This window comes from Rhopilema esculentum, chromosome 11 (assembly GCF_057945365.1).
Source record: "Rhopilema esculentum isolate cy_ngs chromosome 11, ASM5794536v1, whole genome shotgun sequence".
In the NCBI taxonomy this organism is placed as follows: Eukaryota; Metazoa; Cnidaria; class Scyphozoa; order Rhizostomeae; family Rhizostomatidae; genus Rhopilema; species Rhopilema esculentum.
This window is the reverse complement of record NC_142825.1, coordinates 10420521-10534916: the sequence shown is the minus strand read 5'-3', so window position 1 is coordinate 10534916 and position 114396 is coordinate 10420521. Positions and strand designations below refer to the sequence as shown.

The 114396-nt window shown below is 37.3% G+C and overlaps 7 protein-coding genes across 11 annotated transcripts; 4 read left to right on the top strand and 3 right to left on the bottom strand.

Moving 5' to 3' along the window:
• Positions 1-4450: 4450 nt before the first annotated feature.
• Positions 4451-6196, top strand: LOC135688373 (uncharacterized). Its single transcript, XM_089111615.1, has one exon. The coding sequence runs from the start codon at positions 4647-4649 to the stop codon at positions 5286-5288; it is 642 nt and encodes a 213-aa protein (XP_088967741.1). The 5' UTR covers positions 4451-4646; the 3' UTR covers positions 5289-6196.
• A 2103-nt stretch (positions 6197-8299) lies between these two features.
• Positions 8300-9164, top strand: LOC148958989 (uncharacterized). The gene has a single exon (XM_089111616.1). The coding sequence runs from the start codon at positions 8386-8388 to the stop codon at positions 9025-9027; it is 642 nt and encodes a 213-aa protein (XP_088967742.1). The 5' UTR covers positions 8300-8385; the 3' UTR covers positions 9028-9164.
• Positions 9165-17083: 7919 nt separating this feature from the next.
• On the top strand, positions 17084-64846 carry LOC135693972 (uncharacterized). 3 transcript variants are annotated; one of them, XM_065212583.2, is made up of 20 exons: positions 17084-17254; positions 18861-19314; positions 23213-23563; positions 27837-28494; positions 29735-29976; positions 31965-32129; positions 45240-45315; positions 45662-45858; positions 48708-48846; positions 50944-51199; positions 54127-54343; positions 54911-55178; positions 56133-56320; positions 58345-58519; positions 59751-59869; positions 60570-60638; positions 61756-61857; positions 62021-62225; positions 63054-63373; positions 63718-64846. In XM_065212583.2, the coding sequence occupies exons 2-20, from the start codon at positions 18871-18873 to the stop codon at positions 64000-64002; spliced, it is 4476 nt and encodes a 1491-aa protein (XP_065068655.2). In that variant the 5' UTR covers positions 17084-17254; positions 18861-18870; the 3' UTR covers positions 64003-64846. The 3 variants fall into 3 exon arrangements, with proteins under 3 accessions (XP_065068655.2, XP_065068656.2, XP_065068654.2); XM_065212584.2 differs by having other exon boundaries at positions 17084-17259; XM_065212582.2 differs by having other exon boundaries at positions 17084-17319.
• A 4407-nt stretch (positions 64847-69253) lies between these two features.
• Positions 69254-75533, bottom strand: LOC135693857 (somatostatin receptor type 5). The gene is made up of 2 exons (XM_065212441.2): positions 74706-75533; positions 69254-73007 (listed from the first exon to the last, which is right to left on the bottom strand). Exons 1-2 carry the CDS (start codon positions 74929-74931, stop codon positions 72193-72195), a joined length of 1041 nt encoding a protein of 346 aa, XP_065068513.1. The 5' UTR covers positions 74932-75533; the 3' UTR covers positions 69254-72192.
• Positions 75534-78561: 3028 nt separating this feature from the next.
• LOC135693974 (molecular chaperone MKKS) lies at positions 78562-89413 on the bottom strand. 3 transcript variants are annotated; one of them, XM_065212586.2, is made up of 9 exons: positions 89311-89413; positions 87237-87388; positions 86710-86886; positions 86019-86250; positions 85122-85341; positions 84218-84384; positions 83651-83805; positions 81856-82118; positions 78562-81353 (listed from the first exon to the last, which is right to left on the bottom strand). In XM_065212586.2, exons 2-9 carry the CDS (start codon positions 87332-87334, stop codon positions 80956-80958), a joined length of 1710 nt encoding a protein of 569 aa, XP_065068658.2. In that variant the 5' UTR covers positions 87335-87388; positions 89311-89413; the 3' UTR covers positions 78562-80955. The 3 variants fall into 3 exon arrangements, with proteins under 3 accessions (XP_065068658.2, XP_088967734.1, XP_065068657.2); XM_089111608.1 differs by having other exon boundaries at positions 87639-89399; XM_065212585.2 differs by having other exon boundaries at positions 87237-89399.
• Positions 89414-98962: 9549 nt separating this feature from the next.
• Positions 98963-103212, bottom strand: LOC135693890 (torsin-1A). Its single transcript, XM_065212470.2, has 2 exons — positions 102976-103212; positions 98963-101294 (listed from the first exon to the last, which is right to left on the bottom strand). Exons 1-2 carry the CDS (start codon positions 103109-103111, stop codon positions 100423-100425), a joined length of 1008 nt encoding a protein of 335 aa, XP_065068542.1. The 5' UTR covers positions 103112-103212; the 3' UTR covers positions 98963-100422.
• A 5189-nt stretch (positions 103213-108401) lies between these two features.
• On the top strand, positions 108402-109864 carry LOC135693905 (uncharacterized). Its single transcript, XM_089111619.1, has 3 exons — positions 108402-108767; positions 108970-109149; positions 109570-109864. The coding sequence occupies exons 2-3, from the start codon at positions 108990-108992 to the stop codon at positions 109767-109769; spliced, it is 360 nt and encodes a 119-aa protein (XP_088967745.1). The 5' UTR covers positions 108402-108767; positions 108970-108989; the 3' UTR covers positions 109770-109864.
• The last annotated feature ends 4532 nt before the right edge of the window (positions 109865-114396 follow it).

The window sequence follows — 114396 nt, the reverse complement described above, 5'->3', positions numbered from 1 at the left end:
ATGGTAAAGTTAGGCTGAGTCCAAATTGGTTTTTAGAAAGAATAATGCTACTCAAGGTAGCACTTATTGGGAGGTCGAGCCACTGGCGGATGTATTTGGATACGAGACTGTCAAGATTCTCGAGAACCCACGTCTTTGAAAGATCTGCTACAGTAAGGTTCCAAGAGATTTTAGAAAGAACAAAGTTGTGATAAAGAAGCAACTTATTTTTTGCATGTAGAGGCTGGGAATCAATTTGTTTGAGCATGTTGGACACTGATGATAAAAGATCAGATTTATGTTCTTGGTTTGTCATTTCAAAGTCAAAATGACGACCGAGGTACTTACAAGAATTTCCATTCGAGACAGGTGGGATAGATTCGTTGTTTATGAAAAGCTTAGGTTGATACTGAAGAGAACGTGTGGAAAATTTCTTTATTCCAAAAGTGATTCATTTATCGACACGTATGATCATGTTAGCCTATTGGCACCAGCGAGTGAAACAATTCAGTAGAAGTTGGTTTTCTTTCTCATTGCTGGTGATAACGGCAGCATCGTCTGCGAATTGAAACCAATGGACTGGTTGAAACATACGGTCGTTCTGATCATATGGGGAGAAACCTAACTGTTTGTATTTTTCAGCTTTTATGTACTGTATGAATGTGTTGAAGCATAGATTAAATAGTAGAGGACTGAGACAGTAACCTTGAAGAACACCGCGACGGACTGGAATAGCAGGAGTATTATAGTGGCTTGTGATGATAGAGGTTTTAAAATCGGTGTAAAGGCTAGAGATAAGAAGTTGTATGTTGTCAGGGATATGATGGTAAGATAGTATAGTGAGTATCAAATTATGATGTACTTCTTCAAATGCATTTTTAAGATCGAGAAGAGTGACAACTAGTGAACGTTGCTTGATACGAGCTTTGTTTATGACCTGAGCCATCATGGCAGTATGCTCTAAGGTCCCTGAAATATTTGAGATGAAGCCTTTTTGTATTTCGTGCTCAATGAGACCATTAACTTTAAAAAAATTGAATAGACTGTCACGCAGGCATGATGTGATGATTTTCAAAGGCACTGGCTCAAGAGTGATTGGCCTGAAGTTTGCTGGATCGTCATTGCTACCCTTTTTGTGAATTAGGATAGTACATGCCTTTTTCCACTCTAAAGGAAATTTTCCAGAGAGCCAGATATTATGAATGATATTTGTTATCAAAGAGCGTAAATATGGACATCGTTTAAAAACAATGATGGAAATTTTGTCACGGGGACATGGAGTGGCTGAAGATTTCATACGCCGAATTACTGATGTGATCTTTTCATAAGAAGGAGGCTCCAAAGGAAAAGGGTGGTCAGGCTCCCTAAGAGATGGAATCCATGAAGGAATAGAAAAGTTTTTGCATGGCAACAGAGAAGAAAACATTACAGAGAAATACTGAGAGCATTGATCTTTGGAAAAAGAATGCAGCAGAGACGAGCTTGTTTGGAGAACGCGTTTGACGTATCCCCAAAAACTCTTTGAAATGAAGTTATCATGATATAAAGTTATAATAATAATAATAATAATAATAATAATAATAATAATAATAATAATAATAATAATAATAATAATAATAATAATAATAATAATAATAATAATAATAATAATAATAATAATAATAATAATAATAATAATAATAATAATAATAATAATAATTTGTCCTGGGTATGACAAAAAACTACATCCGGTAGTGGAGTTTTGACGTGGGAGAATGAGGTTACCCTTTGCCACTACTACCTCCAGGTCACCCTTGAGCAAGGTATACTACCTGTTAGCTCTCCCCGAGGCCGTGAAATACCGGGTTGGCGTCCGGCGGGGGCTAGTCTGTCTCATGGGTAGGGGGGACTCTTCAGCCCTGGTCGGCGACCCACCTAGTGATGGTGACACGATAAAAATACTGCTTTGTTGGTGATGCAAAACCACAACCTCATCTTCAAAAGAAAATGATGATTAATTCTGAAAATAACATAGAGAACGACGTCAACGGGAGTGGATCCACAGGTGAAGCTGTCGCGTCCGGCAGGGGTGGTGGTGCTACGCAGGCCAGCCTCGGTCGATATCATGCTACTGCGGAATCAACTGTGGGGAGTAGAACTAGAAATCAGTGGACAAGAGAAGATAACAGAACAGTGATGGAGTGCTATGTCGCGAGCGAGCCAAATAAGAGGGGTTACCGGAAACGTATGGTAAATATCTGGAGAAGTAGAAATCTTGCTTAGGTATCAGAGCAAAGACTGCTAGACCAAGTTAGGCAAATAAGACTGAAGGGTTGGATAACAGAGTTAGAGATGGAGGAGATCAAGAGACAGAAAACAATTGAAGGCAACAGAGGTGACGATGAAAGCCAGGGTGAAAGTGTGGAAAGCGATGCTAACAACAGACGCGAAGAAATACAAATAGAATATGATGATAATGTACAGCAGAATAATGAGACAGGAGCAGCTGAAAATGGTGCTAGAAATTTTGACGATGAGGAATTTTCAGACGAGGAAATAGCGATCGCTGAGAGGCTTTTTGAAGTACTACACCAACCTGAAAGGACAAAGCTACCTGCTCTGAGAGGTCTAAATAAAAGTTCTGTCAAAATAGAAGTTGAAAAGATGAATAGCTTGCTGGGTAAAATAAGAAGCGAAAATATCACCGCGACCAATGATTTGTTATATGCAGCATCAGTTGTTACAACTGACAGATTAGGTGTAAAGATCACTAGAAAGAAGAGGCAAGGAGAACCTATGTGGAAAAGAAGGTTGCAGAAGCAAGTAAAATACTTGAGGAAAGATTTAAGCCGAGTTGAAGAGTTAAGAAAAGGGAAAACAATTAAGACAAGATTTCAAGAACAGTTACAGAGAAAGTATTGGTTAAAAGAAAAGGGTCTCATAACAGTAAGTGAAGAACTAAAACAAAGGATTACAGCTAAATCAGGAAAAATTACAAGATATCAAGCTAGAATAGATCAATTTAGACAGAATCGACTGTTTCGGGAAAACCAAAGTCGGTTCTATGATGAATTGAATGGCGGAGAGAGAAATGAAGTACGACCTGAAAAGGAAGAAACTATGGAATTTTGGGTAGAAAAGGTTGATTACCAGGGAAAAGGTAGAAAAGGTTGTTAATAAAATGCCAAATTGGAAATCACCAGGACCTGACTTAGTTCAGGGCTTCTGGTTGAAAAGATTTACTAATCTGCATGGGAGAATTACATTGCAGCTCAACGAGTGCTTGAGGAAAGGAAATGTACCAAAATGGATGACTAAAGGAAGAACAGTTTTGATAGTCAAAGATCCACAAAAAGGAAGGGTGCCTAGTAATTATCGTCCAATAACGTGTCTCGCTATGTGCTGGAAATTGTTGACAGGAATATTGGCAGGTGAGATTTATTCTTTTATGGAGGCTAAGAATGTATTACCAGAAGAACAAAAGGGATCGAGGAAAGGATGTAGGGGGTGCTTAGACCAATTGTATATTGACAAGAAAATCATGAAGGAAGTGAAGCAAAGAAAGAAGAATATTGCAATGGGCTGGCTGGATTATAGAAAAGCTTATGATCTAATCCCACATTCATGGTTGAAGGAATGTTTGAACATGTTTGGAGCTGCAGAGAATGTAAAAAATTTGCTGACCAACAGTATGAAGGAATGGAGCACCATGTTGACATATTGTGGGGAAGCGATTGGTGAGGTAAAATTTGCCAGAGGAATTTTCCAAGGAGACAGTTTATCACCATTAATGTTTGTGATTGCTATGATACCACTAACGTTAGTACTGCGTAAAATGAAAGCGTCCTATAAGTTCAGTTCAAATGGAGAGCAGATAAATCATTTAATGTTCATGGATGACATCAAACTTTATGCGAAGAATGAAAGTGGACTAGATGCATTGATACAGTCTGTCAGAGTTGTTAGTAATGATATAGGTATGGAATTTGGAGTAGAAAAATGTGCAGTGTTGGTTATGAAGCGAGGGAAAGTAGTCGAGTCTAATGGCATTGACTTACCAACTAAGGAAACCATTAGGTCTTTACACGAGGAAAATGGTTATAAATACCTTGGAGTTATGGAAGCTGATCAAGTATTAGGTGAAAAGATGAAAGAAAGTCTAAATAAGAATATAAGAGAAGAGTGAAAAAGATACTGAAATCTAAGCTTAATGGAGGCAATATGATAACTGCCATAAACACTTGGGCTGTTTCAATGATGAGATACACGGCACCTTTCGTTGACTGGAGAAAGGATGAGCTGAAAGAAATAGATCGGGGTACTCGTAAAATGATGAATATGTACAGATCACTGCATCCAAGAGATAGTGTAGCAAGACTCTACCTACCCCGTAAAGAAGGAGGACGAGGACTTGTAGAAATTGAGGATTGTGTTCAGCTCGCAATTTTGGGGCTTGAAAACTATGTTCAGGATAGCAAGAGAGGATATTGTCATCAGTGAGATGCGAGGCAGGAGAAAGAGTGTCAGAGAAAGATTTCAAGAAGCGAAGAAGAGAAGAGAGGCGATCAGAGCTAGAAGAAAAGGCGTTACATGGACAGTTTTTCAGGCAGACAAAAGAAATAAATGACCCAGAGTCATGGGGATGGCTCCGGGACGGGGAATTGAAAAAGGAGACTGAAGGACTGATAATGGCGGCGCAGACCCAGTCATTGCGAACAAATGCAATTAAAGCAAACATCGATAAGACGCAGAGGGACTCGAAATGTAGAATGTGTAATCAGAAAGAGGAAACAATAAGCCACATTGTCAGTGAATGCCCAAAACTGGCTCAGAGAGAGTATAAACGTAGACATGACTGTGTGGCGAAAGCCCTCCATTGGGATGTCTGTCGCCTGTATGACATAGATTGTGGAAATAAATGGTACGAACATCAACCAGATGGAGTGGTAGAAACAACAAATGTAAAGATTCTCTGGGATGTCAATATTCAAACAGACAATGAAATCCAGGCAAGGAGACCTGACATAGTGGTTGTCAAGAAGAAAGAAAGGAAGTGTTACATCATTGATGTTGCAGTCCCGGGAGATGTGAGAATAGCTGAAAAAGAGATAGAGAAAATCGAAAAGTATGACGAATTAAAGAGAGAAGTGGAAAGATTATGGAAAGTGAAAGCAAAAGTTATTCCTATTGTCTTGGGAGCCCTTGGAACAGTAACACGAAATTTGAGCAACTACATCAAGGAAATTGGAGTCAAGACGCAGATAAAACTAATACAAAAATCTGTACTTTTAGGAACTGCAAGAGTGTTGAGAAAAGTTCTCGAGATCTAAGATCATGGGTATTGATCCGATTTCAAGAAACATCAAGAACAAGCCAGTTATAACATCAGAACTGTGTACATCAGCATAATAATAATAATAATAATAATAATAATAATAATAATAATAATAATAATAATTTATCCTGGGTATGACAAAAAACTACATCCGGTAGTGGAGTTTTGACGTGGGAGAATGAGGTTACCCTTTGCCACTACTACCTCCAGGTCACCCTTGAGCAAGGTATACTACCTGTTAGCTCTCCCCGAGGCCGTGAAATACCGGGTTGGCGTCCGGCGGGGGCTAGTCTGTCTCATGGGTAGGGGGGACTCTTCAGCCCTGGTCGGCGACCCACCTAGTGATGGTGTCACGATAAAAATACTGCTTTGTTGGTGATGCAAAACCACAACCTCATCTTCAAAAGAAAATGATGATTAATTCTGAAAATAACATAAAGAACGACGTCAACGGGAGTGGATCCACAGGTGAAGCTGTCGCGTCCGGCAGGGGTGGTGGTGCTACGCAGGCCAGCCTCGGTCGATATCATGCTACTGCGGAATCAACTGTGGGGAGTAGAACTAGAAATCAGTGGACAAGAGAAGATAACAGAACAGTGATGGAGTGCTATGTCGCGAGCGAGCCAAATAAGAGGGGTTACCGGAAACGTATGGTAAATATTTGGAGAAGTAGAAATCTTGCTCAGGTATCAGAGCAAAGACTGCTAGACCAAGTTAGACAAATAAGACTGAAGGGTTGGATAACAGAGTTAGAGATGGAGGAGATCAAGAGACAGAAAACAATTGAAGGCAACAGAGGTGACGATGAAAGCCAGGGTGAAAGTGTGGAAAGCGATGCTAACAACAGACGCGAAGAAATACAAATAGAATATGATGATAATGTACAGCAGAATAATGAGACAGGAGCAGCTGAAAATGATGCTAGAAATTTTGACGATGAGGAATTTTCAGACGAGGAAATAGCGATCGCTGAGAGGCTTTTTGAAGTACTACACCAACCTGAAAGGACAAAGCTACCTGCTCTGAGAGGTCTAAATAAAAGTTCTGTCAAAATAGAAGTTGAAAAGATGAATAGCTTGCTGGGTAAAATAAGAAGCGAAAATATCACCGCGACCAATGATTTGTTATATGCAGCATCAGTTGTTACAACTCAGAGATTAGGTGTAAAGATCACTAGAAAGAAGAGGCAAGGAGAACCTATGTGGAAAAGAAGGTTGCAGAAGCAAGTAAAATACTTGAGGAAAGATCTAAGCCGAGTTGAAGAGTTAAGAAAAGGGAAGACAATTAAGACAAGATTTCAAGAACAGTTACAGAGAAAGTATTGGTTAAAAGAAAAGGGTCTCATAACAGTAAGTAAAGAACTAAAACAAAGGATTACAGCTAAATCAGGAAAAATTACAAGATATCAAGCTAGAATAGATAAATTTAGACAGAATCGACTGTTTCGGGAAAACCAAAGTCGGTTCTATGATGAATTGAATGGCGGAGAGAGAAATGAAGTACGACCTGAAAAGGAAGAAACTATGGAATTTTGGGTAGAAAAGGTTGATTACCAGGGAAAAGGTAGAAAAGGTTGTTAATAAAATGCCAAATTGGAAATCACCAGGACCTGACTTAGTTCAGGGCTTCTGGTTGAAAAGATTTACTAATCTGCATGGAAGAATTACATTGCAGCTCAACGAGTGCTTGAGGAAAGGAAATGTACCAAAATGGATGACTAAAGGAAGAACAGTTTTGATAGTCAAAGATCCACAAAAAGGAAGGGTGCCTAGTAATTATCGTCCAATAACGTGTCTCGCTATGTGCTGGAAATTGTTGACAGGAATATTGGCAGGTGAGATTTATTCTTTTATGGAGGCTAAGAATGTATTACCAGAAGAACAAAAGGGATCGAGGAAAGGATGTAGGGGGTGCTTAGACCAATTGTATATTGACAAGAAAATCATGAAGGAAGTGAAGCAAAGAAAGAAGAATATTGCAATGGGCTGGCTGGATTATAGAAAAGCTTATGATCTAATCCCACATTCATGGTTGAAGGAATGTTTGAACATGTTTGGAGCTGCAGAGAATGTAAAAAATTTGCTGACCAACAGTATGAAGGAATGGAGCACCATGTTGACATCTTGTGGGGAAGCAATTGGTGAGGTAAAATTTGCCAGAGGAATTTTCCAAGGAGACAGTTTATCACCATTAATGTTTGTGATTGCTATGATACCACTAACGTTAGTACTGCGTAAAATGAAAGCGTCCTATAAGTTCAGTTCAAATGGAGAGCAGATAAATCATTTAATGTTCATGGATGACATCAAACTTTATGCGAAGAATGAAAGTGGACTAGATGCATTGATACAGACTGTCAGAGTTGTTAGTAATGATATAGGTATGGAATTTGGAGTAGAAAAATGTGCAGTGTTGGTTATGAAGCGAGGGAAAGTGGTCAAGTCTAATGGCATTGACTTACCAAATAAGGAAACCATTAGGTCTATACACGAGGAAAATGGTTATAAATACCTTGGAGTTATGGAAGCTGATCAAGTATTAGGTGAAAAGATGAAAGAAAGTCTAAAGAAAGAATATAAGAGAAGAGTGAAAAAGATACTGAAATCTAAGCTTAATGGAGGCAATATGATAACTGCCATAAACACTTGGGCTGTTTCAATGATGAGATACACGGCACCTTTCGTTGACTGGAGAAAGGATGAGCTGAAAGAAATAGATCGGGGTACTCGTAAAATGATGAATATGTACAGATCACTGCATCCAAGAGATAGTGTAGCAAGACTCTACCTACCCCGTAAAGAAGGAGGACGAGGACTTGTAGAAATTGAGGATTGTGTTCAGCTCGCAATTTTGGGGCTTGAAAACTATGTTCAGGATAGCAAGAGAGGATATTGTCATCAGTGAGATGCGAGGCAGGAGTAAGAGTGTCAGAGAAAGATTTCAAGAAGCGAAGAAGAGAAGAGAGGCGATCAGAGCTAGAAGAAAAGGCGTTGCATGGATAGTTTTTCAGGCAGACAAAAGAAATAAATGACCCAGAGTCATGGGGATGGCTCCGGGACGGGGAATTGAAAAAGGAGACTGAAGGACTGATAATGGCGGCGCAGACCCAGTCATTGCGAACAAATGCAATTAAAGCAAACATCGATAAGACGCAGAGGGACTCGAAATGTAGAATGTGTAATCAGAAAGAGGAAACAGTAAGCCACATTGTCAGTGAATGCCCAAAACTGGCACAGAGAGAGTATAAACGTAGACATGACTGTGTGGCGAAAGCCCTCCATTGGGATGTCTGTCGCCTGTATGACATAGATTGTGGAAATAAATGGTACGAACATCAACCAGATGGAGTGGTAGAAACAACAAATGTAAAGATTCTCTGGGATGTCAATATTCAAACAGACAATGAAATCCAGGCAAGGAGACCTGACATAGTGGTTGTCAATAAGAAAGAAAGGAAGTGTTACATCATTGATGTTGCAGTCCCGGGAGATGTGAGAATAGCTGAAAAAGAGATGGAGAAAATCGAAAAGTATGACGAATTAAAGAGAAAAGTGGAAAGATTATGGAAAGTGAAAGCAAAAGTTATTCCTATTGTCTTGGGAGCCCTTGGAACAGTAACACGAAATTTGAGCAACTACATAAAGGAAATTGGAGTCAAGAGGCAGATAAAACTAATGCAAAAATCTGTACTTTTAGGAACTGCAAGAGTGTTGAGAAAAGTTCTCGAGATCTAAGATCATGGGTATTGATCCGATTTCAAGAAACATCAAGAACAAGCCAGTTATAACATCAGAACTGTGTACATCAGCATAATAATAATAATAATAATAATAATAATAATAATAATAATAATAAGAGGAATATTTATACAGGGTAAACCTTGTCAATACTACGAGTATTGTAATCAATAAGGGCCCTTTTTGAAAGAAAAAAATGTAACTCATCAGAAAATACATAATACAAATGGACAGGGAATTTTGCATAACATTCTAGCAAACTGGGTAACCGAAGTTTTTAAATTTTAAGCATTAGAGTAGAGGCCACTGATCATTTTAAGCCCTGGGAACATTCTGGCAAACGAGCGGAAGTTGCGTTTCCGGAAGCATGAAAACTGCACAGTCAGCAAATTTTCAACTTTCGAATTTTTCAAATCTTATGATACTATCGGAAAGAACATGCAAAACTGAGCAAGATATTTAAATAGAGCAATGTGATCTGACCTATAAACAAGAAGTTATGGCTGTGGAAACTTTTCGTTTTGTCAAACAACTTGCTTTCTCGAGTTTCCTGATAGTGCAGACGCATAGCAGTGAAATTGTGCATGTTATAATAATAGCATGAAGTTTAGTACAAGTACACAATCCGATATGCTGAATAAGATGAAGTTCATATCAAGCTTCAAAAAAGCCCCCAAAAGCTATTTTTGGACTGAGGTACTGGTACCCAGTCCTCTTTCTGGTATAGCACTACAACATTCTTAACATTGCAAGTTATAAAGCTGAAACTTTTTTCTGGCGTTATTTGACGTGCTGGATGAAATGGGATGCAAAAAAGCTTTAAAAATTTCACAAAATCAATTTTCAAACTATGGTTCTTGTACCCAGTCCTATATTGGGTCTTGCACTGTAACTTTGTAACTATTCAAGTTTTTTAACTGAAACTTGGGTTCCTGACGTAATCTGAAGTGCTAGATAAAATGAAATGTAGACCTAGTTTTAAAACTTCACCAAAGGCTTTATTTAGACATTTTTTGGTAGTCAGCAGTAACAAATTAACGCCAAGATTTTACTTTTTTATCTCCTTGATATCAGTATTTATCTTCTTATCAGTAGCGTAGCGGGGGAAGGCAAGGGGAGCGGCCGCTCAGAAAGTCGGTGTCTGAGAAAAGTACAAATCTGCAATAAAATTAGTACCTTAAAGGGGGACTTTATATTTCAGACAATATTAAAACGTTTTTAAAGATTGCAAACGACTGTAAGAAATATTCAAGCTAATCTGATAAGATAAGATAAAATTTCCTGTTCGCTTTGCTCGCACAGGGACCCTCCTTTATAACTATACAGAATGTTCAACAATTTATCCCACGTTATAGGATTTAAATAGAAAAGTCTTTTACGTTCTTTATACAATCCCGATAAAATAGAAACTAAAATGCTAATGCGCTTCAATTATTAAAAAAATTGGATTCTGAAATGGTTGGCGGGGATTTCGCTCCAAGAAGAACGGATTTAGTTTGAGAAATTTGGATTTTTTTTATTTTTAGATATTTGATTGAAACTGTGGAGAATCAGTTTTTACACGTAGTGCTTCCTCGCCTTACACAATTCAGAATGTAAGCGTTAGATGAATTGTCAAGAGAAAAGGTGTTGTTGAATGGGGTCAGCCACAAAAAGCCAGATATGACGTTGTATAAAGCGAAATTTCCACGTAAAAAAGCCATAGCTTTTCCAAACGCTTTTGCAAAATGGGGTATTTTCCTAATTTCTTAAGGGTGTGGTCAGCAAAAATTTTCTCCTTTTTGCCCCGCCAATCTTCCAAAACTGGCTACGCCACTGCTTCTTATCGTCTTTACCTTAAAGTTAAAAAAGGAATTTTAAAAATGGGCGTTTTCATAATTTACCAGTGACCTGAAGGGTGTGGCACCAAAATTAGTGTCTAACACCCCCCCAATCATTGTTGCTTAGATCCGCCCCTGCTCCAGGTATACTCTAAAATTACAAGCAAAGCTAAATTATATGTTCAAAATTTAAGAACAGTTACATAATTATAAAAAGAAATAATGTTTTTTAGTCCAATTTTCTATTTGCTTTTTCAAATAAATGCTTCTTTAAGTTGGAACAGAACATCGTGAAGTTAGACTGAGATTTTATAAGTCCAGGTGAGGCATTAAAGCACTTTGCAGCGGCATCTTCAAAAGTATCTGCTATTAGTGATGGCCTTATACGAGTTTCATTACTACCTCGGAAGTACTCTGTTACAAGTTTGCAGCTCGAGTTTAATATTTGTAGGCCAGTTACTGTTGTCAATTGCCTTGAAGGTCAGTTTTGATAGGTTGCGTTCCCGTCTTTCTGCAATTGGTAGCCAACCAAGTTTCAAAATATCTTTTTTATGGGCATAACTAGAAGGGATCGGATGTCAAATGGAATCATCTATGATGGAATTGAAGAGATTCTGTTTTCCCGAACTCTATTTTAAGTAATATTTTCTGGAAAAATAATTTTTTGACAATTTAGTGAGGTCTCGTTGCGAATCAAACATACTTTTGTACGATTTCTAACATCTATCCATGATTCTACACTGTTGACCAGCTCTTTTGTATGTTCTTATTAATTTGTAATTGCTGATGGCGGGGGTGCCGTTCTCAAAAGTTATGAAGGGGGGCTGTGCTGTAGACGAATTCAATAGGCTACACCCATGACCACACCCTTACCACACCCAATCTACTTTCCTTTGTGTTAAAGACCCTCCGTTGTGTGTAGGAATCATTCAAAGAAACTGCTCATTAATGAGGAATCTATAGTATAAAAAAAGGGTTGTCAATACAGGAATTCGCCCAACATTATATGAACTCACTGGTTGAAAGGGGCTGAGCCCCCAAAAACCTCTCTGAATTTTAACAAGGGAGACCCCCTGAGTCCCCCTTCCACTGCACTACTGCCTGATGGCCTTGATAGGGACAGATCCATCTTTCTTTATGCACTCATGTCGACATGGCCTATGCTGCAAAATCAATCTCTTAAATCAAGCACATCTTCACTAAGATGACCATGGTCAGTTGGATTGGATAACACTGGAAGATAAAGCTGGCATGATTTTGCTTGAGAAAAAGGTTGACTCGCACTTTCATCGTTCCTTCCTTTCAGTAGCTTCAGAAGATTCACCAAAGACATGGCTCGTGACCTTTTCTTCTTCCTATTCTCCATGCGGAGGGAGATTTGACTTTACGTTTCATTTCGGCCCTTTTGCTCGCACCAGATTCATAAACACGCTTGGGATTGGAGGACATTGTGAAATGAAAGCAAGAACATTGATCGATGCATCTGAAAACATTACTAAACTTGAAAGATAAGCATTTCCAAACTGCAAGTCTTCGCTCATTTCCAGGGCCGCGGAGAGGATTTTTGGGCGCCGGGTCAGGATGAAAGATAAATAGCAAGACAAGCCGACGGCGGACTCTTCTCGAGGTTATGAGGAAAGCTCTCCCAAAAATGTTCGAAGACAATTCTTGTTAAAATTGTTATCGTGGCTAAATTACACTGGTGGCTATTATTTCTCTTTGGCTTAATTTGATATAATTAACAAAGATGTGACATATTACAGAGACGGCGCCACAAAATTGAACCTGGGGTGGGGTAAGATTAAAGTTTAGTGACAGAGCAGGACTCACTATTGTTGTGTCCGACGCGAAAGAAATTTTTTTGAAATCAAGCCTCCTAGAATAGCTTAAAATGCATCTCCCAAACCAAGTTTAACAAAATACTACACCGCTCAGAATGCACAATTCGACGTTACTCAAAAAATCATTGATTATTGACTTTTAGGAAAAATTGGGAAGGCATTGCACGTTTACACATACAAAATGCAGACATTGCAATGATACAGAAAGTTATCTACTGAATTGATGCAATTAATAGAAAAATGATTAAAAAAATAGATCAGGTAAGATCAATCAGTATATAAACAGTTTGTTCTGTTCTTAAAAGCAATAGATCGAGTGCAAAAAGCTTGATATCTCTCCACAGTCAAAAACGGACATTGCTAGCTTGTCAAAATACTTACAGTCATTCAAAGCAATGATTTTGATTACAAAACGACTTAAATTTTTGAAGTAAGTTGATATTAGAATAAAAGTATTGCAGCTAAGACAAACAACAATCAATGCTGAAAAGCAAAATTTTGAGAACCTCCTAGATGAAATACAACTGTTTAGATGCAATTCGATCTTGGTGGAAGTAGCTTCTGATGTAGCTGAAGAGCTAAATGTCCAAAAAATATCGAAGACAGGAAAATTTCTCTAAATCGGAGAGTGAAATCCAAAAACTGGCACTTGGAGATTTCCAGTCTTGTTGAATTTTTTTGTTAATTTCTTAAAAAATTGCCTAAAGCTACTAGGTCTGTTTCAGTGAGAAAACATGGTAGGACTATTACTGTTTCTGCTTTACTTTATTCATTCATAAATTTTATTATTGTAACTATTATTGTGATAAGGTTGTGATAATGAAGAGGCTGATTTATTGCTTATAAATGTTTTAATTGTGTTATTATTTTTGGGCCCCTGTTGAATATTGACTATCTCACAGACATCACTACAAGGCACGAACTGTACAAGTTTTATGTCTGTAATTAGTTCACGGGGTTCGGCGTAATACGACCAAAGACGTCCAACATTAAAAACGAGGTTATAGTTAGTGTGAATATATTTATCGTAAAATAAACCAATTGGGTGACTTACACAACTCGATAGTACAATGTATGACTCGTAATTGCTTAAAGAAACCGTTCGTTGAGTTCAAATGCGGACACAACTCCCTGCGTGACCGCTCCGTGTATGTTCGATTCTTGACACCCGCTCCCCGACTGACCACAGGGGTCCGAAGTAATAAAAAAAGATAACAAAATTCAACAGCCCCTATTGCCATGGTGCCCTTTTACCATTGGCCCCCGTATCGGTGACCCCTCTGACCCCCCTCTCCTCAGCACTGCTCATTTCAATGCTGCTGTGAATGCTATTAAAAAACATAAGCTTTCGTCCATAAAACGTTTTTCGAGAGACTTCTTGAGGGGCCCTTAGTGTTGTTCTTTATTTTGCACACCGTGCGTCACGCCACAGCAAAGGGCTATCAAAAGCTGGGAGTGTTGGAGTGCGGGGTTTGCAGCTCCCCGAAAGTTGTCAGTTGTTCATACAAACAGCTGAATTGCTCGTTCCAAATATTTAATTGAATATTTCGGGGAGACGAGTCAAAATTCCTATTGTTTAGGGCTATCATTCTATCCAATCCTCTGTACCAATGAGAAGGTGCACCATATGGGCATGTGCATAAGGGCAAAGGCAAAATTCACATTTTATTGCTTTTTACCAATGGCGGCACCAGCCACTAAGCTCTTGGGGGGGGGGGGGGCAAACAAAAAATTGTAGCCACGTCCTTTTTACCACCAGAAAACGCCTTTTTACCAGCAGGGAACGCGAATTATATCAAAAGGGAACACATAAGACTAATGTTTGACTACGTAAAGGCAGTTTGAAAATCACAAGATTACATCACAAAAGTTTGCTGTCAAAATATGATCCCTCCCCCAACATTTTCTCATCGAATTTGGACGAAAAAAACTGATCCTGACGAGAACTGGGGGGAGCCTGTCCCAAGTCCCCATGGATAAATAAGGTGCCACTACTGCTCGTTACAACATTTAATCAAACTCATTATATATTATAGTTGCATCATATGAACTAGAGTTTCATTTTCACTCTTCGCTTGACCCCCTTTTCTCTAAATTTTGCTCGTCTTTTTATTCGAGATTGGCTTATCCCCATAAGTGCTACGAATGTTCCCACCACATGATAACCACATAATAAATTATGCGATACGAGAACAATGACATTGACTCTGAACTGCGCATGTGCATATGATGCAAAATTTTGAAAAGCCAACCGAAAACATCCTGCTCGTAGTGTTTAAAATTTACGATATTCTTGAAACGCAGCTAAAGTAATGTAGGGTTTTTATTTTCTGACAATCATATTTTATCAAAAATTCACATTTATGCCATTTAATCACTTTGACGTCTTAAAAATAACTGCATTTTTCCATCATAGGCCTGGAGGATCCTTGTAGCAAAACACGTAGTATGCAGTTTCAAGGAAATGGAAGAAGAAATAAGAACAAGGAAGAGAATGATGAAAGTAGAGCAATTGCCCCAGCCATTGAGTATATTGAGCACTTTACTACTCCTGCTTACTGCTAGAAGATGGGGCACATTCTTCATATTCTGACAATCAACTAAGACACTGCTCAACCTTTCTAACCAAAAGCTATGAAATTTGAAGTTAAATACCCACAATCAACCTTGCGAAATCCAGTAAGATATTTTTACTTTGGGAGAAATATATACAATACAAAAGATCAAACGATTGCGAAGAGGGCAAATAATGATAATAATAACAATAATATCTCGCCGAATCTCCGTTTCGGAGCAGTTACTTTAATACAAACACAGAATTGCCAGGAAAGATGTCATGTGCAGTATAGTACCACAGGCTAATTTTCACTTAAGTTTGAAAAAGTTCAACCAATCTCTCGATTTCTATCAGGCCATTCTGCGTTGCTTTCTAAAATTTGTTCCATTCCTGGAAGGTGTCTTTTGAATTTTTTGCATTGCCATAAATGTTCTATGCTTTCTTCATGCATTCAACACCTTCTGCAACTTATATTATCATATTTTCCTTTGCAATTAGCTTTTAAATCGGTCATGTTTTTTGAATGCTGGTTGGCTGATTAAGAATTTGATTTCATTAATGATAGCCTTTGCTGAATTTTTCCTGCTATTAATACATTCCTCTACTGTTCCTCTGCTATTCTTTATATCTCCTAGGTATTTACATTTGCTCACCTCTTTTAGGGTTGCCTCATTTAGCTTTAGTTGCTTTATCTTTAGGGCAAATGAAACAGAATAAACTTTCATGCCATACCAAGGAGCGGATCCAGTAAAAAACCTTACTGAATTCCAGGCCAAGACGGGGGTTTCTAAGATTTTCGTCAAAATTGCTTTTTATACCGCCCTCTATCTGTTCATAATGTTGTCTCCTCTGAGCTTAAGTATGGAAATATTTGCATGAATTATGTGTAGCCTCTATTCCCTTATCACAGAGTGCCCGCCCATATTGTAAGTTAGGCATTCTATGTGTGATCATGAAGAAGATTTACCCTATTTATCTTGAAAGTCCTCTTTTGTGCACGGTACTTTTTTTGGCAAAGCAAATACCATTGCCCTGGATTTACAAATTTGTCCACAGCTAAATGTTAAATGTATAAATCCGCTATATAATGGCTTCTGAGAGCAATGCCGAGCTCAAGGGCAGGTCAAGTTCATGTGCCCCCAGAGCCATGCCGAGAGCCATGCCGAGCCCAGGGGCAGGCCCAATTCATGGACCCCTTCCCCTTCCTACCCTACCAACAAGTCTAAAATGCGTTTATTGTGGATTAAAGATTCATAGAAATTTCTTTATTTACTTTTGTTTTATTCTTAAAGCATTGTTAGCTAGACTTTCCCAGTACATATACGAATTGTAATGACCATGTTATTAACAATCATATTTTAAATAGAGACATAGTCATTATCAGTGGGACACTCTTAGCTTATAGGCCCAGGGGCTTTTGCCCCCTTTTCCCCTTTCTAGGTTGTCCTACAGGCTTGTTCCTGAAAGGAGGTGGGAGGAATAGGGGGCTACAGGGCCATAGCCTGTGGTCCAGATCCCTCTACTTTCAAGTTAGGGGTCTGGAGCACAGCCTACAGGGCCAACGCCACGAATTTGAAGGTGAGGGGGGCAAGGCTAGCAAAAATAGGGGGCCAATGCTTTCCCCCTTTTACTACAGCTTTAAAACTATTTGCTTCGCAAAAAAGTGGGGGGCCATGACCCCTCCAGCCCCCCCCCCCCCCCCCCCCCGGTGGCGTGGGTCCTGGGCTATCGGGGAATATCGTGACCAAATATCTACAATGTACCTTCGGCACTTCTATATCTTTGAAGATATTTTTTTCGGGCCATTGCGAGGCCTTACTGAGCATGCTCAACCTTGCCTCCAAGAATTTCTAAAAGAGGAAGTACCGGTCACATGATTACTCTGAATCCACTTTCACCCGAAAATTGCTATTTTCCGTGGACTTTGGTTCAAGACTTTCCGTACATGACCGCTGTAGTCATTTTGGAATGATGTGGCATCCAAGCAGATTTCTAATCCGTAATTTGTAAGGTCAATTAAAGTTTAAACAAGAGGTTTCTTTCATTTATACGTTATCATTGGTTACAGTTTGTAAGTAGCATGCTAGATCTTCCGGTTAATTCGTATTCCTGTTAGAATTTTTTTTACGTCTTAAGCATAAATGCCAAAGATTTACGTTAACGATTGGGTCTCTCAGTGGGGTTACTTGTTCTTCTATGTACCCTGCTAAAATAGGGGTATGTTTCCTCCATGCACGTTTTCCCGCCATGGAAATAACCAAATAAATGCTACCATTAACATAACATTGAAGCAAAGAATTTTCGGATTTTGCCAAATATTTTGCACATTTGGTTGAGAATGACATATTTTCAATTAAATTTTGAGTTTATTATACACTTATAGCCCTCCTCCATGCTTGGTTGCACATTTGAAACTGTATGGCCAATGTTTGGTCATGACATCTAAAGTTTTGCATCACTTGACAATATTTATGCAGTTTTCTTCACTGAAAACCAGTTTTTTACCCTAAAGTTGCAAAAATCTCTGACGACAAAAACATTAATCAAATGACAAACCACGATTGCCCCTATTACTAATGTCCAAAATCAAGTTTCTGAGAACAGCGGATAGGAGAGAGGATTAAAGGCTCATGACTGCTGATGCCTGCAACAGGCCTGGCACTTAGCAAGAGGAAAAAGTAAATTTCAAGCAATAAATAATAGAATAAACTTTTTCAAACTTAAAAAAACTTGCACATTTGAAGTGTACACACATGCTCAAGTACACACTTGCAAGCCTGGGATTTTGTTGATCCACAGCCAAGAAATCATCGAAAGTTGACCGATTCTTTATACAGATTCCCAATCAGAATCAGACTTCTAGATGTACCCCATAACCTAGAGTAGAATTTGATTACTGGAATAAACACATCTTATAAGATAATGTATATCCATCTTGTTTCCATTTTTAGGTCTAGATGCCTTTCTTTGACACAAATGTAGGACCTCAACTACAATAGATCTAAAGGGGCTTTTGCCCCTCAAAAATGAGTAAAATCTTTTGTTTACAATAAAAAATCCTTTTCTATTTACATAAAGGAAGATAGAAATTGAATGAAAATTCCATCAGCTACCGCTTGGCATCTGCCATTCTTTGTACCTTGATCATCACTTCTCTTGTGCAGCTGTCCAAGCTATTTTCTACCTGCTACATGAAATCACAACAAATTTGAAATTTAATTTTCAGTTGACATTATAACTTCTGCCATACCTAGTATTTGTTTAGATACTTAAAATATTGTGATCCTAATGTATCCATTAAAATTTTTCTGTCGCTTCCAACTGCCTTCTTTCCATTAATAGTTTCGGATCACCATATCATAAATGGTTGAATTGGACCCCCGTTCAACTTGTCCCAACCATGGAAATAAACATTTTTGATAGGCCCCCACACTAAAATAAGCCCCATATTTTAATCAGCTCCTTGAGATAATTGGAGAAATTGAAGTATGGTTTTTTTTACTGGAAGCTTGCATAGATTTCCTGTGTGAAAACATAGAGGTATACTTCTATTTTGAAATGTTTCTTGAAAATAGAAACATAATTTTCAAATTTAATTTTTTTTCCTTTTAGTTTCAACTAAATGTTTAAAAGAGAGAGAGAGAATAATCAGCATAGTTCATATTTATTAAGAAATATGGCAGCTCGCAGAAAACCAACAGACCCTGATTACACTGTCCAGGCTCAGCCCAAGGTTGAAAAGCTTGAGGAGCAGAAAAGAAGTGTTCAAAAATCATCATCATGGTTTCTTTCAATCATGAAAATCATTGTTGCATCATTCATATCTGTTGGCTTTCTAGCCACGTTAGTAGTTAGCAAGTTGGCCATAGTTGGCATTGGACAGCAATTCAATACTACATGTAAGCTTTTACCAGATAAGTGCATTCGTGGCCATCGCAATGAAGCACCATATATCATAATGGTTCTGGTGATGATGGTGCCCCAGTTTCTTACATTTGTCACTGCACTTGCTTCATCAGCATTTCGTACTAATGAACCATGGCCAACCAAAACAGCAGCAATTGGGGTATTTACATTTTGTTAATTTTCTCATGCTTAGTTTTTCAAGTGACCAATATCTCAGATTAGTTTTTCTTTGCCGCAATAACTAGCTTATATTTGGAAAATTGTTTATAGCTTCTAATATGGGATGTTTATGTATGCAGGAAAATTTTTGAGAAAATTCCTTATAGCTAGAAATCCTTATATTTTAGGTGACATCTTTTATGCATGACACCTAAGACCTGTGGGGAACATTGTAAGGTAGCTTACACTGCTACTGACTTGGGCTAGTTCTTCAAATCTAAAAGACAGAGAAAATGCATATCATGGTATATTTTTAGGCACAAGTTTCTTGACATTACAAATTCTCAAAATATATTGTCAGATTTTACATCATCATCGATAAGCATACTCTAGTCAGAGTGTGGCTTCTTGAACAGTAGCATGAAACTCAGTTCTTCTCTCACCAAATTAAGTTGCCTTCTTCATGGAGCCAAAGATATTTTCATTTCTTTAATGTTTCACCCAAGGAACTTTCAGTATTTTCAAACGAGCGGTAAAGAGTATTTTCAAAAGCTGTTTCTTTATAATTGCCTTTCACAGAACCCACGCCTCACAGGCATAGGCTGCTATGGGGAAAACTCATGCTCTGAGTATTCTTAGCTCTGTGTGTTTATCCCTGCCATATTTTGTTTGTGCTTTGAAGTGCTTTCAAACCCATAGCTAGTCGTCTTCTGATTTCTGTGCTGTTGTCACCGTCCTTTTTTACTTTAGCACCAAGATTAACGAAATATTCTACTTCTTTGAATGCCGAACCATCAATTTTTATTTCATCATGGTTGTCCCTTGCACTTCTAGATACAGTCATTACTTAAGTCTTTTTAGCGTACATCTTCAAATCATGTTCCTCACTATGCTCTTTCACTAATTTCATATAACAGCCTAGACCAGCTCTTGATGTCGCCATTAGTACCACATCATCTGCGTACCACATGTCACCCATGGGACATCCTCAGATGATAGGAAGATCAAAGATTTGCGATTTGTTTTCATTAATAAGTTCTAGCATGATTTTTTCCGTATAGATATTGAATAGTGATGGAGAGAGTATACATCCATGTCAGACCCCATTCTTGCTTGGAAACCAATCTGTTGTTCTGCATTCCAAACGAACAGCAGAATGTTGGTCTTGATACAATGCCTCAATTAGTTTTACAACATGCTTTGGGAACCCCATATTTAACATTATCTGCTACAACTGCTTATATGAGGCATTGTCAAAAGCCTTGGAGTAATCAACAAAACAAATGTAGAGATCTTGTTGCATTTCCAAACATTTATCGATCAGTAATTTGAAGCTAAAGATATGATCTCTTGTTCCTCTGTGCTTCATATAACCTGCCTGGGATAGGGAAATCTCTTCCTTTAGTCTTAGAATCATTCTGCCCAATAGGATATTTAACATTGTTTTACTAGCATGACATATAATCTTGATATAAGATATCTGTTATTTTCACGGAGCAGCAAATCATCTTTCTTCAGGATTGCTACAAGCTGTATAAATCGCTGCAATACTCTTTCCAACGGTTCATGATTTCATTTGCTTTAGTTAAGGTTCTTCCATCTTTGCTCTTGATAACATTCAATTTCGGTCAGAATTGCGTTGTGAGATTTTAACCTCTGTGAACATTGCCTTGCTGTTGCCAGCTCTGTGATGTGATTCGGTAAATGCTGCTCTTTTGCTGTAGATGATCTTTTCTTATCTCTTCGGCATGCCCTCTGAATTGCAGCTGTGGTTTCATGATACTCGGCACTTGCAATGAATGCCCTCTTGATTTCATATTTCTGCTTTTCTCTATAAGATCCAGTGTTTCATTTGACATCAACTTGGACTTTTTCAATCTCTTCTTTGGCAAATGTGCTTTTTCTGCTTTCAGTGTTATTTCTTTTATCTGTTCCATTAACTCATTCGGTGACACAGCCACGTAGCTGCAGGGGGCATGGGGGGCTGTGCCCCCCAAATGAAAATGTTGACAACAGCTTGCCCCCTCTGGCTACAGTTTTTCCAAATGATATTTTGAAAATTTGGCATATTTAAAATTCCATGACCTTGATTTGGTCCAAATATATCTGTTTGTTATATATTTGTTTTCTTGTTTGCCTGCCCCCCTCAGGTATGGTTCTTGCTCGAGTTCCCCCCCCCCCCCCCCCTAGCCGACACCTACAGCTACGTGGTTGCAGTGACAGTTCTTCGGAAATAGCGGCTAACCTCTCAAAACTATTCTGTACTTCTACAGCATAAGAAATCGGTATACTACTGAGATCAAATCTAACCACAGGAGGAGCCTTCTTTATGGTTTTCACTTTACAACGAACGTCCATGTACAGTAACTGATGGTCCGAGCTGCAGTCAGCCCCTGCAAATGTACTATTTTCTTAACGCCGGATACTGATATAATCAATTTTGTTTCGGGTGCTCCCGTCTTAGGACATCCAAGCTCACAGGCGGCGTTTTTGGTGCTTAAATAAAGTGTTGCTGTGTTGCAGATTGTCATTTCATTTGAGATAGCAAAGGATAGCAGATTATATCCCCTCTTTTCTCTGTTTCCCAGACCATTTCCCTGTTGCTGTCTGCACATTCGGATCGCATCCCTCTCCTTTCTTGGCATTGAAGTCGCCCATAAGAATCAATGTTTCGTTTGCAGGGATTCTGTCGAGTACTTGTTGCACACTTTCATAAAACCGCTCAATTTCCTCTTCGTTTGCTGCACTTGTTGGAGCATATACCTGCACAATCGTGATGTTATTTGATCGACCTTGTAATCTGACTGACAGCACCCTATCATTCACGGGGTTATATCGCAGTTTCCCTGCGTTCATGTTTCGAATGTTCCATGTTGCAATTCTCATAATGTTTTGTAGACGTACTCGTGTGTCTTCCGCGCTGTTTTTTTTATCAGGGCCTGAACTTTCCAGCGGCTTTGATTCATACCCGCCATATTGAATAGTGATACTAACACTAGAATTTGTCCCTTCGCCAGTTTACGGCCTGGCGGTTCCACTATCCACTCTCATATCTGGTGCAAATTCATTTTGTGCTGCCATTAAGTGTGTAGGCGAAGAAAAAAAGGAAAATAATGCGATAGGTCGCCATTACTTTTCACATTTTCGCAGTACCCATCAAGTAGGTCGAAGCGCCAGGCTAAAAGTACCTCCCACAATGCTTGGGCAACTGAACTGACGGTCTATCACCAAACGCTGCCCGCAAGCTCTACGTTCTGCTGTCAACGAGGGACCCTAATCCCTATACCTCAGGGATCCGCTCAGCTTTATGGCGCCGACCGCATTCGCCAGTCGCGAAACAGGTGCCGGCGGTCATTTGTGTGCACTTTTTAGGTTTTAGTTTGGACTGTCTAAACCCACACACAACCTCCCAGTTCCGCCTAAATGCAGTTTAAGCCTGGCATCGGCGACACTCTTAACCTGGGCCTTCTAGGGAGCCTTTTGACAACAAACCGTGCCTAACGAGTTGGCATGGTGATTGATAATGAGTTTTGATTGGCTAGTGTGGGTCATATGTTCACACAGAGTCGCCGACGTCTCGGCGATGCATGTTTTCATTAAGATTTTCAATCATCACCGACGTCGCCGACAGAAAAAAGTTGAACTAGATTCAACTGTAGGGCATCGCCGACACGTCGGCGACAACCTTGTGGGAGTGCTTCCGACGTGTCACCGACGCATAAAAGTTATATGGAAACCAGGCTTTAGAGTCGTGCCCAGGACTATGCAGATTCAACACTAGGTTTATTTTGATCATGAGTGATAATCAAATGTTTCTTGATTAGTGGGTTTCTCTATGGATTCTCAAACAAATTTGCCAACCAAATTTATCCACCATGCTACCCGTTTTACTTTTGTAGGGAATCATTGGTGCTGTAGCAGAGGTGACAGGTCTCTGTTTGTTTACATTGGTAATCGCAACCGAAGAATGCATTGCCAGCAGAGTCATCATCTACATGAATGGGATATACTTGTTGCCAACTGGTTGGCAACTGCTGAAGCAAGTTAGGAAGCGCTGCTCCAACCAAAAAGCAAATGGACATGATGATTATCATGCATTCGGAGAGTACCAACAAAATGATGATGATGATGAAAATGGTCTTCTATCATGGAAACATACTGCAGGTTTGGTTCTCTCTCTCCTTTTTGCAATTGGTGGGCTTGCATATGCGGTTTATTCAAAGATCCAAGAACCAGATACAGAAAATTTGGTAAGAATGATTTGAAAATGGCATGATAAATTTCAATGTAAATATTGCAAATGGAATTATGGCATTTCTACTTGTTTTGTTAGAAATTTTGTAACACACATATGTTTTATAAACAACACCACCAAGAAAATATTCAATTCATCCATTCATTTTCGAATATTTATGCAATGTGACCTTACAGATCTTTTGTCCTTACAGTATTAAACTTTTAGAGTTTAGTTAATACGTTGGATTACAATATATGAAACAGAAAACATTCCTAATTAGTAATCCCAAATGAAAGTTGGCAACATTTCTTTCAATTTTTCCACAAGCATGGCTTTCATTTTACTTGAAAATGAGTCGGAGGCCTGTAGGACGTCAAAAAACGCCAGAAAAAAGTTTCAGTTTAATAACTTGCAAAGTAAAAATGTTGTAGGGCTCTACCTAATAGAGTACCCCAGTCCAAAAATAGCTTTTTAGGGAATTTTTGAAACTTGGTATGGATTTCATCTTATTCAGCATATTGGATTGTGTACTTGTACCAAAATTCATGCTATTTTCATAATATAAACAATTCTACTGCTCTGCGTCTGTACTATAATGAAACTTCAGAAAGCAAGTTGTTTGACAAAGCAAAAAGTTTCAACAACCACAACTTTTTGCATATAGGTAAGATCACATTGCTCTTTTTATATATTTTGATCAGTTTTGCAAGCTTTTTCTGATGGTATCGTCAGATTTTAAAAATTCGAAAGACGATATTTTGTGACCGTGCATTTTTCATGCTTTCATGCTGCCAGAATATTCCCAAGGCAAATACTCTTGTGATTCAAACTTTGAAATCTTCAGTTAGGCAGGTTGCTAGATGGTTATGCGAAATTCTCTTTCTTTATGGCTTCCTTCAAGGGAATTAACAAAGACACAAATTTCGTTGGACTGATGAAAATATCAGTTTGGGAGTACTTCATGTAAGAGTCTCCCTGATCCCCCGTCAAGCCGGGTAACTCGGATCCATGTACAGCCCCTTAAAGTGCCACTGAACTAGAAAAATCAAAAAAATTTTTATTGATGTTCTAAGTCAAGTCGGTGCTCCTGAATCCGATGCTGAAGTTCGCTTTTCGGAATTTTGAAGTGTTTTGAAGCTACAACGCTTCAAAGTTGCGATTTTCAAGACTTTTTGTGCGAAAGTTTGTGCGCGGTCTGTGAGGAATTTCAGGAATGTGTGACGCATTAACGTTTATAAGTCGCGGAAGTGATGCGGGCTTCAGTACTGAAGACTGTATTTCGAGTGCGATAAAAAAACAAAAAAAACGTGAAGTGGATGGAAATAGTGCGATACTTGTGCTCTAAATATCACTAGCTATCTAACTACAAGACACGTGCAAGGTATTTTCTTGCGAAAATTTCGAGCCCATACGAAATGAGCAAACTTTTTGCGTGCAGTTTTTACCAAGACTTGATGCCGATCATTTACCTTTTGTGAATTATTGAGCGTATCGAATAAGAATGCTTTTACGAACAGCTTTATAAATTATGAATACAAGTGAGCAAACTGATCAAGGGAAAAGTTGATCTATTATAGAACCACACAAATTGCACATTTTTCGGCGCTTTTCCCACTTTCCAACTTGCGTTGCCACTGTCAAAGCATCAGTTATTGCCAGGGCCGTCAAGATGGGATAAGTTGCCCCAGAACCTCGTGGTCAGGGGACCTCAAAAAGTAAAGAAGTTCATTTTAAATGGAATTGATTAAAAGTCCATAAGTAGCACGGTGGGATATTTTTAAGCGTCTATTCACACCCCATCTTTTTGGCGTATCAAACTGCCTATCTCCATCAAGTTTCATGCTGGTATCACAATCTAATGGTTAAATTGTGACAATTACTGCTAAGAGGTTTGGAATCTAGTATCCAAGTCTATAAATAGCACAAGGGAAATTTTTCGGCGTCTATTCGCATCCTATCCTTTTCAGCGTATCAAACTGCTCATCTCTACAAAGTTCCATGCTGATGTCGCGATCTAAAAGTTAAATTATGACAATCACTCCTTAGAGGTCTGGGACCTGGTACCCCAGTCTATAAATAGCATAAGTGGTATTTTTCAGCGTCTATTCGCTTCCTAACTTTTTGGCGTATCAAACTGCCTTTTACTACCAAGTTCCAAGCTGGTATCGCGATCTAATTGCTAAATTATGTCAATTACTGCTTAGAGGTCTAGGACCTGGTACCCCAGTCTATAAATAGTACAAGGGGGATTTTTCAGGGTCAATTCATATCCTATCTTTTCGGCGTATCAAACTGCCTTTTACTACCAAGTTCCATGCTGGTATCGCGATCTAATGGCTAAATTATGTCAATTACTGCTTAGAGGTTTGGAACCTAGTACCCCACTCTATAAATAGCACAAGGGGGATTTTTCAGGGTCAATTCATATCCTATCTTTTTTAGCGTATCAAACTGCCTATTACTACCACGTTCCATGCTGGTTTCGCGATCTAATGGCTAAATTATGTCAATTACTGCTTAGAGGTTTGGAACCTAGTACCCCACTCTATAAATAGCACAAGGGGATATTTGTCAGCGTCTATTCACACCCCGTCTTTTTCGGCGTATCAAACTGCCTATCTCTATCAGGTTTCATGCTTGTATCATGTTTTACACAATTTGTAACTTTTTATCTTCTTACAGCCCTCACTATGGCTGAATTGACTATATAAATCTGAATGCGTCACTCGCCCCAGCCTCTTTTCGGCCAGCCATAAACCCCTATTTGTGGGCTCCAAATTAAAAAACTAAACTTTTTTTCGAAATCAGCGATGATTAGTCTACCAGAATCAACAATAAAAGAAATTTCATTTTTTTCAATTCAGTGGCACTTTAAAATGATTATCGGCAATCATTTAGATAAAATGTCAACCATCTTAATTCCGTATTTGGTATTGTCGGCTATCATGGTACCAGGCTGCTTTTCCCAAAATGTACTAAACAATAACATCCCTGATAAACAGTACTGACTTCTGGTATACCACCATGGACAAAAGAGAGGTGAATCTGACTATTTCTCTCAACCTGAAAAATGTGTTAGAGGAATATTGGCGACTGGTTTACATCATATTTGCAAAATAGGAAACATTTTTGTACAGTGAACTGACAAAAGTCATCGGCTAAAATGGTAACCTTTAGCATTCCTCAAGGATCCTACCTTGGTCCACTCCTGTTCATAATCTACCTATATGATTTCGAAACAAGTCTAGAACTATCGAAAGTCAGCATGTACGCGGATAATACACATGTTACGATAACATCTTACGATCTTGAAAATCTACTTGAGAATGGTCAAAGAGAGCTTCTCAGAATTTCAGAATGGATGAGAATTAATAAACTGACTGCCGATCCTAAGAAAAGTGAATACAAGCTGATAACGTTGTCCCCGAAAAGTCAATAAGATGGATGTCTCTGAACCGCTAATACTAAACAACTCGAAAATAAAGCGCGCAAAGCAGACAAAAACACTTGGAATCATCGTAGATCATGGTTTGAACTGGGAACAACATCTCAAAGTTGTTAAAGGAAAGGTTCGTGGAGGTCTTTCATCCCTTAAAAAACTGAAAAACCTTCTGCCACAAAAACAACTGGATAATGTATATCGGGCCCTTATAGCAAGTCACTTGCGCTATGCAAATGTTATTTGGGGAAGTATTCCTAGTTCTATAATAAAGATTCTGCAAAATCTGCAGGACCGAGCCCGAACTATTGAAGAAGAAACTGTAAGGACGTCCATATTCCAAGATGTAACTTTGAATATGTGAAAAAAGGCTTCCACTATTCAGCACTTACTGCGTGGAACAGCATTCCTATCTCAATCAGGGAACTGCCAACCCTCCCGCAGTTCAAAAGAACATTAAAATCACACTTCAAGAGCTGAAGTTAAATCAAAACACGATTCCCCGGAAGAGCAGCAAATAGGTCCTAACAATTTATTGTATTAAGATTGTAAATTTAATTCAATTAGTTTTTTTGATCTACTGAAGTGATTTTTTGTGTATAAATAATTCAACATGAAATATGAATTCCATTATGATGGAGTTTTTAACTAGAATTTAATGAAGAGCAGTTTCAAACGCCTTTTTTGGAAATAGGCCTATAGTTTGATCGTTAGTCGGATGAGCCTTCTTTAAAGATGAATGCAAACCTAGCTTTTCAATACCGCCCAATACCGCTTTATCTTAAATCGCCAGTGGCTGCTTCGTTAAAACATGACCTTGATCTACCTATGACCTTTTTATTCGCAGGGACTATTTAGGCGCACGGCTCCCATTATTATGTTTATGGTCCTGCTTTCCTTTGCTTGGTGTCCGAAGATACGGAAGCTTCAAATTCGCGCCAAAGGAAATGCTGAGGTATACGATGAAGACATATTTGAAGATGACGACAGACATCTATATGACTGGCAAAGGATACGCGTCAAAACTGCCCGCGAGCGAATGACTGTTATCACGTCACTGGTGAAGCTTTGTCTTACGCCGTTTATGGCCGCCGCTTTTGCCAAGGCTTTCGAGCTCCATGTACATTTCAAAGACCTTAAGTCTGGATTCGAGGAACTCAATGAAGACAAATATCTGTTGGCCATGCTTGTCGCTCAAGTCGTTTGCAGTTTCTTTGCCAAAGTATTTGCTTACTTAGCATGTACCTTGGGTCTGCAGAAACTCTGCTTCGCGTCACCGCTGATTATATCAACACCCCTGAGCATCATTTTGGTCGCCACCAAAGGCTGCAATGCCCTGGGCCTCTGTAATTGTCAAACGAACTTGGGTAACGTATTACAGATTGTCATACTTGCTGGTTTGTTGTGGCTGGCACAGATATTCTCGACGGTGATTTACATTTGGCAATCGCAGCAGTTTCAAATGGCCAAAGAGGACACATTGTTCTGGCTCCCTGGTTATGACGGTATTCTGCTTCCTTCTTTTTCTTTACATCTTCATTACTATTGTAACTGTGCCTGAAAGAGCAAAATGAAATACCCTGGGCCTCTACGTGTGCAAAACAAGTTAAATGTACCACGAATTGGCTAAGATATGACCATATGAGCACAGGCTCTTTCCCCACCTTTGTTATTTGGTTAAGTCACAGTAATCTGTTAGCAAATCTTTGATAAGCCATATCGTTATAATTTTGGCATATAACGGATTAGTATTGCAAGGTGTTCATTTGTGTTATGTGGTGAAAACTGAAAAATTCTAGAAATAGATTTTAAATTAAAGTCAGACTTAAGAGCTCTATTACAATAAATTTGAATTTTTTTAGTGGCACAACGTTATCAGTGGATTAAGCTTTTTAGGAGATCATTTTGCAAAAGTTCTAAATTACTATTATTACTAAACTGATAAATTTTAAGAGAACTTGCTGTCTATTAAAATATCGGATGTGCCCAATGTTGCACCATTTAGCCGTGGCTTTAAACTTTGCCATAGAAAGCCTGTTATTTCCATGGAAAAGATGTTTGCTGAATATTATTAAAGCTAATTCCCAACATAAGCCTTGTTTCATTTTCCTTGTATAAAGCCCGAAAGGATCATATATTTATTATGAGTATCTGACATGAATCAATTCGACCACACCGGTCATCTTAACATTACAAAAAACAATATTGTTCGGATATAAGAATGCAATTGAAATTTTTTTGCAGTTTAAATTTGGCTAGGATTGTAGCTACGTATCGTGAATCGTCAATTTAGGCCCCACCTTAGAATAAACCTCCCTTTTTTGTTAACCCTAAACTCTAAATAACTTTTAACAATTACCCTCACTCCCTCATGAATAAGCCCCCCTCGTAAGGGTCGACCTATTCCTACTCCACAGGATGTTAAACTGCGACAAGTGTAGTAATGGTTCTTCGCAATGAAAATTATGCCTATTTGTATTAAAATTTGAAAATGATATGAAGCTAAATTTTTAACGAATGACGTAGCGCAACTAGCCTTGTTCCGGTGTACCTACTTTTCATTGAGATCTCTGTAAGTCCCGTAAGCAACTTTATTACGTCTTAACCCACTCAGAAATAATATAGGATGCGTCTTTGGTTGTGATTATAGTCAAATTTATTTTCACCAGTGAAAAGACTGTTTCTGCCTGATAATTCATTCTAGATTTTTTCAGTGATATAATACAGAGTTCTTCTTTTCGTCAGGTGTACTTACCGAGCAAAGCCTCATTTTGAACAGGAAGAACGAGGCTACCGATGACTATTACGTCAGTTACAGACAGCTCGTCAAGGACAGTACAATTTACATATGCACGACGATGTACCACGAGGCTGATTTTGAGATGGAGCAGCTTCTTCACTCTATTGCTGGAGTAGATGCTGCTCGAAAAGAATCAAAAAGACAATTTGAGTCTCATATTTTCCTTGATGACGGCGTTCGTGGTAGGGTAAGTCGCCCTATCTCTTTAAGGTGTTATCATTAAAGCATATTCATGATGGAGAAGACGAGAGAATTTCAAATTCAATATCCTCAACCGACAAATTCTATCTTGATGTTTTTTAATTTTCTTTGATTACTTAACACCAAGCCAGCTCCAATTCAGTCAATTCTTCACTAGGATTTTTTAAAGTAAAAAAAATTCAAAGCTGTTCATTTAAGTTTAACTCTTTTAAAAGGTTCCTTATGCTGAACAGCGTAATCACTTTTTAGCGCAACAGAATGTAAAATTTATTTACTAATGCAATTCTTCGCGAATTCGCCCCAGCTATTCGAAAATTGTCGCATTGAGAAATTCACAAGAAAGATTATCAAGTACCAGCTTGATTAGTTTTGAGACAATGCCAGTTAATAGGTACATTCTATACAAAACTTTGTTTCTGTGATATAATGTGCCGGTGAAGAAAATCCTGCATCTTTTCTCAATCTAAGAAGCCAAAAGTTCAAAATCCTCCGAGAAAACAGTAGAAATAAGGCGTGGTCATATTAAAATTATCTGTTCTCGATGACCCTCCTTGCTATCGCCAGCCATGTCACTGCAATTTGTTGTTTGCTGATTCTTCGAAAATCTTTTACGTAGGTTAGTGTTTACATTTGATTTAGGCGTAGTAAATTGATAACTTATCAAAGGTATATTTATATTATATATGTACCTATTTCATATTTGATTCTGTTACGTAGGGCTGCGCTTGTGCATAAGATTCAAGGGACCCTTTCATAAAAAAATAATTTTTGATCTGTAAAAACTGTGAATTAAGTCAAGTTATAAGTAATATTTTAAAACTTGGAATAACATGAAATTAGAATTAACAATTAGAAGAAAGAACCCAACGTTTCTAAAATATAAATATATGATATCTCAAATGTATATTTTAAGTATAAATAGTGGATGCCTGCTTTGACGTGGCTGAGAGGCTTATCCGTCTGATGATAACGATATAATGAAAAGGTAACAGGGATAAAATAAGCTATTTTTTATGCATGGAAAAACATTGTCAATAAAAGGGGATAGTTCCTTGTTCACCCTTTAGAAATCTACAACAAAAACTACCCTAGAAAAAGGAGGTCTCGTAAAGTCTTCTTCTAGGGGGTAATGCTCCTCCTCCAGCCACTGGACTATTAACCTTATTTCTGTACTTTTAAGTATGCAAAGCCGGAGGGTTCCTTTACCCTTGAAATGCACTGCATCATGATTCACATACCACTGAAACGTACTACTGATCTAGTAAAACAAAATACTAGAGAATTTCGGTGAGCTATTTTCAAGTTAAGAGAACTAATTAATTTTAACGTTTTACCCGTCTATTTTTGCAAATTTTATCTCTTTTTAAATTTATACCAAATTTTAAATTTTAAACTCTTAAACCTAACAAACTTAGTTTTTCTCTTGTTACCTGATTGCTGATTAAGTTACTTATGTCGCTAGGTTTTAGTAATGCTGTCTTTGTCACCAAATTGGTAGTTTTGAAGTTATTACTTTTGGAACTGGGTATATATTTTCAATCGTGTTCGTTCGAACCCTTATATTCTGACGTTTCATACTCCTTGGAGAGTCAGACGAAAAAGCTTTAAGTAGTTCGTTGTGAAATATTTGCTTTTCTCAAAGCCATTTTCAAGAAAACCAATCGTTAGAACGAGAGAAACTCATTGATTTTCTCCGATTGGATTTCAAGACAAAAAAATAAGGTTTCCTTTTATCTGGGATTGGGCTCTTGGTTCTTGAAGAACTAAATTAGGTTTTCACGAAGAACGTCGCAATGCTCTGGTTGACCGTTGCAATGCTCTGGATGTAGCTACATGATCCAGAAATTCTAAAAATATATTTTGGTGATGTCATCACTCTTTTACTGTTTATTTCTCCTCCTCTTCTATCAACTGTATCAACCTTGTAAGAGATTAATAGTTCATCGACATTGATAGAGTACTGAATTTTTTCAGGCGATAAAGACGTATGCTCTACAACTGATCTCGTTATTCCCAAAGACACTTGGTGTTGAAATTAAAAATGTTGGAAACAAGTACGAGACTCCTTATGGGATGCAACTGAGATGGAGGCTGTCTAGCGGCATGCCGTTTGTTCTTCATTTAAAAGACAACGAAAAGGTATTATTTCTACGCCTTTCACTCTTGTCATTTCTACATCTACATTTGCAATACTCCAGTCGTAGTGGCGTTTTGGGGTAGTGGCGTAATAGCATTGTGGCGTAGAAGCGTTGTGGCGTAGTATTGTTGTGAAGTAGTAGCGTTGTGGCGTAGAAGCGTTGTGGCGTAGTATTGTTGTGAAGTAGTAGCGTTGTAGCGTAGTAGCGTTGTGGCGTAGAAGCGTTGTGGCGTAGAAGCGTTGTGGCGTAGAAGCGTTGTAGCGTAGAAGCGTTGTGGTGTAGAAGCGTTGTGTCGTAGAAGCGTTGTGGCGTAGAAGCGTTGTAGCGTAGAAGCGTTGTGGTGTAGAAGCATTGTATCGTAGAAGCGTTGTGGCGTAGAAGCGTTGTGGCGTAGTATTGTTGTGAAGTAGTAGTGTTGTGAAGTAGTAGCGTAGAAGCGTTGTGGCGTAGAAGCGTTGTGGCGTAGAAGCGTAGTGAGGTAGTGGAGCAGTGGCCACTGGCAAAGTAGCAAGAGCCATTAATGGCTGTGCTGGGTTCAAAACTGAACATTTTAGAAAAATGTAGTTATCGGTAAGAGCATATGAATTATAAGAAAGTAGTAGATGATAAATAACATCGCAGTATTCAAGATGAGGTCAGACATGTGACTTGTAATTTTTATCTAAGGGGGGACGAGGCAGGTACTCTGAAAAGTACTTGATCATCCCAATAGCTCTGTTTGCTTTTGTAAGATCATCCTTTCAATGTGTTGAGAACGATAATCATCTGTACAGGATTAGACCGAGATGCTTATGTGCATCAACATTAGTTAATGGTGAATTCTAAAACTGAATTGGAGGATGATTGTTAACGTCATAATAAGAAGTCATCTTCCTTTAGAATCTTCAATTTTTTATCAAATGAAAATCGTGATTAAGGTCGTTCGGAGTAGAGTGAAGATCGGTGAAAACAGAGAACAGTTATGTATCATCTGCAAGAATACGAAACTTTGTCTTCAAACCTTCCGGAAGGTCATTAGTAAAAACGGACCCAAGAAAAGCAGGATACCAAGGATGGATCCTTGAGGCACTTCAGCATCTGTATTTTTTTGAATAAGAGCATTTATCATTGATAACTATTCTTTGCTGTAGACCGCTGAGAAAACTGATAATTATATTAATAATATTTTCATTAATTCAAATAAATAATCAAGCCTGAAACAGACACCCTAAAACGCTTTGGATCTATCAAGATAAACAGATCTCACGTCTAGGGAAGGATTACAGTCAAAGGCGCTGTATATTTCATGAGATATAGCAAGCAACTTATTGATTGTTGAATTGCCTGGTCTAAACCCTAATTTTCTTTGAAAAAGGAGATTATGCTGTTTCAGATATAAGCTCCAGAATACCAGTTTCTCTAGAAGTTAACCAAAAATTGGTAGGATGAGCGATTGGTCTATAATTCTTATCATTTGTTCAGATGATTTCTTATTAATGGGAACAATACTGGCTTTTTCGTATGAGTTGAAAAGCACCAAAGTGAAAGCAGTTTTGGAAAATCAGAAAGAAATCGTCTCAAGGCAAAAGTTTGCTCACGAAGCCAGGGCAAATAATCCTGTGATCAAATCAGAATGCTGATAATATATTGCTTAGCTCGTTGATTTCCTTGCAAAAAATTAATTGCCATGGATAAATAAAAATGATTGACTTTCTGAGGTAGGTACGAGTTGGCGCCACTTTCACGCCTCTTTATTCATTCAGCCTCTTTGTAGAATAGAAATTTAACCTCGAATTGAATGTGGATAAAAGTTATCCGGATAACCTGTTGGCACTTCGCTAGATAGCTATCCGAACTAATAAACCCACTTTCTGAGGTGATCTAACTTTGTTCGGATAACTGCTCGTCGTGCAGAAAGATAGGGTTCAGTGTAAACGCGACGCCTATCCCAACAAATATTGACAAAGTAAGAGTTTAAACAGCACATTGTAAACAGTGCTGTTTACAATGTTGAACTTCCAGACCAACCTGGTGGAGGTTTATGATGATAAAAATACCGACGAAGAAATAGATGAAGAAGATTGGTTTTACCAGAGATGTAATAAGTTAAGTGGAAAATTTAGGGTGAGAGAGAGAACCCTAAACCGGGAGAGAAACCCTAAATCTCTGGGAAAACCAGTCCTGCTTGCCTTTTTTAAATTTCGATAGTATACCGTATTTCCTCGATTAAGCGCTCCTTCAAATAATTGCCCCTCGGATAGGCGCCCCCTGAAGAAGCCAAAGTTTTAAATAAGCATTCCTCGAAAAAGCGCCCCGCGCCTCTGATAAGCAAAAGTTCAAAATAGATTCCCTGAACAAAACAATGTACAAAACAACAACAACTTTCGATGGTCGATAAAGGCAAGGCAAAACCAAACAATTTTGCTCTTTTTCTGGACCCAGTACAGATGCTTTGATCACGTTTGTCTCTACGTTGTTCAAGAAAAATTTGAGCAGGAATGACAATTCCATGGGAATGTGCCCTACAAGGGTAAAGGTATGGGTATTTTAATTAGATATGTCTCTGTCTACTTTAAAGATAAGTGTAGATTTTATTTTTAGAAAAGTTCGTTTTCTGTCGATTTCTCGAAACTCCTGTGGGCGCCCCACTCGAATAAGCGCCCCACAATATGGCTGAAATTTATAATAGCCCCGGGACGTTTAATCTCCGAGGTTTAATCTACGACGATCGACGAGGAAATACGGTAGTTGGCTTCCTTTGTTTTTTTTTCAAAATGGAATGCATTGAAAAACTTCAAATTTGTTAAAGCCCCCGTGCATTCATAAGTTGTTTGAACGAGAGGAAAATTGAAGCACTAATGACTGATCACAAGACAAAGAGGTTAAACAAGGTCTAAACAAAAAGGTTCTAAGATCGGTATTTGAAATGAATGCGTGATGCTGCGTCATTTTAGCGCGTCACCAAGGTTTGTTTATACATAACATGGTTTATGGTGTAAGTGAAGGAAGCACTCAAATGTCTACATTCAACACAACTACGCTGTTACCCAATGTAACGCAGAGCCCTAGTCAAGCGTACCTCTCGAAAGTGAATTGGTACTACAGTGCCAGGTTCTGGCTTTCTTTTGGTCTTGTTGGACTAGTTACAAACATCCTAGAGTTGATTTCAATCATTTACCAACGCAAGCAAAAAAAGGTTTTTGGTGTGACGCTGCTAAGTTTATGCATTGCTGATGTTCTTGGCAGCCTGTCATTCGCGATCGTTGGTCTAACACGAATCTTGGAGTACGATGGAGCTTTGATAATATCCATTTTGCCCAACACGAGCCTCGCTGGTATATGGAAAGCTGGCCATGCATGCTTATTTTTTTCCGTTGGAACTTCATTTGTGCACGTTATAATCGTGGCTATCCAAAGGTTTTTTGCTGTGTTCCTACCTATCAAGTTCAAGACCCGTTTCCTTTATAGACATTGTGTGACAATTTTGGGCCTTGTTTGGTTTGCTCTTTTCGCTGCTGGAGTCGTTGGATTTTTCTACTTTGAGGCGATTTGGTATATATCTTATGTGCTTACATTGGTGGTGTGTTTTATTATGATTCTCTGCTATACAGCAATCGTGTTAAAAACATTTTTGAAATCGCGGTCCCGCCACAGGCTTTCCAAATCCAAACCGAATAAGACAAACGATCAAACCCAGAAAGTTCTCAGTGTATCAGTTGGTGTGACCATGGCTTTCCTCGTCTGCACATTGCCACATGCGATTTTCTATTTGTTTGTAGTGGACATATCGACATTAGGTTTCTATCACACCGTTAATTCTATGATAAGCATGAACCCGTTCCTGGACTCCGCGGTTTATTTCGTTTTCTATGACCGTTGCATAAGAAATGTACAGAAAACAGGAGCCCGCCCACGTTCAAAGAATGTCTCAATAAAGGAAAACATACACCTTTCGAACAGAGTGTCCCCTTTCCTCACTGTGAAAAATGATAAAGCAAAATTGAATGATTCCTCGACGTCTGTTCGACAACTTGTTGGAAACTAAACGAGATTGCAGATGAAGACCACGAGAACTGTTCTAGCCTAAAATATTGACCAATTTTCCTTGTCATACTGTGCTTTCGTCACTTTTCAGGAAGACTTTTAATACTAGGTCCGAAAAGCAAGACCGAAGATTTCGTATTTAGCTGATTAGTTTGTAATTTAGCTGTAATCTTTTTATATCAGAAATATTGAGGAATTTTTATTTTTTCATTAATCATGAAATATGTTAAAGAACGAAGAATGATATATGAAATGTTTTAGAGTTTTGTTTAGCAATAGTTTGTAACTTTAACCTAAAGCAAGCCATACTCATAACTAAGTTGATTGATTTGTTATCAATACGCATAGCCACCATACTGTAATATATTTTTTCTGCGCGGAGAACGCCAGAGCAATAGTTTTGAAATCATACTGAAATTGTGCGGGGAAGGCGTTATAGACCAAGCAAAGACCAAACTTATAGCCTGGCGACCATATGAAGTATTATATTGACTTCTTGGAGCGTTCTTATTCCATAACAAGTCATTTGCAGAAATAACCTTAAAGTAATGTGAAGGGATCTTTTTTAAAATTTACATTTAGTCAGTATCAATATTATCATTATGCACTCCCTCAGCCGAGAAAGGTTATCAAAAAATAAAGATTAATCATCTACTAAGCTCAACTTCACAAAAGTGAAATTATAGAGCTTTCAACAGCAATAAGATAAAAGTACGGCTGCGAGTTTTTAAAACAAACAAATAAAGTTCTTAAGTGTGACGTCACAAAAAATCTATTTTTAGGATTTTAAGCACAGATTAGAAGAACACCATGAAATACTCCCAATTATGTAAGATCAGTCTAATATGTCCAAAATCAGGTGAAATATGGCCAATGAAAGATTTGAAGTTTGCTTACGAATCACTATTATTTTGGCTCTTTTAATAAAGTTATGAACAGAGACGAAATTACACAATGATATAGAGGCAATGCACATGTGGCCATATCGTAGCCAATTCGAAACACATTTGACTTGTTTCGATAAGTTAGAGGAATTTCACGATGCTCTTTTGGGATCCGAATTCAAAAATTCTAAAAATATATTTTTGTTACGACATCACTTTAGAACTCTATATCTGTTAACTGGACGAACAACTACTGGAAACCACAAGTTTTGTCTCAGGACGACGTTTTTATGTCCGATCTGTAATGGAGACATTATGAATCAAGGCTGATATTTGAGCCAGGTGACAAACCAAGGTCTGGGCGAACTGAAGCCCGGACAAATTCGAAAGGAAACATTGAAATGAAACATAGGCGTATGCTTCATAGTATTCTTCCCGGACTACTTCAAAGTATTCGTCCCGGACCCGTGCAACGCAAACCAATTCCGCTTCAATGGGTATCGTGTAAACACCTCACTGCTGGATTCATTTTGATCAGAACTGGTACCACATCAAGGCAATTTCTCACATGTACATTGGGTTTTCATCTAGGACGCATATTATTTCGATTTTATGATCTCTGTTATTGGGTTGGAAATCAGTCATAGAGGCTTTCTAACGATGCAGGAGAAAAGAATAGCATTTGCAAAGATAGGACATCAAAGAGCTTATGGACTGGCACCAAATCTTGCAATCCTTTCCATATATAATTAACTCTTTTCTTTTGTTAAATAAAGCTGCTCCAATTGTTTAATGAAATCAAGGGACAGATATAATAATGGAGTGTTTTATAAATAATTTCAATTTCCATCCATTTTGAGTGGGCATTGAGCTGCATCTAAGGACATTATTTTATGGAATGTCTGTTAACAAAAGGGAATTCTATCTGCTCCATGACATAACCGAAAATGGCGATTTCTCTTATAACCATTTTGGAACTAATGACTTGTACAAGGGGTCTCAATCTTGGAAGCCTTTTGGGATTTATGATTGTTGAGCAGCAAATCCCATTTGATAAATTAAGATTTATTTGGTTCAAGAACGTGAGCCTCTTTGTTTCAATCTGGTAAACAGTTTTGTGGGGTTAACGGAGTGGATGAAAAAAATTGGGGATATCGAAGCTGCTATGCCACAAGGCACACCTCTACTCGCGCTGTTAGGGTTTCTACTTTGATGCACCTTCATGTTGTGATGGTCTTGAAGTGAGTACGTGGTAGGGTCTCCAGTTCCTTTCCACGGAGAATGATTTGAAATGTAAACAGGGTTTTTTTAGTTCTTAAAGTTAGTTTAAAAGAACTTTTAGAAATTTTGAAATATGTAATTTATCATAATCCTATACTAGCATGAATTGTGATAGCATAATTGCACCGACAACTGGTTACACTTGAAGCAGTTACACTTGATATCAAACTTAGGGCTCGATGAAATTTTATTAGATAAAGGGAAGGAAAATTTATTATATCTTTGAAAATTTCCTCTTATGTTGGGAAAACAGGGCAGATGTTTTCAGCTAATCGCTATTCTGCCAGCTAATCGCTATCCTGTTCTCGATGTTGAAATAAGAACAACATCGAGAACACGCGAGCCTGAAATTATACAAACAATATAGTATCGAGTCTCGGCAACGATTATCTTAATCTTGTAAAGAAGCATGAGCTTATATATGCAGAGAATTTGAAAGCAACTTCAAACTTGATTTTGGGACTGTTCGGTCAGATGAGACACACGCGAAAGGGAGATCTCGCTGAGAGCTGCGGATCATATATTTTCTCCTGTCCCAATCAGAGTGCCAATCAACATTTTTCTGTTGCTTCTTTCTGCCCTCGTAAAAAAATTCTTTTTTTGCTTAAATGAGATTTTTTGCAAGCGCGGTTTGTAAATTTTGTTGGTCATATACAAATTGTCATGCTGTCCTGCACCCTCCGGAGAGGTGAATTTTTGGCGGTTCGTCAGATCGAGACTTTTTTATTTATCATTTATTAAATTTTTATTTCAAAATGATATCCCATCACAAACCTAAATACAAGTTATGATAAGCTAAAGGAAAACTAATAATGGAAGACAAAATTATTTAATAATATGTGTGAATTGAATTTGATTCGTGTTTTAATTCAGGTTTCTTGAGCTCTTCAAATGAGCTTTTAATTTTCGTTGGAATTGATAGAGCGAGGGGATCTCCCTTAGTTCTATGGGTATTTCGTTCCAAGCTTTAAGCCCAGAGAAGTGGAATCCTTTTTTGTATTCTCAAGCTTAAATTTTGGGATGTCAAGATTTCTATTGTTTCTTGTGTTATAACTAGAAATTTCAATCCTCTGATTTTATTTGTTCCAGAGGCTCTTAGGGCACTGTTGTTTATGAACTATTTTGTGTGTCATGATAGATCTATCAAAAGACTGAGACAAAGTGAGAGACAGATTTTTTATTGCATCGAACTAGTAATTAAATGCTAATTTTTCAACAATTATCGTACACAATTTTCTTTCTAAAATAAAGATATTTCAAGGACTGCAGAATAAGCTTGCTCATTAATAATGAGACATTGGATCTTTAAACGATCCATTAAACAGGTAAACGATTGCTTACTAGCTTTACTCAACAAAGTATCAAACACGAAAACGTAAACAGCAATTTAACTTTACGCTATATTTTTATACTCAATAAAAGTACATTATAATTCTATAATTTGTAGCAGATAAAGTGCTTTTTATCTATAAATAACATTTGCTTTACTTACGGTAATAATTCAAATAAGGCAAACTTTATACTAGAAAGGAGGCTTAATCAAAAGGACGGCTTATTCGCGAGGGGGCGAATTATACGAGCAGGGGCTTATGTACTTTTTGAGGGGAGGCCTATTTGTCAAATATAAAGAACCTGCGTTGGTTAGTTGTTCTGTTAAAAGCGTTTGTTGATCACTGGTTAAAAGGCAAGTAACGAACGTTTTTTTGAATTTCTCGAGACCTAAAGAAATTTTCATCAGTTCATGCTAAACCAACTTCCCCGTCGTTAAAAAAGTTATTTTTAAAAACATGTACATTTTTATCTTTTTATAAACGCCTTCTCTGTTAAATGTTTCTTTAAATAAACACTGCAGCCAATTCGTCAAAAAATAATAAAAAATGGGGGCATTTCTAAGGAAGATTAACTCCTGTTGCCCTTTCTCTAGACACCTTAGTTGAATATCCGTGTAGTGCCTTCCCTTTCTTTTATTTCGTTATAGAATCCAGGATTCAAATCTTTTTCATTTTATGATAAAATATGTACAATAACATATTCGTTAGCAACATCACAGCAGGTCTTCGGATGCCCTAGGACTTATGGGTACAGCTACTTTAAAGAAAGGTAATGTGTCCAGCTAAAGCAAGCAACTCTGCGGGGGTTTTCAAAAACATGTGATTTTTCATGTGATCGCCCCAGCCATTACAGTCGTTCTGTTTATCTACCCTGCTGCGAGGCTAGCTTTTCATGTGAGCAGTTTTGCATCGCAAGAATACTGACCAATCGCAAGCCGTTATTTTGATGGATGGCTTGAAAAGTTGGGTATACGCAGTCCTTTTATATGGACACATTACCTTTCAAGAAATAAACTGAACTTTGCTATAAATTGGGTTTTTATAGCAGTGATGTTACAAATGGAAAGAGAGCAAAAGGATTTTCTTAATAAATGATTTGAGAAAAAACCTTACTGTTTTTCAAAATTTTGATATTCTTAGATGTCCAATAGACGGGATGCGGGAAATCGGGGGGGGGGGGGGGTTGGAATCTTAAGAGAAGCTTGATAAGCGGGGGTTTGACTAAACCGGGGGTTGGGAATGTCTGGAATAATACCCAAAAATTTTAAATGAGGGGCCCTTACCTGAGCAGGAGAGGGGTTGGGAAAATTTTGAAAAACCAAGAAGCGGGGGAGGGTTGAACGTTTATAAGCCACGTAAGAGTGACAGCCTCGCGTATATTTTAACTTCAAATTGTCATTGAAGGTACAGGTTTTGTCACAACCTTATCTTTAAGAGTGACTTTTTGCAGCAGTATTTCCTCTGTACGATTGAATTTTTGTTGAAATGCTGGTGTACTTGCAATATTGTTTTCAAGGTCGTTCACTTCTCGTTTGCAGTCGTAGTAGAAGCAGAAATATATCACTGCATCCAACATCGGATTGGCACTGATTTGACTGTTCACCAAGTGATAAAATGTCAGATCCTTAACATCTAAGACAAACAGGTAATAAATCGGATGTAGATATGTGCAGCATAAGAACGCCAATGTAATTGTTAGCGAAACTGAAACGGTCTTCCCGATAGTAGTCTTCCTCGTTTGTGTCTGAGATTTAGAGCCAGGAGCTAATGTTTTTCGCCTCACAAAGTCCCTTCGTGTCCTGTAACACAGGGCGCTGTATGTTATAACTAGAACAACACCCATTGCCAAAATTAAGTAGTTAGTCGCTTGTAATAAACCTTGCGAGTAGAAATAGCCAATAACTCCGCTGAGGAGAAAAAGAAACCATGTAATCGACAGGACAACGGCGTTTATTTTATATGTGAAAAATGTCTTGAAGCGAAAGGGTAGAAATACGGCGAAAAACCTTTGCACTGCAATAAAAACAATATGTGCAAAGGAGATGCCAACGGAGAAAAACAAAGCTGCATGGCCTGCTTTCCAACTTGCGGCGAATGGCGAGTTTTTGTTGATTGTAATCGTAAATGAACCAGCGTACTCGTGCAACCTAAGTGATCCTGCCAATAAAAAGCAAAAACTGCCAAGAACATCGGCAACGCAGAGGCTAGCAAGGGTTAGGCCAAACACCCCCTTATGTTTTTTGCTGCGAAATATGGCAACTGCTTCAAAAATATTTAGGAGAAGACCAATAAGTCCGAAGGCTATCCAAAACCTGCAACTGTAATACCAGTTAACTTGAATAAGAACCGCAACTGTCGTGTTACTATGTGGTGACATGTCCTGTTCGTCGTGCGATTCCGATTTTAAATCTTGTCTGAACTGAAAACATCAAGTCCTAATCTTCGTTGCAACGATCTTGGCGTCGTATACAATGAACAATTTGATTTTGTTAGCATGATAAAAAGATACATGCGATTGAAGCCATGTGAAGTTGTTGCATTACGATATCTCAACATAAATAATTTGAAGGTTTTATTGCCATCTGAAAGATACCTTACTATTACCTCTTTAGACTATGCATTTAGACAATAATAATGAGACAATTTTGCGATGGTTGCTTTGTTTCTCTTTTGAAATCTTAGCCGGGGGTAGGTTTATTCTCCTACTGTCAAAAATGATAAACGCCTTTTGTTGGCAGCTAGGTTTATTGTGCAACGTAATATATTAAAGACTCATTGCTAACAATAAGCCATTGCGAGGGTGGCAATCCAAACAATGGCAGTAAACTTCTACGGATTAACCATAATTGATTTCAGACTGTCTGAAAATGCATTATGGGATGCTTGCGTAGCGCAATGGCTCATTGTTAGCAATGAGTCTTTAATATTGAAGGTAGAAAAAACTTGCCGAAAGTATTTCATTTCTTTACTCAGCGAAATTTACACCGAAATTTCAAAAATATGGCTGAAATTTTTTTCCATCGAAAAATAATCCATCGAAATTCTTGGCAACAATTTCGAGTATACTCTTTAAATTTAATTTATTTTGAAAATTTTATTTCGTGACATTGGATTCTCGTCGTCGTATTGCTTTGTTCCTGTATATCTTTCATTTTAAAATCTCATTGCAAGATTCACAGAATCCGGCGGACAGCCTATCCTGCGGTTCTTCCTTCTCACAAATAAACGAATGTTTGTGCACGAAGATAATTTATCTATTTTAACGTATTCATAACTGTTTACAACAGCATCTAAAGAGTACCAGTATTCTTTGTACACAGCGGCAGGATACATACCTTTATTTCATTTTCCTAACCCAAGGAGGAAAATTAATTGGAAGCGTTTACAGTTCGTCGCCATGTTTTCGATCGCCAAACGCAATGAAGGGATTAGAAATTCTGATCGATTGTGACATCTATCGTAGTACTCAAATGTATGGTAGTACTCAAAAAAAGTTCAGGAAAAATTTTGTTAGTTGTTTTGAAATTTCATCGGTGGAAAACGAGATTTTCTAGCGTTTGAAATTTTCGGTAAGAAAACATTTCAGTTTCAAAAAATTAGGTGGGATTAATTAACAAATTAACAATAAATCTCAGAGTTCAGCAAACAGCTAATACAAAGATAAGCAAATGTAAAAATGATTATAAGCTAAAAAGTGAACGTACGTAGATATGCACATAAAGGACTTCCCAAGTAATTCTTGTGATTCAAAAGCCACTGATATAAAATTAGCTATTGATATCAGACAATCCGTATCTTCTTGACTCAACAACCAAATAAACTTATCATAAAGATCAAGGGATGAAATTCTGGAAAATTTTGAATAAATCATAGATAACATAGAATTCCTAGCAGTTTCGTTAAGGGGACAAACTAATAAAAAATAAATATGAGAGTTAAATGAACATTATGAGAGTTGGTGGACGTCGTGTGCGCTAAATAGAAGGGTTCCAAGCGTGGATTACTGTAATACACATCTGACCTTTCAAGTGCTAGACTAACAATTCTTCTGGCTCCAACAATTTAAAAAAAAATCAGGTTCAAAATGTTGAATTTTCTAGAGAAATATATGAGAAAGGCTTCAGGCTTGCCTTCATTCATCAAAAGATCGTTCAGAAGGCCGTGGATAGTTTCATTCTGGAAAAGTTCTGAGCGTCGTAAGAAGGTGAAATCATTTGAGAGCAGCGGCCTTTTTTGAATCCGCAAATGTGCAATCATTAACGATTCTAGTTTACTTTTGTGTACTATTTATTTTTGATATTTATATTTAATGGTATTTATATTGAGAATCCGTCTAGTGCTAAAGAATTAAAAAATTATGTTTGAGATGATAAAACGTAATAGAATAAAATTTATTAACATGTCAGTAAACAGGCTTTTCTCTCAAATCCATATTTCTGAAGTTCTTTATATGTCTAACCGCTAACGGTGCGTTTTCAATTTTACAATCTAAATTCGGGTTTACTCTAACGTGCTTTTAAAACGGGGGTGATGATAAGAGTAAATGTAATATTTGGAAGACTGGTAAAATATTAGGGAGTTAACAATTTCCCACTAGCGTAGTTTTTCAGTTTTTGACAGGTCCAATTCTTTCTTTTTTATTTCGGAAATTCAGTGTAACTGCAATTTAATGTGTTTTCAATATGATGTGATGTACAATTTTGACGTCATGAATATTTTTAGACTTTTGTGCATATAATTTAAAAAAAGACATAATTAAATAGTTCTGGGTGCAAAAAACAGCTCAATCTACCAACCACTGGATAAGATACAGCCAGATGAGCGCATTCTCTTTTCCTATAAATCAATTGTAATTTGGTCTTCAAGTCTGAAACTTATGAACTAAACCAAATTGTCTGTAATTCCTTGAGCTATCAAAACAAAATCAGTAATTTCAAAACGACAGTATAAGCTGAGGTCTCTCCCTGGACAGATATCAACCAACTCACAAGATTTAGTTTGATTTTCGCATATCCCTGTGGTCCTCTTTTCAAGTTATATGATGTTTATCCGAGCTTTAGAAAAATTGTGTGACGTCATCACTTTACAACCAAATTATTAATATAGATTTGAAATAACAGCCAAAGATTTAATGGCTCAAAATTCTCCATCGTTGGACTGGTGCCCAGCGTGGGGAATATATCGTGAACCCCATTACCCCGCTTATAGTCGCACCTCATTTAAAGGCCCATGCGCCTACTCCCGGATATAGGTGCAGTGCGCTTATACGTGGATCTTAATCTTGCGGTTTTTGCGAGAAAGATGAAAAATCAAGCAACAGCGATGTGGCTATCAATTTTTTCTTTCACAACGTTTACATGCTTGCTAGATTACTTTCCTTGCTTTATCAGTTTCTTTGAATTTTCCTTTGAGTTTAAACTGACATGATGACGAAGAACTTTAATGATAAACAGCTGGATCGTATCCTGAAAAATGACAAATCATTATTTCCGTTTATAAGCGGATGCGCCTTTTAGCCGCGTAATAGTGTATGTAGCATAATCTCGTCATTGCAAACTGTGAAAAACCCTAAAAAAATGCCTTTCTTTTTAGGTGAAGAACAAAAAGCGATGGAGTCAAGTCATGTACATGTCCTATGTCTTGGATTTCAAAAGACCAAAAAGGGACAGTAAGTTTTGCTTTCTGATCAGCTGTTATCAAAATGCGTAATGTCACAAGATACTGTCACAAAATGTCTGTTTAGACAAGTCCAGGATGTATCTTTGTCATTGTTATGTGTCAATGTGTTGGATAAGGTTGCTTTTTCTAAATTGCCTGTTTGTCAATATCATAAAGATGAAATTAGCTAGTTTGATAACAATGAGCTGAGATAGTCGCATTTGCTACGGTGTTGTCATGTGTTTACAAAATCAAAGATGATTAGTCCCAACATAAATGATATTGTATAATAAATATTGTGTGATTTTTCTTATTTTTTTCTTTTTTATACTTGAAATAAGCTGTTTTTCCCAAAGGACTAGATGACTTGACTTACATCCTAACGACGGATGCCGATGTGAAGTTCAGCCCTGATGACGTATCTGCTTTGATGGATTTGATGATCCGCAATCCGCGTGTGGGGGCTGTTTGCGGCCGTACTCGGCCCATGGGGGCTGGACCTCTAGTATGGTACCAGATATTCGACTATGCTGTTGGACATTGGTTTCTGAAGGTAGGTCGAATTTGAAGAGTTTTGGATCTTATGAATTTGAATGTAAAATTTGAAAGGTTTATGGAGACCAGATTCAAACATTTTAAGATGCATTTCGACCCGATCTCATATACTGCGTGTGCTTACGCTAGACAGGTGCCTTTGGGTCAACCTGAGTACAAACAGAAGCAAATGAGTACAGATAACAGACCCAAATGTGTTCGAATCTGCATAGTCTCGTCTCGTGTAAACAGAAATCCAATTTATACCAGTTTGTTTTCGCATTAGAACTGATCTTATTCACAATACTGTAGAACCTTCATCAACAGACACCTCTATACAACGGACACCTCTATACATTGAACACCTCTATACAACAGACACCTCTATACAAGGGAAACCTCTATACAACGGGCACCTATATACAAGGGAAACCTCTATACAACGGACACCTCTATACAACGGACACCACTATACAACAGACACCTCTATACAACAGATAACTCTATACAACGGACACCTCTATACAACGGACACCTCTATACAACGGATAACTCTATACAACGGATACCTCTATACAAGGGACACCTCTATACAAGGGACACCTCTATACAACAGACACCTATATACAAGGGAAACCTCTATACAACGGGCACCTATATACAACGGACACCTCTATACAACGGACACCTCTATACAACGGACACCTCTATACAACGGACACCTCTATACAACAGACACCTCTATACAACAGATAACTCTATACAACGGACACCTCTATACAACGGACACCTCTATACAACGGATAACTCTATACAACGGATACCTCTATACAAGGGACACCTCTATACAACGGGCACCTCTATACAACGGACACCTCTATACAACGGACACCTCTATACAACGGACACCACTTTACAACGAACACCTCTGTACCTCATTTGAGTCGAATCCAAATTGACCCTGTTGCAAAATTGATCGTTGCAAATTGTTTGCGTACACGGGGTCTCATGTAAGAATAATAAGTGGAGTACCACAGTGGTCCTTCCTAGGTCCTTCGCTCTTTAACATATTCATCAATTATCTATGTCTCATGACATTAGACTCAGAGATCTGTAATTTCGCAGATGATAACACCATATACTCATGTGGGCTAGATTTACATGAAATTGTTACCAATTTGGAAAGTGATCTAAGTAGATTGCCAGAATGGTTTTTTTTCAAATAATGGCATGGTTGCAAACCCAAAAAAATTCCAGCTAATGTTCCTTGGCCTGAAAAGGCAGAGAGGCCTACGACTTAGCATGAATGAGACCAAATTGTCTGCAACAGATCATGTTAAATTGCTAGGGATTGAAATTGACAGCAAATTAAAATTTAGCAATCACGTTAAAACGTTATGCTCAAACGTATACAAAAAATCAGTGCCTTCTCTAGGCTGAATACATATATATCTAGAGAGCAGGCATTAGCAATTCACAACGTGGTTATCTTGTCGAACTTCAATTATTGCCCTTTGATCTGGCTATTCTGCAACAAAGGTGTATACAAAGAGATTGACCACACACAAACGTGCTCGTCGGATCCTCTGAAAGATTACGAGTGTTCCTTTGAAACGTTACTCATTCGAAGTGGCAGTTTTTGTATACATGCTGCAATGCCTGCCAAAAGTACTTGGAACACCCACCAATTGACGCTGCATTTGATATCTTTCATTTCTTTCATGAAAAAGAAATTCCTACTTTCGCCCCCTTCCCCCTCAAAAAATGTTGATAATTTAGAGAAATATCATAAAATCGCAAAAGAAAGTGCTTCCTAAAATCATAACCCGTTTGATAGTAAACCAACATTGTTCCGTGGGGGAGAGGGGGATGATTGATTTTGACCTTGGAAATTGATGTCAGTGTTCCAAGACTTTTGGCAGGCATTGTAGAAGCTTGCAGAAATTGATGACAGAAATCTTCAAGTCCATGAATCATCCTAACCCATAGATTATATGGGAATTTCATGAGAAGAAGCATGTAACTGATAACCTAAGGATACAAAATCTCTGCAAACTGCCACTAATAAAAACACAGGGGTATGGGCAAGTATAACTGTTATTTAGAGGGAGTCTACTTTTGAATACCCTAGATGAGTCTTAAAAGTCTTAAAAATGAACCAACATTTGCGGCTTTCAAAAAAAGTTCAAAGGCTGGGCTGGCGATAAATGTACCTGCAAATTATGCCGCTAATTTCTTTAGAAAAAAGCTATATTGTATTTTTGAATAAAAATCATACAAAGTATATTGTATTTTTTTGTAAAAAGCTGGTTTGAATCAGTATGCTTTTAATTACTATTGTAAAATACCAACTTTTAATATTGATCAAATGAAATGTACGCAGAGCCGATCCCATTCAAACTTATCCTGCCCGACCAGTTCCGATCAGATCCAATCCGATCCGATCTTATTATGCAACTTTGCCAGAACCAGCTACTTCCTCTTCAAAAATTTGACGCTTTGCTTTCTTTAATATTTTTCACGCACAAATGAAAGTGGTTTCAAACAATTCGATAAAATTATCATCGTAACAAAAACGACGAAACTGCGTCAACTTTTTTTCTTTATGCTTTTCTGCAGCCCTGCTAAAAAGGTGACAGCAAAAGGGCCGTTTAAGCCACTTCCTGAGACAAGGGGGACCCAAAGAGAATCAAGATAAAATTTTCAGCTTAAATTTAAGAAAGCCAAACTTTTGGCGCTCCTGCTCGCAGGAATATGGCAAAAAATTTCTGGAAGTGCGGTAATGTCGAATTTCATGTCCCCTCTCCCAGTGACCCCCTCACTTTTAAGTGCCAACTGAATGCTTAAAAATTATCTTGTTTCTTTTAGGTTGCAAACCATGTTTTTGGCTCTGTATTGTGTTCACCTGGGTGCTTTAGTGTTTACCGCGCAACAGCTTTACGCGATGTGCTGCCTTTGTACTCAACTGGAATCGATAGTGCAATGGATTTTCTTACTAAGGATATGGGTACGTGTTTCACATGAATAATGCCACTACACTAAATTTTGCTAAGCGTGATCGTATCACATATACTTGGTGGCAGTGCATGAAAAAATTGTTCCTTCCTATGACCAGACAAAAATCATGCATAAATTTCGAAAGTTAAACGAAGAAAGGGTCTGGTTTCAAAAACCTTAATGATGTGTCAACAGTTTAATGTAAATGAAAGTTTCAAGGTACATTTATTTAAGCAAGTTTACTACCATTTCATATCATTTTCTGTTTTGATGACTTAAAATTATTCTTAATTTAGTTATGATATTAACCTCCTAACTGATGAGAAGATTCTCAGTCAGGATATTAAAGTTTGCTAGAATGCAGGTAGAACAGTACAAATGCAGATCAAATTTGGGTAGCTGTTATCTTTGGGTGATGGGGACAGGCATTAAAGTAAACAACATTGAGCCCAAAATGGATCTTTGTATGATGCCGTTGTATCCATTGGCATTTTGAACAGACTATTTGATAAACTTATAGCTCAGAACCCCTTAAAGAAAACAACTGAGAAAGTCATGTAAGAGAAATTAGTTTAATCACTGTGACATGCAATATACAGTATAAGCCTTGGGCGCATTTACATCGCAAGAATTTGTAAAAAAATTCAAACCAGATGAAGAACTTAAAACTTCCAAAAACATTCTCTAGGGCACTTAGGAAAGAAAACAATTTGAACCTTTACAAGGCATCAACATGAGATAGGATGCTTTTGTCTTTATGTTTTTACTTTTAATGAACATGAAAGAAACAAAAGTGCTAATTGCAAAAAGGTATTCTTTAAAAAATTTGCTGCAGAACTCTGTTCATGAAAAAATTACCTGCGACCGCTCGGTCACATGGTCGGGTTTTCATGAATTTTCGTTTCAATATGTCAACCCTCGCCGTTCTTTGGAAAGTAGAAAAGCTCATAAAAGTCATTCTTTGTGCATAGTACATGTATTCAGGTGGCTTTGATATGTTTTAGTAGCTATTATTACTCCTTTTTCAACCTAAACCCTCACTTAGTTAAGAAATTGCAGCAACTAATAAGAATTACTTCCAGCGTGTCATTTTAATTTACCATATTTTAAAATGGAAGGTGCACTCGAGTAAAAGCTGTCCTCAAATAGAGGCCGCAGTTTTGATGAAAAATAGTGGATAGAAGTCGCCCTCGACTAGAAGTCGCCCATCATCAAAGAAGCTATGCATCATCACATTTGTCCATTCTTTTTAGAATAGAAGACCTCTGTCTTCCCAAAATGTTGGGGGACAACTGCCTCCCTTTATCCTCTCTGGGTGTCTGCCACTTTTTATTGTTTGTTTCTATTTCTCCTCTTAAAATTAGAATAATTTTAATCATTGCATCCATAAAAGACAAAAAGCAATTTCTTAGGCGTTTCCGGGAAATGGGCGTGGTCGGTCGGTCATAATTGGTTTTGAGAATGTCAAATTTTTGTCTGGATCCGCCCCTGTATTTGACCTATCTTCCATATCGATTCTACTCTACTTTATGTGGGAAGTAATGCTGTTGGAAACAAGGCCCCAAATGATTTAAGTATTAATGTTTGAAATTTTTTTGAAAATGACAAAATGGCAAATACCAGATATTGCCGAATGTTAATTTTGCCGGCTTTTTTACTCCAGGGGGCAACTGCCCCCTCGCCCCTCTATAAACTCCCAGTGGTAAAACCGACTCTCCTCCATTCCTATATCAAATATGACATGAATGTCCCACTTCTTCTTTCGTGAGTTTTGTCAAGGCCTGCCTTCAGTTTCTGTCTATTCTACGCTAATCCTTGATTCAACATTAGCTCGGCCAATCTCAGAACTTGGACAGAATGTTGTGAACAGTATGTGCCCAGGTTTTTAAGTTTCAAGTCAATCAGTAACATGAGCAAAGCCTACCATAGTTTAAAAATCATTAACATGGCTCAGGATTTCAGAAAGCTTTTTAAACGTGTTAGATTTTCATTGGCAGTGACATAAGCAATGAACGATTTTTTAGTATCCTAGCTAGGCTTTAAGATATGACTTTCAACAAGATAAACACAGGACCTATTAGCATGAAATTTTATACATTCTATTCAGGTGAAGATCGTTGGCTTTGCACATTGATGGTAGAAGCCGGGTGGCGCCTTGAGTACTGCGCGGCAGCAGAAAACAGTACCTACTGCCCAGATAACTTTGAAGAGTTTTTCAAGCAACGCCGGAGATGGGGACCTTCTACTATTGCCAACCAGGCATTGCTTATCAACCAACAATTGAAAGTCAGGGAAAACAATGATGAGATAAATTTCTTGTTTATCCTGTACCAGATTGTTCTTATGGTATCTACTGTTATTGGGTGAGTATCTACATACCTTTCTATCAGTTGCCAGTTTGACATCGCTCTCATTCATCATCATTGTTCATTCAGCCGCCGGCGGGCTGCTTGTGCACCTCTGAATGATACCACACCACAATCTTCTGTCTTGCGCCTGTTCGATACATTCCCGGAGAGATGCACCAACCAGGGCCTTGATGTTATCTGTCCATCGGTGTTTCGGTCTACCTCTACTTCTTTGGCCCTCAACAAAACCCAACATTACGGTTTTTTCCAGAGAGGAAGAGTCTCGGCGTGCTATGTGGCCGAAGTACCGTAGTTGTGCTTTTTGAATATTTCTCAGCAGGGTTTTCGAGTGCCCCTCTCTCTCCAATACCTCAATGTTTGTAACACGGTCGCTCCATGATATTCCAAACAAGCGTCTGTAAGCCCACATTTCGAAAGCATCGATCCTGTTCCTTTCGCGTTGTCGTAATGTCCATGTTTCGCAGCCGTAGGTGGTGATTGAGAACACGAGTGATCGCAATATTCGGAGTTTCGTGTTGCGTGTTATGCTGCTATCACGCCATATTGCCTGCAGCTTTCCAACAGCCGAGCGACCAATTCCGATTCTGCGGTCGATTTCTTTCCTGGACTCTCCCTCTGCTGTTATGTACGATCCAAGAAAGTTGAAGTCTTGAACTCGTTCGACTTCTGTGCCATCCACAGTCACGGTGTCTTGTGTCTGGTCACCGATCGCCATCAGCTTGGTCTTGTCTTTGTTGAGATATAGTCCCACTTTTTCGCTTTCATCCTTGATCTTGTCCACTAGTCTTTGCATGAGGCCGATAGCAGTTTCTAAAAGTGTGGTATCGTCTGCGTATCTCAGTTCGTGTATTCGGTTACCGCCAACAGCGAAACCACAGTCCTCTCCTTGTGCGACCTGTCTCATAATGTATTCGCCGTAGATGTTGAAAAGCAGCGGTGAAAGAATACAACCTTGACGTACGCCTTTACCTAGGTTGAAAAAGTCCGTGATGCCGTCGTCGGTTTTAACAGCTGCACCTTGTGATGAATATAAATTCTTGATAAGATGTATGATATGTAATGGAAATCCCATCTTCTCTAAAATGTTCCAGAGCATGTTGTGATCCACGCAATCGAAGGCCTTACTGTAGTCAATGAAGACCATGAAAATACGTCGGTTCTTTTCGATGGCCTTTTCGATAATCCAGCGCATGTTGGCGATTTGGTCACGTGTACCACGACTTTTTCTGAAACCTGCCTGTGTTGGTGGGAGTTCACGATTGAGGTGGTTTTCCAAACGTGCTGCTATTATATAAAGAAGAATTTTGCTCGCGTGTGAAATCAAGGAGATGGTACGGTTATTTTTTCATTCCCTTGTGTCACCTTTTTTCGGTAAGGTAATCAGCAGTGATTTGGTCCAGTCATCTGGCCATTTTTTTGGTGCTCCAATGCTCACTCTAATGGTTATCATCTAATGGACATCGCTCTAATGGATATCAAAAACCATGTTAGTGGGTTTACAAATAGTTTTTAGAATTTTTAGACAATGTACGGAACGGTACGGAGGTTTTTAAGACCTTAGTATCATGCAAAGCAGTAATTTTAAAGAATATACGAACTCTGATTGGCCTATTTCGATCCACAACTGGGTATATATTTTCCATCTGGATCTTTTCGACCCTGATTCTGACGTTTTATAATCTGAGGAGTCTCAGACGAAAGAGCTTCAAGTATGTTGTAAAATGTTTACTTTTTTCGAATATATCTTCAAAGATACGAAAGTTTCCTTAAACCAAGGTGGTATTTGAAACTGGCAAATATATGCCCTAAAAATGCATTGACTTACCAAGCTCCTTCCCCTCCATGAAACTTCCCCTTCTGTGTTGGAAGCACTGAATCATAGACTGCAGGACCAATCTTAATTATAAAGTAGTTACAAACGAAAATCTTGTGTGTGCAATCGGAGCAAACTGCACATGAGTTCATATAGTTGTAGCTATTCAAGTGCTTTGTTTTCAGGTTCAGGGAACGTTAGCTATTTTCCATTATACACAGTGTAACTCTTGTATTGCTGGTGGCGAAGAATGAGACAGAGAACAGAGAAATTGTCCTCTACAATCCTGTAATCAGTTAAATCTAAACTAAAAAGATTCTGCTTTAATTTTTCATCTGTTTGTGCAGACAAAGTTTCAAGGAAATGGCATCGTCTTTGTTGGGCAGACGAGTCTAGATTTTAATTTTAGGGCTTTTATTTTATTCATTTGTCTTGGCCAATGAGAACGTACATCTGATACGCATGCACATTATGGCAAAGACTTACAGACAAAAATTAAATCTCAAAGCGCTTCACAGCATTAATCAAAACTATTATATATTAAGTTACATAAAGTTTCATTATGACACTCTTTTCTCTTAACTTCTTCGTCTTTGGATTTCAGACTGACTTATTTCTACTTAAGACTAATGAATGTTCTTACCACAAAATATGTAATATGAAACATAACGTCATTAATTTTAACTGCGCATATGAATATGATGCCAACGGACTTTGGTGGTTCGTCTCAGGTGCTGGGTCGTCTCAGGTGCTGGGTCGTCTCAGGTGCTGGGTCGTCTCAGGTGCTGGGTCGTCTCAACAACAAGTGAATGCAGGTGCCACACTCTTCACTTTACCTTTACTGGCGTCTTTTTGGACGCGATTAGGTCTTGAGAATCTCAGCACCGTCCGATAACGTAGGTATAATCCACTTAATTGAGGCAGGAAAGTATGTGGGGGTGTGGTAAGCAGTCTTGAATATAACATTTGTTTTGTTATGTGTGACATTTTAAGAAGATTTAAAGTAACGTTGAATTGAAGCGAGGAAACATGACTTCTTTTTGTTGGGAACGAAGAAAGACCAATGCTTTTTTCAGACTCTAACTTACTATCTCCTACAATATTTTAGGCCGGCAACTGTCATTCTGATCGTTGGAGGTGGCCTAACGTATTCCTACACATCCCTGGATTACACCGGTGTGTTTGTAACGCTGTTTCTTATTGTTGCTGTCTACATCATTATCTGTCTAAAGACGAAACAGGAAACACAACTGAAGTTTGCGAAGCTGCTCACATTTTTTTTCGCTGTTATCATGTCCATTGCCTTAGTTGGCATTATTTTAAAGGTATGAAGTTCGTTATCAAGATAGGTTGTCTTTGTATTGCTGTATCTAAAAGCAGCTAAAATCTTAACGAATGCTCAATGCCAACTGGACTGTAGACAGCAATCCATGCCTAATAATGAAATTCAGAGTTTCAGAAATTCAGAATACAATAATTACCAGCGATAACTTTAATAAGGAATTGGTAATCATTCAAGGGTCGTTTTGCTAGTTTCACTTCAAATTTACTTTCTTAGCGGTAATAGCAATCACTAAAATTCAATGCAGTTTATAACTTACCACCCTGCTGACAACCATTATTAGAAATATTGAAATATTGTCACATCCCAACATTAAAGAAAGCATTAATGACCAATTAAACCTTAAACATACTGATTCATTGATGATTTCAAGGTCACGCATTTGAATGTGTGTTTATTTAGCAACTCAGGGGGAGCTCTGTATGCTGCGTCGAGATACCGTGCATCGGTGTGTTTCCTTTCCAAGAATTGCTTTCATATCTTATTCTACCAACGCAGAAATTTGATTTTATTTATCCGTAAACAATATGAATAACTCCTTGCTTTTTAGACTGTCAAAGATGTTGACAATTACACTCGAGTTGGACAAGCAATTTCAAATACGACCACTGAGAAACCACCTACAAAAGAACTTTTATTGTTGTCTCCGACCACTTGGTATCTGTTTGCAATGATTGCTTTCTTTTTCCTGACCTCCCTTCTCCATGGCTTCGAATTTATGGCACTGGTCCATGGCATATGGTATCTGCTTTGCTTGCCTTCTGGATATTTGCTGCTCACGATATACTCAGTGGCCAATCTGACTGACAGATCTTGGGGTAAAATTCATTTTATTGACTTAAAGGCATTCGAAAGTTACAAAAATGACTTGAAGGACCTGTCAATCAACTATTGGCCAATCGATAAGCTCCAGATAATTGTCACGCTTATAGACTGGCCACTTTTTTATTGCCAGAAGGCCTAAGCCACTTTAGTATTTATTGATCGCTTTCAATTTAAGTTATACAAACTTCTAAACGACAGAAACGAAAGCTGAGAAGCAGAAAATCTTTTGTTACTAATAAAAAGGTCTTTTTGCTTTTTTCATGATATGATTTTATTGCTAGTTATATTTAGAGCCTACGTTTGCCGCAACTTTTAATTCTATTCCTTGAAAAACAATAACCTTCTCATCTTTAAACTGCCTTGACAAAATTCTTGGTGACCCGATAAATGTCCATGTTTATTAAAAAGGCTCAGTGTTGATAACTTCGTGTAATACTAAAGTTCAAGCTTTAAAAACAAGATACAAAACTAGGCTGTAAACGATAGAAAACTCAGATGTCTGGGCATGTTCAAACAGCGCCATATAGAGGTTAAGAGAAACCATGTAGAGGTTGATTGACTATGTTCACAAATAAAATATGATAGTTATGACTTAATTTTATTGGTGAGTCTTATTTTCTGTTCCCTGTTTTAATAGAATTTGATTCACGAGTCTGATGGTCATCACGCTCGTGTCGCTAATGAAAGTCGTCATGCTTTCTTATGATTGCTGTCGTGTTTTCTAAATGCTCTTTTTACACGCATTTTTACTGAAATTAAGGAAACGGCAGATGTCGGAAGCAAATGTATCGTGCTTGCTTTGCGTTTTTATTTTATATATTTTGTAAATGAAAGAGATATTTCACAGCCTACACAGCTATATGTAATTTGCATTTGCATCACTTCTTGGAGAGTAGATCCATAACATTTTAAATGCCTGTTTTGACGGAAGTTTATATACATTTAAGGTACCCGAGAAGCGAAAGTTGTATCAACAGAATCAAGCAACTGGACAAAGACGGCTATCGATTATTTTAAGCATTTATGTTGGTGCTGCATTCCGCCATCGATGAGACCCAAACCTCAGCCTGAGCAGGTTGAGACTATAGTGGTCGAAGATGGTCCCGAACAAGAGCAAGGATCACAAGAAACGGTGGTATGTTTGTCTTCTCCTTTCTTAGTAGACTTAGAAATCTTAAATGCTGTCCTTTATTATTTTGTTCTTTCTCGAGCACCAGCATATCTGTTCCCTATTAATAATAAATGGGACGTGCTTCCCATAAGCACAAACAAAACCAAGATGTACTTTATAATTTTCTAAAATTTCAAATTGAAATGTATAGAACTCAACGTAGTCCAGAAACTTTTTGTATTTTCAAAGTTGTCTTTTACAGCTTGAACTCAACAAATAAGAATGAATACTCTCACCTTTTACTTGGGCTTTGGTCCCGCTGCTTGATTCCTCTCTGTAAACGCTTTCCTTCGGAACGTCGTGGCATGGTTTTTTTGTTTAAGCGATAGCACCTTAGGAAACTGGGTGCAGGCGTTCACCATCTACATACAGGGAAACTAGGTCGGATAATATTGGCCTTAAAAATAGAAATCTAGACCTGTGGCGTGGTACTCAAAGTTTTCACCAATCTTTTTTGGTGCCCCGTAGAGAACTACACCCCGGGTACAACTCTACCAAGGCCCGATAGTATCATTAAGTGGGAACCATACTGTTAAAATTGTTCAGGGGCTTCAACAAAGGCTGCCATCATGGTTGGCGTGACCAAAATTTTTTTTTAATCACGCTCTCTAGAATGCGGGAAAACGCACCTTTTAGAAAATACTCGCTTATTTCTCCTGATTTTTAAATTTCAATTTTTTAAACTATCTGGTTCAGAGATAATATCAGTAACTATAAAAATGTATCAAAAAAGCTGGAGATAATAAAACACCAAGCTAACCAAAATAGGAAATACATCATAGAATTAGACAAGATAAATCACCTAGAAAGAGGCACCGCGGAGCATTGAGAAAAGTGGGGGATCTAAAAAAGTGAAGGGGCTAAAACTGAATAAAAAGGGGCTTTATTGGTTGGTATCAATTCTTAATATTTGGCATCTTTTGCAAAAAGTGGGGGGCTAAAGCCCCCTCCCAGCCCCCTGCTCCGCGGTGCCTGAGCAAAATGAACAAAAAGGGTTTCCAGTCAAGAAGAACTGCTACTACATAGGAGTAAACTAGCCAAAGTTGCATTAAAATAAACTTTCCAAAAAGTTTCCTAACCTATCATTGCAAAAAAGTGGGGGGAGGGGGGCTATAGCTCATGCTAGCCCAATGCCTGTTGGCAACCGCAGTTCTTCTGATTCTTGTTACCCTTTTACTATATTTGTTAAACACTGTTTTCACAAGAACAGATTTTATGTTTATAGGTAATTCACTATCAATTTCAAAGTTGTTCATGTTACAGGAAAAAATGCTTTTTAACAACAAGCGTTACTTTGCCGTTTCTTTGTGTTCAGTTATTCTGACATCTGCTGAGAAGGGTGTCTCCTCACATGGCTGTAACAACAACCATTGCTTTCTCCTTTGCAAAATATTTTCCTGTTCTGACTATAATCACTGTTCACTCGAGACATAGGGCGGTGATGACTAAAAACAGTTGATGTGTTTATCCACGTGTGACGTTTTCTTAATACCACTACAGTCCAATTCTACACGAGACTCGCTTTTGTGCCAGCCACATCATTTATAACGTTGCAAAAAGTGCTGTTTGTTTGCAACCACCTACCTTGCCTATTAATGCCATTTTTACAGGGAATTTATAGGTATATGTCCTGGTCATCTAGAAATAGATTAAAATCTCTTTTCATTTTTTGTAGGAATTGTACTGCATCCATGACATGTTTTTATGAATGGTTAAAATTCAATGTGAGAAATTCTTAACATCTCTAAAAACAAGACTGTGTTTCCAAAAAAATTTCACCATTTGGCTTTAAATATCTACAATGACATAGTTTGAGCAACGACATTTTAAGAGAACGCAACACATTTGAGCAGCAGCAACTTAGTTCTGAATTTGTCTTTCACTGTGTTATATACTGAAGGAATTTATTAGAGTAGAAATGAAAGTGATCAATGGTTGCTAATAGAGGAGATTACTGATCCATATAGGCACTAAATTTTTTTATCTAGGATGGTGAATCGAATGATGGCTGGGATAGTGATAGTGATAAACCGGATTCGTTGGACACCACAGACGGTGCATACGTTGAAGAAGAGACTGATCATTACCCTGTGCTCCCAGATCCACCCACTAAATCGGCTTTAAGGAGAGTAGGAACAAGAATGAGGAAACAGGTCAGCGTAGGTGAGTCCATATATTTTACTGGCGAAATGTCTTACCATCTAAAGCTACTTCACCAAAAAAATCACTTTCTTGAAATTTAGTTTAAGCACATTACTTTACCGAAATTTTACTTTACAAAAACATTCTTCTTTAAAAACGTTGCTTTACCAAAACATTGACTTGATAAAATATTACTTTACAAAAACGTTTATTTGCCAAAGATGTTACTTTGCTTGAAATTTAGTTTAGCAAATAAAGTTTTTACCAGAAAATTAACTTGACGAAACATTACTTTGTCAACCTTCACTTCAGCAAAATGCTTTTTTCACAAACGTTACTTTGCAAAATCAGTAATTTTTATAAAGCATCACTTTACCGACACATTGCTTTGCCAAATATTATTTTTCCAAAACTCTAATTTAGCACAACATTATTTCATCAAAAACATTAAATTACTGAAACGGTGCTTTACCGATACGCTACTTTAACAGAACATTGCATAACTCTATTTTTCCAAAACATCAAACATTGCCCTACCTTGATGCTACTTTGCCAATATTTTACTTACCTTTCGCAGTAATTCAAAAAAAAATTAAACTTTACCAAATCATTTTTCCAAAAAGTTGTTTTTGGATGGAATGGTGGTTTTATTTGCGAAAATGAATGAAACGTTTTAGTTGCTCAGTCACCCTTCTGATTGTTTGAAAAGTGAAATAGAACTCCTTTTCCTGTCATCTAAGTGGGCATTTACAGATGCGTATACAATTTATGTTTCATCTTCATACATTCTTTCCATCATTTGAGCAACACTGATTTTCCATTTCAATCCATATTCCATATGAAAATTAAGACCTAAATTGTTTGTTTTGAGATTTTAAGTTTCACTTTCAATTATTCTGTTTGCTATCCTAAACGAGCTTGCAACAATTAGCATAAAAACATTTGCAATTTTGGATGATGTACTTTTTTGATCTTTTTGCGAAAAAATATTTTAATCGTCATTTTTTATGTCTTCCGTTTAGATCTGCACGCCGGCTAACCGATTTCTAGTTGACTTAGACGAACTATAACTTTTAACAAAACCGAACTATATTTGAAAAGCATAAACCTTTTGTCAAGGTTAAGAGGGACACAGAGCGTTCACAAGGTATTGAGGTGAAACCCGCTTGGAAAAACAAACTTGAACATAGCTTAGAATATACATATATATTTTTAGTCCCTAGTGTTGAAAAACATTCCATCTGCTTTTCAGAAGAAACTGATGGTTTCAGATTTCCAGGGCAAAGCAGTGGAGTACGATTTGCGGCCAGAATGCCTCGTTTGCATTCCTCCATTTCTATAGAGGAATGGCTTCCAAGTGGTGACTACCAGGTATAATAATTAAGTAAAACATTCATATAATCACTTAATTCTTTCATGCTTCTGCAATATTTACTTTGTTATTCATTCCTTCTGCCTCTACTTATTCGTTGTTCACATCGAACCAGAATTACCAGATACTAAAATTTAGTCAAATTCATGGGCCTAAGCACCATCACTCTTACCACATCACTCAACATCGAAACGAGTCCTTCTTTCTCTCTCAATGGCTGTGCGTTGAGTTGTGTACTGTGTATTCTTAATCTTGATGCAAATTTGCGTTGATATTACGTTCAGAAATACAGAATATGAAAAAACTTCCCATCATAGCCTACATTTGCTTGCGTTTCTGAAGCAGTGATAGTCTCAGTAGAAAGACAGACCACTTGAGGTTGCATGTGCTCTCATACTTGCAAGATTCGAGTCCTTTGCTATCAAAACCAGCATGAATAAACCAGAGAAACATCCCTGTCAACCAGAACACGCCACCCTTCTAGTTACTTTGCCAGTAACTGGTTTATTTTCTTCGTCTGCTTTTATTTTTACTGTCTACGGAAGTTGTTTGTCATTTAGGACAAAGATATTAAAAAAGAAGTCAGGAAGTTGGTGATTTTATCTTGCGTAGATCGCTAATTCAAACAATCCTACATTCCCCGGCCTACGTGCTTGTTTATACATGATGTCATCGTTTATTTATATTCGTTTTTCCTAGAACTACGTTCGGTTGTTCAAAGAAAATGGTTATGATAATGTTAGTTTTCTTCAAGGAATCAAAGACAAGGTTAGTCTACCAAGCGTAAATTGACCATCTGATATCATTTTCTGCTTCCCTCGCGACTACCCGGCGCATCATTTTCAAATCAATTTCCTTATTGAAACAAACTTGATATCAAGATACTGTATGCAATTTTTGAGATTTTAATCGTTAATCGCATTTGCTTGTAAGAATTAGAGATCCTTAAATCAAAGCAGTCTGGACTAGTTTTTATATAGAATCGTGTTCTAGCAGTGCAAATCTAGCAAAGTTGCTAGTCGATAATCTGTGATTCCAGTCCATTTGCCTTTCTCAAGCCTTTCCTAGTCAAGATGTTACTTTGCATTTGAAAATCTGCAATGGCCCCCAGTTTCAATTAACAGCAGCTGAATGTAAAAATACCTCTTTCATTACCTCTTTCATACGATCAGATCCCAAGCAAGGAAACGAAAAGTCTTTCTTATCCGGAATCGGCACGGGGGCCTAACTTGTAGTTATTTGCCAGGAAAAAGAAGTAGAAGAAACGAGTACTGGACAGTCAGAAAAAATTAAGAAACTTCAGTCCTCGAAGCAAAAAAATTAAAAAATATTAAATCGTGATAAAACTCATAACAACAAAATTTTGAAAATCAAAGAACATGATTGTCCTGTTGGCCTAGAACTTAAGACACAAGGGATAAAAATATACGTCCCACATCTAAAAACAGCATCAGAACGAAAGCGAATCTGTTGACGTGATTAGAAAGGTCACGAACATTTCATAACATCATTCATGACATCATACTTAAGAAACTCTTAAGAACAATGAGTATTGAAATTTCCAGAATATTAAGAAACTGGAGTACTCAAAATTGACCTTTGTTTCTTAGTAGGTGGACTAACACGGCTCAATGGAGATAGTAGACACTCTATTCCGTTTTGTGAATATATCAAGAATGCGTATTTGAGGTTATCAATACTTCGAGAACGACATTTTGTCAAACTTAAACAAATAAGATATTGTTTTTTGCAGGGAAACTTTTAGCTGTTCCTGTTTCTAGGGCTTTTGTGAAGCCAACCTAATTCATTATTTTGCTTGAAATACATTTATTTCATAATTTTGTGGTGCTTTCTTTAAGTTAATATAGTATCAATTTTGTTGCAGGATTTAATAAATGTCATTGGGATACAAAATCGTGGTCATCGAAACATGATAATGAACTTGATTAAAAGTTTACCGCCAGAGGAAATTGAAGAGGAAGTTCCCGTATGTAAATACGTACTTTATTTTTTACATTGTTTGGCTACATTAGCTCAGCTTCCATACTACTTTTTAAATGAAAGATAATCGTGGCCTCATTTTCAAGCTCTTTCCGATAGGTACTGTGTGTGTATTGTAGCGAAGAAATTAAATGCGTTTTGTTCCACAGGAGGATGTCGAAGAATGGCTGGCGAAGTTAGGTCTTGATGACTACTGGGAAAACTTCAAGACTAGCTCTTATACGCAATCGCGGGAACTCGCAGATGTGAAATACATGGACAGAAAAACACTGCAGGAAACTTTTCATATCCACAAAGAGGGACATCTTCGGAAACTTATGAATGCTGTTAGCAAACTGCAGTATCCAAGTAAAGGTAATGCAAATAGAAACGCAATGAAGCAACATATAAGATTATTCATCTTACGACTACACCCTTAACGAGTTAGATATGCCCTTTTTGTCGGCATTTCTATACCCCTCCGAAAATTGTAGGATGCCTCCCCCCCCCTCCCAAATGAAAACCTGAATTTCCGCCACTGTCTGGAAAAACGGGGTAGGTGGAAGATTTCCCAAATAAGAAGTATCGGGGTGAATAGCTAACATTCCCTTTAAATTTTAAGAAAAGGGAATATAACAAGAGATTTGTTTCTTGATATATAAAAATTGTATTCGGTAACATAAGAGTTAACCCCGGGTGAGCTTCCTTATACTACGACGAGCTTCGTTGTATACACCTTGCACTTTCTTAAAACAAAACACGTTCGAAAAAAGGGGCTCTGGAATAAGGATGTCATCGGTGGAATCTTTTCGAATATCAACAAGCGGGGGGGGGGGGGTACCCTAGGTACCAGACTCACTATATATAAATACGTTTGTCAGTTCGTCTCTTTTATTTTATGCTGTCATGGTGCAATCTTAAAGGCAATCTGTCTCGTTGTGGATTGGTTAACGAGAACAATAGCTGGAACAATAGCCTAAACACGATTCCAGCGCTCCGCCTATTTTATACAATGCGATAAATTAAAGGGGGACTGGAAACAATAGAATCCCTTTGTTCTTATAACCAATCAACGTCGTGACAGATTGCCTTTAATCTGTTTTAAATTCATTTTCTGTCTACATTATCCCTTTACCTTAGCACAATAGCACATCTTAATCTGTTTTAAATTCATTTGCTGTCTACATTATCCCTTTACCTTAGCACAATTGCTAATTCGAGCAGCAAGAAAAGAAATTGATCAAACACGATGTGACAAATTGGAGAGTGAGGGCAATGGTGAAGAGAATGCATTCTGGTCTTGTCTGAGGGATATCTGCTTGCTTCCGGAACAAGCTGCATTCAACCAGAGTCAAGAGCTCAAGGAAAAACTTTCAGAGCTGCGAGATGTTTCTCTGGGCGTGTTAATTGTTGGCAATGCTTTGTGGCTCACATTCATGTTGACTGTAATGAGCCAAGGCCCGGCTTTGCAGCTTATGGGTGCCGACTTCGCCAGTGTCGCTTTTTTGTTTGTTTACTTCTTGGTAAGCAGGTTAATATATTGACAATGTCATATGAAAACCGTTGAATTCATTTTGGGAATTGATTGCGAAGTGGGGCTACGGGGTGGGGGTGTCTTCCTTTGAGATCTTCTTTTATCGAAAGCAATCATATTTTGTTGTCGGGCCGGAATCTTTCATAACGTCGCTCATGCATCTTCAGTTCCAATTTGCAAAAATGAAGCATCCGTTCTTACAGTTTATGTAATTTCCTTCGAAAACCAACTCTTGTGTTTCCAGCACTTATTAACGAAGAAAGATATCTCTTTTGTGAGAATGAAATGTTTTATTGGCAAAAAAGTTAGCTCACTAGTTTCTTTTTATTGCAGGTATTACTGGCTCAAGTGATTGCAATGGTTTTGCATCGAGGTGAAACTTGCGTGCATTTAATGGCAAGAACTCCGTTTAGGCCGGGTAAATTTATTCGCAACTGGTCATTCAATGACGAGGAAGTGCCCGAAGTTGATCCGGAACATCTTAATGAAATCCGGAGAAAAATAAGACGTCGAAGCACATCACCCGGTAGGACAACCGGGTCGTCTCAAGATTCGAGCGCAGCGGAAAATGTGATCGCGAACGAAGCTGCAACTTCTTCTGATACCGTGGTAATTTAGCTTTTTTTTAGGAATTACTTTATTCAATTTATTCTGGTCTTCTTATTCTCAATTTACGTATGTCGCCTGATGATTTTTAAAAAAGGATTCGTATTCCGCTTTTCAGTGACCGTAGAACATATAAAAGATTGCGGCGGGGAGGGCTTGGGCAAGTTAAAACTTATTTTGTGTGGCGACAAACTGAATTCCGAGAGAAGGATGATTTATCATATTGGGAATTTTTGAGCCCCTTAGACTAACCCCCTCCCCCTTCTGGAAAAGATCTTTTTTTGTAAAATGCATATTAAGTGTTTAATAATTTCACGTCTACCATTATATCTAGATTGAAACATTTCCAAAAACGATTTTAAAACACTTCTCACCTTAAGAAGTGTCTCAAACACCATTTGACTGCCTGTACTTAAAGATAAGTACAGATATATTCGATTATATCTTGGATGATAAAAATGGAAAGTTAATTGATATTCAAAAGTATCGGAGCAAAAACCACACTAGCTAATATTTTCAGTCGATACAAATTTTAGGTCTCATTGTTATCTTTGAAAATCCAGTCCCTTGAATGGTGGCCGTTCTGGCGTCCAGTGTCGTCGTAAGTTGAACATTCATCCTTTTCTTTGGCACCTTAAATTTACCTAGACGCTGGTTATCTTTAACTTTTATAGGTAGGTTAATTTTTACAAACTATTTTCTTGCTTTTTTTGATGTGGTCAAACAAACAGTATTTTACACTGTAACATTTAGCAAAGAAAACTAATGAGATTGTAAAGTTTTATCGACATTGTCAATTTTTACTGAAAGCTTTTTCTATTAAAAAGTCATTTTGAAAATAAATTTCTATTGCGTATTTCTCGCTTTTGTAATAAAAAGTCATTTTGAAAATAAGGTGCCAGTTACACTATACCGGATTGCTATCGGAGCGGAGTAACTTTCATATCGGATAGGGGTTTGAGTTACACTACGCCACAGCAATCCGATACACAACGCTCTGATTAGCGGAGTGAAAATCACTTCGCTCTGCAGGTGATACGAAAATCATTCCGGAGTCACTCCGTAGCGGAGCGTTGTAGTGTAATCGCACGAATCCGATATGCTCCATTTCGAAACAAAGGATTTTCTTACTGTTTTCTGATTGAAGCAATTCGATCGTTAATGAACGCGCTTTCTGAGATTTTGTTGCTGTTGGATAATGCCAAATCGAAATCATCCCAACATTTTCGTATTTGGATTTCATCTCTACCCAAATTTTATTGAAGTGGCCCTTGGACGAAAAACATACTTTAACACATCAGATGAAACACAATCTCGCTATCCGTCCTACGAACCCCATCATTTATCTCTCAGTTTCATGGTTCTTTTCGTCATTTTACGCATAGCTATTGAAAACGAATTCGCAACAGAACATAGATTCAAAAATACCATCAAAAAATTTAATCTGTTGGATCTTGTGTACCAGAAGTTCAAAGGAATGCAGGCTTATGAGCGAGCGGAGCGTCGTAGTGTAACTGCTACCCTAAATATCACTCCGGAGTAAAAGTTACTCCGCTCTGCTCCGCTCCGATAGCAATCCGGTATAGAGTAACCCTAGCCTAACTTTCTCTTGCGTTTGAATTACATTATTTTCGCAAAAGGGTTTACTTCCAAACTCGGTGTTTCTACTGAGGGTCATCGCTACGGGGCTTTTTGCCATCTGAAGGTGCTTCCTCGGCAAATTCTCAGATTTGCCGCCAAAGAAAGAATGACTCATTCACATTGTTGGCAAACGGGATCTGAGCACTCCCCCTTAGCACAATAGCGACGGCTCTGTATCCATTGATGGTGCACGACCCGTGCTTGGGTCTCTTTCTTTACCATAAAATTGCCTGATCGTTGATGTTTGCTTCGATGCTTCTTTAACTCTTTTATTTCCCCTGTTGAAAATGATCCAAAGTAATAAAGTAATATATTTTTCGTAAGTAATATATTAAAGTAATATATCACTTAGTGCCTTGGGGTTGTGTGTAAAATCATTTTGTATTGGTTACTCAATCCGATGCGAATATTACCTCTTTTTTATAATCTTATAAAATTTACAGGAACAAACAATTGATTACAAAACGATACCAGCAGGGAGCATGGAAACACATAACAACCCTGCGGCCATTACACTTAACATAGAACAGATATTATGAATAAAACTAGATATAAAAGAGTGAAGATTCTACACGAGAAAAGGGGTTTGTATAATACAGTCACTAAATCCCCAAGAAAAATACCACAAGAATGGCCAATCATCCCCCCGCCCGATCAAATGGCATGTAGTAAAAACAAACCCAAGCCACCAAACTAAACGAAATATGCACCAACCACCCGCGCAAACTGAAAGGAGGCGACACCAATACTGGTTTTGGCAATATCTTATGGAAACAGTTCCGAGGCCTTTTTGAAGTTTTATGTTGCCTAGGGAGCTTTCATATTTGAATTGAATTGAATTGAATTGCAGCAGCTCTCAATTTGAAAGGTTTCCAGAACCGCGAGGTCGCATTTACGCTGTCGAGAAGATAATGTCTTTTTGCGTCAAAAGCATGGCAAAGCAGCAAATAGTGTTCTATATCTTCAATGCCATCATTTTTCGGGCACAGAGGGTCCCTAAAGTTATATATGAATTTGTGAAAATTTAGTTTACTGAGCCCAGCACGTACTTGTGTTTAGATGAGTAACCGTAGCTCGCCTGCGAAGATTGTTGTTAGATTCCTGACGTTGAGGCACAGGGCTTCTCGTGTAGTCTAGAGTCAAATGGTTGATAATTTTATAAAATGAAACAAGGCGTCTACCCCATCGTCAGAGATTGAGAGACTCCCAGCCAAGCTCATCACATATTTTTTGACAACATGTTACCTTCCAAGTGCCTTTTTGAAAACGAAAATGCGAAACATGACACGGCATATATACCTAAGTGCCTATATAAATGTTTTTGTGTGCAATTATTTATATATGCAACACTCTAAATAGAGAGTTATATATGAATATATACAAGTACTAGTACACCCCCTTTTTGTGCGGGCACACTACTTCAACAACAAACTGGATCCCAGACCTCTATCGGCACAAGGCTGTGGGAAAACGACCAGTGCATTAAGACTGCGGTTGGTATAACACAAACTTTTCTTGGTTTTCTGACAAGCTGAGCTTGTCTTTTGTTTGGTTTTAACAAACATCGCAATTATTTCATGCAAAGCTACAAATCCAGCATATTCGCCTCCTTTGTATATAAAGAACAATGTCAGCCTCCTTCACATGCAAAATGAAATCGTCAGTGAATGTTGATAAGAGGCGCTGTTTGAGCATATATGATTTGTAAATGTTGCTATTGCAAAAACTTTTGAACTAAACTTTAGAGTCCAGTCGCCGTTTCTTTCTATTTCTAATATCCACTTTAAATGATGATGATTGATGATGATGATGATTGATGATTGATGATGATGATGACTTTAAATGAGTGTCCGAATTCCCATGTTCCTTAAAACCCATTGGAGAGATTTGATTTCTAAAACATGATGACAAAAAGCTCTGGCCTCAAGAGATCAAAATTTTGCAGCTGATGAATAGACAGAAACCCAAAGGGAATTTTCAGCAGATCAACTTGAGTTTTAGTTTCTGCGCAGCAAAAGTGGAGGCAAGAGCTTATAATTTCTAGGGCCTAGCCTTGAGTAAAGTAGCGTTGATGATAAAGAACCGTTGTTGATAGTTTAACATTTGTGGTCTTTCAATTCAAACCAGTGTTGCAAAGAGGGCTTAGCAGCTGTAGTACGTGGCAATTTCCAGAGCAAAAGAAAAGTTCAAGGAAGATGTAACACAGGAGAACGGGGCTCATACTTTGGGTCATTGCCTTAGAAAAAGTGCTTCAAGCGCTGCTCATGCAAGAACCAACAGAGTGATCAGTTTTAGTAAGTGTATTTTCTTATCTTTAATTAGCAACTGTGTAATCTCCGGTTTTTGAGAATCCTCCTTTTCCCGCAATACATAATTACGATTGATTATGCCCAACTTCTTCGATGTTCCAACATTTAGTTCCAACAAACCTTCATTACCAGTGACCACCACGTGGTCCCTCCCAGGAATTTCTTCAGTAAAGCCTTGGCAAAACTGGGCAACATTGTCGGGCAACATTCACAAATTCATAATGTTGCTCAAATGTTGTCCAGTTTGGCCACCATGTCGGCCGACAAATTCATTAAGAAATTTGTTGCTCGAATGTTTGAACATGCTTAAACATTTTTCAGCAACATTTGTTGCTCAGCCCTATGTTGTCCAGTTTGGCCACATTGTCGGGCAACAATTCACTTCAATTTACCATCTGAGAAAAAATCAACATGCGCAGTGTTGTATTGCAAAACAATATCGTCAACTCGATTCAATAAAAAAGGCCTGTCAAAATTTAAGCTTCGAAGTTGATTTAAACAATGTTGCCCAGTTTGGCCAAGGCTTAAGTCGATGGTTAGCCTATACTAATTTGACAAGTGTTTGCTTGCCCCAAGATTTATCGCTTTTTTCAAAATACCATTTGATTCAATTGAGATACGAAAAACATAATCGAAAATTGAATTGAGATATGCCCTAAAAGCCTCTCAAGCTGCAACTTCATTTCATATACTGAAATGCCTAGAACTAGCCTGCATCCCAGTCCACAAATGCTTCCACATTTATGGACTGCAATATTGATAAATTCCCTTTCCAGGCAGAGGGCTGGGTCTAGTTTATAAATAAATTAATGCAATTAATCCATTGAAATGTGGCATGGAAAATCCTCGAAGAAATATGCACTGAAACCAAACAGACAGATAAGATGGTGCATGGTGAGTTTAAAGTCTTGCGAGGCTTGAACCGTTGACAATTTCAACTAATTGCATAATTTTGGAGGGTTGCATAAACTACCACCAGATTCTGGTGGTAACTACGAACAAGATATTGGTGGAAACTGACGGCATTTGTGGACTGGGGCACAGGCTACCTAGAACAGGAACCCAGGGAAAATCCAAAAAGTTTTATAAGTGCTCAATTTAAAAGAGCTCATATTCAATTTATCGCCTGTCTAAAGCGGCGGGTTATTTTTAAATCGCAGTATTTGCTAAATAAAAACGATACAACAAGTTTAGGTATCAGGCTCTTATCTGCCAATCAATGATTTATGTGACTTGCTTTTCGCATTCTATTCCAATGATGTAAAATAGTCTCTGAATGTTATCATTTTTTAAAACGTTTCAAAGAGTGGAGAGGGCAGTTAATGCAGCTGCCAATGTAGCACAGGTTGGGTTCTTGAGTTGATTTTGTTACTTACAATTACAAACTCGCCTGTAAATATGTATTCTATTCGCAAATTGTAAATTTTATCAGAAAACTTAATAACAGTGATGATGGTCAGCTTAATCTCGGAAAACTTTGAAACAATAGGGCCAGATTTGAAGGAAAATCAGTTTCCAGATAATATTTTGTTTTCTGACAAAGAATTACGATGTGAAAGTTTAACAGAAGAAGAAGGAAAATTGTAACTGCAGCAATACGTAATATTTGCTTGTCTTTCTGTTATCCAAAAATCTTGTTTAAAATGAATTACCCAGAAATTAAATTTCAGTATAAAACAAAAAGGAGCAGAAATTTGCAATTGAAAAATATTCGATCACACGCAATCAGATCATTTGCAAACTAGCCCTACATGCCAAAAATATCTACTAATAAAATAGAACATAAATGAGCTGTGTACCATTCGTGCTTACATCTACCAATATATACAATAAATTTAAACGAATTCGTAGACAATAAGGCAGGTGAAATGGAATATCATATAATTAAAAAACTTCAGTAAGATACCTAAAAATATGGTTTCTAATAGACCCAACATTTATTTTCATATCTAGAATATCGAAATTGTCTAAATTAAGGTTTTAGAATACACAATGCCAGAGACTACAATCTAGAATCCAGAATCTACAATCCAGAATCTACAATCCAGAATCTACAATCCAGAATCTAGAACACCTGCAAGATCTTCTTTGATTGCTTCCAGTTTAACTTTTGTTTACATCATGCAACATAAACTTTGTGAAAATCATTCGTCACTGATAGAAAACCTATCCCCTTTTTTCTAGTACCTAACGTAATTTTCAAAATGTTGGCAAGTTGAACCAAAAACGGTTCTTACAAAAAAGTAAAACTGTTTCTGTCATTGTTACAACATGAGTGTTAAAATTTTAATGGGCCAGCCCATGAAATCTCTCTGGACCAGTCCATGAAATCTCTCTGGACCAGCCCATGAAATCTCTCTTGACCAGCCCATGAAATCTCTCTGGACCAGCCCATGAAATCTCTCTGGACCAGCCCATGAAATCTCTCTGGACCAGCCCATGAAATCTCTCTGGACCAGCCCATGAAATCTCTCTGGACCAGCCCATGAAAGCTACTGTATAGTGCTTTAAAGTATAACATTTACGTTTTCTACACGGGACTAGGAGGAGGAGCTTTTCTGAGCTCGTCGAAGAAGCCAATTTCAGTAAAAAATAGTTTTACACTCCGAGCATACACCATCCCCCTGCAAATTCTCACCCGTCCTAATAGCAAATTCTCACCCGTCCTAATAGCAAATTCTCACCCGTCCTAATAGCAAATTCTCACCCGTCCTAATAGCAAATTCTCACCCGTCCTCCGATTTTCTCTAGCTACCCTCAAATGTAAAAGGTGTTTAGATTTTTCAATGGCGTTTAGACGGTGTCTACCTTAAAATGAAAAAGGTTTTTAGACGTTGGAGGCTTTTTAATGCTATTAGTTTTGAATAGAATGTGTCCAGAAGAAGATGAAGGGCAAAACAAATTAAGCTTGCTAGTCCCAGGACGACTCGAGTGGCATAATGATGACGTCATTCCATTCTATTTTTAGAATTTTGATTGCATAATCAGAACGAGGACAGTGAAATACCTCTAAATGTGCATTATCTTTAAATCTGTAACAGATTCACTGAGAAAGGGTCAGTTAATGACATGATAATTATTAATGGATTTCTGTTATTGTGACAAGGTGCATGAGTTTTAGAACCAAAGCTAAATTACATTGGTCTGTTAGAAATAGTTCCCGCGATCATATGACAGTGCCTCAGACAGTCTGTAGCATATCACGCCAAATTCAAACGTAAATTACTATACTACTATACTACCTCATGATGTTTTGTGCTTAAGCGGTGAAATTCTAAAAATTTGTTTGACGACGTCATCACTTTTGTATTTGTATGTATCAGTTATCTAAACGTATCTTGAGCAAGACGTTAAACGCAATGAACGAGATACACTTCGACATATTATTTGTCCATTTTTCTGAGTTGTCAATTATTGGCAAGTTTCTGATACTGAGGAATTTGTTAATGCAGGTTTCACCCTCACACTTAAAGATCTATCTTGACAATCAAACTGATAAGAAATTTTCATGCCTTTTGGCCGAGGAAATCTCTGATAAAGAGATATTATATGCATTGCGCCAAACACAAGACCTCTGTGGAGATTTTGTGTTTGCATGCAGTGTGACCAGATCTCAATTTCGCAATTATGCTGAAATTGTCATAAAACTATGCCAGATTTACAAAATTCATGCTCTCTCGTCTGAAAGAGAGGCCAGCGCATGTGCAGAATAGCAAAAAACCCAGAATAACGTTCAACAAATAGAGGATTTAAGTTGAACAGTTTACAAACCAGCACAATCAATTCAAATTAACAAAAACATGATTAGTTCATAAAATGTCAATTGCTGAAAAATTCTTATCATTCATCTTCGCTATTTGAATTAAGATCGTCTTTAGGAAAATTAACTAAGATATCCTGCACTCTGGTGTAAATGTTCTGGTTCATTTTATTTTTCATGGACTTTGTTGGTTCAAAATTGGTGCACTCATGTTAATTGGGTGTTAAAAGTTTGCATGCAGATACTTGACATCTACCATTTTCCCAGTTGGCCCGAAACTTATTAACAGAATTATAACATTATTTTAATAATGTAAAAATTATGCCAGAATTGTGCTAGATTTCCGATTATGCCAGATTTTATGCTAAATGACGATTTTTGGTCAAAAATATGCTAAAAGCATAATATAATGCTAGATCTGGTCACACTGGCGCCAACTGCAATTTAGAACGTAAATAAGACATAAGCTGGAACCATATGGCTTTTCAGCTTCTACATAATAACTACTTTGCTGTTGGCAACATCAGTATTCGTGTACACGACGCTTAGGTCTGATACGTCTACTGATGACGTCACTACGACGACTGATGGTGATACTGGTTTCTCTTGCATTCTGCCAGGGCACAATACGTCTTTGAACTTCTCGTACACCTGCATGTACTCCATCTTAAAAGCTCTGTTGCGGAACCCAAGCACTATTGGGTTGCAGCAAGAATTTGCGAATCCTAACAGGAAGGCGAGATTTGCCAAAATAGGATTTGATAATGCGGGGACAAATGCTCCAAGAAGTGACATCACCAGAAACGGGCTCCAGCACAGTAGAAAAAGAATCAGGACGATGATCATTGTGATGACGACTTGTTTCTGCATCGCCTTCCTGTCAATCGAAGCGCTGTTGGACATACGGCTCACTCTTCTCGCGTGGATTGAAACAATCTTCATTATTCGGTAGTATGAAAAAGACATAATAACCAGGGGAATGAAAAACCCGGTTACAATGTATCCCATTGCTGTCAGCTTTTCTCCAGCCGTTTCCGGAATCTTCACTGCACATTGACCGCGACCATTTTTGAGATCGTACTTCGTTATACCGCTTAGTGGTAGTATCGATAGAATCGTCGAATGTAGCCAGATGTATACTAGCATGATAACTGCCGCGCGTCGCAAGCGTGGTTGCGGCCACTTGGAGACAACGGTGAAATACTGATGCAAGCTTATCATTGTGAGGGTGAGGATTGAGGCTAACATCAATTGCGAATTCAAGAATCCATTGAACTGGCATGCCGCGGAGCTGAAATCCCAGTAACCTAAAAGAAAAAGTATTGTAACGTTAGTAATTTGATAAGGCAGCTTCCATAGAAGGCTTCTTTTGGGCCATAGAGAGATAAGGCAATTTCATCTTTCGGCCAACCCGGCCGGTTCTCTTTCAACTAACCATGCTGCGATTGGCCCAAATGCCTTTCTCCTATTGAGCTCTGGGTATCTCTATTTTATAAAAGTTTTTGAAACAAAAGGACGAAGTAAGATCTCTTGGCAATGCATTTTGTCTCGACAGTTGATAAAGTTTACCAGAATTTAGGAGAACGTTCCTTTTAAAGAAGAGGGTAAGGCTGTGGTAGAGGGCTACTCTCAGTAAGTTTAATAAGTATCGAAAGCTCGCATCGCAGCGTTTTCTAAAGTTTACAAATATATGACTATAATGCACTGATGGCCTAGATTATCACGAAACGTGTAGCTGATTATTTTAGTTTTGCTTCTTTTGTTTCAAATTTTATCTTTTTTGGCAAAAATGATCAAAGTTCAGGCTTCGCTCAAGAGAAAGTTCAGTCTGGCAAATAAGCGTACGAGATTTTAACCAACCCAAAAACAATCTTGATGCATTTTTGGTGAAAGTGTACAAAAGTTTCAAATAAAAACGTATAAAAATGGAAAAATTATAAAAACTATGGGCAAAAAGTTAGTTAAACGGTCGACAGTAAAATCATCTCTATGCCATCAATATCATTAAGAATTATAAAGTCCTCGGAGCCGGCTCTCAATACAACTCGGTACTTCTCGTGATCCTAGAACTAGTTTCTTATAGGTAAATTCTTATAATAAAAACGTGTAGCATGGGGATGCGTTGATAATAATTTACCAGGTAACAGGTTATTTAGTGAAACGGTTGAACAGCAGTGGGATAGAATTTTATGAGATCATGTCATATCAAAGTTTGCATAGTCAACCCTGATCAAGCAGCTTCCAAAAAAGACATATTAAAATTTCTTAAATTTTTCAAAAGCTATCGATAAGTATTTTGTTATGGCAGGTATTGTTTCTAAGTATTATGCACCAATAAGTAGATCTAAATTAATTGCATTTCAAAACAATTCTTCTGCTGGAATGGAAAAAAGTAAATATATGGATAGTAGTCTTCTTAGTGACAACCAATCAACATTGTCGCACTGTTTTATGTTATGAGGTACTGTTTTGACGCTGTGAGACACTGTTATAGGCCCACTACTCATTTTGTGGTTGATATAAGTGTGATGGGTGACATCCAATAAAACACATCGAAGGAAAGAATCTCTTAGCATTTGAGATACGCAACGAATAGGGATAGACGCTGAAATAGATTTACGCTTTTCTTATGGAGTATTATTTTTATGTAAGTTTTGCTACAATGATCATTCGCAATCCATGCATATAAACGGAATAATCCTTTTATCTTTTAATCTATTTCCTAAACAAGAAAAAACCTGTACTTCAATCAACCTAGTAGTTAGGCAACGAGCTTTTCTGTTCATGTACGAGGATTTATATAATGTTAAGGGAGAGTTGTCCCAAAACTACACTTTGATAAAACTTAAATAAACAATCGGTTTTAGGAATGAATCGTGAAAACAATGCTCCTAGTTACTTAATATTACAAAATCGAATGATGCGGAAACGTAAATAAAACGAGGAAATGAGATCTGGCTGTTTGAATGCTAGCTTGCTAATGACAAATACGGGTGTGTGCTTACCGTTTATGTAGGTACGCAATGGAAAGTAAACAGCAAATATCACAACACCGATATCAGCGAAAGCCATATTCAAAATAAACCAGTTGTTTAGCGTCTTTCTCAGCTCTTTATTCCGATACAGTGTCCAGCATATAAGGCTATTGCCAAGCAAGCCAACAACTATGATCAGGATTAAAAAAATAGCCATTAGTACTCGCAATTCCATTGGGTACTCTTCTTCTGACATATCGGCTATGTAGGATCAAACTGATAAAGCTCTTTCTAGTATGTTGTATAAATAGCGCAGCTGGTACTTTCTCAATACTTCGTGCTTTTGCATTCACTCGTTCTCAGGCCTTACGATCTGCAACGTTGCTTCAGAAAATGACAAGTTCATTCGAATTCCCTTCGAGTGAGACAATTGCCAGAGAACTTCGTCAAGTCGTTTTGTGACCTCCAAGAAATCGGCACCTAGAGCAAATGCCTCCTCTGATATTCTAAATGATTAATTTCCATTGTTAATCGTTTTTTGCTGGTTGTCAGCTGAGTTATTTCTGCAAATCTTTTAAGTCTGCCAAGCGGCACATGGTAAATGTCCATGTCACAATGAAACGAAATGACCGACACGCTTTGCCAAGCGAAAATGTGGAACTCGGAATCATAATAAAATAAGGTTGCATTCGGCCAGACCGTAGACTTGCTCCAAGTCTATTTCGTGCTTGAGAGAGAATTATTTGTTTCTCTCTTGTGGACTTCTCGTGGGTCTGAATCTTTTCCTTAGTCGAATTTGCTGAACGTGCTTGGGGTAAATGTGTGTGTTATGTGTGTGTTTATGATATGAACAGTAATTACTCGTCAAATTTGTTTTTTATGTAGGTAGCCCAGTGGCGGAAATCAGACTTTCATTGGGGGGACGGGGGGGGGAACGGCCTACGATTTTCCGACAAGATATCATCTTGTATTATTTCTCATTTTAAGGAAACTGCACATTTTGATTAAGATAGGTGATTTTTTGGCGGGACCCTTTAGAAATCTTTGCTGATCACGCCATAATTAAGTAGCAAGAAGAACAATCCATTTATGATTTTTGATATCAAGATCGATATCTCATCTAAGACAATCAGAGACGGATCCAGAGCAAACTTGAAGGTGGGGCAGTCAGTAGTAAAGGCGCCGAACAATTTTAAGAGATTGGTGACGAGTATACGCTGTATACATTAATTTCAGACCCTAACTACTGATACAAGGCCCACTATTTACTTTCTAAGCAAATTTTAAAAATAATTGTACCCCAAAACAATGATATATAGTCTGCGCATGACTGAAGGTCTCTCATTAAACTTTTTCTCTTAAAAGACTTGAATGGTTATCCTTACCGGGAAATCGAAATTTGGGGGACTTATAGAATTTGCCGCTTTTGGTTTAATTTTCAATTGAAGTTTGGCTGTTTAGTTAGACAGTACTTTAACGGACGCGCCTAAAATTCAGTAATACGTCATTATTGCAAAATGTAAGATTAACTGTTCATGGTTTTATGAAGACGACCAGCTTTCTATTACAATTGTCTATTACATAGTTCTATTTGGTTTGATTGTGACATGAAGATTTGAAAGAAGGCAGGAATTAACGAACACAACTTTATGGGTAGCCTCTGTTGTCTTCCAAAGCATGAATTTTGAGGTAATCCTTGAAGAGAAATAACCTATAGGATTCAGAAACTTTTTCACCTGATTCACATTCTTCAAAGGTGTGCACAATTTTCAAAAAAATGGGCGCCAGACTTGCTTCAACTCGCCGAGGAAGGGGCAACTGTCCCTAGTTGCCCTCCCCCCTCCTAAATCCGCCACTGAAGACAATTGATTATACAAGAGGTCGACCGATTACACTTTTGACAAGTCGTTCATGATAACAACATTTTATCTTGTTTTTCTGCATTTCATCTTGTTTTCTTCAGTGGGAAATGCGTTTGAAAATAACTTTTATTTGGAAGGAGTCGATGGAAATTTCTGCTAATGTTTACCGAATTGATATTAAATATACAACTCACAAGCAGTTTTGATTTTTGTCAGATATTGTTTGTTTGATCATTTAGTGTTGGCTAAAATCTTATCAGCTATGCTATGTTCACATTTTACAAAAGGGTACAGAGAGAATACAGGATCCTGGGGTAAAAAGGGAAAGTGCGGATCACCTGCGAGCGAAGCGAGCAGAAAGTTTGGCGATGACGCCCCTTAGATTAGCTGAAAATAGATTTCAGAACGATTTTTTGAACCTTTCAGAACGGTCGTGTACATATCCGACGAAGGCCCAAATTTTTCGACGAGATTGTTGATTGGGGGGACCCCCCTCACACCCCCATGATTTCCGCCACTGTAGTAGCCCATCAGCTACCTCCAGATACAGGCGTAAAAACTGAGCCTTGCAATGATATGTTATGAAAAGATGGCGTCACAATTTACTCAAAATAAAACGCAACACATGTTGAGCGATTGCATGCAGTTACGAATGTGATAAATGACTTTTTTTAACAAAATGTTTAAGTTGTGCCAGAATTATGCTAGATTTCAAATTATGCCAGATTTTTTGCTGAATGACGATTTTGCATTAATAAGGTGGTCAAAAAAAGAGTGGCAAAATGATGACGTCACCAAAATCTGCCGCTGAAAGGAAGTTCACTCGATTTACGCGTTGGTATGTAGAAGGAACGTTTTCGATCTGCTCGTGTTGGTTTTGCCAGATTTTCATACGACCGGGTTTTTTTTCTATTCGCAATCAAGCTGCAAGTTTTAGCTATCATAGAAATTTCAATAAATCTTTATATCAAGCATACTTTTTATAGAACGGCGAACTTTGTTCCGTATTTTACACTGTCGGACGAGACAAGAATCAACAAAGGCATTTGAGATTTCCGTGTACGCAAGGATATGAAATGTAAACTTTGCAAATGCAGATACACAAATTAAAATGCGGATGCGAATGTTTTACAGATTTAAACAGGCTTTCGATGTTGAGATACTTCTAGCTAACAGTTACCATTTTCGCTTAAAAACAGATTTGCGTAGATGTTTAATGTTTGCGTCATGGCGTCATCTTCCACAAGGATTAAAATTACACCTGGATCAGACCCACGGCACTGATCCTTGAGCTTGAGGGGCAATCAGTGTAAAGAAAGTTTCTTCTTACGTTCTCTGGCCAAACTGTGGCAAACATTTTGCTGAAACTGATTTACTAGTGGACTTTGGTTCAATGTATCTGTTGTTATCCATAAAGGTTTATCCATGAAAATACTTTAAGCTTGTTTTAGTCTTTTATTTAGCTAAGAAAGTGGGGAGGCCATGACCTACCTTGTGACGCGGGCCCTTTTACATTATGACGACATTTTGATACAGACCACATTGATAGTCTGCATTAGTTAGGTCAGACAACAATTTGCCAATTATAATCAAGTACACGCTCTTTTTTTATAAGAACCCGAGCCTCAAAACTGGTCAAAAGTTAAGAACAAATTCAGAACAAGCTGAGGCTGAGCTTCTGCAAAATGCAATTTTGAACAACGTTTTTTCTCAAAATCGAGGATTTTTAGCGATGTGTGGGTGCTTTTTCGGTGAATATTCAAATTTGTCAACAAACTGTCTCACTCACTTTGTTGGCAAATGAGGCCTGAACACCTCCTTAGAGCGAAAAAGCTAGCAATAGCACTGATTATACCCTCTTAATTTAGGAACAAATTAAGAACAATCCAGCGTCAGATTTTCGAAAAAATTAAGAACAGTCAGTCTGAACTTAAATTTACTGGTTCTTATAAAAAAAGAGTGTAGACGTTTAGAAAAATAAGAATAAATGAAAATCTACCATAATAATAAGAAAGAATTTTGGAGTTGAGTATATTGCCCTTCCGGGCAAGGGACAGGGCCATCGCTAACTATTGTGCTCAAAGGGGATTTCATAGTCCCATTTGATGACAACGTGGATGAGCCAACCCTGCCATCGCTATTGTTCTGTAGTTAAAACTGTTGCATCGCAAGCCTCCTCAAAATTAAAACGTACGCCGCCTGCTAAAGTTATTTGGAATACCCACCAGCTTAAGTCGTGTTTTTGTATTCTCATTTCTTTTCCCAAATACTAATACTTTCGCTTCCCTTCTTGCAAAACTATTCTATAGCTTAGGCAAATGCCATAATGTAAAAAATGTACTGCTTAAGTTACTACGTAAATTTGGAGTAAACCTTTTGAAGCAATCGTTTGAGCCTTTCTGTCAATCAACAAAAGACCAATAAATAAGCAGGAAACAACTTAAACGCATTCTGATTGGCCAATAGTTGATGCAAAAGCAGCGGGTCGCTGAAATTGGCCTTGAAAGCTTACGTTAGTATTTCAACTCGTTTGGCAATGATTGTAGCAAAATTTCTATTTCTGACTACTGTTTCTCTTATCTTTGCTGAGCTTCACAATATCTCAAGTTTTGACTTGATATCATTGTTGTTTATTTATTTTGATTCAATATTGACATAGCTAAGAACATATACAAAGTTAGCTAGAATAAATCGAATGAATTCAAATGTAAACGGAAAATATCAATGAATAAAATTAAAACAACTGCAGGTGTTGCATTAACATTTTGGGCCTTCATCAAACCTTCATCAAAAGTTTGAAGTTTGTCAAGTTTTCAGATGGGTTTTATTTTGTTTGTTAAGCTATTTCATGACATATACTTGAACACGCTGTTTCATGATGCAGCAATGCATATACGTTATCAGCCGATCAGAGTTGTAGAGTGTCTCTGATATCATCTAGACAACTGTAGTGTGTGTGTTGTACACGCTGTAGTGTGTAGAAATGACTGTTTTAAGCTGTCACTGGTCAAACACGTCAACCACCAGGCAACTGTTGATCAATTGATTTACTCTAACGCAATGGGTATCATACCTTGTTATTCTCTTTATAGTCTGGCTTCATAAAACACAGTGGCCTAAGAGTCGATATGTATTCATTTAAATGGATAAAGATAAACAACAGTTAAAGGTAGGTAGTCATAATTCTTTTTCTGTCAATTGATTGCATAATTCATTTGCTAAACATTTTAATTAGGCAAATTATTCACAGCCTCTTTCGCAAGTATATGGTTGCTGTAAGCTGCCATTGTTATATCTTACTTTCTAAACTATAAATTTGTTCTCACTAGTCATTCTCATTGTACCCCTGCCCTGCTCGTGATTTACTAAAAAGTCCCTTACTTATTATTTACAGGGTGTGTTGCATACCCACACCCACTCTTCCAATATTAAGTGTAATGTTCATTCCATATAAACGGTCTACTCGATTGTCAATATATGAACAAAATACCATGTCTGTTGTTCTGTACGTTAAAATTGCCTACCACGCAATTGAATTTTGAAAAAGTATTTAAAGTGGTGAAATCATGAAATGATAAATAGAAGAAATCCGGATTCGAAAAAACTGAAGAAGTTAAGGCGCTACACATTCCCTGCAACTGCTTTATGTGTCCAGAAGCAGAACCAGTTTAATTCGTTTCGACATCTTGGAAGATAACAGATTTGACTGTTATAGGTAAAAACTGACAAGACTGTTATAGGTCGATTTTGTCAAGAATTCCATTGAGTAACTGCTATGAGATGAGAACAATCGTAAAATGTTAATTAAAACGATGATTCAAAATGTTCATTACTTCATTTGGTCTTCAAATTTCAATTCAACAGAAAACATAACTTGGAATTTACGTTGAGCACGCAATGTCTGGCCAATTGCGAACATCTACTCTACAAACGAATTATTGGACCGTTAAATTTCGCGTGTTATACTTCGTTGAATAAGGCCTTAAAGTAAACAGAACGTACGAGCAGATAACTGCGCGCAAAGGACTAAGCCAGGAATAAATATCACAATGTTGCATAGTGGCGGAAAGTGCGGGGCAAGAACCCCCAACTTTTGGTAAATCAGCAAATCAGCGCTTTTGTCGGTAAATTTTTTCATTTGTCGGCAAATTGCTTGTTTTGATAGCACTACACCCCCTTCCAACCTGACAAATGAACTTCCGCCTCTGATGATACAAATTGAGCTGCTTATCAGTCTACATTTCAATTGAATGCGAAGCAAACTCCAGTCATGAAATGATCATTTTTCAATATACGATTCTCCTTTAGTCAAGGGACCTGGTGGAGACCTGGTGAAAAGTGTCGTTTCCAGGGGCCAATTAAGCACCAATGACTCATTAATTTTGTCATTTGTCATCCAGACAGGTTTTGCAACAATTTTATTGCTGTTCCAAAGTAATACCAACTCGAAGGATAATATTGCAAAGTTCGAAAGCTGAAGCGATGCATTCTTTTCGCAGAAACAACGAGTCGACGATTTGGGGGAAACAGGTAGCAAGATGATCAGTCTTTACATCTTTCCCATGTTCGTTACCTGCGCTAGGAAACCTCCTGTCAAAATTCAAGCTTTCGAATTTCAGTTCTGAACAATAGTTGACAGAGCCACAACAACAGCAGTAATCCTCGTCAACTACAGAACTTGGTTCTGTACTTGCTGGAAAGCACCAAAGATGGCCGAAAATAGAATCGGTATAACAGTCTCCGTTTATTTTGTGAATGGAGTTGGCAACACGTTCAAAGGACTTTGCGATGCTATAAAGGGCTTGTTTCCAGTTTTCTAGAAAAAAATGTGGAAAATATTTTAAGCATGTCTCGAATCAGAGATACCTGCCTACAGCACAGGCCAAAAACTAAACAGTTGAATATACGTTATAGGACGCTACGCCAAGAAGGATCAAAGATTTAAGTTGAACCAGTAAATTTACCGAGCAGGAGAGACCCTTCAATTAGAGACCTTCATTCATTCCAGACTTTATATCATTCGGTCGACAAAGTTGTCTTGAAACCTTTGTTAGAGCGTTAATAGAGCACCTTCCGTCAGTAGTTAGGGTCAGAAATTGTTGCATACAGTGTACACTTTCTAATACTGTTACTAGTACTGCTCCATCAAATTTGCTCTGGACTCACCATGGCCTCCTTATGTTCATTATATAAGCATTTAACAAAGGAAAGTAATTATCATTAGAAAGAATCAACAAACAAGGCTGCAGAATCGGCTTGCCTAACAAATTCATTCAAATATTAAGGATCATACAGGATAAAAATGTAGATGCAAATACCTTGATCCAACTTCTCTAGAAGTTTGTACTTCATTTTCTCCTCACGTGTAAACCCCTTTCCAACCAAATCACATACAAAGGAAGCTACTTGCGCTTCAAAACACCCTCCTCCACACAACACTCTTGGATCATCAATAAGGTGGAATAATGATTTTTCTACTGAATGAATCGTAGTCTTTAATTCTTCAAGACTGTTTTCATCTCTGCCACACAGCATCATGGTATGAACCACGTTTTCACCACCCGGGCGAACTATGATGTACCTGAAGGTGCAAAAAATGATGGATAAATCAGTATATTGACGGAGACACCACTTTAGGTACATAATGCTACTATTTTGATAAGCTGTTAAAATTTCAATAAATTTTAATAAGACTTTATGGCTTTATGACATCAAATGGCTTTATACACTGTTCTTTTAAGCTGTTACAGACAATCAGAGTGGAAAATTGGGGATACGTGCCATGTCTGTCTGTACCCAGTCAAAGCTAATGCTCACTTCCTCTACCAAAATTGTTGGCAGTAGTCAGTAAATAATAGATGCATGTGAACAAGGCACTTTATATTGACACTCCTCAGAACAAAAATTTATTTTAAACATACATAGTCCTGTTGCATAGGATTATATGGTCAGTTATTGTATTGTTAAGATGTCATCTTTTAATAAAAACTTTGCTTCATAGCAGAATTGTTTCTCCAGCAACGAATACAATGGTAATTTTGATTCTTATAATTTGCTTTATGATAAGCTTTCTCCTTCCACGTAATGCTTCAAGTTGATCACAGTAAACCATGATATGTATGTAAATAATGAAAAGGTCACGGTACCAATCTGTTCGACAGACTTCAGTGGAATACAGGCAAAATATCGATAAAATGTAGAAAATGAGAAACACTGCGGGGGGTGAGAACAAAGGGCAACAAATACAAATAAATCACAGGTAGCTAAACCTTTGCCCCGGCATACAGGACTTCATCAGGGTAACAGTGATAAGTATAGTTGATAGACGGATGCACCGAAATGGTCGTCCACGCAATCAAAATACACGAAAACAACTAGCATGTAATAGGATGGCACGTGATTATTTTCAAAGCATATTGCACTAAACTCTTTGTTCAAGATCGGTAAGAGTGTGAAGCAGATGATGACTAAACGAGGACAGCGTACATATTTACCATTCGTTTTCAGTCACATCGGGGAATATAGTCAGGCCAAACAAACCAAATCATATGTTTGTTGTTATACGGTAGCTGACCAAAGCAAAGCCAGCCAAAACATTGTAGATGTCAGTAGGAAAAGATTGGTCAAAAGAAGGTAAAGCAGATGTTTCTAGGAAGTGATTGGTCAAAACAAAACCAATCAAATGCTAGTTGAAAACCAGAACCAGTTAGAGCATCTGGTCAGAGACTGGCGGACAACGATTGGTCAGAAACACACCAATCAAAATTAATTTGACGTTTATTGGTCACATTAAGCAAAGCAAACTGGTCATTGATTGGTCAAAACAAAGCCGGTCAGTTGTTAGAGGGCACTGATTGGTCAAAACTAAGCCAATCAGACAGGCTTCCTTTCCTTTCAGCTGGTTCTGATTCTTATCGACAAGTTTATCGATAACAGCTTGGGTTAAAATACAACTTCATCGCACTGTCTTATAATAAGCTTTAAAAATCATTTTCATCATCACCCCTATGTGACCAACTTGTGACCATTTGAACTTTCAATAATTCGGATTGATTATGGTTTCCAATGAATATTTGAGGTATTGTGCGTTAACTGCATTTCAAATAAGAATACCTTTTACCGAAGTACTGTTTAACGTCAATTTCCTGCATGTTAACAATATTTGACTCTGATATTTGGTCGAATTGGCCTTCCACGGGGTTCATCTGAGCAAAATTACAAAGGGTCTTAGTAGCTTGATAACCCAGTCTTTCAATGACTATAACACCCTGAAACGATACATATTAAACAAATATTTTAGTCATAGCTTTAAAAGAGAAGTAAGGGAATTCTCGTGACTTAATTGGCAATGCCTTGTCTATTCACAGGTCCAAATAAAATACAAAATTAGGTATTTCTACGATAAAGAATGAGCTTTGAAAATATGCGCAATATTAGTTTTGAGTAGTCTCAATAAAATACCAGTCAAATAGAACGCCAGAATTTGAATTTGTACATGAGGGTGTTATCATTAAACAAAGGTCGTTCAGTTTGAGCTGATAAAGGCACTAAAATCTTAATTTAATGTGGTTTTAATTTTGACACAGTAAAGATACATACGTCAGGATGTCGATCTAGCAAAATTGTTCTCTAAAAGAATTGGCACTAAGACACACAGAAAAAATAGTAAGAAAAACCCACCTTATTTTCGAGATATCTCCTCAAAGATGGGTGAACAACTTTCTGGCAAAAAAGAAGACGCACACCATTTGCTACAATCGAACCACCAAGACTAAGCAATTGATCATAGGTGACGTCATCAACGAAGGATTCATTTTCCTTTGTCATCAGAATCGTCTCGTCAATAACTAGAAAAAGCCATATTCGAATGACAGAAGCAACATTTTGAAATTATTGCTTTTTCCGGCCTCGAAGGCGAAAAATACATGGCACTTCTAAGTGCATTTTTGTCTAAAGGGTACACAAATTGATGAAAGGAAACTGTTAACAAGTCCATTGAAGGAAACAGAAAACCTTTCGAATCTCTGTCTTCACATAAAAATGCCTTTTCAGTTTCATCCTGGCCTCGATATTCGTTCGAAGGCCCTCCAAGGGGCAAGAGAATAGTTTATTTCCATTCAAACCGGACATTCTGGAATCACGCGAGACAGTGAAACAAACATTTTCAAGAAACGTGTCAAAAACACAACGTAAAAAGCTGTTCATTTAGCTTTAGAGATTAAACACGCCCACCTTTGTTGAAAACGGGGAAGATCATCTTTTTGTGTATCAATTGGACGATAACGTAAGTAAAGAAGAACCAGACCATGTAATTTGGCCAAGAATACCCCATTGCAAAGGTAACCAGCCAACAACCTAGAGCCCTTTCTTGAAAGGATTGATGAGAAACGCTAACACACCAGTCATTTTTCTTAACATATAACCTGGGTGATTGTGTGTCAAAGAGCGTTCTATTAAATTTCATATCTCTAAATTATTAATTATCACAAATGAGGGTCTTTTCTTATTGGAGCAAAAAATCAATTAAAATATCAATCATTAAAATATTTTACAACAATCTTTAATTAAAATATTTTAAAATTACTTGATTGATCTCCAGCCAATGATGTTCCAAAAACAGCTGTCTTTACTAAGCCATCTAAGGATGAAAGCAATCTCTCACCAACTGCATCCATAGGTGGTAGTCTAATAACTATACCAGGAATAACAACTGAATCCATTACTGAAGGTCCTTCATTCAGAATAAGACTTATCCCACCATCATTAAATTTTCTGCCATTTGCATTGGTGGACTTGAAAAAAGCCTACGAATTGAAATAAACATTCTCTAAACATTTCATTTGAATATGATAACATGACAGCATATATATGTTTAAAGACAAGGAGAAAAAATTAAATTGACAATTAAAAGAAGTATTACTTACGATAATAAACTCGATTATGCAAAATTCAATTTTCTGATAAATTCAATTGATTAACAATTGAAATTCATGAAAAATGTTGTTGAATTCCATGAGGCAGAGCGTTTAAGTATTATCACTTCAATTCAAAATCCCAGAGGAAAGACCTTATATTCAATCTTTTTACCTCTCATATGTCACAAACAAATTGTTTCAAAACAGTTCTTCTTAAGTTATCTGACTTCAGTTATTTGCTTATCCCATCCATTTACACTTTGCAAATAGACTTCACTTCTAATTTTTTATACAAAAACCTGCCTGTAGTCTTCTACTGTTAACAGATATGCACTTTTGATACTGTATAAAGGAAAACCTTATTCAATAAGAGAGTACTTAAATAATTGTTGATTTTTCATTCATTGTGTCTTGTTTAAATTGTTCTAATAAAAAATGTTTGCTTCTTCAATGCCAAATCTCTTAATTTAAGCTTCATCGCTGTTTATCACTGCACAATAACAATTTATCACTGCACAAATTGGTTATTTCTGCATATTAAAATAAACCCTGTCTTAATCTCTCACCGTCAAAATATTTAAAGATATGTGATTAGCCTCCTTTTCTGATAGCTGACACACTGGTTTTGACATCAGAATAGACCTAACAACCATCATCATATCATTCAGCTTCCCAAGATCCAACTTGTGAACAACTTCCTGTTTTACAATCCAATCTTTTATCTTATCCAATACAAAGTTGTTTGCCAAAACACACAAATTTTGAGGAAGCTGGCTTCCAAAATGTCCTAGAAAAAGACTTTAGAAGCAATAGATCTTAGTTTATTTTCCTTAAAATTTAAAATAGGGTTTACAAAAGGTTCTTTCTCGAATTTAGCAAATAATTTTTTATTCATTTTATAAGGAGGTTGCTTTTCTTACTAGCGCACATCCAAAAATAAAAATTGATTTCAGCAATAAAACAAAAAACTAGCAAAATTTGATAACATTTTGCTAACCTTTAAAGGAAGCCTTTGATAAATTTATATACACAAAGATATATTTTCTCAATATAGTCTTACATTAACTCTAACATTAACACTTATCCAAGTCATCTTGTCAATCCAGTAAAATAACACAGGTGAAGGCCAGTGAAGAACCACAAGCAAATTTTGTAGAAATGAAGATTGAATTGGTTCCATACATGCAGATCATAACAAATAACATATGCAAACAAAGACATAATTCCACAAAGCATTTTTAGTAAATAAACACTTACCTTGTACATAATGATGCTAAAAACAAACCACCATTTTGGAAGACATGCAAATGAGACTTAATACCAGATAAAAGAATCTGTGTGGCAGCATTTGAAGAGCTGTAGAAATCAAATAATTTTGAGGAAGTTGTTGTTGTCATTGCATATCCTCCAGCTTTTGTTTGTAGAACCTTAAACCTAGAGAATAAGACTGAATTTCACTCACAACATTCATAAGACTCTGTTTTCACAAAGGCTGACAAACAAGTCATACAAATTTTTGTATAATATAGCTCTTGTAGATCTCAAGATTTCAAGCCTTCCAGGACACCCAATAAAGTTTCCATTTTGAAACTTTTGGTAAGAAGATCAAAACAATGGTTGCACATAACTTTTAAACCTCAGAAAAACCTCTTTGATCTGAATGATACAGATAGCTTCAAATATTAGGGTTCAAGTACTTTGTTAGAGTGCTTTTGGTATACCCAAGATCTCATACAAAAGTCCTGCACAATCCGGTCAGGACAATAACCAGATAAATACTTTACCTTCCATTAGGCCCCATAGATGTTATAACTAAATCCTGTATCCTTCTAATAGCTGATGCTGTTTCTTCTCTATCTATCAGCCTTACCATTGCTGTCATTTTGAACTCTCCTGTTTTGTGTCATTCAATGGCCATTTTTTATCTTCCTCGCATCTAGATTGTAACAGTTAATAATATGATTTTGCAACTATTAATAACCCTAGTTAGATTATCTTTAAAATCATATTCTAATGTTCAATCAAAATAAGAACTCTTTTCAGGTGAGAATAAATTATCTTCATTTAGTTTCATCAGGGTCATCAACAGATAGTTTTGCCCCAATAGGTCTGTTAAGGAAACGGGGGGTACGCAGCTTATATCGACTGAGAATTGTGAATTTGAGGCAAAAATGAGAATGACTTACTGATTGATTTCATATGGTTCATGTATAGCTTCTTTTGGGTTTTCTTCGACCCCTTGGCAATGCTGCCTTGCTTCCGTGCAAAGGGAAAACAAAGAAAGGAAAAGAGGAAGGTGTGCTTACAGGAAAATGCCTAAAAGCTGTTGCTTAACATTTTGTCACAGTATTAACAAGAAAAATCCAGCATTAAGCTTTTTTCTAATTCCAAGCAAAGCTACTGAGCCATAGAGAAGAATGTTATGGCTTCAAGCAATCAGCAAGGGGACAATGATGGAAAGTTGTGGTTTCCTAAATCAGATTACCATTAGATTTGCTCGCAACATTTCAAACAAGGTAAGATTAGATTATTACTCATTGTTTTGATTTTTCTACTTTCTATTTACCATTTGATTTAGTTATTATGACCAATTGCCTAAAATAGTTTTGAAACCTACATTTTCACATGTATTTTGCAGGGAGGAAGTCAAATGATCTTGATCATCCAGACTATGCACCCTCCGTATTCCCTGACAAAGACACAAGATTAGCTTCCAAAACAAAGCTTGACAGATTTCAGAGGGTGCAAGGATGGGAAAATAGAAAATATGCAATTTCAGGGACAAAAAATCCAAGTCAAAGAAAATGCCACAGGAGGTATCCTTTCTGAAATAGCCGTGCCAAATGACAACAAAGAAAACCTGAAATCAAAACTAGAGAAGAATCTCAGTATCTCATCTGTTGAAGGAGATGATTCCAGGTGCAAGCTGAGTTGACTGAGTTGGTCAACATTAAGGGTACTCTTGAATTATCTAAAGTTTTAATAACAAACAAAAGAACTAAAAGCCTTGATAAACTAACATCAGAACATCAAATCTTCCAAACCCTGTAAAAGTTGCGTCAAAATTTATCAGTTGATCTGATCGCTCATTTATTTGGAATAACAAGGTCAACATACCTGACAGTATTTGCAAGATGCATTGATTGACTCTATGCCAAGGTTGGTTTTTGATTCATGGGCCAGACAGGGAATTCATATTTAGAACACTACCAGCAATATTCAAATCAAGATACCCAAGGCTAACATGCATCAATGACTGCTTTGAAATCAAAATTGAATACCCAAGCAACACAAAGCAATAACATAATGCTACTCAAGCTATAAAAAGTCCACAACAGTGAAATTTCTAATTGCATGCCTTCCAACAGGAAGTGTCACATACCTTAGCAAAGCATGGGGAGAAAGAGCGTCAGATGTAGAAATAATACATCATCTGATTTTATATCTTGCAAGCATTTTTTGCCAGGAGATCAACTGCTTGTATATAGAGGTTTTACACTCCATGACAACTTTGCATCTCTATGAAATGCAGAACTGATAACACGCACCTTTCTGCCTGCAGGTAAGAAGTCAACTACCTACTGATATGAAGTTGAGAACTCTAGTTCTAACATTAGGATTCATGTAGAACGTGTAATTGGCATTAAAAACAATTGTTAGCAAAGCACCCTAAAACGTAATGCGATACTGGCTATTTAGTATACAGTTGTTTAGGAATTTTTCACACACAAATTCTCCTTCTGTATACAGGTCTCTAGCCTCTACTAGGTAACAGCCTAATTGATTTTACTGTGAAAAAACTGAAACAGTCATTGGTTTGGAGGCTATGTACCATGCAACATATATAATTTAACTTACACTCCTAACTGCGCTGTATTACTGTGATCAGCAGCCGGCTATGTTTTGAGGTCGGTCGGCCTATTTCCAGTTGTTTCAAAACAACATCCACAACTAAGCCTCGTTCTCATTAGTATACAGTTCTTGGAATTAGCATAGGGGAAAAATGTACTTGCCATGCGCGCGATGAATCACAGGGGTTACAGCAAATGTCAACACTGCTCACGCAACATTTCAGGACGAATACACCACATTGTTTTGAATGATTAAAGATTCGTCGATAGATCGACATATTCAAAACAAAGGCAGCACAAAAGTTGCATGGTTGTTCTAGCAACAAATGTAACTAGTTCTATTGCCATAACATAAATGAAACTTTAAAAAATAGGCATTAAGTGTGTCTCGATTAAAATTTCCATTAAAACTGATGCAAATTCCAATCTGGAAATGCATTTGCATACAAGTACATATTTTCACACACCACAAAAGAATAAAATAAAATACATAATTTAGATGCAATAAGCAGAAAAGGGCGAAAACACACCAACCATTAGAAAGTTGAGGACATTTTGCAACCAAAGTTTGAAGAATCCAGGAAAATGTACACGTTTTCCCCATTAAGGATAGGAAATGATACATCCAAAAGCTGTTTTGTTAGGCAATGAAAATCACTTGAAAATTGTCAAGCACTAGAGTGGTACAATCCTTGAACAAAAATTGTCAGAGAAGAGGTTCCGAAAAAGACATCTCCCTTGACCGAAGATAAATAAAAATGTGACTTGTGCTAAACACGTGCACTACACAACATGTCTTCAGAAACCATTCCAACAACCACTGAACAAAATCTTCAAAAGTTTCCATTTGAATTTAAATTGACTTTCCCAAAGAGGAAGCCACTCAATGCAATGCTATTATAAAGTTAAAAATCAGTAATTGAGAAATAAAAGCCCAGAGTTTCAAATGCAAACCTTTGAATCAGTCTAAAAATTTAGATTAGTCAAGTAACTTTGTAATCGAAAAAAAATTATTTTAAAGAAATTGTCGCGAGAAAAAGGGTTACCTACAGAAAAATGTAGATTTTGCTACAAAACGAAACTATTGCCAAAGTAATTGCCAAACAACAAGGTTTCTGCTGGTTATTATCATTTGTTGTGAATGTATTGCCTTTTCATGGAAAATGGAAGAAACTGGCCGCTACTTTTGATTATTATGAATGTGACTTCGTGGTCGATAAGGAATATGAAAGAGTTGAATTGTCGCGAGAAAAATGAGGGAAGTTGCCATTACTTTTGGTCATAAATGTGACTTCGTGATCGTTCATGTTTAAAATTAATGGCAACTTTCCTCCTTTTTACATGAAAAGGCAATACAATCAAAAGAAATGATAGTAACCAGGGAAAACCTTGATGCTTGACAATTACTTTGGCAATAGTTTCGTTTTGTAGCAAGATCTATATTTTTCGGTAGGTTACCCTTTTTCTCGCGGCAATTAAACTCTTTCATATTCCTTCTCGATCACGAAGTCACATATATGACCAAAAGTAATGGCAACTTCCCTCATTTTTCACTGAAAAGGCAAAGCAATCAAAAGAAATGATAATAACTAGCGAAAACCTCGATGCTTGGCAATTACTTTGGCAATAGTTTCGTTTTGTAGCAAAATCTAGATTTTTCTGTAGGTAACCCTTTTTCTCGCGACAACTTAGCCTTTTCATATTCCTTATCGACCACGAAGTCACATTCATAATAATCAAAAGTAGCGGCCAGTTTCTTCCATTTTCCATGAAAAGGCAATACATTCACAACAAATGATAAGAACCAGCAAAAACCTTTTTGTTTGGCAATTACTTTGGCAATAGTTTCGTTTTGTAGCAAAATCTACATTTTTCTGTAGGTAACCCTTTTTCTCGCGACAATGTTTCATCTAAATATTGTAATTTTATATAAATGTAGATATTTCGACATTTACCTGCAATTTTGTTTGTTGTTTTGAAATAATGATTAAAAGTTCTTTCTTGATATACCTTGATTAAGCATTTCTGTTTTATAAGTTTCATCCAGTAGTATGTCTACTAGATTTCCGAAAACAATTATCTTTTATACTTTGACTTTGAAGTTTTTACTGCATATGTTGAAGACATGTGGAGTATTTGCGCCCGCGATCCCGTGCCGCCATGACCAGCGTCATGCATTTTTCCCCTATGCTCTTGGAATTAAGCAAATGGGAAGCAAATGGTCAAGAAAAGCACAGAGAGAGAAAGAGAAACAAAGAAAGGAGGACATGAAATGTCATAAAAAAATTTTAAAATATCAAGGCTCATAAAAATGACCGTGATAGTCAAAGAGGGTAATGGAAACACAAAAAACGTCGCGAAAAAGGATCATAGTTGATAAATAGATCGCACAAGATGCATCTGGCAATCTATTTGTTAATTCTTTAAGTTAAATAATAATCTAACCAATATACGCAATTCATTTTGTATATCATTGTTGTAGTTTCGAGAATCTACTAGGGTGCTGCCTACCTTCCTAGGTTCAAGTTACCATTTCTATAAAAACTTGTGCAAGTCAGACAGGGTTCCTGTCTCCCTCCAGCCCCCTCCAGCCCCCTCCAGCCCCCTCCAGCAATTTATTACGACTGTTACAAGAAAGTTATTTACGTTATACACGGCAATATCTTAAAAGGAGGGCTTACCTTTTCTGAATAGCACTTGACATCGAGTTGGTTCTGTTTTCTGATTAATGCAGAAACTTGTCTTTTACATTTACACTTTTTTTATAAGAACCAGTAAATTTAAGTTCAGGCTGACTGTTCTTAATTTTTTCGAAAATCTGAGGCTGGATTGTTCTTAATTTGTTTTTAATCTAATAGGGTGTAAGCAGTGCGAATGCTAGCTTTTTCGCTCTAGGGAGGTGTTCAGGCCTCATTTGCCAACAAAGTGAGTGAGACAACCTTCATTTGCTGAAAAGTTTGAATATTCGATGAAAAAGCACCCACACATCGCTAAAAATCCTCGATTTTGAGGAAAAACATTGTTCAAAATTGCATTTTGCAGAGCTCAGCCTCAGCTTGTTCTTAATTTGTTCCTAACTTTTGACCAATTTTGAGGCTCGTGTTCTTAAAAAATTGGTCTTATAAAAAAAGAGTGTACTTCGTTCCGATTCCATTTTTTGAAGCGAGGATTCAGCATGTGACTCCCATTGTCGAGAAAGCTTGATCTGCAATAACTGCCAAATTGTTCAGAAGATCCAGCAATTGACGTGGTTTTTGAAAGTTTTCTTCTTTTCCCCGAATACCTACTACTACTTTTGTCCTCTTTTCCCCAGGAGAATGTTGATATCACCTTATCGTTTTTATAAACATACGATTTACGACTCTATCTGTTTTCGATTTTATACCTATTTGAGACCATATGAATATTCAAGCATATCATGAATCAAAATCAACTTTAACTTGTCCCGAACAAGAAATTTTTACCCGAGTATCTCTCTCCACCCCCCCCCCCCCCCGGAAAATAATTATTGTTTATCCTGAAACTATCCTGAATTTTCTTGAAAATACTTTCCAATAATGTGGGCGATTTTCAAGAATATTGATGTTCGAAAATGGTAAAATTACAGCATTAACTAAGCAAAATGGCCAGGCCCGAATTTCGTTGACAATTTGACTTTTTATCTGATATGACATGATTTTTTTAACCAAACAGCGTGCTTTAAACGCGAACAATTTGCGGAACACTTATCAAACTTGAATTGTGCTACAGTGTTCGTATGCTTTGGCTTCCTGCTGTGAAAATACTGTTGTAAAGATTTCAACCCCTTGTTAAACATTTTTTAAGAATAAATCTAGGCCACGAACAACAAATTATGGAAGTCTTTAGTCTTTTTTGAACGTGACAAAGTTCTAGATGAGCCGTTTACCCTCGTTACGTTGGACATCCGTATTGTCTTGAAATTTCTGCCCTACTTTGTTCGGGAGAAGAATCATGACCGTCTTCCAGACATGCACTAGCTCCGCAGATCGATAAAAGAGACTGGATCGAGCTTCTAATGTGACCAGAGTGTCGCCATCCGAGAAGAGGCCCCAGACAGTGGCGGCCTGGCCCTTTTCGCCTAGGGGGGCCAGTATCAAAATGGTGCCCTCCATAACTAATACTATTTTATTTTTCCTGACAATATTGGCAGTCCAGGGGCGGTGCCAAGAAGTTCAAAGCGGGGGAGGGGGCTCTAGTTAATAGCTCTATTTGATTAAAAAACCAACATTGGGAAGGGTCGGCGAGAGGATGTCGGAGGCCCTTGGTATAACTCTGAATAGAGGCTTTCTTGCAAGCGTAGCAAGCTGACAATTTTTGCGACCACACCCTTTAGATAAGCTTAAGATACATTTCAATATATTTTTTGCAGTCATTTTCTTGAAATCGTTTAAAAACTCTGCTATTTTTAAGGCATGCTTTTAGTACGTTTGATTAATTCCAGTCTTAAAATGGATTTCCTTACTTTGTAATAGGGAAAAGAATCCACCCTATCGTTGTATCGTCGAGATAAATTGGTCCTTCCATGAGAAATGAAGCAAAGAGACAAAATCTACTGACCCCCACATGAGCATAGGGACGCAAATAAAATAATTTTTCATGGGGGTGTCAGGACAAGTTGGACCGACTCACGTACAAAATTGACTGTCTCTTAGAAGCCAATCCAAGCAGATAAACTAAATAAAAATGTGCCAAGAACATGTTTGGGGAACTTTCAAGAGACCCTACGATGTGGTAGAATGAGGGTTTTGATCTCTTTGTAACTGTTGTGTTCATTTGGCACCTTGGAGGGGAATCCAAAGCGCCAGATAAAATATTTACCTTTGTTTTGCTAAACTTGTACTTTGGGGCAGCTAAACAAGCTCAAAACAAGCATACAACTCAACTAACAGTCAAGGGGCAAATTAGGGGAGTGTAGGGTAACAAATAATGGAAAGAGTCGGTCCTAGCCAATAAGTGAAAGATTCCTGTTACTCATAAGGCTAGAAAGTGCGTTTCTAACATAGCTTTGAACGCATCATGTCATTTGATACAAAATGAAGTAAATATTCCATCGAACTTTAAAAAAATAATATTAAAGGCCAAACAAAACGCAACCGTTAAGAAAATTAGGCCCGACCCAACTTTCTTGTCAAAATCAATGTATGCCTCTTGAAAAAGAAGTCAATGAAAAATCATCTTGAAAAATCAATCTATGCTTTAGAAACACGAAGTCAATGTTTTGAGTTAAAAGTCGTCTGTTCAATTTATCCTTTATGAAAAAACCTAATAAGGGCTGGTTTCATTATGTTTAAGCTTTGAATGCACTTTTTAGCGTTATTTCTTGTTATCTTGTGCACTTAAACTGTTCGTTCGTGGAAGTGACTTGAGATATATTGATATAACATATGGACTAATCTAGGATGAAGCAATTAAACAACCAAATTGTTTATTAATTAGGTCTCTGAAGGCCAGCAGAGCCAAAGAGACTCTTTGAAAATCAAAATTTTCCCTGGAAGGGGGACATGAGTCCGGACACCCTAAACACAGACTGTCCCCTGACACCCTAAACACTACCCTGGGTACCAGAGCCGCAAAAATTAAAAAATAATAATTTTTTGCTGCCGTTAAGTTTTTGCGGCTCTGGTACCCAGGGTACCTAAACACACAAAAGTGTTCTCCACACAAAAGAATTCAACTGTTAGTTTCCTGACAATCCTCTAAAAAATTGATTAATTTCCCCCCCCCCTGGGAAAAGTATAAATGTTTTGTCTGGATAATACAGTACTGAAGGGGTACAAAGACGTGCCCTTGAAGTAGACTGTTCTAGGGGGTATGGCGGCGTGCGCCCCAATAAAGTTTTGAATTTCATGGCGTCTTCGCTGTCTCTGCTGACCTCCTAGAGACCTAATAATCAGACACGTCGGTCATATCAAACTTTTTTCGAGTTTTCGGCGCCCTATACAAGCTTTGGCGCCCCTATAAAAAAGTCAGCTGGGGGGCCCTGGCCCCCCCGGCCCCCCCATTGGTTTTGAGTAATGGCTTCTCGCTATTGTTTGCGGCCCTCTTCGGCCTCTCCCTTTTGAAATTGAACAGGCTTCAAACTTTGGTGTTTCATGACAATAGGAACTCGATCCAGTCTTTTTAATAGATCAGTGACTAGTTCCTGTTTCATGGTCATTGCATATGCGCATTATCAATACAATAATTCCTTAAAAAATCCGACTTCAAAATCATTTTTCATTACTCCAGTTGTTTCAACGGAGGTACAATCAATGATCAATAATTTAGATGAAACAAAATCTGCAGATTCATATGATCTGCCCCCTAAACTAATTAAATTGAGCTCAGAGTCTATATTAACTCCGCGAACCTATCTTATAAATGCCTATTTTAGCTCTGGCTATTATCCTAAACTTCTTAAATATGCTAAGGTAATTTCTATATACAAATCGAAATGTCCATATGAAGTTTCAAATTATAGGCCCATCTCATTATTGCCTTATTTTAACAAAATATGTGAAAAATTAATGTATAAAAGACTCATAAGCTTTATAGAGGGAAACAAAATTATTTATGAGCATCAATTTGGCTTTCAAAAAGGCAAATCAACTTCTCTGGCAATTCTAGATATGTCTACAAAAATAGTAAACGCAATTGAAAAAAAAAGAATTATCTTGCTGCGTCTTTTTGGATTTTGCTAAAGCGTTTGACACTGTGGACCACAAAATACTGATTAAGAAACTAGATTACTACGGTATCAAAGGAATTGCACTAGAGTGGTTCAAATCATACCTAAGTGACAGAACGCAAAGTGTAAGCACTAATGGAGAACTGTCGGAAGACCGTCAAATAAAATATGGTGTTCCTCAAGGCAGCGTTCTCGGACCTCTGTTATTCTTACTTTTTATAAATGATATCCGATTCTCTTTCAGTATCTTAAACTTTCATTTATTTGCTGATGATACTAGTATCTTTCTTTCTGATAAAGACGCCGTTAACTTAGAAAATATAATAAATAAAGAACTCAAAAACGTCTCAGATTGGCTGATTGCTAATAAGCTGACATTAAACCTCAACAAGTCTAATTTTTTGTTCATCAACCCTTCTCGAAGAAAATCAAACAAAAAAATTTAACTAAAAATAAATAATGAACCAATAAAAGAAGTAGAAGAAGCTAAATATCTTGGTGTTCTTATTGATAGAAATTTAAGTTGGAAATCTCACATTCAAAATGTAAATACAAAAATCTCAAAAAGCATTGGCATTCTAAGTAAAGTAAGACATTCTGCACCGCAAAAAATACTGCTTGACATATATAATGCTTTTGTATTACCAAACATTCTTAATGGGCTCTTAAACTGGGGTAGTGCCTCTAAAACTGCCCTAGATCCACTACATAAAAAGTTAAAAAAAAGCTGTACGTCTTATAACATTTAAAAATAAAGCCGAACATAGTAAACCAATTTTTAAATGCCTAAACACTTTAAATTTTGAAGACTGTTAGATGCTCGAGTGTGCTAAATTTATGTATGATATTAACAAAAGTATAGCCGAAACTTCTATCAGTAAACTCTTCAAAAAAGCCGAAAATACTCATAATTACAAAACAAGATATGCTAGCTCAGGAAATTTTATTAAACCAAGTTTTAGGACAGAATTTGGTAAAAATATTTATAAAAAATGTTGGTGTAGATGTTTGGAACTCCATTCCACAAGACATCAGACAATCAGGATCAAAAACAACTTTTGCTAAAGCCTTAAAAAAATTTATGATTGCAATATACTAGTACCCCCTTCCACTACATATGCTATAGTATTGGCACGCAAAGAAAAACAAGAAATCTAACAAAGTTTAAAAGCATCCCACCACCTTTTTATCCCCTTTTTAATTTTCCCCCCTTTCCCACAAACAAATAGATTAGAGTAACGTTTCAACTATTATATTCGAAACCAACTTTTCTATTTTTCAAAATTTTTGTTCAAAGTTTAAAAAAATGTTATTGTTGTTTATTAATATTGTGTATTGATTTATAATTACTTCAGGCAAAATTCACGTAAGATGGCACATGGCTCGAAAGCCCCTATGGGTTATTTCCATGTGTCATTCAGCTATAACTTTAAAGTAAAAATAATTATTTAAATACCTTAACCTTGTATGTATTGAAGTATAACTGGAATTGTATCTTGATAAATTGTTTGACTAGATCAGTATATTGTAATTAAGCTGAGAATACACATGAAATTGAATTGAATTGAATTGAATATCACTTGAAGCCCTGGCGGGAAGTTGTGTGGTCCCAGTAATGCGCATGTGCCATGACCCCGCAACACTGATTGGTTTAAGACGGTATTGTTTTGAAACAAAGGTTTCATCTCCCGAACAATACGTGCCAGTAGTACTGGCCCAGTACTGAAAAAAGGAAGTCAATGAGACAGTTTCCGCTAATTTAGAGAAAAATGACTTGGGGAATGTATAGCTGTACCTATATCCAATGCAGTAATCGCATAAAATTTGTGCTATAAGTCGGTTGTGCAAATTTATTTATCTGTAAGTCGACTCGTGCTTTCCTCAAGGACAAAAATAACAGTTGGAGAAATTATGAGCCATGGTTTTAGCGCCTAAGCAATTTAAATCAACGACTGGATTTGTCGGATTTTCGTAATTTTGAAAACCCTGACAAAATTTATAACCAGATGGCAGGCCGACTCGATTCGAGGTGTCGGTCAGGACGCTTCTAAAACATGGTAGTTGAGTGAAAGGTAACTTTGCAAGTAAAACAACTATACTCAATCTAATGATTATTATATGTTTAGGGGGAGAAGCATAGTATGGATCTTTTCCGAAGTAGTTTTTTATTGCTGTATTGAGATAGAACTGCCCTACCTGACCCTAATTAGGGCTACCGGAGCCAGGGGGTCAACAATGGCACAGCTCCTCTGCTTGCAAAAAGTGTAAAAAGTGCCACTCTTGAAAAAATAGTTTCATTGCCAGATATTCTCTTTTCAGAAGCTAAGTAAAATAACCTTAATCTAGGCGTTTTTGGAGAACCATTCACTGAAATTTCCTTAAAATTTTACTTGGTCATGAGTGCAAGTGCAAAACGTGTAAGCTCTCGTGATGAACGTTTTGTTTCAAGTGGCGTAGAGATGAGAAGGCAGGAAAACCAAGGAGGACTAATATGATTAAATGTTAACATAAGCAAATTAAAACCAATATTCGAATGGACTTTAGATAATAAAAAAGGACTGAAACTTCGCTTTGAAAGAGATAGGGACTGGAATTCGATTTGTCGATAGAGACAAAAATATTCGAAAATTTCTTTCAGTTCTTTACATCATATTTTGGTTTTAACTTTTAAAATGTTTATTTATTTTGTATGTATGACAGCACCAATGTGGATTTATTGGTATGTTTCAATATATCTGAACATTTGTTGAGTATAATGCGCCTGTAACAAGCATGGGTGAAGGATGCTTTCCTGCCGCTAAACTGGGGCCAAATCCACTTACAATGCAAAAAATAAGAAAAATGAATACAACGTCTTGTCGTAGAAATATGAATCATACATGGAAAAAATATTTACACATGGTCAAGAGTGCATGGCCCCTAAATTGAGTACATATTAATTTCTGCTTCAGCAAAGAAAGATTTCACTATGTGCAATGTGTTATATTTTGGCTATATGAAAACTTTAGCTAACATTTACAGGTTGTGCAAAAAAAGAAGCGACAAAACAGTTGACGACAGAGGTCTATTGACGAACAGCGACAACAAAAACTAGCAAAATATCAATAAAATCCATAGTATAATCAAGTTCTTACTCTACACAGGCTGATTAAAAACGTGCCTAATACAAAGAAATATACCAGACAGAAATGGAAGACTGTTGTTCATATCTCTAAAAGCAGAGAGGTAGCAATAGGGGGGGGGGCGGGGGAGGGGGTGGAGTGGAAGGGGAGATGGGCACGAGATGAAATTGATAATGTCTACAACCTTTGGGAATATGCTGGCGTTACACAATATCCTTAAAATAGATGCTAATCCATACATCAGAATTCTAAAAATAGATAACATTTCGGATGCCACGTCCCATAACTCGAATTATGCTAAAAAATTTAATAATATTTGATGGTTGCAAATGTTATCAAAATTGAAGGTAGGCAATTAGATACTTACATAGGCATGTTAAAAGTGAAGAAGATTAAGAAAACATTTTATGACAGCAGGTACTTGGAGAGAGGCATGAAATTTTGGCATGATACAGGAGCGTACGAAGATTGAAAAAGCAGAAGATGCGATTCATGGTGGTTGTGAGGCGTTGCTCGATTCAACGCTCATTAAGTTACAAGGAACAGTTTCCTTTCACATAAGGCGACATTGACCGTACGTAAGTGATATACCGTACTGAGATCGAGTGTGCTATATACTTATTAATTTAATCTTATTCCAGGGGGTTTATATCGTTTGCAACGTGCTGCTGAGGAATTCCGATCGCAATAATTGACGATTTAGCACGTTAACAATGTCTTGTTACGGAGAATCTCGACTTCTAAATTGAGAAACTATGCTGCATTTTGTTGTTAGGAGAAAATCAGGAATGGTGGCAAGGGAGGTCAAGGGGGGGGACTTAATCGAGCTTCCAAAGTAATAGGCTTTTCCCTAGACCATCTTAGAGTGTGCGGACCCAAGACTCAAATGGAGGAAAGCCTTAATAAATAAAATGGAGGCCTATATCATCAAGATTTGTAAATTCTTCTGTAGCTTATAAATTATAAAAGGTCCATAATCATTCAGATTTTCATTCTAAAAGTATTTTTCTCTTTTTAAAAGAAATTTTACGACCAAAGTAATGGAAGAGCAGCCTTTATGAATTTTAAGCTTTGCACCACATTAACGTTTTGAACTAGCTATTGAACAAGGAAATTTCATCATGGCAGCACAAACACCGAAATGGTACATTTGAAAATATTTATGTTGTACTACACAACAAGCTGAGGTCTCAGTTTGTTCACTTTGTTAACTTTGTATGCATGACAGCAAAGAACAATTGGATATCTAAATCTACAGATGAAAACACAATCAGAGATGTTTGTGTGCAGCAATACCTTCAGACTTGATTTATAGTATCACTTGAACAATTCTTTTAACATTTTTGCAGCCAGACACAGAGTATATGTCCTCTCCTTGTGGAAAAAACTCTATTTCATTAACAACTTGTTCGATATGAGTTTCATCATACTTTCGGTTTCTTTTCTTAAATTCTACAGCTGCACATGAACGAATGTGTGCTTTCTCAAGTGGAAGGAAGGGTACATGAAAGTCAACCAAATGATGGTCTATCAAAGTTGACTTGACCATACCTCCTGTGTGATAAGATAGAGTCTTTAGGAGCTTGTTCATTGACTTCATAGAGATATCCTCTCGCAAAAGGCCTTGTTTGAAATAATCAATAGCTACTTGATTTATCTCATCCACACCAGTGTTACCCAAGAATATAAATATTGATTTTCGGAAATCATAGCCATCAATTTTGTCATTGTAATCAAGGTACGGCTTCAATACATTTATCAGCCCTGGTGGCATCTTGTCAACTTCATCAATAATAAATAATGCATATTGACACTTCATTATTCCATCTTTTATCATTCTTTTCAATTTATCCTTATACCAATCAAGTTTACCACTATCCTGCAGGGGAAACTCATGCGAGGAAATGATACGGTGTACATAATTGCTATCCAATCCTTTTCCATACAGATGTTGTGCAATAATTCCACTAACAAAGTTTTTTCCAGTTCCAGTACTTCCATGGAATGAAAGAACAAGAGGTTTACCAGGATGTTTGTCCTCTTTATGCTCTTTTATAGCTTTAGTAACAATTTTCAGCAAAAGATGCTGTCCAAATACATTTGCTTCTAGGTACTGCTCCAAGCCAGTGATATTATGATAGGTCCACTTTAGTTGGCAACACTCTTTGAAATAGCAATATCCTAGAAATAAACAAATTCCTATATTGCCAAGAAGAAACTTGACATAATCATCTAAATGTTTAATACTTCTACCAATGAACTACACTTAACTACATTTATGTTCGAAAAGTATTGCACCAGTTCAACAAACAAGTAATGACTACATAGTTGCAAACAACAAGAACTTTTGAAATTCAAACCACTTTGTGAAGCCATTAATGGTAAGTCTTAAATTCAAAACGTTGAGAAAAATGTATTTTTAAAATATCAAAAATGCAAATATTTTATTGGCCAGTCTCAAATCTTTGAAATCTGTTTGCCACTGTTTAACATGTCTCAATGTGGTGCAAAAATTTTCAAATATAAGTGTATAAGAAACAAATTCCAACTCACCAGTGCTAAGAAAACACCACAGTGCTCACTAATTCATCTCTTCATTCCCATGTTACAAAATCTGGCTATTCATTTCTAATTCACAATCCCCTTGGTCACTACAATGCTTTGGCATACTTTTGAGTAGGGAAAAAACAGTCAAGATACAATCAATGTAGAGCATCTCTAGTCCAGCCACCCCCTGAAAACTATCAAATTCAAACTTGAGAGAATTTCCATCTTTCACCAGAGATCTCAGGTCCTCAGAAAAAATCTACTGTGGTGTCTAAGGCAAGAAATTTCTTTGTTGAATGGTACTTAGTGAGATTTTCTTGTTTTCTTTGAAAGTTTCTTTGTTAGTCTTAGTGTACATGTTATTGACTTACCTGTATGCTCTTAAGTTCTCCATGCAAAAAGTTACTGTTAGGGACATGGGGGTGTGACACCCCCTTGGGAACAAAATTCAGCTCCTAAAATGAGTAGTCTTTACAATTTAGGGGTGTTTGTTGGGAAAATTTTCAAACTTTTGTTGAATGGGATCTTGTCACACCTTTGAGCCACTGATAGCCCAGTTATACACTCTTGAAAATAGATTGCACAAAAACCTCTTTTGTTTTGAATTCCTCCTAAAAAATTGAGAGCATGCCCCCTAGCCCACGACTGCCCTTCTTAGAGCTACAATTTCTGGGCAGTTCCTGCCTTTTTCTAGTTGCTTCTGCTTGTCTCTAGTCATTACTGCCTGTTCTTAGCGTTTTCAGATTGCTGCTGGTCATTCCTGCCTGTTTAAACATAAACACTGGCAATATCAAAACAATACCCACATGTGTGCTTACTTACTGAAAACTAGAAGAAGGGGACCTAATAATAACTTTGTCCAAGTTTTGATACATTGGCCAGTATTTTGGTTGTAAGAATAATGAATATTTGCATTCAATTCTGCTTTGTATGAATTTGTTATCAGTGATAACAAAAGTTTTATATGAATTATATGTTTTATAGTAAGTAATGACTCTGGGGGTGAACAGTTATGATAGTTTTGATTCATCTTCATTCCAATTTGAAAATATAGTTTAAAAAGATCTTAAACCAGCCAAAAGCTGGACTTCTTTTCAAAGTTGTACGCATAAATCATAAATACAGGAAGGCTCTCTACTTTTTCACAAGTACGCATCTATCTTTCGTTAAAATCTTTGGGGCGCAAGTAAAGTAACTTGATTTTACAAACAGGGCAGGGGGTATTGCATCAATCAGGTTGATGAAATATAATCTATTTCTTGTTAGGGAAAATTTATGCCTAAAAGTAAATGGATTAGGGCACAAAACATTTCACCTTGTTTCCCAAGGCCTGCTGCTGCAATGACTGCACCAATTCCACCAATAGCAAGAGAAACGGGCTCACAACTAAAAAAGGTGATGTTTCCTAAAGCAAGAAGAAGAACCAACGAAAAAACTATCTTTGCGTCCATTTTGCTTCCTTCAGACAACCTAGGTGAGTCAGTCGTTGAGTTGATCCAACAATAAGTTCTTCATTTCTTGGAAGTTCTGCGGGACATGGCGAGAGGGAAATGGGCCTTCGCAGCGGGAATTACTAGTCCCTTCGCAGCGGCAATCACGTTGCATTCTTCGGGGCAATCTTAAAATGCTTGCCTTAAACCACATCATCACTTTCCAGTGGCGGATCCAGCCAAAAATCTGACTACCGCCGAAATGAGATAGAGGGTTGACCACACCCTTTAGACCGCACCCATTTCTTGGTCACACCCGGTTTTCTAAAATGATTATTGCTTTCTATAATTTCTTATGTAGACCATTTTCAAGAGACAAGCTGTGCTTTACTGAAATTTCATGTTTCCTTACAACAAGCTTGAGAAGAAATAAATAATCTTATTCAATATTCTGAGGATGGATATTCTATAAAAATTACGGCATTCAGACGAGGAACACCATAGAATTAGAAAAAAAGATAAATTTTGAAGTGCCGCCTAAAACTCGCATTTAGTCGGACAATTACTTATGAAAATCAGACCTGTTGGAAATTACAAGTTTAAAAAGCTAGATAAAATTTGAAATTATTGAGAGCAACTTTTGTTAAACAAAGAATCATACTTTTGGCGAATATTGTGGGCCTGACTTTTAATCCTGATGCCTTCTTAAATTTTAGAATATTTCTGAATTTTAGAATAAATCTTAGAATATGAGTCTTAATGTTCTTTTAAAATATATTCCTACGATTTGTTGTGTATTGTACAAAATAATGGGTCACATCGGCTTTGAAGTTACAGTTTGCAGAATATTTAGGCATCCCCCCATCTTTCTGTAACGTTTGAGCCGCTTTGAGCGGCAGTACTACTCAACCCCCCATCTGAGCGGTAGTCAACTCGGTTGTTCATTGGTTGTCAACAAAATTTGTATGCATCCCCCCAGGTTGGCAGTGATTTCTGACGATTTGATTGGTTTAGGCAGGCTGACTACCGCTCAGTGCAGCTCGAATCCGCTCTACACCGACTCAACCCCCCTAGCTAGCAAGCTATGATTTCATCATCCCCCCATGCTAGCCTTCTATTTGCAAACATGTGGCTCGGCAATTGGCACGCAATTTCCATAGCGATAAGCATTAAAAAATATTTCTGTCTCTGTGGAAATTTCAGGCATGTTCCTAGGAAGAAAGGCTTGGTTTGCAGCGCGATCAAATATTTTCAATAATTAAATATGGTTTAATTAAAGTAGTAGGATAAACATGAAAATGATCCTTGTTTCTATAATTTTTTAAATAATCTGACTACCGCTCGAGCGGTAATGGCGGTAGTCTGGATCCGCCACTGCTTTCAACCATCAAATCCAAGAGAGCTTGTAAATTTCTAACGTTTCTTGTTAGTTATACTTTGCATCATCAAGATGAGCTCTGAAAGCAAGATTCTGTCGTCTCAAAAACTTGATTCCTCTAAATACTGACCCGATTTTTTTCCTGTTCTTTGCAACAGTGTTTGAACTTTGTATTGTCATCATTTGGTTAACTGGGGTGCGTTTATTTTGCATGGTTCTTTTAAATTGAAGCATCTGCAGACTGCAGTACAGCATTTCTGTGAATCAAGGATGAAGATACATGTTCTCTTAAACGATATAATCCAGTAGGTAATTGGCTCTTTTATGAGCTGTTGTGCTTTTGAAGAATTGTGACCAAACCTGCTACTGAAAAGAAGACAAGATAAGCAAAAGCAACCATTACACGCTTGAGAATATACTAGCCATGAAAACTTTTCAAGCCAAGCATATTGAAATTTTCTTCTTTTCGAATTTTTTGTGGATTTGGAAAATCAAGATCTTTCTCTGGCTTTCATGCACTTGTAATCAAACCATATCTTCGATTATCATCAAGCTTATCGATGAGTTCATAAAACAAACCGATGTCATTATGATTTTTATCAGGGAACTTTTGGGTTGACTTCTTACCAGACACACAACAGTCTTTTGGATCATCCAATTTGCTTCAATGCATCAGTGTCTTTCAGAACTCTTTTGGCAAACTTTGAAATTTTCAGTTGACACTGTCGTTTTGAATGTTTTGGTAGTCTTGTTTCCTGAGCAATCATGGGTGTTTGGTCAATAAATCAACATCTTTCAGTAAATCTTTCCTTTCAGTGGATTCTGTTTGATTTTTAACCAATCTTGAATTTCATTTTGCATCACTGTGGTTCTGATATCCGTTTGAACCAGTATCTCCGAGCTAGGATTCTCTACTGTAATAGATGCAAGAAAAAAGGAACAAAATGATTTGGTATATAGGTGTCATGTGGTGGTTTTCCACAGAAGGATAATAAAATATGGATAGGTGAAAAACAGTGGCGGTTATAAGGGGGCGCGGGGGCAGTTGCCCCCCTTGGAGTCCAAAAGTGGAGCAAAATTACCATTCAGCAATATCTGGTATTTGCCATTTTGTCGTTTTCAAAAAAATTTCCAACATTAATACTTCACTCATTTGGGGCCTTGTTTCCAACAACACTCCTTTCCACAGAAAGCAAAGTAGAATCGATATGGAGGATAGGTCAAATATATTGTCAGAGAATCCAGATTTTAACGCAAAATGACTTAACTCTTTCTAGTATTCAGAAGGCCTTTTGTTAAAAGCTTCCAAAACAACGAGAAAGTGGAAAAAGGGAGAGTTGGTTGCAATGTACATGCATAAAACCGGACTGTGGAAGGCCCTAATCTGCATAGAGCCTATCAAATATATTTGCTAAAACAGCCGGTTCTAAAGGGTCTTTCTAAAAACTAAAGACGAACAAGATTGGTCAGCAACAACTCAAGGGGCTATAGCTTTTTTCAATTGAAAACGAAATTGAGGCTAAAAATAGAAATAAAAATGTGTACAGCTTGTCTCGTGGAACGTTGGAGGTTTATGACTCAGAATTAAATGGCTAGAATTAAAATAATCCGAATAAAGACTGAAATAAAAGATATCTCATCAACTATTTGTAAAATTATTTCTACTCAATTTAAAGAGGCTTTTACTGATTCCTTTGGGTTTATTATAATATTATGATATGCTTTTAGAATTTTGACGTACTTTGTTGCTATTTTTAACCATATTTTTTTAACATTTCGCATTATTTTGTTTCGTTTAGTTTCGCTGATTATGATAAGCATTCCTTTGAACCCTGCTAGTTATATCGTATGATAACCCACTTGGTGGATATAAAATGGAGAAATTCTCGGAAAAATTGTTTTGAAACAGGTTACGAAGCACTAAGTATCATGTATTAGTACGGCTTTAAAAATCTCAAAGAAAGTTGATTTTGAGCTAACTCATTATTTTAAGTTAATATCAAGTTTGTGGAACTCATTATTTTAAGTTTTTATCAAGTTTGTGGAAGGTTTAGCTGAGAAAAAGGGCAGTCAGAGGAAGGTTTAGCTTTTGCTGGACCATGAAAGTAATCACATCACATTTTGGGAATGGTTCAAAACTTATTTGAGCTGCACCTTTTACCATGAGCCACACCATTTACCATGTAACAGTCAGCAAATTTCACACTGTTGCCCCTCCTGAAATTTTATGAAAAACCGCCACTGGTGAAAAAAGATCATTAACACTGGAATTCCGAGGAGCAAATGAACCATTGAGTAGAGCTTTGAATTGCCCTTTTCAGGATAGTGTGAATTATTCAGAACAGCTGTGGAAAGAGCCAAGCAAACTTGACCATGCCCCATTCTTGCAGTTTTCTGTTGCCTCTTGTTGCACACAGATAACTTTACTAGCGTTGTCTTGAGTAAGCCACAAAGATGCTGAATCCGAAAGTGCCATTTGAAAGGGGGTATTCTCGGAACAAAAAGATGTATCATTTACAGTCAGAACGTCAGAAAAGAGTGAGTGACTGGCATAAAAAGCTGAATTTTCAAACAATCCAGTACCTATAAGCAGCCTGAGATTTGAAACTAAACTCTCGTCCTCCACCAGGGCAACAGACAAAATGGATTATAAAGGCAATTACCATTTCAGGTAACCCTATAGCAAAATGTATCACACTTCATCAGTATCATTGAAGAAAATACTTTTTGGTAAATATGTAATGTGAACAAAGTGCGCAACTTTAATTAATGCCGGGCAGGCAGAAGAAGCAAAACTCACTAAACAAAGGTTTGCCCCCGCAGCTAGTTTCCTTTGAAAAAGGCTTTGTTCATTTTGAACGACAATCTTTAATGTCACTGTAGCTTAGTGACTTTTTAAATATTTGGGAGCCAAAACCTTGAAAACTCTTTTTCAAGTAGACGAAATAATAAGGCTCTTCCTATTACAGTTAATTTTTTGGATTTATTTGGTGAAATGCGTAATATAAAACAAAACTTATCTTTATACACTTGCGTTTCTAATCGCCAATGACAGAAGATTACAAAGACTATAACAAAAGATTCATTACATTGCAAAACTTCTTTACCCGGTGCAAGATAATAACTCTCTATAAAACTCTTCATCAATTGCCAGTTATCAATTTTTTGGAGGTTTTTCAATACCAATGCCTTCAAATAACAAGCAACAAGCTCATTTACTTTGTTCAGCTAACAAGCCGACCTATACTCGGCATTGCCCGCTAAAGGCGTCGCTAAAGGAGGGCGCTTCACCCCCCATACTTGTCCCTGGGCAAAGATTTTTAGAATTCTGAATATTGAAATAGAAACACATAAAAATAGCATATTAAATTACTTATTTTATGACCACACCCAAAAAGAGTGAAACACGCCCCTTTTGTTGGCAAAAAGCAATGCTACCCCTCGGAAAAAGCAATGCTACCCCCCTGTTTCCCACCCACCTTTTCAGTGCTGGTTTCGTTCCTGTTAGGGAGGAGGAGAGGAGAGAAGACGAGAAGGACGATTCAGGCGAAGCAGGTATCAAAACGCTATTCAATGTTTTCAGGGGGCTGCCTGTATATTGTCAGATGCTTTGCTAGATTGTTTTGCTGAAATATCTTTATGTTATATCAATTATTCTTTACATAGACTCTGGAAAGCTGTCTGAGTTCCTGGCATCTAGGAGCTCACTCTGGACCTGCCCCTGTGAAATGTTTGCTTTTTAAAATCATTTTGAAAACAAGTCATACAACTCGAAAAACAATATTGTTTAGCAAGAGCACATACTCATAGTCGAAGAGTCTCCCTCTATAACCCCTTACTTGTGTAAGACAGTTAAAATTTTCACATGTTTGTGTGGCACAAAAAGACTGTAAACACTATGTTAGATTATGGATAATGTTGGAAGGGTAATAGCTGGCATGGGTAAGGTTGTGGATAAGGTTGGAAGTTGTGAATGAGAACAACCCCAAATTCCTTTATCTATACCGAGAGGTGCACAGAGGGGGGGGTAAACTTTTGTTTACCCTATTCTGTTTCAACTGCGTGAAACGCATAATTTGAGAAACGCATATGACACCGGCTTTCAAATAGTGATAGAATACTCCAGACTTTGGCTTTTTCAATTGACTATGCTTTAAGACGACCGCCTTCTTTTGTCAAGCCGTGCTTTAAGTAAGAAAAGAAACTCTGCAGCTTTCAAGATTTTGGTTCGTTTCTTGCTTTGGGGGCTGTCAGCTTCAGAAACTGAGTGAACATATCCATACAGTTGTAGCACTGACGGTAAGCTATAGTCTCTGTCTGTTTTTATTTTGTTCTTTATAAGCTCAAAATATATTAGCACAATTTCTTTCTAGTTGCAGTACTTATTTTGTTTAAAGTATCTGTAAAACATTTTTGGTTCAATTTTCTCCTGTCAGCATTACTGCAATTACATAAATCTGGTAAAATTCTGTAGTGAATGTTTTGTCTTCATTTACCGTAGCTATTTGCAACATTGCCAACATGAAAAGTTTTAGCCTTCTCCTGTTCCTGGCAATTGGAATTTTGGCCGTTTACGGAGAAACAGTTGAAAGTGATCCAATAGATGACTTCGATTCAGATCCAGAAGCTTTGGACGAAGAGGCATTGGAGGATTCAGAAAACGATGCATTGGAAGAAAACGGTTTGTTCCGTCTTCGTAAATTTGTTCTACAAGTTGTAACCCGGTCCTTTTTATCTTCTAAAACGTGGAGCATTCCCATTGAAACCTGGCCTAAGGTCAATTAACTGGAACTTTTCCTTGTTCCGTCATCATTGCTGAAATTTTTCTGTGTTCACTTTTATTTTCTGTGTTATACTCAGGAAGTTTAAGCTACACCTGATATCGTATTGTGAATAGAAGAGCAAACACGCAAACACATCATTTAAGCGTATCACTACACAAATATATCGTATGCTAAATAAATTCTAAAAAATTTTATGGTTCTAAATATTATCGTGCGCTTTTGGTGACACACTCCTCGACTTAAGCTAAATTTTCCATTTTAAGAATTATAAAGGCTAAAAGTTTTCTGTAAATAAAGTCTTGATGTTTTCGTTCTAGCTGAAGGTGACCCTGTGAAACCTAAATCGTACAACTGTAAAGACTGTGAAACATGCAGAATCCACAAGAGTTACTGTAAGCTTGTTCGGTGCCCACCTTCGGTGAGAGCGGCGATGTTTCGATTCTGTCTCTTTTGCAATTACTGCAACTATCTCTTTAAACACAACTTGGTCACAAGATTTTCTAGAAAATGGGGCTAGCCCGTGTATTTAAATAATTCCACCGGACAATTTCAAATCTTCTTTTCTGCACATTTTTGTACGGTTTATATCTAAAGTGCTATTTTTGCAAACAACTCGTTGTGTTTTCTGCCCAAGATCTTTCTGAATAGGAATCTTGCAATTTTAGGTCATATTCAATGCATTCTCAGAAATTAATCCATTTATTGCGTTCTTTTTAGAAAAACCTTTGCTTGCTTATTGCTTATTAAGAAAAAATAATCACCTAAAGGAGACCACAACTTCTGACCATTTAGTTGGCTTCTAACTACTAGTCATGTTGGCCTGGATTACCAATACGAATGGTTATTAAAAAACGTTCAACGATAAAAAGGGGAGAGGTTTAGTAGAAAAACTATTGAAAGCATCCATAAAAGGTGAATTCAGAACATATTTATTTTTTGAATTATCCGGAAAGAAATGAGACAGGGCAATATGACCACTGCCAAAGTTATAAAACTATCATCATTTGAAACCTATTTTTGAGCTGTTTTCGCTCACTCCATTGTCCATTAAAATAACAAAACTTGAACTTCGAAACGGCTAAAGTCGAAACACGACTGCTTATATGATTTCAAGGCTCACTGAAAAGTTACGATAGAAGCATTTAATAGAATCGTAATCGATGACGTCATCTTGAAAGTTGATTATTTGTAGTGAAATCATCAGTAAATCTGTGCTGAGGTTCTTTGCAGACTATAATCAATTTCAATTTCATGTTATTCAACAACATCACTTACAATGTTACGTATGTAATATAAAATTAAAAATAAGAGAGTAACAATCGATAACATCAGCTAACTAAAATATTTTAAATAACATGTAATCAAGGGCCATCAAGAACATGACGTATGCTTGTGTTGGTTAGCCTATGCCCCAGACCCCTATGAGCACATTATTACTTTGCTATGAGCACATTTGGCATTCCGATGTTTAAAATTGATTTTATAACGGCCATTAACCCATAAACTCATCAACAAATAAATGTATGTTTTGAGAAACTCTCGTTCTGGACGACATTCATCTAGGCATCATGATATATATAAGGGCTTTCGGCATCAAAGTGTTCAGCAGGTTAAACAAATTCTTCACTCTGCCATTCAATGCGTAAACCTGTCCCGGAAAACTATGCTCTGCGTACGCGGTGTTCACTTTTTTCGTGTTAATGCTGCATAATTTGTGCATTTTAAGTTTCTAAGCTAGTCTGTTTTGGCTTATTGTCGGTGACAGTCTTTTAAGCAATCACAAGACACACAAGAGGCGTTACAAGATGAAATGCTATTAGCATATATTGAATGTGCAACCTCGTCAGGATATTCCTTTCTTGGAGTTTTGTCTCGAGGCATTACGGTCCTCGGCCTCAATCTTATTATTATTAATGCCATGAACATTTTTTAACAAGCAAATCACGATGTACTTACCTGAAAATAGCAAGATTGCAGATAGATATAACATATTGATCATAAAAACCAGCAATATTCTAAGCTGCAGTAATGTAATCACTGATGACCAATTTGTGCACGATGAGAGGAATGTTTGTAGCAATGAAATTGAATTTGTGCAGTGATGAAATGTTCAAACACGTTTTATTCCAAACCACAATGTATAAAACTACCATAAACTAAACGAAAGATACATTAATTCCCAAAAATTTCGGACGGTTAAATTTTCGAATAAATTCACGGTCCGAAAATTTTACCGTCTGAAACTTTTACCGTTAGAATTTCTCACCGTCCGACAATTTTACTGCCAATAAACAATATAAAAACCTTTGAGAAGTGTACTCCCCCAAGATTATGATATGATTTATTGGCCAGGAAACGTTGATAATTGCGAAACTGCAATACCAATACAGGTAGACACGAAATAGGAAGAAAGTGTGAAAATATTTAGTTCTTTTAGCTATCTTAGAAATGCATGCTACTTTACTTGCAGTCATCAAATACGAATACAGACTTTTCTCGTCATTTGAATTGCTTGATTCATTCTTGTCGTCAGTATGCTCATCATCAAAAATGTTTAGCGCCCTAGCTTTCTCCAAATTCTTCATTTCACTTTGTTCTGTGTTTGACTATTTCACTTTCTGTCGCAAACTTTTACAATACAATGCCAGCCACTGCAACCAATAACTTCTTTAAAACATGACTGCATTTTCAGATCTCAAGATAATACATTTGGTTAATCAGATGAAAAAACTGTTACTGCCGTAGGCAAGGAAATCAGAACTATATCTTATCTACCAAGTCCGTACATGCAAGATGGTTGACTGGTTTGTATGACTGCAAAACAAACCAGATCTGATCAAAAGAGACTTCAATGTTTCTTTAATGAATGGCCCTATTATTCAACAATGGAACCAGAAAAACCCTTCCTCGATCTTAATACAACATAAAACTGCATTCAGATATTTAACCATGTGTGCTTTGTTCGCTATCATATTAATGTGTTGCGTCATGAAACTTGAAGATATCATCCGAAATTAATTGGCGTCTATTTCATTTTGTCCGAAATTTTTGACTGAAATTGTCCGAAATCAAGATTTTTTGGCCCGAAATTTTCTGTCCGAATATGAAACGTCCGGAATGAGACCGTCCGAAAGTTTTGCTGATTAAGGTACGATTTGTTTCGTTGAAATGCTGTAGCATTGGAAAACCCTTTTTCATTAAAATCTGATGTGCTTATTTCATTAAAATGTTACTGTCACTTTTTGAAATTATTTTTAAACCATGCTTGATTATTGGCTCTTGCGGAGTATCTTTCACTCTACGATCGCGTTCATTCAAGAAATGGCAACAACTGAACTTCAGTTTAAGGTATGAGGTGAACCTCCCATGGAAGCTGGAATCAAAAGAAAATATTTCTGACAATGAAGGTCATTGCCTCAGTAGTTTGAAGTCGTTGCAAAATTCACCTAGAATGGCACTAAGCTATCATGGGCTCCGACAAAGGTTGAAAAGTGGGGGGGGGGCCAAGGGAAAATTTAAAACCCATAGCAAAAAATTTTTTAAAAAAACTCTGTTGTTTTGCAAAATAGTGGGGGGCAAGGCCCCCCGGCCCTCCCCTTCGTCGGAGGCCCTGATTATATGGAAGCTATAACTGCACGTTTCCTCGTCATGGTGGTGTTAAAAAAAACACTGTAGACGGCTGTGTTGGCAAAGAATGAGTCACGCAAAAATATTTCTGTGACTAGTTTCGAACTATATTTCTGAGACTCTTTAATGGAGACTCTGGCATCCAGGGTACCAAGGGTTTTGCGTGCATAATAGCGCCGTTGGTAAAGAAGATTTATCGGGATTTTGCCATACCTTTTTTGAAACCATAAATTTGTTCATAAAATGGTAATAGAAACCTATATTTCTATTTTCCGTTATTCATTTGATTTGAAACAAATGCAGAATAAAGAATTAAAATAAATAATAAAAACACAGGGCCCAAGCTTGTGAATTTTAAATGTTAGGAATTTCGGGATATTGAATGTAGAAATTTTGATACTTATCAAAATTTACAGGGTGGAGCGGACCCATCCAGTAATCGTTTTCTATTGTGAACCCTTGTATCCACTGGATCTTAAACTGCACCATTGCACCGTTTATCTTCTTTTTGACGGGAGTTAAGGTAAATCATTGTTAACAGGCAAAGTAAATTTTCGGTTAAGAAACTTAATGCTTTACAATCAGTATTGAAAAACTTATACCATGTGCTCATCAAAAAAATTTAAAGTGGGATCTTTTTAAGAAACTACAAGTAGTTAGTTCCATGAAAAACTGAAAATCTTTCGGTGCCAGGGGCGGATCCATAGCAAATTTGAAGGAGGAGCAGTTGGTAGTGGGCGCGCTGAAAAATTTTCGGAAATTGGTGACGAGAGTACCCTGTAGACAACAGCTTCAGACCCTAACTACTGACATCTTTTCTCTTTCTAAGGAATTGTTCACAATAACTGCGCCAAAACAGTGACATATAGTCTGAGCATGATTGAAGGTCTCTTGTTAAAATTTCTCTCTTAATTGATAAATATTAACATTCGCTGCTCCGCCATAGTGGATCGACCTCTGCTAGAGTACTCTGCAAAAGGAACCGACTTTGATGCTTTTTCCTTGCAGGGAAATCAAATTTGAGGGGAGAAGGCGCCAGAAAATTTGACGCTTTCGGTTTAGTTCTCAATTGGAGTATGGCTGTATAGTTAGAGAGTACTTTAATGAATGCACCTAAAATTCAATAGTACGTCATTAATTGAATGATAAGTTCAGGGTTTGTAGACAGGGAAATAACCGTAACTAACTAACCGCAGGTGTTGTCAAGGTTCTCTTAACTGTTCCATGATGCCAGTATGCCAGAGAAGTCATATCTGCCAGGTACCATTTCAAATTCTACTTCCGGTCATGTGACAATGCAAAATTTCATTTTACGATCAGAAAAAATAAAAGTCATTTTTTTCTAAATCTGAGGCAACCATTGGAAAAAGCATCAAAAGAGATGAAAAAATCTATAGAACATCAACCCTGTGACGTTTATATCTTAAGAGATATGGACCGTTAAACTTTCAATGATGACGTCACAAAATATCTAACTTTGCCCAATTCCTAATGTGTAATATAAAATGTTTTGTTAA

Coding starts and splice junctions, on each gene's coding strand:
- LOC135688373 (XM_089111615.1), top strand. CDS start 4,647: ATGGCGGCGCAGACCCAGTCATTGCGAACAAATGCAATTAAAGCAAAC.
- LOC148958989 (XM_089111616.1), top strand. CDS start 8,386: ATGGCGGCGCAGACCCAGTCATTGCGAACAAATGCAATTAAAGCAAAC.
- LOC135693972 (XM_065212583.2), top strand. CDS start 18,871: ATGTTTAAAAGAGAGAGAGAGAATAATCAGCATAGTTCATATTTATTA. Junction 29,977..31,964: donor ATGACGGCGTTCGTGGTAGG/GTAAGTCGCCCT, acceptor GAATTTTTTCAG/GCGATAAAGACGTATGCTCT. Junction 45,316..45,661: donor CAAAAGACCAAAAAGGGACA/GTAAGTTTTGCT, acceptor TTTTTCCCAAAG/GACTAGATGACTTGACTTAC.
- LOC135693857 (XM_065212441.2), bottom strand. CDS start 74,931: ATGTCAGAAGAAGAGTACCCAATGGAATTGCGAGTACTAATGGCTATT. Junction 73,008..74,705: donor ATTGCGTACCTACATAAACG/GTAAGCACACAC, acceptor TTTTTCTTTTAG/GTTACTGGGATTTCAGCTCC.
- LOC135693974 (XM_065212586.2), bottom strand. CDS start 87,334: ATGACAGCAATGGTAAGGCTGATAGATAGAGAAGAAACAGCATCAGCT. Junction 85,342..86,018: donor TATCTTTAAATATTTTGACG/GTGAGAGATTAA, acceptor TTCAATTCGTAG/GCTTTTTTCAAGTCCACCAA. Junction 84,385..85,121: donor ATTGGCTGGAGATCAATCAA/GTAATTTTAAAA, acceptor GGCTTTTTCTAG/TTATTGACGAGACGATTCTG.
- LOC135693890 (XM_065212470.2), bottom strand. CDS start 103,111: ATGGACGCAAAGATAGTTTTTTCGTTGGTTCTTCTTCTTGCTTTAGGA. Junction 101,295..102,975: donor AGCAGGCCTTGGGAAACAAG/GTGAAATGTTTT, acceptor GTTTATTTCTAG/GATATTGCTATTTCAAAGAG.
- LOC135693905 (XM_089111619.1), top strand. CDS start 108,990: ATGAAAAGTTTTAGCCTTCTCCTGTTCCTGGCAATTGGAATTTTGGCC. Junction 109,150..109,569: donor CGATGCATTGGAAGAAAACG/GTTTGTTCCGTC, acceptor TTTTCGTTCTAG/CTGAAGGTGACCCTGTGAAA.